General features: G+C 42.8%; 6 protein-coding genes across 8 annotated transcripts; 2 read left to right on the forward strand and 4 right to left on the reverse strand.

The window, feature by feature from the left end:
* Positions 1 to 4,112: 4,112 nt before the first annotated feature.
* On the forward strand, positions 4,113 to 11,773 carry LOC306923055 (pancreatic secretory granule membrane major glycoprotein GP2-like). Of its 3 annotated transcripts, none has more exons than XM_079501045.1 (9): positions 4,113 to 4,375; positions 5,180 to 5,545; positions 5,640 to 5,705; positions 5,841 to 6,025; positions 6,793 to 6,941; positions 7,775 to 8,029; positions 8,324 to 8,480; positions 9,109 to 9,190; positions 9,331 to 11,773. In XM_079501045.1, the coding sequence occupies exons 1-9, from the start codon at positions 4,225 to 4,227 to the stop codon at positions 9,336 to 9,338; spliced, it is 1,419 nt and encodes a 472-aa protein (XP_079357171.1). In that variant the 5' UTR covers positions 4,113 to 4,224; the 3' UTR covers positions 9,339 to 11,773. The 3 variants fall into 3 exon arrangements, with proteins under 3 accessions (XP_079357171.1, XP_079357173.1, XP_079357172.1); XM_079501047.1 differs by having other exon boundaries at positions 5,643 to 5,705; XM_079501046.1 differs by having other exon boundaries at positions 5,183 to 5,545.
* On the reverse strand, positions 11,000 to 24,246 carry vps4a (vacuolar protein sorting 4 homolog A). The gene is made up of 11 exons (XM_079501048.1): positions 24,049 to 24,246; positions 21,947 to 22,058; positions 20,766 to 20,910; positions 20,582 to 20,643; positions 19,468 to 19,587; positions 18,371 to 18,527; positions 16,905 to 17,053; positions 16,382 to 16,463; positions 15,471 to 15,690; positions 14,546 to 14,686; positions 11,000 to 12,813 (listed from the first exon to the last, which is right to left on the reverse strand). The coding sequence occupies exons 1-11, from the start codon at positions 24,067 to 24,069 to the stop codon at positions 12,712 to 12,714; spliced, it is 1,311 nt and encodes a 436-aa protein (XP_079357174.1). The 5' UTR covers positions 24,070 to 24,246; the 3' UTR covers positions 11,000 to 12,711.
* A 167-nt stretch (positions 24,247 to 24,413) lies between these two features.
* On the reverse strand, positions 24,414 to 55,688 carry sntb2 (syntrophin, beta 2). Its single transcript, XM_079501356.1, has 7 exons — positions 54,675 to 55,688; positions 37,451 to 37,670; positions 36,782 to 36,992; positions 32,751 to 32,893; positions 31,966 to 32,162; positions 28,005 to 28,195; positions 24,414 to 27,664 (listed from the first exon to the last, which is right to left on the reverse strand). The coding sequence occupies exons 1-7, from the start codon at positions 55,624 to 55,626 to the stop codon at positions 27,572 to 27,574; spliced, it is 2,007 nt and encodes a 668-aa protein (XP_079357482.1). The 5' UTR covers positions 55,627 to 55,688; the 3' UTR covers positions 24,414 to 27,571.
* Positions 55,689 to 57,126: 1,438 nt separating this feature from the next.
* spire2 (spire-type actin nucleation factor 2) lies at positions 57,127 to 85,600 on the reverse strand. The gene is made up of 15 exons (XM_079500754.1): positions 84,785 to 85,600; positions 80,302 to 80,345; positions 78,832 to 79,209; positions 77,200 to 77,280; positions 76,941 to 77,108; positions 74,085 to 74,171; positions 73,695 to 73,812; positions 70,801 to 70,961; positions 69,848 to 70,076; positions 66,432 to 66,553; positions 64,262 to 64,399; positions 63,889 to 63,956; positions 63,212 to 63,239; positions 61,719 to 61,816; positions 57,127 to 57,924 (listed from the first exon to the last, which is right to left on the reverse strand). The coding sequence occupies exons 1-15, from the start codon at positions 85,080 to 85,082 to the stop codon at positions 57,480 to 57,482; spliced, it is 2,463 nt and encodes an 820-aa protein (XP_079356880.1). The 5' UTR covers positions 85,083 to 85,600; the 3' UTR covers positions 57,127 to 57,479.
* Positions 85,601 to 95,989: 10,389 nt separating this feature from the next.
* LOC306922712 (proline-rich protein 5-like) lies at positions 95,990 to 129,697 on the reverse strand. The gene is made up of 9 exons (XM_079500503.1): positions 129,297 to 129,697; positions 119,061 to 119,194; positions 114,787 to 114,867; positions 113,820 to 113,868; positions 108,871 to 108,928; positions 102,815 to 102,906; positions 102,033 to 102,170; positions 101,651 to 101,747; positions 95,990 to 98,421 (listed from the first exon to the last, which is right to left on the reverse strand). Exons 2-9 carry the CDS (start codon positions 119,177 to 119,179, stop codon positions 98,042 to 98,044), a joined length of 1,014 nt encoding a protein of 337 aa, XP_079356629.1. The 5' UTR covers positions 119,180 to 119,194; positions 129,297 to 129,697; the 3' UTR covers positions 95,990 to 98,041.
* An 8,162-nt stretch (positions 129,698 to 137,859) lies between these two features.
* commd9 (COMM domain containing 9) lies at positions 137,860 to 142,210 on the forward strand. The gene is made up of 6 exons (XM_079502029.1): positions 137,860 to 137,976; positions 138,852 to 138,977; positions 139,092 to 139,231; positions 139,416 to 139,450; positions 139,553 to 139,656; positions 140,514 to 142,210. The coding sequence occupies exons 1-6, from the start codon at positions 137,926 to 137,928 to the stop codon at positions 140,643 to 140,645; spliced, it is 588 nt and encodes a 195-aa protein (XP_079358155.1). The 5' UTR covers positions 137,860 to 137,925; the 3' UTR covers positions 140,646 to 142,210.
* The last annotated feature ends 1,969 nt before the right edge of the window (positions 142,211 to 144,179 follow it).

Raw genomic sequence — 144,179 nt, forward strand, 5'->3', positions numbered from 1 at the left:
TTTCTATTCTTAGTTCCATCTCGAAAGTGATGGAAAAAATAGTCTATGAACAGGTTGAAAAGTATCTTGCCACTAACAAATTATTGTACGAGTTCCAATCTGGCTTCAGAACATCCCACTCCACTGACACATGCCTTCTCTATTTAAGCGACCACATCAAACAAGAGGTGGACGCTGGCAAATACTGCGGCATGGTCATGCTGGACCTCCAAAAGGCTTTTGACACCGTGAACCACTCCATACTGGTTAACAAGCTAAAAGCAATTGGTTTCGATAGCACATCAGTGAGCTGGATGCAATCCTACCTGGAGGGGAGAGAACAGATGGTGGAAGTGAACGGAACACTGTCCCCCCCCCTCCCAGTGAGCTGTGGCGTTCCACAAGGAAGCATACTAGGACCTCTACTGTTCCTAATATATGTAAACGACATGACTTCAGCCTGTGACTGCAACTTGTTCCTGTTCGCAGATGACTCAGCACTGCTGGTCTCGGACAGGGACAAACTGCAGGTTGAAAATGCCCTCAGCTCTGAACTCGGTAGAATCTGCACCTGGCTCGCTGATAACAAACTATCTTTACACCTGGGAAAAACTGAATCCATTCTCTTTGGCTCTATTAGTAATCTCAGCAAGGCAAATGGCTTCTTGGTTAGAGTGGGTGACAATGTTATCACACGTAAAGATGAAATTACCTACCTAGGTTCCATCCTGGAGGCTAATCTTTCCGGTGATAAAATGGCCACCAACGTAATCAAAAAAGTCAACCATAGAACAAGATTCCTCTACAGGATCTCCTCACTGGTCAACAAAAACACCTTGAAGACCTTAACAGGAGCCCTTGTACAGGGTTTCTTTGACTATGCATGCACCTCCTGGTACCACAGCACCTCAAAGGCCCTTAAAACCAGGCTCCAGACTTCCCAAAACAAACTGGTCAGGCTCCTACTTGATCTAGCCCCCCGAACCCACCTCACCCCTGCCCACTTCGACAGGCTGGAATGGCTTAGGGTCGACGACAGAGTACAGCAACTTGCAATGGGTCTGGTCCACAAGATTCGATACACCACCAAGATACCCATGTACCTGTCTAGATACTTCCTTAATGTTAACGAAGTCCACACCCACAACACCAGAGGGAGTGCAACGAACCATGTACAACCCAGATTCGGCACAAACAAGGGACTAAATTCTTTTCGCTCCTATGCCACCAAAATGTGGAACGCCCTACCAACTGTCATTAAGACATGCGAATCCCTTGACTCCTTCAAAACCGCTCTCAAAGGGCACCTACGGATGGCTGCAATTCGAAACTGGCCCCTGTAAAATCGGAATCCCTCAAACACGAACGCAAGGACAACGGTCGCGGCCACACAGCCAACTCAAGGTATGGCCACTGAGCCAACTTGGGGACCCAACGCAAGGACAACACAAGAGACGGTCACGGCCACACAGCCAACTCAAGGTACGGCCACGGAGCCGACTTGGGGACCCAACGCAGCTCCTCCAAGGAAAACAAACAAATTAACGGAGCTGAACGTGAATCCCCCCCACCGCCCACCCCTTTTTTTCCCCTCACTGTATATGTTTCTTTTCCCTTTTTACCTCCTTTTTGATGAATTCCTGTTCTGTCTATAGAAGTGTCTATTTGTACGTCTCTAAATGTTTTGATGATTTGAACATGGTGGACCCTGTTGGAAACAAGTGTAATGCTTAATTGGGTCGTCCACTCACAGTTAACAGCCTTTGTATTGAGTTTGTGCTTGAAATGTACTGTAATTCTGCAAACTGTTAATAAATTCTTCAATCAATCAATCAATCAATCAATAACAAACTATCTTTACACCTGGGAAAAACTGAATCCATTCTCTTTGGCTCTAATAGTAATCTCAGCAAGGCAAATGGCTTCTTGGTTAAAGTGGGTGACAATGTTATCACACGTAAAGATGAAATTACCTACCTAGGTTCCATCCTGGAGGCTAATCTTTCCGGTGATAAAATGGCCGCCAACGTAATCAAAAAGGTCAACCATAGAACAAGATTCCTTTACAGGATCTCCTCACTGGTCAACAAAAACACCTTGAAGACCTTAACAGGAGCCCTTGTACAGGGTTTCTTTGACTATGCATGCACCTCCTGGTACCACAGCACCTCAAAGGCCCTTAAAACCAGGCTCCAGACTTCCCAAAACAAACTGATCAGGCTCCTACTTGACCTAGCCCCCCGAACCCACCTCACCCCTGCCCACTTCGACAGGCTGGAATGGCTTAGGGTCGACGACAGAGTACAGCATCTTGCAATGGGTCTGGTCCACAAGATTCGATACACCACCAAGATACCCATGTACCTGTCTAGATACTTCCTTAATGTTAACGAAGTCCACACCCACAACACCAGAGGGAGTGCAACGAACCATGTACAACCCAGATTCGGCACAAACAAGGGACTAAATTCTTTTCGCTCCTATGCCACCAAAATGTGGAACGCCCTACCAACTGTCATTAAGACATGCGAATCCCTTGACTCTTTCAAAACCGCTCTCAAAGGGCACCTACGGACGGCTGCAATTCGAAACTGGCCCCTGTAAAATCGGAATCCCTCAAACACGAACGCAAGGACAACACAAGAGACGGTCGCGGCCACACAGCCAACTCAAGGTATGGCCACTGAGCCGAATTGGGGACCCAACGCAAGGACAACACAAGAGACGGTCACGGCCACACAGCCAACTCAAGGTACGGCCACGGAGCCGACTTGGGGACCCAACGCAGCTCCTCCAAGGAAAACAAACAAATTAACGGAGCTGAACGTGAATCCCCCCCACCGCCCACCCCTTTTTTCCCCTCACTGTATATGTTTCTTTTCCCTTTTTACCTCCTTTATGATGAATTCCTGTTCTGTCTATAGAAGTGTCTATTTGTACGTCTCTAAATGTTTTGATGATTTGAACATGGTGGACCCTATTGGAAACAAGTGTAATGCTTAATTGGGTCATCCACTCACAGTTAACAGCCTTTGTATTGAGTTTGTGCTTGAAATGTACTGTAATTCTGCAAACTGTTAATACATTCTTCAATCAATCAATCAATCAAGTCACCCCTTTCATGTATTACCCTTAAAGGGACAGTGTTACATATACTATTGTTCATTATTGAGTGTACAGTGTAAAGCCTACAGTGGTTTTGTGTGTGATGTTTTACCCTGCTGTATCTCACCAGCTCAGTGGCCTTTAGAACAAAGCGGAGATCCGGGCACACTTAAGGTTGGCCTTGTTGTTAGACTGACCTCCCTAAGTTTGGGCGGTCGGGGTTCGATTCCCGGCCAGGTCCGATACCAAAGATTCTAGAAATGGGACCCAATACTGTACATCCCTGCTTGGCACTCAGCATGCAGCGAGGGTTGGATTGGGGTAAGTCCCTGCGACATACTAGCGTCATGTCAGGGGGTGTACTTGTACACCAAGCTGCCTCAAGCTACAGAAACAGGAGGTGACTCTTTTTGATACAGAGACAGTCATGATGGCAAGACTAACGAAGAAGAGAAAAACTGTTATATGTTATTATTAGTTTTTATCCAAAATGAGTTAATAGCACATGCAGGCAGACTCTTCACATACTAGAGCATGTCTGAAATAAATGTCAGAGCTGAAATCAACATGTGTAACAAATGCCTAAACATGTAGCTAGGTGTAATGTCCACAGCAAAAAGAAACAGGAGATAGGCTCCTGCCCTATGGGCCTCATGGCTCGGCATGGCTTACTTATCTTACAGTACTTCTCTAAAACTATTGTGCCGCTGCCTCTGGCGACCGGATGTCTCACGTGGGTTCAACAGAGGCCTATCTATCTAATCTCTTTTATAGTATGACGTCTCAAAAGTAGCTAACTGTGTTCTTTTAATCGGTCTTGCCGTTTTCGGTAAAAACACTTTGTGACCTTGTTTTTGTTTTGATAGCCACTTAACAAATAAAGTGTATTGTTATCGTTATAACCTACATAGTAACCATAATATCAAACAAACATGTCCATGTTTTACTGATGGTCATGTGTAACAGTCCCTAATCTCCCTATATTACCCCCAACATTGGCTTATAAATTCTCTAACGTGATCTGCAAGGTAAAAGGAGAGGGATCCGTCAAAGGAGTTTCTCTATTTCTTCCTGGTGGTGATTTTCAGGTGTTCCAGCTTTGCATTGAACCAGTTATGTATTCTCTGTCTGATCTCCAGGATGTGGACCATGGTGAGAGCGCAGGTTTTTCTGTTAGTCCTGCTCATACAGATTGGCACATCTGAAGAAAAGTCTAACACTGAAGAGTATAAACCTACAGGAAATGAAGTCCCGGGTATTGAGGATGCTACGGGTACCGAGGATGCTACAGGTAAACTGACTCTAATGTTTGATATGATCTGTGGTGGGAAAAGTACTCAAATAATGGAACAACATATTTTGAGATGAGGGTCGGCGGCCAATTACATATATTTTTCGGGGGGGTCCTTGACATGGAAATGTTTGAGAACGATCGAGTGACAGAAACATGGGCTTTTCAGAAAAACGTCAGGATTTAGAAGTAGGTCAAAATGGGTTTTAAGTAAAACATTTGAGTAATTTTTCCACCACTGCTTTTAGGAAATGTAGGCCTACTTTAAGTTGACGAAAATGAACAGCAAATATATCTATATTAGAGTAATTGTATACTCAGTAATTATAGAATTTAGTTAAATTAACAATTGTGCAATAGAGGCTATGCGTGACATCAGCATTAAACGACATTAAACTCACTTTGCCACTCGATTTGCCACTCTCTTTATGCGCATAGCCTCTATAAAGGCTGTGCACAACAATATATGTTTTTGTCTCATTCCTAGTCAATTTGATGACCTCCACAAATCATCATAAATTCAAGGCTTCATGGGGTGTGTAAATGATAATAAGTCATTTTTGGGTGAACTACTATTGACATTTGTTTTACGAAATTCTAAGTAAGTTAGAAAATATGTAAGTACAGTATATGTATTTACCTTCAATACATTGTGAATACAAATTTAAAAAATATTGTCACTATAGGGTAATATGTGAACTGAGCATATAGTTTGTATGCCATTATTATGTATAATATTATGGTATATTATAATAAAGCTTGTTCGGTGGCTCTGAATTCTTGATTGCTGTTTTCCTCTTTTAGCAGACAACTCTGAAGAGTCTCCTGCTAATCACACAGTAGACCAATTCGAACCTTTGTTCGAAATGTTCAATGACATGTATGCCGGTATAAAAGCGGGGACGATTCGCCTCATAAATGGAGAGAGCGGCGAGATCTGTTTGGGCAGAGTGGATATCTTTTTCAATGAACAGTGGGGGACAGTGTGCGACGACAGCTGGGACATGAAGGATGCCCAGGTGGTGTGTAGACAAATGGGCTGTGGCAGGGCGCTGGAAGCACAAAGGGGTGCATATTTAGGAAAGAGCAGTGAAGAAATGCCCATCTGGTTGGATGATGTGAGCTGCACAGGCGACGAACCAGAGCTTGCACTGTGCATACACGGTTTGAGTAAGTGATCGATACAATACTTTATTAGTCAGAAATGTAAACAGTACAGTCAAACACTTAGTCTAAAAGTCCTTGCGGTCTTGTTTCCATTCAGCAGGTCATGTGGGAAGCGGAAACTGTGGTCGCGGTGAAGTTGCTGGCGTTGTCTGTGCTAAAAAAGGTAAACATGAATAGGCTAGACTGACAGCAATATATTGTTAGGCAGCCGGTTACTGAATATATTTTACTGTTGCTTGCTGTCTTTTCACTTTTCCCCACTTATTTTTCCCTCTGTGACGTACCCATCGTCCTCCAGTTACTGAAGTTATATGTGGCCATAGTCAAATTGAAATTTCCCTGACTAGCCAGTCACAGTCATACGGGCTGAATGTGTCCTCTGGTCACCTGGCCGACCAGTCCTGCTCATCTTTCACAGTACGTGATCACAGAGTGTGGTACCATGTGCAACCTCGGGCTGACATCTGTGGCAACATGTTGAAGGTGAGCATTTTGTCTACGAACTCTGTGCTGCTGCTGCTGTTGTTGTTGTTGACTATCTTTATTGACTGTGAAGAATATTTTTCTCAATAGACACAACACAAAAGTCTTGTCCTGTCCTCTTCTCCAATATGATTTGTGTGTGTCTACTTATAATTCAGCTGCAGGAGGCTACGACAGTGATGCTCTCTTGGGCACAGCACATTAGAGTTGGAAGAGGTTAAACTGAACCGTTATGTTACAGGAGTTCTGATGTAAAACCATGCATTGTGTTTTTAGCCCAGCTAGAAGCAAAGATGGCAATGTCAGTTCATTGGTCCATCTGTCCATCCACCACTTTGACCTTTCTTCTAGTGCCACCCTGAGGCCAAAATGGAAACTTTGCACAACAAGATAATATATTTTAATATAATACCATGAGAAAATTGCAAGAGTAACTATTTTGATGTATTTTCTTCTAGCGCCATGCTAAGTCAGAAATGTTCACACAATATATAGAAAAAATGGAATGGGTAGATTGCCATGAAACATGTGATGTATGTCCAACACTTTGGACCCAAACAAAATATCTCACATAGTACTCACTACTAGGGTGTTAGGAGTAGGACCAAGGCTTTTAAACTCTTAGTCTTCTCATTTTATTACCTTCTGATGTATTGTATGACTGATTTGCTGTTATACTGTTTAATTATGTAGTCCATAACATCGATTACAAGCTGGCTAGATATTCACTCACTCGACTGATCATTCATGTAACCTCTGTCTTACAGACCAACGGCACCCATGCCACCTACTCCAACAGTTTATTTGTCTACCCTGAAAACAATGTATCTACAACACCCATGAGTTTCCCCTTCTCTTGTACCTATCCCTTGTACGCAGAGATCAGCCTAAATTTGGCTATCAGACCACTCCTTCAGTAAGTAACCTACTACTACTATATATAAAAGTTGCTAATGGTGCTGAAAACACAGGCACCGAATACAGAACGGTAATGACAGACATGCGACAGTTAAAACAAATCTATAAAACATCTTTAAATGAATTGCTGCCATACCATTATATTTCTATTTGTAGGCCTATAGCACATGTATATGCAGGAAAACATACCTGAATAATTGACTCAATGTTGGCCAAACATGCGTGGTTAAAAATCAGATAAGCATAAATCCTTTATTTTTTCCCCAGTCAGCATTTTATTGAGCAAATTTTATTCATATATATTTTAAGTAAGTTTCAAGTCTGCAAGTTGATTTTCATATTGTACCGAAATGAACTGAATCCAATGGCTTCCTCTAAGATCAAACAAAACACGGTATGCCTTTTGACGGCAATATCAAGTATACCAATAGTTTAAACACACCATCTCCACACCATGGGGGACCAGGCTTTCTGCTCATCGGCTGTGGAATGCCATGCCCGACCACCTGGCGCTTTTAAAAGGGGACTAAAGACCTTTCTTTTTAAAAAGGCTTTTGCCTAGATGGACTTATTGTTGCCTGTGTTTTAGACTTTCTTTTCCTTCTTTTTGTTTTTGCTGTGCATTAGATTAGACCATTGAACATATTTTTCTATTTTTATTTCACTGTTATTAATTATTATTATTATTATTTCATTATTATTTTTCTCTTTCAATGTAGCACTTTGAGATTGTCTTCAGATATGAAGATAAAGTGCGTAACAAATCATTATTAATATTATTATAACACTGGTTACGGTATGATCCTTTTAAGTGCCATGTTTCCTTGACAGGATGGAGACAGGATGGAGAGACAATAGCGTTTCAAGCGTGGCCTCACAAGTTCACAACCCCTACATGGCCTTGTTTCAAAACGCCAACTACACAGAGCCTTACCCGGCAGGCCCAGTCACCCTGACGGTGGGCTCTGCCCTGCACGTACAAGTGTCTGTGGAGGAAATGGATGAGAGGTTTGTGGTCGTTCTGGACGACTGCTACGCCAGTCACCCAGAAGACTCCAATAATCGATACTACTACATCAGAAACATGTATGTGTAATTTCCTCAGCCTCAGCAGAACAATAAATAAAATAGAGGGTTGGGTTGGAGTGGGGTATGGTGTGTGTGTGTGGGGTGGAAAAAGTACTCAAGTGTTAAACTTAAGTTAAGTAAAAGTATCAATACTGCAATATAGAAATACTCCAGAATGTAGTAAAAGTACTTCAGTAAAAGTACTAAAGTATTGGCATCAAAATGTACTTAAAGGAAAGGAAAAGAATGAGGGATGAGAATGAGATAGTGATGTGTCATGGGCCTACAACCTGGCCGATGTGTCCCCCCTAGGTGTCCAAAAGGTCATCTGGTGACAGTGGATGAGAACGGAACTTCCCTCAAGGCTAGATTTTCTACCCTGCTCTTCGTGTTCGGAGGAAGCCACAGCGACATCTTCCTTCACTGTACACACCACATGTGTGACCAGACAACCTCCTCTTGTTCTCCTGTAAGTTTCACACTGCACCATTTCATTCACTTGACATATTGCCAACCTTTTACAAAGTATATGGTGGTTTGTTTGGTCTTTGAGGAACCCATGTGTTTACCTTTCATTTCATTATGGTGCAAAGACTTGGAAACTTGCTTTCGATAGGTAGTCCGACGTGGGATTTCCACTATGACGTTATTATCTGACAAGATTTGTTATGTTGCATTTGATTTGAAAAGCTGAAAATAAACGGAAAATAGCCCCTTAACGGCTCAGTAATGTTAGCCAATATTTACTCTATTTTGTTCTTTTTATTGACCTTTGAGACAAAATATATATAACATTAAAGCCTACAAAAACATGTTGGCAGTGGTGTATGGTCCTTTAAATCAGTAACAGTGCAGATGTTCGGGAAGTACTGTGAATATACTCCACTGGCTCTATTTTCTCCATGCTATACACCTTATCCCTAAACTTCTTTGCCTTTTTATTTACTATTTTGAAAACATTTTAAAATTGTTCAACTAGCCGCTCTACATCGACACGTTGTGAGCTTGTAGATCAGCTATTTGAACTATTCAAAAATGTTTTTTATTTTGTTTTCTATTCACCTGTGTATTTACTCCTATTCTCTCACCATTGACAGACCTGCTCAAGGAGGGCCAAACGCTTCGCTCCCAGAACTGCAGGACTACCCCTCAAACTCATGACCATTGGGCCGATCACCTGTGAGTATCAAGAACAACATTAAGAAAGATAGAATGTTATGAAATCCAACGATCTGTTGACATGTCAATAATGTTAACTTTGACTAATTTATTATATATATATTTTTTTTTGCTTTGGATCTTCGGGGGACACGCTATAGTGAAGTGAACCAGTGGACATCTTTAAATTACTCCAATATATTCCATTTCGTATAATTGTATGATTGTCAAGATTGTGTATGCTTGTTTGATTTGAAATATACTATTTTGTACTTCATCCAATCTAATTAAACAGTAAAAAAAAAAGTTATTAATGTTTTTTTTTTTATTAAAGTGACATGCATTGTAAAGGCTGTTGGTTCCAATTCTCTTGTTGAATCATTTTTACTCTGTACCTTTTCATGAAGCTCATTTTCATTTACATTTTCATGTGCTCAAAAGGATGAGAAATTCTTCCAAAACGTCATCTTCACTTATTCACTACTTTAACCTGAGCCAGCCTGTATGTGAGTCCAGTACCATCCGGTACCATCTCATAGGAGAGCAGATATAGGCTGGTTAACCACTCCCCCTTGAATACGTTTCATTCCAAAATGCAGTGTGATTTCAAGGGAGTGGTTAACCAGGCTAGAGCAGTTATTCACAAATCACTCCTGAGTCTATAGCGTTTCTTTCTATTCTTAACTTTCTATTAATAACTAGTGTAACACTTTACAGCTGTCAGTAGTGAAGATTGAAAAGATTTCAGTGTGAGAAAAGGGCCTTGTGGCCAACTTAGTACTTAGATACTTTCCACCACTGCCTATACAGTACCTTCATATTCTATGCAGGTTTGGGCACAGCAGTGGCAGACATTTTCTGGTTCATATAATATTCATATAAATTATTTTAAGCCTAGAATCCAGCCATCCATGATCCTGGTGAATCATAACCATAAAACATTAGATTCTGTGAGGAAAATAAAAAAAAACAAAAATCACCAGGATCCCAGGTGGCTTGATTCTAGGCTTAAAATAATAAATCTCTATGGTGTCTGGATCAAAACAAAAAATGGGCACCACTGCTATGCCCTATATGTTGTGGGTGTTAGCCTTAGAGTATATATGGTGTTAGCCTTCTTACCCTTCTAAACATGCAATTGGACTCAAGAGTGGCAACTTTTGTTGTGTTTGAGCCAATAATCTTGTGAACACCTTATCTTAACATACAGTGAGCCACAGTGCTTAAGAGTACAATAAGCTCAGCAGTTTGAACAAACAGTCTTGGAAACAACTAGAGAATGTCTTAACACACTGAGCCACAGTTTTCCAATGCTTGTTTTGGTTTCGGAGTCAAGAACAGGGCAAGTTGGGCAACCACCTTGGTGGGGTTTGAACGATACATTTTAACAGCGATTCGATATGCATACATGGGTGACGATATTATACATGGACAACAATATTGGTTCATTCATACGATTCAATGATTTAAATTCGACAGTAACTAACTATTTACCAAATAAATTAAGTCTGTGTGAAACGTGCGTGGATAGTAGGCCTACAGGCTTTTTTTTAATATAGGCTACTTCGTACTTTTAAGTCAAAAAACGCTCCTCAGAGCAGACACAGGCAGCTTTCACTGGCCGGTGCTAGTATTTAGTGACTGCTGTGCTAACCCGTCTCTGCTTATTAGCTGTGGCCTAATATTTAACCGTTTCGGGTTGAGGTATTAGGTAATCTTCTCAGGTTGTAAACAGTTGTGAATTTAGGTGAAACCTTTTATCCAACTACTTGGCCCACCCCAATATGCTAGGTTTTATATCACCAGCTAGAAATTATACAACAAAATGTGTCACATTATTTGAAATTGAAGTTTTTATTAATTCAAGTTAGAGTAGTAGTCATGGTTACATATGGGCCAACGATAAAATTCTGGACCATAATTGACCCTGAATTGAACCAGTAGCTACACAAACAATGTTAGGGGGATACCTCAACAAGCAGGATTACTCAATTAGGCAGATAGTGACCATGAAATAACTTAAAAGCAGAATTTGTAGTATGAGATTAGTGGTTGGTATGGCTGCATTACACAAAGAACCAGCATTCAAGTGTAATACTGAAAGTTGACAAATAACTATGCTTTGTTCAAAGTTATCTGGCTGTCTAATCCTGCATCTTCATATCCGTCATGTTTTCAACAAAATGGTACTCTGTATGGACATGAGGGTATTGATTTGAGCTCACTCTTTGTGGACACCAACAGAGAGACTTTGCGTATGCTACATGCCTGCCTGTCACTTGTGGAGCAATAGAAAGCTCCTGTTGTAAAGGGATTTTGTGTTGTGTATTGTATATTTTAATGTATTGTACCTTTTAAAGTTTTTGATTCATGGGTTTTTTTTATTATTGTTTGGACCCAATGTTTTATACATTTGTGTCAATAAAGTAACTAACTAACTATCTTTGTGGGACCCATTTTATTTGCAATAGGTCTACTTCTTGAAACAAAATAACTCCAAAACATTGAACTCTGTGACATAACATGGTCAACAGAGGATATACTCAAGTGTAAACAACTCTCACCTTCAACAAGAAACTATGAAGTGGGTCAGTCTGTCATACAGTAAAACAAATTGAAATAGGTGATATGAATAAATAAATAGTGCTAACACTGTTTGCAAAGGCCAGGGAAAAAAACATCTGGAAATAAATATCTGAACCACCTGACCTTAAAAAGAAAAGAAAAAAAATGTATTTTCCAGAACACTTCAAAACCTTTTCCAGGACCGGGAAACAGGAATTTCCTGACCCTGTTAATAGTTACTACTATATTCCTAATTTGAATATCCAATGGTTTGTTTTCAGAGGCAGAAACATCCATCATTACATTTGAAATTATACAATAAATGAGCTGCTCTTTGTGAAAGTGAAATGAGTGGTTTAGGTTTCCAAATACTTAGAGAGACGTCGGGTGTGTTGTGAATCTAGCAGAACCAAATAAACATGAACAGGCTGTTAAATAATACCAAATAAATACATTACACAAAATGTAACACACACACACGCACACACACACACACACAAACTTTCCTTCAAAAGCTTTTCAAAGGTCACGGTTTCTGGATTTGTAGTGACCCAAAACAAAGTGCAGGATGGCAAAAACAAAAAAGCCCTTCGATCGCCAGTGGAGGCTTAGAGAGGGAAACATGTGTCATATCATTTGTTTTAATGTTCTTGCCAATGTAGGTTTGATGTAAACAATTATTGTATATATATGCGGTAGACTTGCCTGCCTACCGTCTGAAATGGGGCTTGACATCACAGAGTCAGCAAATCGCTTTCTACCAAGATGCATTTTTTGTTTTCTATTGCACTTGTTCCAACTTCCTCCATGGATAAAACAAAACAAAAACCGGACCGGTGGATTAGGAGTACAGAATATAAAATTCTTCAGTGTATTTCTTACACACCAGCGTTGTTTTTTGTAGTACTTGAACCCTTCAGGCGGAATAGGGGTTCACTTTCTTTCTTTCTTCCAACATTATGTCTCTCTCCTGTCCCTCAACCCTCCATTCCAAAGTCGTCTGTGAACTTCTTGACCTTGAACAAGTCCTCAGAGTTGACCGTGGGTCGTGTGGTGGCCAGAGAGCGCAGCATGTCAGACTGGAGAGCACAGAGAAACACACAAAACATTTATTATACTATGAAGGTTAAAACCATCGAGACCCGAGGCCAAGTCTACGAAATGTTGTCTTCTTAACAGTTTTCTGAATAACTTATGTTGCTATACCAGTGGTTCTCAAACTTTTTCAGAAACCCGTCCACCAGTGACATCACCGTTGATATTTCTTTAAACAAGATTTTTTTCAAAAGATATTTAGATTTGCATTATCGTGAGGACGATGGCTTCCATTATTGCATTGCAACTTTTCAGGAACACATCAATGATGTCACTGGTGGACGGGTTTCTAAACTGCCCACAGCCCTCCCATGAGACACAGACCCAAGTAGGAAAACAATTGTGGAATTTTATCATGAACATTAGTGAGGACCAATTATATGAACGTGAAGTGGTCCTTTAATATAATTATGTAGTTGGCTGCAGAGTGCAGACCCCTATCCCAAAATATGTTTGGATAGGGGACCCCTAGAAGCAATGATTTGAGTTAAAAATGTTCGCTTGAAAAAAACTACATTATTTATATATATATATATATATATATATATATATATATTCATTGCACAAATGTTAAAAAATATTATAAAATAGCAGATCTACAAGCTCAGGGCAGCACGAAGTGATGCGCTATGAGCTTATATATCTGCTATTGTTTAACACAATCAGCAGCTTCAAAATAGAAGCTCGGGGCACCGGGAAGATATGACCGCTTTTACTCTGTAAAGAAAACAAAATCGGGAGACATATTTTTGCTTGCTTACCTTGCTATTGTTACGATAAAATCGCTCGATGATCCCTCGCGTTCATATTTTGAATGAGAGGCAGGTCAGAAGTCAGAAATGAAGAGCTTAGTATATCCATCTGATCAAAACCACGGAGAGCTCCCTAGATTAGGAGATACGAGGGATTCTTTCTGCAGCAGTAAACGGAAGTGAACGGGACCGCGGATGTGTGAAGAGCAAGGACAAGGAGTATGGTGGCCTTGGAGGCCAACTCAAAAAAAAAGAAAGAAAAAAATTCAGAATATTTTTCTTTCATTTATCAATGAAAATGCTAATAGCAACCCATTGGTTGGATTAGTTATGACGTTCCCACTTCCCACACGTCGTACGGTCTAAATGGGTTAATAACTCGCGATCTAAATCATCCCGTCCAATTCTAAGAAAAGACCATGTGTTGGACGGTCCCCCGCTGTCCAGTCGCTAGTCGCGATAGATTTAATCTTACCTCCCGTTGTCAATCGCATCGAGAGTGTTTTGGCTACATTTAGCTGCTACAGCAGCTAACATCCGGTCCGTCGGTAAAAGTGCTCCGTTGCTATAGATCGATTGGGCGCTATCATTTAATGGATTAAATAATCCTGGGCAATTACAGTGTTAAAAAGTGAGTGACACTCACAGACAACAGTTGCTTCATTTTAGTGGGTTTTGTGGCAGCGCCATTAGAGACTCGGGGCTCTATTTCCGTCAGTGCTAAACCCCTTATCCCGAAACTTCTTTGCCTTTTTTATTTTTACTATTTTGAAAAACATATTAATATTGTTCAGCTAGTTGATCTACGTTAACGCATTGTGAGCTTGTAGATTGGCTATTTGAACTATTCAAAATTTTTAAAAAAGCAAAAAAAAAAAGCAAAGAAATGTAGGGATAAGGCGTTCAGCACTGACCAAAACAGGGCCCAAAGTGTGTTCTACTGTAAGTGTTGGGTGTCACTCACCATGCACACGATGGGTTCCAGTAACTTGTCACTAGGCACCTCCATCCAGGTCATCTCTATGGCAGCAGGGTCACCGGGGGAGCACGGGGTCAAGAGATCATCCACCATTATCTCGTTGTTACTGCGGGACGGACCGCATACCTACAGGTACACAATACAGAAACGTTTGGACTAAATCTTGATCCAATCTCGTATGTTCCATGTTTCACGCCATTTTGTTTTCACAAAAAAGCAACACCAACACACTCACATTAGGAGTGTCGCAATTATTTGAGATGATCGCTATTATTTTTCATGAAAGATGTTTCATGAAAGAAAAAATTGTTGTAAGCTTGTAGATCAGCCATTTACTCTATTTTTTAAACCTTTTTTAAAGTATAAAATCTATTAATTTCTTTCTATATTTCTATATTCTTTCTTGGTATATTTCAGTTATTTGTCATGTCTGCCCTGTGCACTTTATTACAAAGCCTAAAAGGCAAACAGAAATGTAATTTCTATTCACAACATTCCAATTTCCAATGCCAACAATGTAATTACATCGTTAATCGCAATTATTTGTGTGACAATTAATTGTCAACTTGACAGCCCTAACTCACATACCTATTAAAACTAATCAATTTAGTTTATAGCAATAATCCATACTAATTCAAAACAAAGTCATAAACAGACATGGTGGGATCTGAGATCCCAGAAGTGATATGCTTTATATATACTCCGCTGTGCGCCGGTGCCAACATATCAACGTTTTAGATGATGTCGGTTAGTAAAAACAGAGAGATGTGTTGGGGTGAGCGGTAAGTCGCTTATCGCCATGGCTTCAGTGACGTCATGTTGTTGTTTTCCCAACCACCGTGGTGAGTAGGTTATCACCTAAAACTGGAGTATGCGGTGGGCCTTTACTCTCTCTGCAAAACAAGCACACCTTTTTGAAGTGCGTGGCAGACTGGACTTTCCTGACGGGCTGCATGAGTGCATCTCGGACGATGACACTGATGTCGGCTCCAGAGTAGCCGTCTGTCTTGTGCGCCAGCTGCCGCAAGTCGGGCTCGCTCAGGCTATGTGGCGTGTTGCCGAGGTGCAAGCGGAACATCACGGACCTGGCCGGCTCTTCAGGCAGAGGGATGTAGATACGCTTCTCAAACCTGAGTCAGAATGCAAAATAGAGGTGTCAATCATATGAATTAACCCACTCAGGATGGGAACCCCTTTTGGTGTTTTAAACATAACGTCATACTTTAGCTGTTGATCTACAACCTTGCCCGAGCTTGTAGATCTGCTATTTTTGAAAAATCGTGAAAATGTGGTTGATATCTTTGAATATATATTCTTTCAGAGCAAACGTTTTTAACTCAAATCTTTGCTTCTGGGGGTGTCCCTGGAACAACATATTTTGAGATTGGGGTCCGCAGCCAAATACAGATAATTCTGGGGCTCCTTGACATGAAATAGTTTGAGAACGTCAGAAAACTTTCAGGATTTAGAAGACATTTTTCACCTGCATGCGGAACACCACCAAATTGCTCGTAGTTAAACACCCCTGCTGACAGGTGCTGTAGGAGCCGTTAATGCAGCAACAAAGAACCTGTTCCCTGTCTGGCTTCCCTCCCACAAACACAGCCAATTGTATTTATTGGAAGAGCTGGCCAAGCAACACATACGTTTTAGTCTCCACACTATGGAAAGATGAATATGCTTTTGAATAAAATAATGTCGTAGAAAAACAGCTAAATGTTTACTAATATACACATACTGTACACAGTGTATAGACATATGAAACTGACAGACACATTCAAACACACAGTTAACAATGTCTACATTCAGGTCGACCCTGACCTTCTGCGGATGGCAGCGTCTAGGACCCAGGGGATGTTGGTGGCTCCCAGGACCAGGACCCCATCGTTGTTATTTCCCACACCTGACAGATCAGAGCAGGAGTCAATAGGACAGTTGCTAGTGTCATGCAGCATAGGCCTGTGTGGGAGCTGTCAGCCCCTAATTGCGAATTGCGTTGAAATACAAAAATACAAAGAGTCATAAAAATAAATCAAAATACAAAAACCTTTTAGGCATGAATAAACTCGGGCAATATTCATAATTGCAAGATCCAAAAATCAAGTACTTTTAATCTGGACCTTCACAGAAAAGGCAGATTCTAGTTACAGGTTCAATGTTCAACTTGTTCAACGGCTGTTCAGAACAGGGCTGGCCTTGACATTGACCAAGCTGCAGTGATGTCATCAATTAGGAAAACAACATTAGGTCATAATGGCTCTTACGACCTGAATTAATGGCACATTATAAGTTCATGTACTGGATGTACTGGACATGCATAAGTATGTACTGGACAGCATCTCACCTTGCATCTGTACAAGGAACTCTGTTTTGATCCTGCGGGCTGCCTCGCTCTCATTCTCGTTCCTGGAGCCGCACAGCGAGTCCACCTCGTCTATGAAGATGATGGAAGGTTTCTGTTGGCGAGCCAGTTCAAACAGGTTTTTAACCAGCCTGAGAGACGGAGAGAGGATGGATGGAGCAAGGTCACAGAAATATTTAATTAAAATAAAATAAAAAACTGAGGGGCAGAGACCTTTTGAGAATGTATTAACTCTTACTCCACTAGCATTTATTGAAAAATTAGTGATAATTCACGCCAGCATTTTTTTAATTTGAGCTCTTATTTTGAAAAGCCACAGTTCAAGTCTACCGGAAGTAGCTTATCCTAGGACGCTCGACGGAGCCGAGACAGGCCTTGTTTACATGATCGATCTATGCCGGTGCACCGGAGAGCTCCACATCGCCGGCTCTGTCCCGTCAAAGAAACACTGTTTTGACCAAAATGCCATCTGGGACAAGGAATAGGAGATACAGGCGATTGAAAGAAACGGATAGAATGGATTATTATGGCGACGACGATCTAAAATGGACGATCCAGTGCTGTGCTAACAACAGAGCTAGCTAACCGGCTAACGTAAGTAGCATTATGGCTCGATCGATCGAATGCACTATAAAAGCGCAATTGCCATTAATCTTCGGCAATGGCGTTAAGCGTCAGTATCAAAATTAGGCTTCAATTGACAATAATCTTCAGCAATGGCACTATAGGAGTTAAGAAGTTTAATACCATGATGGTTCGACTCTAAAAAGTGAGTCCTTGTAGCCTATGTGTTGAAATGGCCACAATGCCATACAACAGTTTTAAAAAAGGCACGGGTACGTGTATTTACTGTAGCATTCCTGCAACACGTCCCCTGTCCCCAACATTAGATTATCAAATGATTTATGGTGATCAAGGAAAGATACCCAACAGAGATTTCTATTTCTTCTAGGTAAGTGGGGTCCAGGGAACCCCAGGGGTCCTTGAAGCAGTTAGATAAATGATAGTTAGGAACCAAATGGACCCTTATGGGTCTGTAACCGAGTTACAAATGGTCCATTTGTACACTCTCAGAGTTAGATTAACATTGATTTTACAATATAAATTGGGGTCCCAGAGATATAAATGCCATTAAATGGGGGTCCGTAGCCTAATGTATGTCAAACTGGGGGGGTTCCTTGAAATTAAACGGGTTGAGAATCACTGCTAGAGCCGTAAAAATATTCTCTGATGGGGGTCTCTGGCATGTCTCTTCAAATGGGGGGTCTGCGGGCTAATACATGTACATTTGGTGGTCTTTGACATGAAACAGTTTTGGAACCAGTCTGTTCTAGGTAGTGACAGACATGAAAAATGCTAAATGTAGGATTCCTACAATTGGGAACTCGGGTGTTCCCATTTGTGGAGAATCCCCGATAACAGTTGTATATTGTAAGAAGGACACCCACTTCTCACTCTCCCCGAGCCATTTGGACATGAGGTCTGAGGAGGAAACGGAGAAGAAGGTGGAGTTGTTGGCCTCTGTGGCTACAGCCTTGGCCAAGTAGGACTTCCCGGTCCCCGGAGGGCCGAACAGCAAGATGCCCCTCCATGGAGTGCGCTTACCTGGGGCAGACATAGTAATATGACATCAATACATAACCTGGAGCATACATGGGCAACATAATGCGGCCCTCGGGTAGAACAGGGGTTCTCAACCTGTGGGTCGTGACCCCTCGGGGGGGGTCGCCAAATTATTTTGGGGGGGTCCCCAAATTATTTTATTTATTTTGCAACTGAATGGCTGGAAAATGGAAATGAAGAGTTTACATATAGTACACATAGTACATGCATACACTTTTCCTAATGATTATATCTGGTTTCAGTATTTATTTATGGTGTATTGTCTCCATTATTAAGGTTATTGTAGCAGTCAATTTATATTGAGGGTCGGGAGGGGGCGGGCTCGGGGGTCGCGAGACATTGCCAAAGCATGTCCGGGGTTCATCGGCCAAAAACGTTGAGAACCCCTGGGGTAGAATACTGATGACATGACCCGCTTTTTCTTTTCTTCTAAATTAGTAGCTTAATGAGTAGTATTAAAATGTCTTTTTTATGTCCAATGAATGTAGTTTGTAAAATTAACATAACTATAATTAAAGGCACTTGAAATTAAATAAACATGTTACTTTTCAGGATTCCAATAAAAAAAAATAGCACAACAATTATTCAGGATTTCAATTGAAATAATAGCGAAAATAGCTGATCTACAAGCTCAAAACGCATCACAGTGCGACGCGTTTTGAGCTTGTAGATCGGCTATTTCTGCTACGACAGTAATATGCAATTTGGCCCTCTGGAGTGAGTGTGGAAATATAGTGGCACTCTCCATCGTCAAAGTTGCCCACCACTGACCTGGAGTATTATTATGAATAGAACACGGGTCACTGACTGTAGCCCTCTTGCGTCCGACGGGGTGGGGTTTTCAAATCTCTCGATAATGACATACTGTAACAGCAAAATGTCCACCGTGTAACTACGGTCAACCCTTACAGCACAGTAGTACCTGTAAAGAGATGAGGGAATTTGATGGGCAGGATTACGGCTTCCTTGAGAGCTTCCTTGGCGCACTCCAGTCCAGCGACATCATTCCATCTGACGTTGGGTTTCTCCATTACAATGGCACCTGCAAAACAGAAATACACAAATACAAGGTGTTATAGATCAGGGGTTCTCAACCTGGGGGTCGGCTGGAAAATGGAAATTAGAGTTTACATAGTACACAGTGCATGCATAAACTTTCCTTAATGATTATATCTGGTTTCAGTATTTATTTATGATATATTTTCTCTATTATTAAAGGACCACTTCACCACTTTTCAACCTATCTTCATATAATAGGTCCTCACTAATAATCATGATAAAATGGCACGACGTCTGTGTCTCATAGGAGGGCTGTGGGCAGTTCAGAAACCCGTCCATCATCATCATTAGGCAGATTTTTTTTAAACAAGATTTTTTTACAAAAATGTTTAGATTTTCATTATCGTGAGAACGATGACTTCCATTTTCGCATTGCAACTTTTCAGGACTAAAAAGCCTGCAGTTTCTATTAGCTTGTATTCCCCATCGATGATGTCACTGGTGGACGGGTCTCTGAACTGCCCACAGCTGATTTTGGGGATTCATCTTTACAATGAGACCTGCATAGGATTTGGGAAGTGTTGTTCAACGTGGGCAAAGCCAAACACTAACATTCATGGGACGGGTGAAATAAAGAAGTGGACAAACCTGTAACCTGTCATATATATTTTAGTTGTTTCAACTACAGAGCTGAATTATATAATCTGTCAAAGTTAGAAATGTGATAAATAATATAAAACCAGTAAGACGCCTCAGTCAGGGGAGAGAAGCGCACACATCCATTTAACCAGCGCGAGTTAAGAATGGAAGATTATGCCTCCCGGTTTTGGGAGGGAACGGAAGGCAGGGCTTTTCAGAGTAAAAGCTGCCATATCTGCTGGCACTCTAGCGCCTTTATTTTGAAGAATGCGCCGGCTAAAAAAGTGTTAACAGAGCTCAACATTACATTCTAATGTTATTACATTTGTTATGCATTGCATGTATGCACGCTCTGGTTCTTAAATGTACTGTACAGATTATTGTGCACACTCTCTCACCCATAAGTTGCTCCTGCAGTTTCTTCCTCTCTGGGTTCTCACCCTCGCTGTCACTGTCACTCCTAGGAGGGATATAGGATGCACACATTAGGAAGAATGCCAAACATCTACCACTCTAAAATGTTAACGTCGTCTCTGCTGTTTCATCTACTTTTCTTGAACTGTGAAATAAGAGTGAGCATACTTGTCATTGCCCTGTGCCTCTTTCACAGGTTTCTTGCCCCCTTTCTCTTTGCTCTTCAGGTAGTCTTTTAGCTTCTCCGCTCTGTCCAGGTACTGCATGCACTTCCCTCGTATGCTTTCCTTCGCTTTGTCACTATGGGCTTCATCTGAAGAAAAGAAGATACACACAATAAAACAAAAGGAGCCCAGAATGTGTTAACCCATTAAAATCTGAGGATCCGATTCTAGAAATGTCTTCTTAAATCCTAACAGTTGTCTGAAAAACTTTTCATGTCAAGGACCCCTACAGTTATTGTGCATTTGGCCCCCGACCTCCTCTCTCTTAGCCGCAGTACTGCAAGCAATACGACGCATTTTGCTTCAATATACTCCTCGTGAGAAAGAAAAGTCCTATCTGATGGTATTTGATTGTGGGCAAGCAAATCCACTGTTGTGAACTTGTCATGTTATAAGCAACTTTCTGCCAATAAGCTCTTTGAAGCACTGCATATTTCTACATGTTCTTTTTCAGCATGTAAGATGAATTCCAAAGCAAGTTCTACATCATTGAACATCCTGCGTATGCCATTTCTAAAAATGGATTTATTACCGATTCCGTTTTTCTTTTCTTTTTTTTAATTGAACATAAGCAGGATGTTGAGTGAGTGCTCCCGAAAAGAACTTTGCTCACATACTGGCGATAATGAGCACATGCGGGTAACAGTCAAGTGTAAATCACAGCAAAAGAACACACGCTTCACAAGAGTTGACAAGGTCGCTCATAATAACAGTGGACTTTTGCAATATTTAAGCAGATAGGACTTGTGTTTCTAATGAAGAAGGTTGTTTATGGAAAGAATTGCAACGTATAGGTTGCATGAAGAAGCAAACACCCTCTGTCGCTTCCGGGCCGGTTATCTCTCTCTCTTGGTGATGGGTGTTAACCCAATCTAAGCCAAGGAACGACAGGTTACGTTTGAAGCACTATAACCCCCTGTGCCAGTACGTAATTTTGCGCCTTAAAAAAAAATATATATATATATATTTTTTCTTTTCTTTACTTTTTTCTTTTTTTACAATAGAAACGCTGGCCACTGGTCTGCGTTTCTATTGTAGTGTACTGGCATGGATTGTGTTAGGCAAGCATGATACTGCGGAGGTATTCAACACTGTAGGACTGTAATGCATGAATATTGTACTCACATTTGATAGCATGCAGGAAGTATTCCACGGCATGCTGATAAAGGCGTAAGGCCTCCTCATAGTTCTTTGCCTTGTCCTCCTCTGTGGCTTTGGTAACAAGATCAATCGCTTTCTACAAGCAAATAAAAATCACACCCGTGTGAAGTGAGGGGCACTCTTATCATCGTACATCATGACATAAGATGTCGATTTGCTCAGACACATGCCGTAAATTCTCAATTAATTATCAATGGGAATTTAATCTTTGTGTTAGGACAAAATAGCAGATTTGCTCGTCTATATAGGACGTAAACGATCATCTTTTTTTTAAATTCTGGGAATAATAAGAGGGCTAATGAAAGTTACAGGTATAGTGTGTGCGATATGAAGTGTGAGATTACCATAATGACAGTAATACTTATTCATATTCAAGGGGACCCTCAGTCACTTTAGACTAGACTAGAGCACTGCAGAGGGCATGTGTGTGTGTGTGTGTGTGTGTGTGTGTGTGTGTGTGTGTGTTGGAGACTTGGAGCATGAATATTTTAACAGGCTGCTCAGCAAATTACAGAGAAATGTGAACATGTAAAAGATAATGACAATTACCAACATTGCCTGAAGACATGGATGGCGATAAAGAATTGTTATACCTCAGTAAGAAGACATCAAAGTAGTGGGGGGGGGCTGGTGCTCGTTGACGGTCGTTATTGTCAAGGCAATTATGTTTATGCACTGTCAAATAGGTCTACATATATTCTAAGGTAGCATAGACATATTATCCTGCTCATTACTGTGCAGAAATATATACATAAATCTTCATGTTTGAGCACAAAATGCATTTTGAGAAACCACATTTTCGCACTTCGCGCGCACACTGTGCCCCCCACACACAATCATTCTACAGTTGTGGACCCCGGCCTAATCTAATTACCCCTGCTATAGCTGAATATAGGAGGGGCTAGCACCCCTCAAAAATCACACCTGTGTGAAGTGAGGGGTGCTCTTATGTCTTATCATTGTACATCATCATGATGTAAAATACACTATGCCTATTTGCTCAGACATGACGTAAAATTCTCCATTCATTGTCAATGGGAATTTAATGTTTGTGTAGGACAAAGTTTGTGAACATATACACTAAATGCTGGATATAGAGGGTATGCGCATGCTTAAAGTGAATGGCACATCGAGTGCAAACATGCAAAGTGAGTTTAACATTGTTTAACGTTGTTTAATGCAATCAAATAGGACTTTTCTGTTTGGATGCAGGGGCTGTCAAGGCCAGAAAGTAGTTTTTTGTCACGTGCATACCCTCTATAGGAGGGGCTAGCACCTCTCAAAAATAAATGGGTGGATAGATAGAATGGAAATATGGAAATAGAAGTTTCACAATTCACATTCTTGTTCATGTTAAGAGTCAGCATCGGACCTAATGATGGTAAACACAACTGTAACCGGAGTACCTCTGTGTTAAATTGGCTATTTTTGACAAAATGTTAACTTTAATAATTTGGGAAATGTTTCATATGCTTAAGCATATGCTTAAACATTCGACAATTAATTATTGCTACAAAACCTGTATATCCAGTTCCAGTCATTTTGTTGCATAAGACAATGATGTACAGTACCGTGCAAAATAGCCAATTGTACATTGAGGTACCCATGTCGCCCTGTATCCAACAAAACGATGCAGTAGAGCCTAATCAAGCAATAGTTGTCGTTATTTATGTTTACAGTATGAGACAGAAGTTATTCCACTAGAATGTCAAGTTGTCAACCCTAACAAAACACAACCAGATGTGTTTGACTAGCTAGTCAGCATCAGCACCATCTGTGTTGTTGTGGGCACTGCCAGCTAGCTCACAAAGCAGCAGCTTAGGCTAACAATCACAATTAAGCTACATTAGCAGCATAATATAATAATGTGGCAATCGTTGGCTGCACCCTGCCACGACGCTTCGTGTAATCGTAGATAAGTCCGTTCATACAAGTTGTCCAGTTTCCAGTGTGATAGCAGCAATCACAGGTGGATTCTGTTCAATGGCAGGAAAATGATGCAGCTCACTAACGCTGCTCTGTATTGCTAGCTGTTAGCTAACCTTCAGCAGCTAGCTAAATCATACCTGCAATGTTGACGTTGTCATTTCATCTCTATACTGCTGTCCGCCCAAATGTATCGGCTCTCTGTTGTCTTGAGAATCTAGCCTGCCAACGGTGTTGTATTCTCAAGGGGACAGACTTAAGACAGCTTTACATCGGTCTAGCATCAACACTGCTGCGTCTACTTGAAGTTGCCTTGCCAACATCTCTGCTTTGCTCTCATTATTGGCAGTTCATGGCGCCTCCCAGCGGACATATGGATGTCTTCCCCAAATCTCAAATCACACTCACAAGGCTCACATAATAAGATGTCAAATATGTATGTGTGTTATTATTAAAAGCTAACATAGCTGTTATATTTTGTACATTTCATGAGAATTCACACAAACACGTTTAAAAGCTTTAATTAGTAGATATTTACATTGAAGATAGATTATTACACTGCTATTATACATTGCATAATATTTAGTGGGAAGCAGGCTTGGTAGAAAGTCTAAAATACTTTGAACGTCACAGGTTATTTCATAGCACTTATGTCTTTACGACTTAATATCTGCTAAATGATTGTGTTGGACGCAAGCTGCCACAGATATTAACTTTGGTAAAAAATAAAATAAAAAGACAAAAAATAAAGAAATTAAGTATTACTTAAGACAACAGAAGCATTTTTTCTTACAACTTATTGACTCCTTTTAGGTTGAATTATTTGAGGGGAAAAAAACCCACATTCAGTTTTCAAAGGAGTTTGATGGGTGAGCACGGCAAACTGAGACCTCAGACAGAATCTCTGTACTGGCGCATCAAGCAGAGGCAAATGTATAGTTCATGTTGGAGACTTGGAGTTGATTCATCACTACAAGTCATGAATATTTGAACAGGCTGCTCAGCAAGTTACAGAGAAATGTGAACATGTAAAAGATAATGACAATTACCAACATTGCCTGCAGACATGGATGGCGATATAGAATTGTTATACCTCAGTAACAAGACATCAAAGTAGTGGGGAAAAGTGAAATGAAATAATTGGGATTCACAATAGTTGGCAATAATGCTTTTCGCTTTTTGTAAATAAATGATCTCTCTGACATTTTACTGTCAGCCAAGGGAAAATCCCCTTGTCCAACTCAGATTTTCAGGAATACACAACTACAGTACCATGCTGCACAGTACCTGTTGCAATAATTGCCTTTTGTGAAGGAAACATGTCAGTGTGAGACTTCACAGGAACAAAATAAAGAATGTGTAACCAACAGAATCATGCAGCAATACTGTCCTCTTTTCATACAAAGGGTAAACCATTCCAAACATGACTGGTAAGACATCACGGTCCAAATATGAAGCCTACGGGTCAGCCAGAGGTTTCGAACGAATGTGCTGAGGTGATGTGCTTTACAAGATAAGCAAATGGACATAATATTACACCGATGCCAAAAAAGGACACGGTGGATCAACTGTAGCCTGGCTGGTAAGACCATCCATCCCGGTCACGGAATTCACATTTCATTTCAGGTCTGCTGAAATTAAATTAAATTAAATGAGAATTCCACGACCGGGATGGTCTACCAGGTTAGATCAACTGAGGATAAAGGATCCATTTAGAAATATGATTATTATGCACCACTGACCAATTGAAGGTTGTGAACATTTGTTAAGCTTAAATGATATACATTAATACTCTTATTCATAACTCATTTCAGTACAGACATTGATAAACTACAACTGAGAATTGAAGGAGCATTTGTAATTAGATTAGCTAGTGCACTGGCATACTGTACTGTCTATTGCAGAACAATGGTAGAGAATATATAGCTATACAAGCATTGAGATTAGCTTATTATTTTGCGAGTGATTGTAGTTTTATTTTTGATGGCAGCTGACCATAATGTAACGTTCAGATCACATATAGTTATTATACACATGAAACCTTCTTAGCCTAATGCTCCAAAAAGTACACGGTAGGAATAATCTAACCAACTACTGCTATGATACAGCAGCTCTTAGAATGTTTGGTCTCTGGTAAAATGAAACATACCAGTACTCACTACTCCTGTCATTTGAAACAGATCAGAAACCAAATCTGGGACCCAAGCCAAAACATAATAATGCTGCTCTTGTGGATTTAGACTTGAATGGTAAAAGGAGAATGGTAATTTCAGGCACCAAGGAATGGAGAAGCAAGCAACTTTGAGATAATAGCAAGGATGACTGTGTGAATAATGCCCGACTTACAGCTTGTTTGTGCGCAATGCTGCGCACCGAATATAGCAGATCTACAAGCCCACAACCGTGTTGTGAACATTACACTGCCATGTCATAAATGATCGGATGTCAGTTCAATGTCAGTAAGTCATGCTAAACGAAGACACACACTTATAAAAATGAAACAAAATAAACATGAAGTAACATTGTTTACAGTATACGAGTAATACTATTGCTGTGCATGTTGAAAACTTACATTGTTTCAAAATTATTTTGTCATGTGGAAAAAGAAACATTACGAGGAGTATCATTGACTACATGTAAAAAGGCACAGTTGGCAGTCCTGATTATAAAGTAATCTGAGATAATGTGCTTAGATTGAGTCTTTCAGACAACAGGCACACTATCAAGCCAACAGAAAGCATGTGGTATTAAAACACATTCACTCACGCACGCACGCACGCACGCACGCACGCACGCACGCACGCACGCACACACACACACAGTATACGTTCTTTCATGCCAAGCAGGGTAAACACCAACAATACTGTGTAGTCCTTTCACCATTCACACCAATCGCAGCACACAGTCTCCAAGAAAACCGCATGCTAACTCTAGAAGACGTGTACACGTCTCATTTCTCATCCACCACAACGCATAACAAATACATAAAAATAGTCCTTGGTACGATGGAAGGCTGTGATGGAATGATAGGCATAGCAGAGTAAAAAGATGGAACGTTCATTCATCTGTTCGTGGCTGTGCTTGTCTGAATTCCTTCCTTTCCTTAATACTTTGCAGGAGCACTTTACTCAATGTTCATTATGAGGCATCGTAAGGACTTTATAGCATATTTGCATTATTATTCTGAAATTATTACAGCTCATCACTTGATCATTGAATAAGTAAAATGTTGTTTAAAATCAAAAATTGCAATCCTTTGATTCTTTATGACTAGCATGACTGTAGACAGATATAATTCCTGTTACATTCTAAATATAATGAGCTCAGAATGTTTATAGCATGTCTAGAATGTCTTATAATACCTCTCCGGCAGCATTTTGTGTAAAGTGTCCCTTGTCCATTGACCATGTGAGGAAAGTCTACGAGGAAGGCCGAGGAGAGACGCTTGAAGAGGAAGGCACATATTTGAGACAATCAGAAAACCACTCTAGGCGGGGGTTGGGGGGCCCCTGCAAGCACAGACTTGAGTTCAGCTTCTCCACAGCCTTTTCTAACATCAACGGCATATGGGGAAATAATAGGCCCCAGATCAGCATTTTGGGACAACTTCACCCTCCACCCTATGCCTGGTCCCACGGAGGCCAGTTGTTAGCGGGTGCTCATTCACGTCAGCAGGCCCATGCGGGTCAGCTTTGCTGACAGGAAGGAGTGCAGAACAAACACCACAGGCTTTGGGCCCGAGTGGAGGTCAAACACCTGCAGGATGGAAGGTGTAGAGAGAGAGAGAGAGAGAGAGAGAGAGAGAGAGAGAGAGAGAGAGATAGAGAGAGAGAGACATGGGATATATCGAAAAAAGGAAGGGGGTGGGGTAAGAAGAAAGCAAGAGATGGAGAAAGCAAAGGAAAATGCACAAATTTAAGAAAATAATGGACATCTCAAAATATTTGACCACGCATGTAGGCAGCATATTGTTCTCAATATAGGCTACACAGGACTTTCTCTACATTGTGCGACTTTAACCAAAAACCTGACTCACAGTGAGTACTGTGAGAGAAAAACGCTGAAGGTCTTCAGATGCCAGGAGCAACATACGTACCATTTCACCCTCTGGACCACCAAAGTCAAGGTAAAGATTTCGGATTCCGTCGTCACCGGACATCTTCAGTTTCTCGAACGGGTATCTGAACAGTACTGCTCCCCCGGTAGGATCCGCTGGCTCTCGCGTGACAGTGAAGCCCTTCTCGTAGTGCAGTGTCAGACGAACATCTTGCCTGTTCAGCGTACAGCCTGTTGACAAGAGGGGATGAAGGCGTTTAATACATCGAGACCTGAGGTCAAATCTACAAATGTCTTCTTAAATCCTAACAGTTTTCTGAAAAACCTATGTTTCTATGTCAGCGGTTCTCAAACTGGTTCATGTCAAAAACTCCCAAATTATATGTATCTGGCCGTGGTCCCCCATCAGAAAATATGTTGTTCCAGGGACCACCCCAGAAGCAAATATTTAAGTTAAAAACATTCACTGTGTAAGGAATATATTCAAAATATTTGCACACGTTTTCACGATTTAAAAAAGAAGCTTGTGAGCTCGCAGATCTGTTTGGATAGAGGATTGAGTCAGAATGTTCGGCGAACTCAATAGGATACACAAGAGGTGATTCCATAATTCAAGGTCTGTAGAACGTCCACATGTATTACTGTTACTTGAAATGTCTTTAACCCATTCTGGGCGGGAACCCCTTTTGGTGTTAAGCGTTAAGCATTATGTTATGCTTTAGCTGTTGAAAAATAGCAGACCTACAAGTTCATAGTGCGGCACTCGGTGCCGTGCTATGAGCTTGTAGATCTGCTATTTTTGAAAAATTGAGTAAAATTGACATTTGTAGAATTGTCCTCATGTCTAAATGTCTTTAATGTTCCTCCACCACCACCACCGTGTTTATGTAGCAGCAGGACATGGAAGGGAAAAAGACAAACGGTTTCCAGGCCCGTTACTGCAGCCAACTATTGTTCTTAACCGAGTGGAAACATTCCCCTCCACTGGCACAGACTTCTGCTTTTTTTTCCCTACACAGTTTCTCTCTGTGCGACATTTACTCTCTGGTACATTACTACAGATTCACAAGTTGTCAGAAACTTCCTGTGACAGGAGACTCCGTATAAATTACCAGTGGTGGAAAGTAACTAAGTACATTTACATTTAAGTACATTTACTTGCATACGATGCCAAACATTGTGAGCTTGTAGATCTGCCTTTTTCATTGGTTTTATACTTTTGAAAACTTGTGAAATGGGACCTTCTGCATAACGAGTATGTTCTACTTTTGGTACTTTAAGTACATTTTGATACGAATACTTTTGTACATTTTACTTTATAACAAGTACATTTTGAAATCCGGACTTTTAATTGTAACAGAGTATTTCTACATTGCAGTATTGATATGCAAGTAAAGAATGTGAGTACCTTTTCCACCACTGTAAATGGCATACAGCAGTTGTTCCCAAAGTGGGGTCCGGGGACCCCCAGGGGTCCTTGAGAGAGTTCCAGGGGGTCCCCAGTTAAATTATAGTTTGGAACCAAATGGACCTGTATGGGTCTGTAACTCCCATTAGGGTCCATTTGGTTCCATTTGTACACTTGTACACTTAAGTTAAATTAACGTTGATTTTACAATATAAATTGGGGGTCCCAGAGATAGAAATGCCATTAAATGGGGGTCCGTAGACTAATGCATGTCAAACTGCGGGTCCTTGAAATTGAACAGGTTGAGAATCACTGCTAGAGCCGTAACAATCTTCTCTTATGGGGGTCCCTGGCATATCTTTTCAAATGGGGGGTCCGCGGGCTAATTCGTGTCAATTTGGGGGTCCTTGACATGAAAAGGTTTGGGAACCACTGGCATACAGTACATACAGCATGTATGCCCATAGATAGATTGTATACCTGATTACAATAGCTAGTAGCTGATTGGCAGTTAATTGCACAAGAGTCAATAAACCTGATCCCATTTAAAGGTGTTCCAGCCAACATCCTGATTATTATTCTATGCAAAGCATTGCCACGGTCAATTTATTTGTCCCCAATAGGAAACTACTTTTGTGGGGGGTCAGTGGCAGGTCATTATGTACAAAAACACAGTTTAGTCGGACACTCTTGTTTTGATGAAAACCATGTATTGCCAAATTTGCCATGACACTGCATGGTATTAGGCAGGGTGGCTGCACTCCCGTGATGCTCGAGAAAAATATGTGAAAGCATCACACAGAGACTGAGAGACTGAGAAGATCAAAGAAAACAATAAAACAAATTAAGAACAAACAATTTAAAACGGTTAAATGTTGACGGCTATCAGTACTTAAAACAGTTACAGCTGTACTCTTGCAATTTGCCTTCTGATGTGCCCATGTGTGTTGTGTAAGTATATATATATATATGTGTGTATATATATTTGTATTTATATTTTTTTCCCTAATGAATAACTGACTGTATTGTGTATGTGCTGCTCGCCATTTTCTTTTGTTTGTTTGTTTGTTTTGTTTTGTTTCTGTGCCTTTTGTTTTTCTTGTCTGTTTTATTGTATTGTGCTTATAATTTATACCTTTCTAGTTTGTCTCACTTTATACATTTGATTCATCTTTATGTAAAAACATAAAAATTCAATAAAAAGTTATTTAAAAACAAAACAAAAAAACAGTTACATACAGGTAATACATACGATTATTAAGTATGTTCCTAAAATGGCCAAATGATGCTAGGTTGTTCAGTTTAAAGTTCTTGTTGGGTGCACCAACACTGAAAGCAGCCTTTCCCAGCTCAAAGTTGGCAAAAGGAGCCAGAAGGCATAGCGAGTTAAAATGTGACTAGGTTTCTGATGTAGCATGGTGGTCATTTTCCAATCAGGGCTTTATATATGAAAAGGTGCCAATGATTATTGCGTCTGTCAGTCAGAGAAGACCAGCCTACATTATTATACGATGTACAGTGATGAGTATTGTAGCTGTCACCAGTAATAGACCTCAGGGCTGAGTGTGGTGGCAGCTGCATGACGATAAATTATGTCCCCATAGTCCAGTACAGATTCAAATCTGGCCTCAATAATCCTTTTCCTACAGAGCATAGGGAAACTATATTATTGGGTTTTGTATAATTTCATCTGTACAGAGCATAGGGAAACTATATTATTGGGTTTTGTATCATTTCATCTGTACAGAGCATAGGGAAACTATATTATTGGGTTTTGTATCATTTCATCTGTACAGAGCATAGGGAAACTATATTATTGGGTTTTGTATCATTTCATCTGTACAGAGCATAGGGAAACTATATTATTGGGTTTTGTATCATTTCATCTGTACGCAAATTCCATTTCTTATTTTCTCCAACCATCCCCCTTTACTTCGAAAGGACCCCAATGGAAATAAATACGCTATCATTTTGACCATTGTATCACCACCGTATTCACTTGTACAGTGATTTTGTCACTAAATAATTCAACCATTCAATCAAAAAATAGCACACACACACACACACACACACACACACACACACACACACACACACACACACACACACACACACACACACACACACACACACACACACACACACACACACACACACACACACACACACACACACACACACACACACACACACACACACACACACACACACACACACACACACACACACAGTTCTGTCAGCAGAGAGACAAACCAGGCCTGCCTCATGAACACATAGGATGTTACTGTAAGCCCAGTTATTCACCTCAGAATACTTTTCTGTGACATTCCCAAACTATGCATTACATCAGTATATTCATCAGGTATACTAGGATATGGTAATGTCCTAGGCTATGCTGATGACTGTGACAAAGCTTGGCCTACAGTAGACATAGAAATCTGGCGATGCATGTGTGTAAATACAGTAATATAGTAACACATACCCCCACTGTAAACACTTCTACAAACACATAATGAACTGTGCATTGAGCATAGTATGGGGACTAAATGGGCACACACATGCACACAAACACAATATGCACCCATCATCTCACCGATGGAGACTTCTTTGATGAGCTCGGCGGCAGCATGTCCCCCCTGTACCAGGGCCCGCGTCCATGAAGACAGATCCCAGTGGGTCTCCACCCGGAACACATGGGACTCGATGCCCCGTCCCGTGCCCGTCCGCGTGGCAAACACCAGGTCTGCACCCTGGGCTGGGGAACTCCGGGCACTGCCAGAATGGACCAGTCTGAACACAGCGAGAACCGTGATTAATACATGGTTGTACTTTGGTAGTGCTGCTGGGTGATCTGACTTTTTTTCTAACTTTTGCATTGAAGATTAAAAAAGGACGATTCTACAAATGTCTTCTAAATCCTGACTGTTTTCTGAAAAACCTATGTTTCTATAGCAGTGGTTCTCAAACAATTTCATGTCAACGACCCCAAAAATGATATGTAATTGGCTGCTGAAAATACAGTATGTTGTTCCAGGGACGGGTTTTAAGCATTAAGTATAACATAATGCTTAAAACACCAAAAAAGGTTCCCATCCAGAATGGGTTAATAGCAATTATTTGTGTGACAACTAATTGACAAGTAAACTTTCATGATCGTGAAAGGCCTCATAATTTTTTTTCTTTTTTTTTTCTGTTTATTGGTAAGCACACTCATTCATACAATTTGTACAGAACTGGGAGGAGAGTGAACATAAACATTTACAGCATTAATTAACTTTTGTTTTTCTTACTCCATACATTGACTCTCCCCATTCAGTGTTCCATTTCAGTCTCATAATTTCTACCTCTGCAAAACATCTGTAGTAATAGTGTGATTACCTTGTGGCTAGTAATGGATGAGTGAGCAGAGGCATGGACCACGCCTCTCTGCTCCACGGCACAGATTCAAAGAGCAGGATGTCTTTTTCTGTCAGAGCCATGACAATGGGCCTGAACTGGTGCCGTCCTCCATCCAGCTGGACCTAGAGAAGACATGAACACTGACGCATCAATTCTCATCTTGTGTGTGTGTGTGTGTGTGTGTGTGTGTGTGTGTGTGTGTGTGTGTGTTCCCGCCATAGTTTGGGGTCAAATGCTGGAAATGAGTCGATTTGGATCGGCAAGTTGATTGGGATCGGCATATCAAATTGGGGACAAAATAGGTTTCACCATTTAAATATTACATTTTTAAGGTTAATGAGGTCCGGGAGGGTGCTATATGGGATGATTGTAAGTCAATAATGTGTGTGTGTGTGTGTGTGTGTGTGCACGCGCATGTGGGTGTGTTTATGTCTGCCATGCCAGAATGTGTGTCATGCCTGAGTGATTAGGTTTTTGATAGTTTTGTAACTTGGTGACATTAATTAGTGACAGTCCGTTAGTGAGTGAGTGAGTGATTGGAGTACGTAGGGCGCCAGACAGGAAGTGGCTAATGTGGTGGAAACGCTTATTGACTTTGTGCCTGAGTATTTCCTGTCAACCCAGGCTACGTCTCCAAGAAAAAACAACCACACACACACATAGATGTATTGACTCATACAAGGCCTTGAATGAAAACTCCAGCATGGCTAGGCCCTTAACCACTTAAACCCTTAGTCGACCGGAGTCCCTCAGGGCTCCATACTAGGCCCCCCTCCTGGCTTTGCTTTACACCAAATATCTAAAAAAATATAGCCGACCTGCAAGGTCACAACGTGTTGCCATGCAACGTGTTGTGAGCTTGTATTTCGGCTATATTCACTGAATGTTTGCCCCCAAAATGGAAATGCATGCATTTACCTTTTTTATTGTTCCATAAAAACATGCCTTTCCTGTTTATATTGCAGTTACTGCATTACATGTCAGTCACGTCTCACCGTCATCATGCTTCCTTTTAACATGCTGGGCAATTTATTTTCCTTCACATAATCCTGTATTGGCATAATACACTGTCTACAGTATATATGGGGACAAAATGTGTAAGGGCCCGTTCAGCCAGTGTCAGCAAATGTATCTGAGGTGAGCCTGTACACAATGGATGTAGCAGTAATTAAACATTTGGATGATTAACTACAGTTCGTGATAACCAAAAACAATTATAATTTCTAGGGAATTTAATTTATGCCATTCTTTTAAATCAAACCCATTTCCAATGGAATTTACTGCTAATGAGAGAGATTTAAGCACACTTGGAGCAATGCAATGTTTATTGGGGCGCATACGTTGGTTAGACATACCAAAAGTCCTACAGTCATTAGTCCGACAACACCCATGCGGCGGGTTAAAAGTCACCTGTGCTGCAGGTTAAAAATTACCCGTGGCTCCCGACATACATGACGGGTTAAAACTAACCCGTGGCGGGTTAAAAATCGAGCGATTAGGTTAGGGTTTTGGGTAGGGTGTCGGACTCATGACTTTAGGACTGTACGTCTTACCAGACACATGGTCTATCAGACCTTAAAGGTGGTGTAAGTTACATCTTTATTAAAATAACTGTAAGGGGCGCCCGCTGGCCAAGTGGTCCAGGCGCATGCCACATATAGGCTTTGGCCCGACAGCGCGTCAAGTGTTCGAGTCCCGTTCATGACGACCTTTGCTGCGTGTCTCTCCTCTTCTCTCTCTCTCTCCCGCTTTCCTGTCAGTCTTCACTTGATACTATCAATGATACTATCAATATCGTCAGTAAAGGGGTCTCCCGGTCTCTAGCTCTTTTATAAACAAACACACAATGGAATACACCGACACCGACTTTGTCATCAGGGGCGTCAATATAGCTGGGGGGTGGAGCCGGAGTTCTCCCAACCGGAATAAACAGTAGAGTGTTGGGTTTTCAAACGCAGATGCTTAAATACTACTAATTTAAAAGTAGGCGTCATGGCTTGCCAGATCACAGGCACAGATCCTTGTTGCCACTCGACAAGGAACGCTACTTTAGAAAATGAAACAAGCTAGAGGCCGATTGGAATGTTTTCCTTGACTGCATGGACATGATCCAGCACAACACACAATGGACTGATATATTCGCATGGTACGAGACACCTTTCTATAGATATGATCACTGAAACTTATCATAATATATACATTTTAAAAAGCCATTAATTCATCTGATGTTTATAGAACATGTTTCAGTGAATTTCAAGTAGGCTACCGACACCATTCGTTTCGACCGCACAACGATGGCTCCGTGCCAAGTTCCAACTGTCTCTAAACTACTTAGAATTCACTACAATGTGTTCTATAAACATTATTGATGACTTAATGGCTGTTGGTTTTTGATATTACGTTAAGTTTAATTGATCATATCTACAGTATAGAGTGTCTCTGCCAGGCGAGTAAACACTGCGCCACGGTAACACAATGTTTTGTAACATGGCGGGAGAGGGAGATTGATGTCCGATTTCAGTGGTGGTTATGCTTGTGCAACTTGACGCTGCAATAAAGTATAAAGAGATAAGGATACTCTGACTATAAACCACTTGAACCCCAGCTCCCCAGCATAAACAAAAAATCGACAAACTCGCAACGCGCTGTGAGCTCATGGTAGCCCTGGCCTGGACTGTTTTACGCACAGTCTCCATTTACAGTCCTTACGGCGGCTTACGCCTACACAAATGTTCCGATTACAAATATAAAGTGTTCACCCCAGGGCCATGGATGTTACAATTCCGCTAGGGTGGGAATAAGTACCGGTATCTTCCGTATTGTTCAATAAAAATCACACCCGTGTGAACCGAGTGGTGCAACTCCCCCCCTTACAGATTAAAACGCTTTTCGGATTAAAACGCTTTTTATTGAACAATGCGGAAGACACGGGTACTTTTACCCACCCGAGGAGGATTGTAACATCCGTGGCTCTGGGGCGAGCACTTTATATTTGAAATCTGAACATGTATGTAGACGTTAACGTTCTAAATGGGAAAAGTGCATAAAACAGGTTGAAGTTCTGCCATGACAGACTAGCGCCATGTGAACCATGGCTAAATCGTCTCGTATACGTAATAATAAGTCAACTTTCCGAGGGCGAGTGTTCCAGATGTCCTTCTGATGGATTTTTCTCAATATTTCTATCATCCAACAAATCGCTCTGAAAGTGATCCAAAGGATCGTACGCTATTATAACTCTATGGGGAAGACCATTTTGTTTACCCCTGGCTAAAACCGGATGTGACGTTTGTGGGTGTTCCTGTCTACGATCGTGTCAATGTATCTTTTGTTTCCAAAAAATATATATACCATTCACAGATGTACCTAGACCTGAAGTACAACCTTTACTTACTTTTCCTGCTAGGCGGTTCTTGGGCCCCTCTTTTACCTTTGCCACACGAAAACTGCAAAAAACTATAAATTCAGGACCCTAACGTGGCTGTTAAACCGGAAGTATTAGCCGATGCCGTTTCAGCGGGTCGATCTAGCATGGAGGATGCTAATCTGCTAAGCGGAGCATCGCGCTAATTTGTTACTAATATAGTACTTCGCCTCATATCACCTCATCTGCGCCTCAATTCGGAGATAAAAGATCGCGGCCATTACGGGACTTTATGGAGCTTGCCTCGTGGGTTTGGAGCATTTCGGCGTTTGTTATTGTCTGTACCAAGATGGCGGCGTCCAGTCCTGCAAATATTAGCATGATCAGTTTTCTGTGCTTATAACACCCTAAAACGTAAATATACGACGGTGGCATTAAATTAAAGGTGGCATTAAAGGGGTTTATCAAACGTAAATATACGATTATGGCGCCAAATGTCTTAAATATATATCACAGCCCATACTGTGGGGTACTGTGCATGTATAATTTAGCTGGGGACCCCCTGGAGCTCCCTCAAGGACCCCTGGGGGTCCCGGGACCACTGGTCTAAGGGCTCACAACAAAAACAAAAACAAACTAAAAATACCTGTTCGGCCATCCAGCCGATGTGTTTGAGGTGGGGGTGTGAGGAGGTGGAGGTCGGGGAACCCAGGTAAGCGTTGACCTGAGCCAACGTCTGTGGCAGCAGGGCGGCGATGTTGGTGTGGACGGCAGTGAACCAGGAGCTGGCGGACGGGCCGTCCTTGCAGCGCAGCACCACCGTGTGCTGTCCGTCAGGGGAGTGGAGCTCCAGCAGCCTAGATGGGAAGAGAGTGTCATGATCGAGGAGCTAAGCTTTACACATCTACACTATTCTTCCATTTATTTATGTATTTATTTATCTAATTAATTCTCTCTCACATGCCAAGCATTCCAAACGAATGAATCTAAGTTCTGTAGGGGAAGAAAAAAAAAACTCACCCACACCCACTTGCAAAACACATAATCCAACCACACCTAAACTCCCACGTAATCAGGTATTTCGACACACACACACACACACACACACACACACACACACACACACACACACACACACACACACACACACACACACACACACACACACACACACACACACACACACACACACACACACACACACACACACACACACACACACACACACACACACACACACACACACACACACACACACACACACACACACACACACACACACACACACACACACACACAAGAATACATCTCAGACCTGTTCTCCAGGTCCGGCATGGTTAGGTTTCTGCTGATGAAGCACATCTTCAGACTGATGACCTTCCTGTCCTTGGAGCCAGAGGAGCTGGTGTGTTTGGGGGAGCCGGAGTCCTCGCTGCCGCTGTAGCTCGGGGACTGGGGACGCATGCCGTCCCACGGCAGGTCGGCTACCAGAGACGGCTTCTTGAAGAGTGGAGACACCTCACGGATGTACTTCACTGTGGAGGAAACACAGAGGGAGGGGACATGAAGAATGGCAATGACAGGGCTGTCACGATTACAAAACGAAGAGGACGATTAATTGTCGCACAAATAATTACGATTAACGATGTAGTTGTGTTTTTAGCTTTGAACATTGGAACATGATATTTAGGCTTCGTTACCAGAAATTGCAAGGGGAAGATATGACAAATAGCTTAAATATACAAAGAAATTAATGACACATTTAATAATTTTATACTTAAAAAAAAAAGTACAATTTGCTGAAATAGTTGCTGAAATAGTTGCACTATACAAAGCGTCACTTCGTGACGCATTGTGAGCTTGTAGATCAGCTATTTTTGGATGGGTTGAAGATAGCATTACAAATAATGCATGTGCATATCTCCAAGAAGACTTCATAAAAACAAAAGGTTAATTAATGGTCCAGCTCCAAGTATCCCAATGACGCAAAATGACATAAAATTATCAAAAGAAACACAACATTTTCTTTTTGACAATTTCAACCCTGCAATGCAGGGTGAGATGGAAGGACATTATAACCAACATTATAACCAACATTATAACCGAAATAAACCAATGAATTGGTTTTTAATTCATGGAAAATGTTGCCTTTTTTGGGGAATGTTTCATGAAAGTTTTTTTTAAAAGGGTATCTTTGAAAAACAAAGAAGGGTCCCGCACACTGTCAGAAAACTTGCCAGAAATGTTGCTCTTTATTCAACTTTTCGGTCTATTCGACCTTCATCAGGACAGAAAAATGAAAATGTTTTGAAATAATATTTAAAACAAAATCTTGGAAACAAAAAAATTATAAAAAAGGACCCATTAAAAATGTGTCCACGACCCACAAATGGGTCCCGAAGATCCAGTGTTTGGGAACCAGTGGTCTAGATAGACGAATCCACGGAGAGGTGCCCTGGGCACAATCATAGCTGCGCTGTCACATTAAGAGCAGCTCGACACCGCAGCATTGATTGCCTACAGCTGGCCTACAGGGCACCACTCTGCGGATTTGTCTATAAACATGCTGCTTTTAAGTTGTCAAAGTGATGAGCCAAGCCAATTAAAAGGGACTTTTGAATAATGTTTCAGTGACCTTGGATACACCTCCAGCCCCCCCCCCCCACCCCTACATGGACATTTGCTGTTTGTTTGAGTAAGGCAGAAACGTATCTTTAGTTGCGTGACAGTTGGACGGTTTAATAGCAAGAGATTTGCAACAGGAAGTGTTGAATCAACACCGTTGATAGCTGGACCATGAGACTGTATACACAATAATACACATATCGCTGTCTTATCTCCATATTTCAATTAGTTATGTTTTTGAATGCCCTATTTGATCATATTACAGTGTCAGACAATCAAAAATAGCAGATGAAGTTCAAAACATGTCGCATCATGATGCGTTTTGAGCTCGTAGATCTATTTTTTGAGGGGCAAACTTTGTCCTACAAACATGAACAGTGAAACACAAACATTGCGCAACACAAACATTGAAGACGACGGTGAGGACGCAAATTCTGATTGGCCGGAATGAGATGATGTATGATGATGTATGATGGTAATAGAGCCCCTCACTTCACACAGGTGTGATCTTTTCCATTTTAATCCTGAAAAGTAACGGTTTTGGACAGCCACGACATTCATCAGTCATTTAATATACCAGAGCTGTGCCTGTTGGGCACCGGCCTACTTGGAACGATGCAAGTTGGAAATGCATGCCCCACCCAGTTATTACTTGCGCGAGCAGAGCGCAAGTACTGTTTTCGACTGCGTATGTCGGTTTCCCTCTGCCAATCAGGAATCACGTTTTTACATAAAACATACATAGTTACGTCATTAGCCAATCCCCGATTGGCCCGAGCGACGGCACCAACATACGGAGCCAATCCAATTGGCCGAGGGGGCCACAGACATAAGCAGCGCTCTGATTGGCCGAGCGACGCCACCAAAAATACACAATCCCTGATTGGCCTAACAACGGCACCAAAAAAAACACAATTTGGGCCCTGTCCAAAGCCCGGGCACTGGGGCAGAGGCTTTTATGCTGGTTCTCGACAACGTTGTAGTAGTAGTTGCTGTGAGAGTGAGGAGTAGCCAACACCAACTCGGGATTCCTGGATCGCTGCCCTCCACAAATTCCTATCCAACATCAGGTTCTTGAGCTCTTCAGTGTTGTCAGCCAAGCTGTCGCACCGCAGCACGTCTACATAGGTGGTACACTTCTTTCCCCCCCTGGCTTTGCCCTGGGTTGGCAGTGGCTCCCATAGGGTCAATTTACTTGCCTCAAGTTCTGGGTGCCTGACACAGTGCCCTGCCAGCCTCATCCTTCTCTCTCTGACTTTGTCCGTGACCCGCGGTAGGTCACCATAGAGGTCCACATTTCTGATGTGGTCCGTCCATGTGACACCTAGTGCCATTCGTAGCATTCCTGACTTTGTGTAGAATGGCACTGCACTCCCTGTGGGGGTGTGGAACCTGTGTGCTAAATTTGAAGTCGGTGGGGCAAACGGTTCGAGTTATGTGGATTACAGACGTGCGTACACACGTACGCACAGAGGCGTGGTGCATTTATATTAGGATAAATAAGATAGATAGATACGGTATGGTCTGGCCAACCATAAACGTACTGTAGCCTTAAGTGAACTGTGAAATAAAACGTTTTTGAACAATCTGGAAGAGGAGATAAAACTGTTCTTGTCCAACTTGGGGTGGAAATGTGTCTTTGGTCCACTCAGTCTCTCAACACAGTACTATTACAGTAATAAATACATGCTATAACACTACAGTACATCATACTGTATGTGTATGCTCAGTGGATTATATTTTCCTGACAGTAAAATTCAAAGTCTTGGGTGTAAATGTATCACCATGAACGGTCCATTTGTACATTCTCAGAATCAAAACACTGATGATTCCACAGCGTGATGATATATTTACGTGTTTATCTTATCAGTGTTTATGCTATGATGCTGGGACCACTGACTTACTCAAAAAAATAACTATGAACACATTTGGTGTTCATCCAAATGTAATTCTAGAGATATGTGTTAGTATTTTGTCCAAATGAAAAGAACGATATTAATCATAATCAGGACATGCATTTTTTTTTAAATAAACAGTTCCTGTACCTCTACTTCAATGTCTAATAAGGATGTATTGCACTTCAGAGAGGGGAATTAGGTTTGGAGAACAGAGTTAACTTGGCGGTACAGCTGTGAGTTTGGCAGGTCTGCTGTTTGTAGAAGAAGGGCTCTGACTCCAATCTAATGGATTTGGTTTCCAAATTTGGTCCCATGGACCGTTCCACCTCTTGCTCCCAACGAAACCACTCTACAAAAAACTCTACAACGCTTATAGCTTTCCTTTCAATCCCCCTCACATCAATCGTTTCTCTTCCACTTTTGACTTTACTCATGCTGTGTGTGTGTGTGTGTGTGTGTGTGTGTGTGTGTGTGTGTGTGTGTGCGCATGTTGTTCTACTCCGTCTGAAACCTGAGATGAGGCTCCAAAGAGGTGAGGTCATTCTTGAATGTCTGGGATATTAGGTTTGAAAGCATAACTGGTCTGCACGTGCGTGCGTGCGTGCGTGCGTGCGTGCGTGCGTGCGTGCGTGCGTGCGTGCGTGCGTGCGTGCGTGCGTGCGTGCGTGCGTGCGTGCGTGCGTGCGAGTGAGAGACCGAATGGGAATGTGAGCGCTGTGATCTATATTTGAATAGATGGAGAACCAAAGTTTCAAAATCTGTCTAGCACGGTGGCACAGTCGGTAGTGCCGTTGCCTCACAGCTAGAAGGTCCTGGGTTCGATTCCCGCTGGGGACGCTGGGGGCGTGTTCCCTCCTCCGCGCCATCAGTGCCCATACCCGAGGCGGGATTGGCGAAAGGGCCTTTCTGTGGGGAGTTTGCATGTACTCTCCGTGTCCCCTAGGGTAGGTACCCTCACAAAAAACATGCAGTAATCCTGGTCTCTAAACTACCTCCCCTGGCCAAGGAAAGGAACTGGTCAGAATAACGTGTTCCTTCCACTCGCTACGTCCGGCCGGGGAAACTCCCCCCTGTCAGGTGAAAAGAAGCAGCTTGGACTCCTCATGCATAGAAGGAATCATAAGGAATCATCACTGCCCCCCCCCCCCCCCAGGTTGGCAGAGAAAGTGTAGCGCCCAGGATTACATTAGACAATTGACACTGGGTAAAAAAAAAACTTAGAAGAAAAAAAAATCTGTGTGGCCTATGACTGCATTTACAGAGTAGACCTTACATGGTGCATTTATATAGTGCTTATGTCCAAAGCACTTTAAAGATGGAGTGCCGTGATTTTTGTACTCGGTTCTATTTTGCATGTGTCTGGAGTTAACATTACTCTAATAATAGATCCCCGGGTGTGGTTATAATATTAAAAGATGTAACATTCAGCCATTGACACACCAATGACGGCGGACACCATGCAAGGCACCAACCTGCACAGGGTTCTAAGGACATATTGTCTACACCGACTCTGGGTATGACTTTGATCCCGGTATCGAACTGGGGAACCTTGCTGGTCCCATCCGGTCGTTCTACCGGCCACTCTACCCCTGAGCCACTGCCGCCCCATGTAAGAGAAAGGTTGTGTAGGTTGTGTGTGTATGTAATGAGGAGCAAAATGAGAGAACCAAAGACACAAAAAAAAATCAGAAAATGTGTGTGCACTTTAAAGTCTATCTTCTTCTTAAGAGGTGGCTAAAAACCCATTTCTATGACCTTGCTTTTAACTGATTTTAACTGATTCTCTTGTAACCTTATCTTAAATTTACTTTTAATGTCAACGAATTCTACTGACCAGATTTGAAGCTATTACTTTAGTTTTTTACCCTTCAATTTTTTTGCATTTATGTGAATTCCTTTTTACTTGTATGTAAACTAAAGCACTTTGAACTACACTTGTGTCTGAAAGGTGCTCTATAAATAAAGATTATTATTATTTATTATTATTCGCACAATGGTGTCACCTCTCACCACCATAAATAACAGATTTTCAATAGAAAAATCATTCTTTGTACAAGGATGGATGAATTAGGTTTACTGTAAGTCATATATGACTCAGAAGAACCTCATTGACTCACCCTCATAACAACATGACCCACCAGTGTTTGGGAGACATATTTCTGCATACACAAGTGCGTGCTTTGGAGCAAGTAAATTACGTCGCCCCCACACTCACTTTGAAGAGTGCATGTGCTGCGTTTATGGTTTGTTTACGGTACAGAAGAGAGTACGACCGATGCCAAGTCCGAGGCTGATCCGAGACCACAAATTACTGGTGTTTTGTCCAATAGTTTGTCAATGAGTGCAACAGTCTAGACAATTTGAAAAACAGACTTCAAATCAAATCAATCAACGACCAAGGTCGAACCAAAGTGCTGAGCAAGAACAAAACAAAAAAGAAAAGAAGAAAACATAAGAAAATAATTGAAAGGAAGGCAAACAAGTTTAAACAGATTACAACAAGAATGAAACAAAACAACAAATAACACACAAAGCCAGGCATTTGATTTGAGTGCCCCTAAAAAATCGACTGCCTAATCTGCGACATACCGATGTTGTCCTATCAGCCAGACTCAATGTTCTCTTGTAGAGACAGCATTGAGTTAGAGGAGCGGTGGGGGGTGCCCAGCCCGTCTGTAAGACAAGAAAGAAGGAAGCCAGCCGTGGTTTCAGACTAATAATCAGATTTGCAGTGAAGATGTTAGGCGAAGATATTTTCCAGCCACAGTTTCCAGAGCTCTAGCTGTGCTGCTACTACGGCCTTTAGAGTGTGTCTATCTCTGCTATATATACACACAGGGTTTCCATTGTTTACATCCCCAACAACCATGTATCTTTCCCTTATCTACAACTACGACAAAATGTGCTCCTCGGACCTTTGAAATATGAAAAATATGGTCCGTCTTGATGACATGACTATAGAGATAATGTGTGTGCCGGTTTGCGTGACAAAATCTGCAGGAGTAATAGCAAAAAATGTGTTTTGCAAAATCTGGCATCCCGGTGGTGCTATAAACAACCCTTAGAAATGTTCTACTCTGGCCTCCAGGGAGAGTGCAGTTTCGCAACAGTTTTACAATGGTGCCGGAGATTAGCTGTACAGACAGCTAATCGTGCGCACGGAGAGGGGGCAAAACGGGCAGTAAAACAAGAAAAGATCCACAGCCAGAACTACATTTGGATGAGTGTGAACTGTGAACTGAGCAAACACAACCCCAACCACCCCCGGCCTTTCTTGACTGCTGCTGACATGAATGGGAGCAAAATGCAATAAGTAGCTAAGAAATACGTTCTAAATAGTAAATAACATGCTATATTATCAACTGTAAAGTACAAGGATTACAAACTGAAAGCTTAATTGTATATCACATGAGTCAGAACGTTCAGACTAGCATGCTCTGTTGTCCTTTAATGTTTATGTTGGGCTGACAACATCCCGACACTAAACCTTCCATTATTACAGTGGTTCTCCAAATGGAGTCTGGGTACGCCCAGGGATCCTTGGGGGTGTTCCAGGAGGTCCCCATGCAGCAAAATGATTCATAATATACCATCAGAATATATGTTTTAACCGTATTTTTCTTCAGCTATTCAAATAGCCAATATCTGCTTTTTTTTAACATTTGGAAGAAGATCGTGACAAATTGTGAACATTTTGGAATAATCTTAAAAGTATTTGACAACACAAATCTTATCTTATGGGGTCCCTTGGCTGGCACAATGCATTTTAAAATGGGGGTCAATGGCTAATAGTAAATACATAATGAACCGACTTGAGAACTACTGCATCGTTGCACTTTCAGAGTGAAATGTAGGACTCAGGATGTTACTCACTACACCTGAATCTGTCTGAGGCTTTCAACTACTGTAGTCACAGACAGGCTGGGGAAGATTAAGCAAGCGTTAGAAGTAACAGTTCTTGTACTAAAAAGGTCAAATACAGCAGGTTTATAGCTATTAGAAATGCTCCGATCAGGTTTTTTGGTAGGCCTGGCCGATCCTGATCACCGATTGTTTTTCTCACAATCGGCTGATACCGATACCAATCATGTGCATAAGGGGGAAATTTTAATATTTCCAAAATTATTTAAAAAAAATCACCCCCGTGTGAACTGAGTGGTGTAAGGTCTTATATAGACTGATCAGCTGTGGTCTGACGTAATGTCTGACGTAATGAAATCACACCCGTGTGAACTGGGTGACCATAGCAACCGTGCTCATTTTTTGAGCACAGACAGACAGACAGACTAACAAAGCCAGTTGTAGGAGTGGTTTACACCACTCAAAAACCCACATCAAAACTGTTCCTGTGTGGGGAGGAGGGGGAGAATGTCCTGTCAAAACTATATTATCTTTTATACCCCTAAAATAATATAAAATATCGGTTTCTCCAGATCAGGTAAATTGCCGATCGAGTCATTTGGAGTGAAAATCGGCCGATCACCGATCGATCGGAGCACCTCTAATGGTCTCTCTTACCAGCGCAGTGTTATCATAAACAGGTAGAAGCGTCTAGTCTGACTCTTAAACACGTGTCCATGCATTCATCTCCAACGGATTAGATTACTGTAATGGCAAATCACTTTGCTTGACTTCCTAAAATGACTGGATGCTGCTCCTCCAGCTCATTGCAACTGATGCAGCCAGAGTGTTCACTGGGAGGAAAAGGAAAGGCTGCACACATTACTCCTATACAAAGATCACTTCAATGGCTCCCAATAAGTCCACATTGTTTACAAGGCAAGGAACAGTATCACCCATTTTCTTTTTTGAATGGTGCAGCCACTTCAATGCCCAGCAATGTCTGTACTGTATGTATGTATGTATGTATGTATTTGGTTAAAATGGGTAAGGTTTAAAAAAAGGCAAAAGCATGCTCTGTTGCACTGGCCTAAAAGTGGGTCCTTTAATGTATGTATGTATGTATGTATGTATGTATGTATGTATGTATGCATGAATGAATGAATGAATGTCCCTATGTACGTCCTTATGTATGTCCGTTTAGAGTACCAACAGGTTACAAAGTGGCGCTGTTGAGCTTCACACTGTGCACAGGTGCATGATGGGAAGCTGGGTTTTAGTGTAACAGTGCATAGACGTCCTAGAGAGACTACCAGACGCAATAGCATTTGTTGACCACCAAGTCTATAAGGTAGTAGCTCGCACAACTCAAACTATCTTAAAGTCTCTAAGCATTTACTGGGTGCTCGGTCGGGGAGGTAACTTTGCAAAAGGTAATCTCTAAAAGAGAAAACACCAGCACTCACAGAACTTTTGTCTTAAAGGCACTTTTTTATTCTTATAAGAGTTGGCATGGTAGCTGCAGAGCAGCAACAACGAACGCGTTTCGACCCTCAAGTCTTCATCAGCGTTGAATGCTACCAACACAGGAAGTGTCACCTTTGATGAGGTCATCAAGATGTACTTCACAATGTTAATGATTTTTTCAGACCATATCAACTCGGGAGGTGCGTCGCTCAGTCAGGAACATCTTGGCTATCAGGTAGTAGCTCGCACAACTCTCTTAAAGTCTCTAAGCATTTACCGGGTGCGCGGTCGGGTAAGTAACTTTGCAAAAGGTAATCTCTAAAAGAGAAAACACCAGCACTCACTGAACTTGTGTCTTAACGAAGAACAGTACAGTACTACGAAGAACAGTACAGTACTACGAAGAACAGTACAGTACTACGAAGAACAGTACAGTATCAACAGCACCACTCACTTCAGACGGATCTGATTATTATTTTTTAAATGAATTTTGTAACCCATTTTTCACCCTGTGCCAAATGCCTAGGCTGTAATCCTGGGCGTTACTCTCCCTCTGCCAACCTGGGTAGAGCCCCGAACTGAGCTCATGCTTCCTTCAATGCATGAGGAGTGAGCAGGCTGCTTCTCATCACCTGACATGGGGCAGTTTTCCTGGTCGGACGTAGCGCATGGAAGGAACACGTTATTCCAACCATTTCCTTCCCCCTCCATCGGGTGTCCCGGCTGACCAGGGGGAGGCAGTATAGAGGCCAGCATTACTGCATGTTTTTTGTGAGGGTACCTACCTAGGGGACATGGGGAGAACATGCAAACTCCGCACAGAAAGGCCCTTTCGCCAACCCCACGTAGGGTATGATGGCACGGAGGAGAGAACACGCCCTCATCGCCCACAACATCCTCGGAGGGAATCAAACCATCAGTAGTCAGGTCTGGTTATTTCAAGCAAAATGTCAAACTTCATGTTATTTATTTTGCTATTTTTGTAAATGAATAACTTTCCTGGAAAAGAGTTGGACATGAAATCCCCATTGATGATGTCATTGTAGGCAGGTTTCTGAACTGTCCACTTATAGCCCACCTCTGAGACATGCTCACTGTCAGCCTAGTTTTTGCATGTAATCGCATGTCTGCTCGTCTCTCTACCTGCTTGGCTCTCTCTCTCTCTCTCTGCCTCCGTCAGTGCACCAGTGCTGTTTAAAGAACTCATTACATCTATCAGGGCTGTCACTCAGCTCCCCTTCTGCTTCTAATTAGACCCGCACTCAGAGGACCATCAGCCGTGTGCGTGCGTGTGTTACTGCGCTTGTGTTACTGCGCTTGTGTGTGTGTGTGTGTGTGTTCTTCATATGAAGGAGTGACTGTGCGTTCATTCATTCATGCAGACCGGTCCACAATGATGCATGCGTTTGAAGCACCGGACACAGTAAGCAACAAAGAGAGAGAGAGAGACGCACACACACACACACACACACACACACACACACACACACAAACACACACACACACACAGAAAAGCCATGCACCAACGTCCCACATGGCCAACTCGTCCCACCTCTCCCTTCATACCTCACTGCCCACAGCCATAGAGAATGAGAGAGGAGAGGAGGGAAGAGGAATGCAAAAAGCAGAACACTCTGACTCGACACATATTTGGCTGTGGCATTAGCTGTGGTGTGTGATCCTATGTTCAGTCTGTGGCCATTATGTCCATCCGCCAGCTAACACACACACACTCACAGTCGCACACACACACACACACACACACACACACACAGTAATCATGGTATATGGCTTTGAATAATAGCTTACAAAGCAGTAAGTCAGTGAGTCAGACCCTATGCTCATTTTTTTTTTCAACTGACCAAAAAAAATCCCCATGCAGCCGGGCCAATCCCACTCTCCCCTCTTCCTCCATCTAATACTGTGTCTTATGTTCCACTCTTCCATTTAGTTTTTCGCTCAGTGTTGCCAGATTGTGTGGAAGAAATAAGCAGCCAAGTCTATGAATACAAGCCCAAAACAAGCGACCAGGCTATTTTCTTTTATTATAACGTGCCGTGCCAGCTTGTAGATCTGCTAGTTTCAACGACAAAACAATCTTGGAAAAAAAGTGACAAATGTAGTATATTTTTGAAACATTTTACCAATACAAATCTGGTATGGGGGTCACTGGCACACAATATTTTTTGAGGGGCGCTAGCCCCTCCTATACACAGGTTTAATGTTTGTCTTTAGTTCAATGTTTGTTTTGTAAACACATTGACAATGAATCATATATCATATGAATCATTTACATCATATTGTCTCTTTATTGTTAATGGCGTTTAATGTTTGTACCGTTTGTTTTACATCACCTAATCAACATGAGTTAGACTTTAATATATTAGCGCCCCTCACTTCACACATGTGTGATTTTTTAGATGTACAGTCCTTGGACAATGTGGGGGTCCTTGACATGGAAATGTGTGAGAATCACTGGTTTGTTTTGCAACATGCAACTACACTTTAGAAACAAGCCCAAAAAAACACAACCACCAATATCTACAAGCAACTTTAAAGAAAAAGAAGCCCAAAGTCGGCAGACATGGCAACACTGTTTTCGCCCCAATCGTCTATTCCCCTTTCAATACCCCCCAAAATTCTCCCTCTCTGTCACCCATTTCCCATCTCCCTTTCTTTCCCCTTCCCCCCGTCTGTTTCTGCCAGACCCCTAATGAGAACAATGTGTGAGAATGCTCCAATGGAGGGAGCAACGTGTGTGTGTGTGTGTGTGTGTGTGTGTGTGTGTGTGTGTGTGTGTGTGTGTGTGTATATACAGTTATACACCAGTATATAATGTGTTTGCAGGAGTACTTTGCTCTACGTCTCTCGGGGTTTTCCTTGAAATACACACACATGTGAGCACATGTATGCATACACAGCTGCACAATGAAAATATATTATGCACCCTGCCACCCTCTCACAAACACGTACACAATTTCACACATAAACTGCAGATCAACACATGATTGATTGCACACATGATTGATTGCACAGTCAAACATCACACACGCACGCACACACGCATGCATGCACACACCTCATGTAGAGCAGAGGTTCTCAAACACACAAATTCCCTTGCCACCTTATACACACAAAGTTACACCTGCCCCCTACTCACTTCCATCCTCTGTGACCTGATTCGGAAGGAAAGATGAAAGACATGGTGAAATACTAAATGTTCCAGTGTTGGCACATGAAACCAGGTTTTGCCATCAGTAGTACGTCGTTTAAATAAAAAGCAGATCTACAAGCTCACAACGAATTGTAAATGGAACTTGACATAGGGTTTATACTGGTTTTAATGTTTGTTTTTAGTTCAATGTTTGTTTTAAAACGCCATTGACAATGAAGGGAAAATGTATGTAATTTGTCCCTAACGCAAACATTAAATGCCATTAACAATAAAGATAATTTAATGTTTGTGTTGGCAACGTTTGTTTTACATCACCATTACATCATCCAATCAACATGAGTTAGACTTATATAATATATTAGCGCCCCTCACTTCACACGGGTGTGATTTTTTTTTTTTTGTGATTTCAGGCAGTAGAATTTATTGTGCTTACAGCTTCTAAAATATAGTACAGAACTTTCAAAAACAAGCAGACTCTGCATTAAGTAAAAATAGCCCGCCATTTTGAAGAATAAAATGGCAACACACTGTAGATAGATGTGGTGGTACAAGCATGCGACTTGGATCCAGAGACTATAACTGACATTTGGACTAAACCAGTGGTTTTCAACCAGTGGTCCTTGAAAAGGTTCCAGGTGGTCCCGCAGAGAAATGATGGTTGGTAACCAAATGGATTCTTCTAGTGTAAAAATGAAACCATTTGGTTTCATGTTACGCTCTCAAGAGTTAAATTGTTGTTAAATATCTGCATTACTTAATTTACAAGACTTACAAGTCTACACAATTAGAGAATGTAAAGTAATTGTTATTTTGATCAACGTTTTCCTGTTATCTCTCCTAATGGTACCAACATCAATACAGCATGGAATTGTGGACAAAATCTTATCCAACGACAACAAAATATTCTTTAGTTTTGGATCCGAGAGGCTAAATGTCATCATATGGTGGTCCGTGGCTCAAATGCTGAATAAATAATGGGCCTTGATATGAAAAACATTGAAAACCACTGGACTAAACAAAGGCCCACTGACTTTGCCGTAAAATCGCAAAAGACCGCACTGAAAAAATCTTGCCTGGCCTATTTCAGGGTTTGCAGACTCATACAACATGGCGTATCACCCAGTGAGGACAGCGACCGAATTAACGGGTGGTCGGTTAGTTTTGGCCTTTGAACAAAGGAAAATAGCTCTGTTCCTCATCAGGGCTGTCCCCATTTCTTCAATGGCGTCTTTGTCTGCATGTGCTGTTTTTATTCCTCCAATTACGCACACAATGGGCCCATCTTGTGTCTCCTGCCACTGACCGGCAGGCTGTCCTAATAAGATGTCAGCAGTATGAGAGACGACCAGCCTCTTTCAATGGTTATAGCCATATGGGACTGTTATGTCTGTGACAGTCTGTCAGTCAGCTGGTCACTCATACAGGGGTGGAAGCTAGCCTGGCAGCATCAAGTCCTGTTCTAGAATAGGGGTTCTCAACCTGTGGGTCGGTCCCCAGAACATGATATTATTTTCTTTGGTCTGTCAGATGACAGTGAAGTGACCATTTATTGAGGGGTAACTTTTTTACTGTTTGTTTAGAGTACTAAACGTGACGTCATGTGGCAGCCAAGTTTGTTTAAAGGAGTGACATCACACTAGTGTGATTTCTATTTTTTCTCTCTTTTTTAAGATTTGTTTTTGTCTTTTGTGTCTTTTTATTGATAATATCAAGTGAAGATGGACAGGAAAGAGGGATAGAGAGAAGGGGAGAGACACGCAGCATAGGTCGTCATGAACGGGACCCGAGCACGTGATGCGCTGTCAGGCCAGAGCCTATATGTGGCATGCGCCTGGACCACTTGGCCAGCGGGCGTCAAGTTTGATTTATTTATATTTAACATATAAATGAAAATGCCTCAACTGAGTCAACTATTTGGGGGGGGGGGGGGGGTCACAGCCTGAAAACGTTGAGATCCACTGTTCTAGAATAGTATGCATGTCAAATGCAAAAAAAAAGGGTTTCAGCATTATGCACCTAAAGACTATTTATGCAATATTATGTCATACACTACGGGAGCATTGTTAGCTCATGCATGCAGTACCCTCCTAAGTTCCTACCTTGTTTAAAATATAGGATTGCCCATGATAATATTATGACTTCACCCTCACGTCGCAACTGACAATGTCATACATACTTCCTCAATACCAAGGTGAGCACTGAGCACTGCATAACAACTCAACTATGCATGTTCTGCAGCGTCCTGTTGAATGAGAGCCCCGTGTCGTGTACATTCACGTCTTGTATCACATTTCAAAGCCATTTCCTTTGTACTCATTCCAAACATGCCGATACAATGTTTCAGTTTCATATAATTAGATTAGGATGAAGTCAAATGTGACACACGAATGGGATTATTTTGAATCATGTCACATGTGACAATAGGAGTTCATAATCAGAATATGAAATGCACCCTGCTGCTTGGTTTTTTGACATTAACTCACTTCTCACATTCACTAAGCTTTCTACTTGATTACATCACTGGAGATGTTTCACACATCTCTCCCATAATGGTGGTAACAATATAGTCATATGTGACATAGGAACAGGTATTGGAGCAGAGGCCATATTTTCTTGTCTTAAGACTCTGGCACCAGTACTACTACTACCCCGGGATACTGTAGATTTACCTCTAGGAGCTCAATACCCTTCTTCTCCCCCTCCAGCACTGCCATCCTTCTATCACTTTCTTCCATATTATGACCTATTCCTTCTTTCTGTTCCTTTGCATTTATGATTTTGCGGTCACCCATTATTGACAAACAATGCAGCACAAATGTTATGCGAAGCTCTGCAAATCAGTCAAGCTGACGGCCAATCAGGGAAGCCAATGCATACAATGTCCGGAAGAGAACAGTATGTCTTCATCAGACCCGAATTCAGACAGATATTCTCGATTTTTGAGGGGCACTAGGCCCTCCTATATCCAGCTTTTAGTGTTGTTCATTGGTCACAACTTTGTCCTACACAAACATTAAATTCCCATTGACAATGAAATGAATTGGAGAATTTTACATCAGTGTCTGAGCAAATGGGCAGTGTTTATTTTTGTTCTACTCAAACAAACAGGAAGGTAGGAGCGCACACCAGTAGTGGGGAGGTGCTGACCGCGGGAGATAAAACTGACTGAGAAAGGAGAGGCCGCACAGCTCGTAGTCACGATGCCAAAACATTTTTGTTCTACTAACATTAAACTCCCATTGAGCAAATAGGCATAGTGTCTATTTTTGTCCTACACAAACATTGCATTCCCATTGACAATGAATGGAGAATTATATAGTGTCTGAGCAAAGAGGCATAGTGACTATTTTACGTCATGATGATGTACGATGATAAGAGCGACACTCACTTCACACGGGTACGATTTTTTCAATTCTCGGAAAACGTTGGTCACCCCCAATTGCCATTTAGCGCTGCACAAAAAATAATTCAATTGCCACTGACAAGATGCCTTCCGTCTACCCTCCATCACTACCATTATTCTGTCACATCCTTTCATATTGTGGCCTTCTCCCTCTTTCTGTTCAATTGCAATTGTGGCACAAACGTCACACTAAGCTCAGCACAAATGTCACGTGAAGCTCGGCCAATCAGTCAAGCTGACATGTTGGATTGGCCTATCAGGGATGCTGATACGTACAACCTCCTGGAAACACACACATAGGGCGTATGCACATATACGCGTCAAGAGGCGGAAATAAAGCGCCTACAGCAGGCATCTCTTCCTGGTTTTTAAACAGCTGGTGGACGGATATTAAATGACGCTTGTGCGCGGCTTCAACTTGTAGCATCGGCAAAGCGTTTCAGATTTTTTGCGTCATTTCTATCCACCACTCAAAAACCAGGAAGGTGTTTTTTTTTACACACACACACACACACACACACACACACACACACACACACACACACACACACACACACACACACACACACACACACACAGTGTAGTAAAATCCAGGTTGTAACCATCGGTGTTGACCTTTGCCCTATAAGTCTGGATACAACCAGAGGTCAGGAATGTGGGGTGCCCCAGCTAATTGTCAAAATATCTGGAGGTTTATGTATTGTGTACACGGCAACTCAAACCCCATTCCAACCATCCTCAGGCCTGGGAGCCTGACGGACATTCAGAGAAGGGACCGTGGAGAGTGACAGAGGCAGTCGAGTCAATCCACAAACAACACAACTATGCATCTGACAAATGGGCAAACAATGACAGGCAGCTGACACATTCCTTCATACAGACAGAGAGACCCAGGATTGGACTTTGTGGAACAGGAAACGTGCATCTCGTGTAATGTTTCCCCATTTACCGCTTGGACATTTTTCATTGTTAAAAGAAATCAATGTGTACTTAGTTTTGAAGGACCTTTGTCCTTGACTGGAAACATTATGTGGCAATGGGAAAATATTGTCTCTGCGACTTTTGCACACTACCACTTTCTTTAAAATGTAGCACAAGCAGCACAAAACCTAAGATCCCAAGAATCAAACATTATGTCTTTAGTTTTGAAATAATATTTAATGCTTTGCGAAACTATCAACAGAGAGTGCAGTGGCCGGCTGGACAGCTTGACAGACCAAAAGATTTCCAAGGGGATTTAACAAGCAAAACAGAGGCCTTATTTAACTTTGAGCGGAAATGTGCTACACATTGATTAGTTCCTAAAACTAGCTGTTCAGTATTCATCCAGTGTTCATTCCAAACCATTAGGCACTGCATAGCCATTCCTGGAGTTGAAGTTTCCAAACCCCAAGGGCTCTAGCTGTGCTGTGGTCTCTCCTTTTCTCTCTCTCCCTCCCCCTTCATTCCCTCCCTTGAGTGACAACATCAGTGGAGTCAGAGAAAGAAATTTGATTTACTCACGTCATGTATACAATGAGCGCTTATCTGAAAACGCTACAGTCATTCATACACGGTGTAACTAACTTTAACTGTGACCACAATTGTGCTTACTTTCCTGTTTACACTAATCAAAGGCCATCTTCTGTTGATACAGCCCATGAGCCTGGCCCCGCCCCCCTTCAGACAGAAACAACAGTTGTAGGCTGCAGTTTGTTTATGTGGATATGACTGCGTGGTCACTGGTCAGCCTACGTTGTGTGTGTCACGGGCACGGCCCGGGAATTGCACTCGTGTCAGTGAAATGAATATATACGAATGAATGGCCACAACGGACCGGCCATCAATAAACTTGGGCAGTAGTGCAATCCATAACAAGTGAATGAAATAGTATGCCCCTGGGGCACAGGACGTCTAGAAAGTTCACCACGCTTTGACGAAACTGTGCTTCTGTTGACTCTGAGTGAGCCCAATGGATCACTCACATCTGTCCCATTGCCTTCTCATGTCTTGAATTGATGGACACGTAGCGCACTTTATTAATTCATATATCCGATCGCCTTGTTGTCAATCTATCTAGAAGCAGACGAGTAGAAGCGCGAGTATAATCTCGGCCTTAAATAAATCCCCGCTCTTGCGTTGCACAACTTACCCTCAAGCGTCACCTCCTTCCCTGCCTTTTTGAGCGCCTGTACCGCCAGGTCGTGCGTCGCCTCTCGCAGGTCGTTCCCGTTCACCGAGAGGATGGCGTCTCCCACCCGCAGAGCCCGACTCTGATCGGCCGCCAGCCCGGGAAAGATCTTGGAAATGAGTATGGGCATTCGGTTCTCCCGGCCGCCCTTGATGCTGATCCCCAGCCCGCCGGACTCCTGTTTGACAACTCGAACTTTACGCACCGCTTCCGACGACCCGTCCAAACTGATGGGAGTTTCGCCCTGCCTGGAACTAAAACTTGACCCGGGACTGCCGTAGCTGGACCCCGGGCTTCCAAATTCGGAGTTCGTGCCGTTATTGGGATACTTGCCGGGGCTGTTTACAGCGTAGTTGCCGTCGTGCTGGCCCCGGGTGATCCCCCCGCGCCCCGGCGGGCTGCCGCTGCGCCCTCGCCCGCCGTGGTTCTGGCTGGGATGCTGATCTTGACTCTGGGTCGGACCTCGGGTCGGATTCCCCGAAGCCGCCAGGCCCGGGTCGTTTCCGTTAGACACTCCATTTCGCAGGCCCGCCGAAGAGTTGATGTAATCCATGTTATTGGCCCCATGTCCGGTCGCCTCCGCTTCGGCTGTTAAAGTCAGTGTTTCTCGAGTTAGTTCGGCGGCCACTCGGATCCAACGGTCCCGGAGCAGAAGGTCCAGTTGACCGTTTTTGTCTGCTCTCGTCCAAACAGCCATCGTGGACGGGTAGCCTGCTCCGAGGCGGGCGGGTTTCAGACTAAACTCATGATGAACTTTTTCCTCTTTTTCAGAGTGCGCACAAGCACCAACTCGGCTCCACTCCACTGGCCTACATTGACACACCCACTTACGCACTGATTGCAGGAAACGGAGGGGAGAAAAAAAGAGCCTAAAACTAGAGCTAGAATTGGGAAACTGTCTGCCTGTACTCATCCAGGCGGGATAGGATAGGAGGTTTTGTTGTTGAGGAGATGGTGATTGCTTTGAGCTGTCTGTCAGCCTGTGGAAACTCGGAGCCGGATGACAGAGACAGGCAGCCAATCGACATTTAGACAGTCGATTACATATTCATGACGGTAGAGGCGGGGTTTGGGTTTTATGCAGTTATTATAATAGATCCGCTGTGGACAAAATATGTATTTCTACATTGACGTGTCCATCAATGGACAGCTTGATTGTTTTTTTTCTTCTTTTTTCCGTATTGCATATTCTGGAGGCACTGTTAACATCAATCACCAACAGTAAAGCATTCATTCTGGGCTCATTTACTGACTTGAGACCCACTGCCTTTAGTCCAATAATAGCCACTGCCATAATCTTCAATTATGCATTTGCCCTGCTTTTATTGCAGGCCTAGTTTAAAGTAACCTATATGATGCAATTATCATTCTATCTGCTGTATCAGCATTGACCTGGACCAACAGCAGTGAGTGAGGCAGCTCACACATCCATTTCCAATATGGACAGATGCATCGACCAAGGCAAGAGGAAGGGTGTCATGTTGCATGTATTAAAAAAAAAAAAAAGAATAAAATAAACAACTCACAGGAATAGGACTGGCTCGGTTTATCGTTTATACTTTATTGCAGTAGAGGTTTACTTTGTGTTACAAAACCAGAGCAGATTGTGAATGTCCTTGGGGAGTGAGAGAGAGAGGAGAGAGGGGGGGGGGTGTCTGCTCAACTCACTTCATCACTCTGGAAACAGTAAAAAGTGCTGTCAGCTCAGTTACATCCATTACATTCACAGTGTCACTTCTATACTCCCTCATCGAGGTGCACTATTAATGACTTATCAAGCGCTTCGGAAATTATCGATATAATAGATCGACCTTGATATGCAGCAGCCACTCAACATTTCTCAGAACAATTAAAAGAAAAGAAAAACCAACCCATTTAGACGTGGATTGTTGTTATACCTTTAAAGTTTCAAGCCAGGAACGCCTGTGTGTAGTTCCACAAAACCTAGGTCAGGCTTTAGATGGCATTTTTGAGTGGTGTAAACCACTCCTACAACTGGCTTTTTGAGTGGTGTAAACCACTCCTACAACTGGCTTTGTTAGTCTGTGCGCAAAAAATGAGCATGGTTGCTACGGTCACCCAGTTCACCCGGGTGTGATTTCATTACGTCAGAGCTGATTTCATTACGTCAGAGCTGATCAGGCTATATAATACCTTACACCACTCAGTTCACACGGGTGTGATTTTGTAGTATGGGCCTCGGGTCTAAATGGGTTAAAGTGGTGTTTTCAATAAGCATACACTTTGTTCTTTTGGTGTCCTCAAGATTGAATGGAATACATTCATAAAAAAAACAAGGCAACAACAGAGAGCAAGACGCTCAGCTACTGCAACTCCTCTCCCACATTTCCCTCCCCTTCCCTCAGATGTCCTCTCCTTCCATCTCCCTCCCCTTCCCTCAGATGTCCTCTCCTTCCATCTCCCTCCCCTTCCCTCAGATGTCCTCTCCTTCCATCTCCCTTCACGCCACCTCTTTCTTTTACAGCTGTGAGCATTGGGAGCAACATCATGATGAAGGCCGAACCATTTTCCACCCATTAACCTTTCTAATGACTGAGGGTCAGGGTCTGTAGCCTAGCAGGTGGAGGTGGAGAAGCTGCTTTACGGAGCATTTCAGCAAGAGAGGGAGGATGCTGGGGCACTTGCAGGTTGGGGAGTGAAGGTGGCGGTGGGGGGGGGGGAGTGTGTTTACAAATGCTTAGCCCAAGTGCAGCATGGAAGCGACACTGCTGAGCAAGTGAGGGAATATGAGCTTAGGGCTAATCATCAGTCATCTAAGTTGTCCAAATCGTCCTTCGCCTTCAAAGTGGTTAGCCGTGGCGAAGATGAAGCCGACGAAACAAGCCGCTGTGAGCGAAGTGCATGGTACTGGGAGGAATGATACTGGGTCTGTGCATGATACGGGGAGGAATGATACTGGGTCTGATGGTGTGGCTGCGGGCGAGGTGTGGGGTGAGACACAGGGGGGCACTGAGGCGGAGGTGGTAATGGGTCAGTCTTGTGGTGTGGCTGTAGTCCTTCAGTAACAGCAGCAGCTTTGCTTTCCCTCTTGGGAGTGTTGTTGAGGATGTCCAGGCTCCGGCGGCTGGACGAAATGACATCGGCAACGAATTTGGTGCAGTCGCCGCAGACGTCCCGCAGACTACAGCCATGCGCGTACAGGTGGGGAAACTCCTCCTCCACGGAGCGACGCGTCAGGCAGCGCAGGGACCTGCGGGTGGGAGATGGAGGTGTTGTTAGTGTTCAGGGCCAAGTGTACTTTTCAATAGAGATTGTAATGACAGGGTAAGAGCTGTGTAACACGTCAATGGAAGACGTCAGCCATTTTCAAGAAAATGGCTCGGTGTAACCCTACTGTCATGCTTCCTCTGCTACAACCGCACCACAATCTTTTCAAGAAGACATCACATCACATCACAATCTGAACTCTGAGGACTGTGGACAGTTCAGAAACCCACCTACCAGTGACATAAATCGATGAAAAATCCAAGCTAATAGAAAAAGAAAAACAACTGCCCAATGATGTCACTGGTAGGCAAGTTTATATATTTTTGAGGGGCGCTAGCCCCTCCAAACTGGTTGTTAATGTTTGTTTTTAGTTCAATATTTGTTTTAAAAACGCCATTGACAATGAAGGGAAAATTTACATCATATTGTCCCTCATTACATCACTTCACACGGGTGTGATTTTTGACACTTGCTTTGGCAATGTAAACATATGTTTTCTCATGCCAATAAAGCTTTGAATTGAATTGAGAAGTTGAAAATGAGTCGTCCTTTAAGTGGACTTCTTTTTCTTATCTGCATTTTCCAGCGTTTTTGTTTTCCTTTTCTTTCTTTCTTTTTCCCTTTCTTTAATCTTTCTCTAAGTTTCAGTTCTTCTGATGACAGGAGTTTTGACGTTGGTGATTTCATGCTGTGGCAAAGTGCATCAAATCTGAACTCTGATGAAGGCATCAGGGCCGTTTTGCTCAAAACAACTACTATGTATTGGCCATCGTTTGGCATAATTCACATACATTTTATTTTGTTGAAGAAAGTTAAAATGCTAGTAAAATAATAAAATGAAATATAAAAGCCAACGGCAGTAGTATAATGCTTAACAGTGTTGACAGGTATCAGGCAGCTGCATATCAACAAACAAGTATGCTTTCTGTATCTTTCCCTCTCTCTTCAAACTGCTCCTTGTCCCCCCATCCCCCGCTCCCTAACAAGAGCCCGAATATTTGAAAAACGTTGATGAAAGTTTCTACTTGAGAACATTTCACTTGAAAGCAAAAATAAAATAAAACACACTGAATGTTTTTTGGCCTCTAATGACATACCTAAAGGGACGTCAGTTTGAAAGCTGTTAAAATCAGGACAAATCAGCTGCATTATAGCCGATAACGATGTCGTAAAAAGGTTTGGCAGATAAATCTGCCAAACCAATATATGGGTCTAGCTCTATCCCAAACACACTCACACATAGCATAAGCAGCAAGGAGGATATTAAAAATGCCTGGGGTAATTATTGCATAAGGGCTGCTTAAAGGCCTTGGACAGGGTCCTGAATTTATTACATTAGTCCTTACCCGTTCTAATACATGAACACCAGATTAGGTACAGTGTGGGTATTGTTTGGGAGGGAATTGTTAACGGATGAGCTTGGAAAGGGCACAAAGTTAATATTATTAGGCAAGTGGTGTGCGGAGAATTCCATGGGGGACGTCTGTGTATTCCTGGGACTCACTGGCTGAGACACGCACACACGCACGGCCCACGCAATCTTTTTTTTTTAATGTTTTTTTTTGTGTGGCTTTCGCCTTTATTTTATATTTTTTATGGAGGGACAGACAGTTGGCTGACAGGAAATGGGGAGAGAGATGGGGGGGTGACATGCAGTAAAGGCCGTCGGGGTCGGGAGTCGAACCCGTGGCACACTGCCAGACTGGATTACCAGCCAAGGTGCCTGGACCGCTGAGCCACGGCCCAGGCGAATTGGTTTTGACATGGCAGCAGCGCCCTGGGCGGCGTGTGCACTAGGGGCGGCGGTGGCTCAGGGGTAGAGTGGCTGGATGGTAACCGTGAGGTTGCCAGTTCGAACCCGGGCTCCCCCAGAGTTACTGTCGAAGTGTCCTTGAGCAAGACACTGAACCCCAAATTGCTCCCGATGTGCTAGTTTGTGCCTTGCATGGTTTCCGCTGCCATCGGTGTGTGAATGGGCGAATGTAATGCACAATCTCTGTAAAGCGCTATAGCGATAGCGATAAAGGCGCTATATAAAAATGCACCATTTACCATTTACAGACAACACTGGCAGGCGTTTGCGGGTTTGGGGACTGAAGGTGCGTTCAAAGCAGATATGTTTCCAGTCGCTTCACTGTGGTCGCGCATGTCGCGTTGGTTATTAAAGAAGAAGAAAAGAAGTCCCAGCTCACTTGTTTCCATGCAGGAGCTGTAGCTGTGTTCCCCCTCCCTAGAAGTGGTGGAGTATTTCTGGTTTTGTATTTTTATTTTTTATTTATACTATGTCTATCATCATTATTATCTTATATCCATGGATATCAGGGACTTCTTATGCATACTACAGCGATTAATACTATTACAGTATTGTTACTATCATCACTATGTCTCGTGTTTATATCTACAGGTTCTATTTTTTGTCTTATTTATACTCGCATACAATTGTCTTCACGCAGACAATTTCCGAGCCTGTTCGCCGTGGTGTAATGTTAGCAGTCCACTGAGTGGCGAGTGCGTCCCACTGTGTCGGCAGTGGTGGCGCTGGGCCAGACGCCAAATTGTATAGGCCACTGTTTGCTGTGGTGCGGTTGTAGCAGAGGAAGCATGACAGTAGAGTTACAACGAGAACAGTGGCCTGTGATGCAGGTGTCGCTAGGGGGCGGTGGTGTGATGTTGCGCGTTTTCCCATGTGAGTAGATGGGGAAATCTTTATTCACTAATGAAGTAATTATTAATTTATAATTTGTTAAATGGAAAAAAGGGCTTCGTTAAGACCTCCATTTGTACGTCTCTAAATGTTATGATGAATTGAACAAGGTGGACCCTCTTGTAAACAAGTGCAATGCTTTATTGGGTCGTCCACTCTCAGTTGACAGTTTTTGTATTAAGTTGTGCTTGAAATAGGGTGACCAGATCCAAACTGTTCATTTGAGGGACAGAAGTACTGTATTGCTTGTGTGGGACAAGTGGGACAGGACGGGAATAGCTAATTACTTAAGTTGCTATTAAATGCCTTGATGTCATATTCGACCATAGGCCTAATTATTGCCTATCGTTTTGTTATTAAACCGCTCTGGTGTGCCACTTTTTTTTTTAAATGCTAAATTTGGTCATAGGTGGTATGACCGAATTGGTACTGTAGCCTAGGGGATATTTCTCATGTTATTTTAACAGGATTAAAAACACATCTTGCAGGAAAAGAGAGAAATGTACAACTGAAAAGTCAGAATGTGGGACAGGGTCTCAATTTGTAGGACGCCTGAAAAGTCTTGGAAATGAGGGACTGTCCCACGCAAAGAGGTACATCTGGTCACCCTAGCTTGAAATGTACTGTAATTCTGCAAACTGTTAATAAATACTTCAATCCATAATATTATGTGTGAAAAGTCGGAGCGATTGGTGCAGCCAGTGAGTAGCTACGACAGTGTTTCAGACATTCATTCAGACAGAATTATAGTTTGATAATAACAAAACACAGCAAACACAGCAAAGACAGAAAAGAAGAGAATCGACGATGAGTAGGAGATCCCATTGGTTAACGCGAGCAAAGCACGTCCGCTTAGGTGAGCAATCAGTGGCTAGGTGGGGGGAGGGACAAGAAGACTTAAATAGATTTAACCTGCACTCTCATACTAGAGTTGCATTTGCCCTTGGATTTAACTAGCAATGGATTGGTCTAACAACATTGGTCTGAGGAGCTGTCCTTTGCTCAATTCATCCTCTTTCCTACACAAATCCTTGTATTCTCCCTCTATTCATGGGCAGAAAACACAGACTTACTTGTAGACTTCACTTTTGCGTCCGTGGCTCTTTGGACTGGTGTGGAAGCCCACTGTGTAGACTGGGATATGGGCCATCTTCTTTGATGGTATCTTCATCTGGGACACAGGGGAGTGCAGAACAACATGATGAAATGTGACCCGGGCCCAAGCAGAGATTGCATTGAAGAGCAAAGGGTAAAGGGAGAATAGGAAACCGGACAGCAAGCACAGAGGACATTTTCTACATTTAAAATGATACCATTTCACAAATGATAAGTTTACATCACAGAACCAATGGGTCACACAGGCAGAAACTACAAGCACCACACTAGACCACAAACAAACCAAACCCACACAGTGAGTCCATAATCACAGTGCACACAACATCATACAAATTGCACAAAAGCATCCAAGGACACAGAATGAGAAATAAAACAGAGGGACATACAGTACTATTTACTACACACAAACCACAATTATGTAACACAGCACAACAAGACACATACAGTACAGGACTCACAGCAAACATACCACCCCCACCCCTTCACACACAGAACAAACAGAAAGCCAAACATTCTAACAGGCCAATTCCCAAACCTACACCGCACAGAACCACACATCCACATGGTCTGGGGACTGAGGCAGCAAATCAAAATCAACAAAATGATTAACATTCACAGAAATATCTGCCAATGGAAACAAATAATATACTCAATATATTGACATAACTCATTAAAGGAATACTTCAACCCCCAAATTTACCTTTGTTCCCTTCTATCAATTACTCACTCCGTGAATCGAAGAGAATACTTCATGAATTGGAAAAATGTTTGAGGTCCAATATTGACAAAGCAAAACATTTACAAACTCCAAAACAACTCTCAGACTCTCAGTGTATTCCACAGTGTACTGCCAAAACACTGGCATTTCACTGAAAGTTGTACTTCTAAAATGACTTCCAGTGTAAACTGGATGAGCATGTGGGGTTCAACACACAAGCCGAGTTCACATGCACGTGCTGGCTAGGCATGTGCATTGTTCGTACTTCGTACACGCGCCCGTTTAGCCCAGAAGTATTGTAAACAATATAAATTCGATTCAGGGGAAAAGCAGTGTTTTGGAAGTAAGGCGGGTACGACTGGATACAAGACACTTAAGAGCTGTGTTAAAACGTTTTGCTGTTTATTGGACCCCTATTTCTTGTTTGTTTTCCGATTCGTCAAGTATTATGTAAATGTCTGGATTCCTCAATCACTGTAAAGAAATGCAACACAAACAACATTTCTCCTCGTATTAAGTAAGGCTTCAAACAGTGAGTAATTGATAGAAATAAAGCAATTTTGTGGGTGAAGTATTCCATTCAGCTCATGTATTTTGGAAATGCTATTTCTTGTTCAGGCTTTGTAACTGAACAATGAGACAAATAAGCGCAGAGCACTGCAAGCATACTAAAACAATAAAATAAACTGACTATGCCACAGCACGAAAGACAGATAATGCGAGTTTAGTTACCTTTGCACAGCAGGACCCACAGACAGATCTGTAGGGGGAAATAAAAGGAATGAAACCCAACATCGGGTATTGGACATAAATAAGGATGAATGGTTTATTCAAAATATGGTAGCAAATAAAGAAAAATGTGGCAAATTGTAAATTGGTATATAACTTGGGATGTTAGCTATTTTAGTTTAGGACATTTGCTCAAAACAGAAGGTGCATTCCAAAGTATGTCATTTTATGTACTGTGTCACGTGACATCACATGAGAGTGAGAGGGAGTGCTGTTATACAGCAGTGGTTCCCAAAGTGGGGTCCGGGGACCCCCAGAGATCCTTGGGGGAGGTCCGGGGGGTCCCCAGCTAAATGATAGTTTGGAACCAAATGGACCCTTATGGGTCTGTAACTCTTGAGTGTACAAATGGATCCAAATGGACCCGTTAGGGTCCGTAGACTAATGCATGTCAAACTGGGGGTCCTTGAAATAAAACAGGTTGAGAATCACTACAGCCATAAAAATGTTCTGGCATATCTTTTCAAATGGGGGTCCGCGGGCTAATTAGTGTCAATTTGGGGGTCCTTGACATGAAAAAGTTTGGGAACTACTGTTATACAGTATAGTAGCACAGCTGTGAAGCAGGAATAGGCATGAGGTCGAAGATAATGACAGTGTGAAAGGAGCATCTTTTATACCTTTTACATAGTAAGCACGTTGATGGCCAAGAGAACAGGGGGAACTTGACTCTACAACAGCAACACACCTGTAAGGAGCACATACGCGCACCCACACACACACACACACACACACACACACACACACACAGTCATGATTATGTACGATGATAAGAGCGCCCCTCACTTCACACAGGTGTGATTTTTCATTCATGACATTTCTTAGATTAGGGTTTAAAATTTATAAAATTATGTTTAAAAAAATAGATTTTTACTGTAGTTGTGAGGCAATAAAAATTGGTCCGTGACCCACAAATGGGTCCCGACCCACTGTTTGGGAAACAGTGAACTCCTAGAATATCATAACACTTGGCATTGTCCATGAAGTGATTACCTTGCCTCTCTTCAGGTTATTGTAGAGCTCTTTGTTCTGAAGGTACTTCTCCATCTCCGCTTTCACCAGTACTCGGCGCACATTGATGACTTCCTCCACCGTTAAGGCAAGACTTTCCACAGGGTGGCTAAACTCCTCCTGAACATGGACGGACAATGTCTGAGAGTCACACCTTAATTGGCTTATATAATCAAGCCGTTTCCCTTCATTAGATCATAGAGCCTCTGCTAATGCTAACAGTCAAATGGTTAGCTTCTTTCCTGACCACAACCATCCAAATGCCTAAAATCACACACACACACACACACACACACACACACACACACACACACACACACACACACACACACACACACACACACACACACACACACACACACACACACACACACACACACACACACACACACACACACACACACACACACACACACACACACACACACACACACACACACGATTGGCGAAGCGCCACGCCATGTTTGTGCCACATAGCCAATATCCAATATAAGTTCTACCTGACATTCATGGCTCCAAGAAGGCCGCTGTCCTATAGTATAATACATTACATACACAACTTTTTCCTTTTAAGGGTAATACAACCAAGTACATTCGTAAAGGTCGATGTGGGCTCTCTGAAAGTTTTTAGACCCCCCCCCCACTCACACCCCATGGGTGAAGTTGCCTTTTAAATCTCTATAGAAGTCAGGTCATAAGTCTAGAGGCTGGTAATTAGTAAAGGTCAGAATAAAGTGGAAGTCAGCTGCAGGAGTGATAACCAAAGGGAATATGTGGAGCAGTAAGATGTGTGGGCATGCTGTGTGCTCTAATTGAGAGTCTTTGATGTGTACAACAGATTAGATTGTATGTTGTATTACTGTAAATACTGTATACTGTAATGATCAACATTATGCCTCTCTTTCCACCTTTCAGTGAGAAACGGTCCATCTACCCATCCTTTTACATGGGCAAAGTTGTACTGTTGTACATACAGTATGTAATCTTAATCTTTTGTAATATTTGAATTGAGCCTCCTGGCAGCCTCCAGTTGAGCCTCCTGGCATCCTTTAAAACAGGCCTTTTTAGTGCTATCCCTTTTAGATTTGGGCTCTATTTTCATCCATGCTCCTAAACCCCTTAAACCCTAAACTACTTTGCCTTTTTTAATTGAATTACATTTTTTATTCAACTATTTTGAAAAACATTTTTGAATAGTTAAAATAGCCAATCTACAAACTCATAACATGTCGACAGGATTGGCTAGTTGAACTATTAAAAAATGTGTTTCAAAATAGTAAAACAATGCAAAGTTTATGGATAAGGGGTTTAGCATACATTTCTGTCCCTTAGAGTAAGGTTTCATCAAGGATGCAGCACTCTAATAGTAAAGTGCAGTACTGGCCTGGGTGGGTTTATAATAGTATAATAATATGAGTGTTCAGGCAATGAGGTCTTTCTGTATGCTAATCCAGTAGTTAAAGTACTTCCACCATATGGCAGAATTCCAGTGAAATCTCTGCACCGTTTTGGATGGGGAAAGGAGCTTTGTAACAAATACATGCTTATGATATTTTGTTCAACAAGACAATCTCTGCAAAATGTGCAAATCAACACTTCATTTTCCTTTCTAATCTCCGCGGGGCCGGAACGGCTGGGGTGGGGATGATGTTTTCACCCCTGTGTGTGTCTATGCACTGCAACATTTCGGGCACCGCTGGACCGATCGGAAACATTGCACACTTTCTCCCAGTAGGCCAACATACTTTTTGCTAATACTCATACAGATGTTGTCCAAAATTCACACAAATTGGTACACAATTCTCCCTTGAGTCATGTGATCATCGATCAAGATGTATCAGATTTGTTTTATGATTGCCATCCAAAGGTTTGCTGGAGGGGCCTGTTTAGTAAAAAAAAAATCCACAAATCATAAACGCAGTGTCCAATCTGACCCAAATTGTAATCACACATTAAGGGGTTTAGATCCAAAAGCGATTTAGCAGAAGTCATGGTTGAGGGTGTGTTTTATGTTGTATAACATATAAGATGTTACTTTCAGCTATAATCCAACTCTCTACCGTCATTCTGTTAACTAGTACAACTGTAGAATGTGACAAAGCAACCAAAAAAATAACTACCGGTCATTCATCACATATGGTTTTAAACTCACCATCCATTGGCGCTTGTTGCTAGCTGTGGAACTGGAGGTGGTTTCCGAACCCTCTGAGGTCTCGTTGACCGAGCTTAGAGACAGGCGAGCTGGGGACGGGGGCAGCCACGGGGGAAGAGACGCTGGAGGGGCAGATGGAGGCAGAGATCGAGTCAGAGAGAAAAAGTAGGGAAAGTGGAGAAATAGTAGAAAGGGAAGAGAGCATTAGATCAGTTTACAAGAGAGAGAGAGGGGGGAGGGGGGGCAGAGTAAGAGATAGCCAGCTACATAAAGAAAGTAATGGTCAGGCGCGTCACCACCATTCACTGTGAGTACCTGGCGACACCCCCACTCTCACAGATAGGTGATTTCATCCCCCCCCCACTTTTTACCACCAACTTTTTTCCACTTGGACGTCAGCATCCATTGTGGCAGCGGTGGCAGCGGTGGCCGAACGGATTGCGGAGCGGTCTTGATACCGGAAGGTCGCCAGTTCGAATCAGCGGTCCGACACGTTAAAATTACCACCGCTGAAGTGCCCTTGAACAAGGCATTGAACCACTACGATGAAATGTTCTATGAGCAGGGCCTGGCTGGAAACAAGTTCTTGAGCTTAGCCCAGATACCCTGGGTAAATATAGTAATCATTTCATTTCATTTCATTTCAGCAACAACTCTGTTTCCCCTATATGAAAGCCTATTGGCCCATTTAAGATTGATTGAACGGCAACAGTGCCATTTTTGCCTAGCCAAAGCATGCCTACCTGGGAATTTTGGCCGGGAATAGGCTAAAATAGAACTAAATAAATAGAACGCCAAATTCGGCAGGCGGGCTATGCCCGCGCTCATCCCTCCCACGTTCAGATACCCTGTACCACCCCTGGTAATGGTAAAGATACAGTGGAATCAGATGAGTGGAGGCCAGAGAGCACATTTGGAAGCTTTGAGTCCAACATTCTTTTTATCCGGCTGCATCTCAGATCTCACCCCAGAGCCTTCAGTCATCTATTCTACACTAATGCTGCTCTCCATTATTAATCTGGTTTTAAAGGAGTGCGCCGTCAGCCGCATCTTCTGACCTACGCCTGCAACTCAGATCACAGCAAGAGGCCGTCTCACTGCCGCGTTCAAAAGAAGAACTCAATCGAGACCATAAGAAATTAACCAGACGGGCACTGCAGGAGGTGAGGTGGGGAGGTTGTGAGGGGGGCAAGCAGGGGGCTCTAAATTATGCAACTCCTAAAAGACCACACACAGTTGAGATTGGGTGCCTCATCAATCCTGCAAATGAAAGATGCCAATTCAACTCTTTTAGTGGAAAGCAAGTAACCCATCTGAGAGATCGGCTACAACTAGCAGTAGGTATACTTTGGATCAGAGCTCTGTGGATGACAGCGTGCAGATTTACAGGCTTACATTTCTGGGATTAGATAGTTATGGTGTGACAGTCCTCTATTGGCAGAGTAACGAACTACAATAATAAACCACCATGTTTATCAAGCCATTGCTTGAACCCCTTGACAGACAACTATTACTAAATAGATGTTTGGGTCATGTTGTGTAGGAAATATTGCTTGCAATAACACAGATGAATTAAGCAATATTACATGAGACGGTGTGCTTTACCGTGATTATCCTAACCTCACAGAACTATGCCTAACCTTAACCTGAAAATGTTTTGGATGGGGGGGAAAAAAAGATCTGAATGTAGTTGCATTCCAGTAATACGCATGCCCTTCAAATAATCCCGTTTCGGATTTCCCCTAGTGCCCACTCTTCCGAGGCCTGATGCCCACTCTGTTTTGGTGCCCACTCTTCCGAGGCCTGATGCCCACTCTGTTTCGATGCCCACTCTTCCAAGGCCTGGTGCCCGGGTGTTTTGATGCCCACTCTTCCGAGGCCTGGTGCCCGGGTGTTTCGATGCCCACTCTTCCAAGGCCTGGTGCCCGGGTGTTTTGATGCCCACTCTTCCGAGGCCTGGTGCCCGGGTGTTTCGATGCCCACTCTTCCAAGGCCTGGTGCCCGGGTGTTTTGATGCCCACTCTTCCGAGGCCTGGTGCCCGGGTGTTTCGATGCCCACTCTTCCAAGGCCTGGTGCCCGGGTGTTTTGATGCCCACTCTTCTGAGGCCTGGTGCCCGGGTGTTTTGATGCCCACTCTTCCGAGGCCTGGTGCCCGGGTGTTTTGATGCCCACTCTTCCGAGGCCTGGTGCCCACTCTGTTTTGATGCCCACTCTTCCGAGGCCTGGTGCCCGGGTGTTTTGATGCCCACTCTTCCGAGGCCTGGTGCCCGGGTGTTTTGATGCCCACTCTTCCGAGGCCTGGTGCCCGGGTGTTTTGGTGCCCACTCTTCCGAGGCCTGGTGCCCGGGTGTTTTGATGCCCACTGTTCCGAGGCCTGGTGCCCGGGTGTTTTGATGCCCACTCTTCTGAGGCCTGGTGCCCGGGTGTTTTGATGCCCACTCTTCCGAGGCCTGGTGCCCGGGTGTTTTGATGCCCACTCTTCCGAGGCCTGGTGCAAACTCTGTTTCAGCTGAGACTAGTCTAATCGGCATAGATGGCACACTAAATTGATCAGAATCCATCCAGCACTCACAGTTCTATTGCACAGCAGCAGAGCAGTAGTGTAGTGCTTCTCAGCCTCTGAAACCAAGTGTTGTAAGCCGTTTACAGACGGCGGATTGACACACATTATGGCTCTCTATTTTATACGCTTTCAGCTCTCATCATTCGGTAATGCTCAGAGTAATCTACCAAGCACACATGCTGTATGGCTCAGGATTAAGAGGCAACCAGTGGTTGTCTGTCTGATACACATCTTCTTTATTTATTTAATTATATCAAATTTACTTGGTTCTGTGAAAAATACACGCATATTTTTAATATAATTATTTGAACATAATTTGAAGATCATGAAAAGTATTTAGACATCGAATGCAAGTTGGCAGACCTGCCGTAGTAATTTCTCCCTCTGCTGGACAAGAGCTAACATTACCACTAGGGCAAACGAAGCACAGCAGAGTGTGATCTGTTCAGAACTTCTGACACATCATGTCAAAGTAGTTGTTGTTGAGTTAGGCCTGACTCACACCTTCGCAACAGATTGATGTATAGCTGATGCATGAGACTTATTGACTGATGCAAGCTCACAATGCATTTCCAATGGGAGTCACATGGTTTGACACAACGTGTTGTATGAGAGGGTGGGGGCAGTCGAAACAAAGCCGAAAGCCGTACACAAATGTTGTGTCAAACCATGTGACTTCCATTGGAAATGCATTGGGGCAAGATGTAAACAAACCCTTTGTATACATCTAGCATGCATCAATGTTGTATGCTAGATGCGAAGATGTGAGTCAGGCCCTAAGCCCTATATATTCATATTGAATAAAAACACACAAAGAAAACAAGAAGGAGGTCTATGTGTACACACACTGACCTCTGTGTGACGGAGGTGGCCCTGCTCCGGTCAGCGTTCGGGACCGGGGCCTCTCCGTCCTCATTCTCACTCCCCCTCCACCTCCCAGGTGGTTTGTGTCCGTGAGCGACGAGTGCATCTCGCTGCGGAGCACAGCCACGTCGTGCTCAGAGAAGGAACGGTCCCTTTTTATCGGCGTGGGGGAACTCTCAATCCGACGTAGCTCTGCACCATCTGGGGAATCCTCTTCCTGTGTGTGTGTGTGTGTGTGTGTGTGTGTGTGTGTGTGTGTGTGTGTGTGTGTGTGTGTGTGTGTGTGTGTGTGTGTGTGTGGTGGGTTACACGACATTGGTGGAGAATAGGTGAAGAAGGAAGCAGAGAGGAAGGTATGTGTTGAAATGAAGGAGAAGAGCCATGTTTTTCTGTGTTTCTCTTAATTCCCATTCTGGGCGGGAACCCCTTTTGGTGTTTTAACTAAGCATTATGTTATACTTTAGCTATTGAAAAATAGCAGATCTACAAGCTCATAGCGCGCCACCGAGTAGCGCGCTACGAGCTTGTAGGTCTGCTATTTTTGAAAAATCGTGAAAATGCGGCACAAAACCCATTCAAAGATTTAATCTTTGAATATATATTCTTTCAGAAGACTTTTTTTTCTTTCGACTTCAGGCCTAAATGGGTTAATCCACCCCTCCCTCTGTCTCTCTCTCACCTCAACCCTCTGTCTCTCTCTCACCTCAACCCTCTGTCTCTCTCTCACCTCAACCCTCTGTCTCTCTCTCACCTCAACCCTCTGTCTCTCTCTCACCTCAACCCTCTGTCTCTCTCTCACCTCAACCCTCTGTCTCTCTCTCACCTCAACCCTCTGTCCCTCTCTCAACTCAACCCTCTGTCTCTCTCTCACCTCAACCCTCTGTCCCTCTCTCACCTCAACCCTCTGTCCCTCTCTCACCTCAACCCTCTGTCTCTCTCACCTCAAATATGTTCATCTCCTCCATCTCAGCAAGAGTAGGGGCTTTCAGGAGGATGCGAGGACGGGCAGGGGGGCGGGCCCCGGACTCAGAGAGGTCGATGCAGGAAGTAGACTTGACATTGCAAGGACAAGTCTGAGCAAGGCAGGGCAGAGAGCCAAATGCTGAGGAGAGAGGCCAAAAACACAACAGTGACTCAAAGACTCTGATGTACCGATGCTACAAACCTAGCAAATCATTATTTATGACAATAGTGTAATTTATGTCACCATACAGTAGAGCAGTAAAGAGCCCCAGCAGGAGCAGTAGTAATTGTATTCTACATTAGAAGCCATTTGTCACATTCGTGCTTCCTTATTTTCTGTTTTGTTTTAAGTCATGTGTTTCTATCCATCCTTTTAGCATGCAGAGACAGCACATTGATCTTGGTCTGAAAATAACCAGTCAATATGCATGAAATACGATACCACCTCCACATGTACACTACTACCATGGCTCTATTGGAAAACCTCAGCAAACTGTACACAATATACAGTAAGTGGTTTAGCTATAGTATGGCCATTATATATGCTTTGGTATAGATTAGACACTGCATTGTCTGAGCCATAATGTGTGCGTTAATAACTTTCAGTATCCAATTTGTTTTCTAGGTAGTTGAAAGCATGTTGTGAGTCGAGAAGAAACACATACAGATTGACACATACTGTAGTTTCACTCACACTCACACTCACACTCACACTCACACTCACACTCACACTCACACTCACACACACACTCACACTCACACTCACACTCACACTCACACTCACACACACTTAGCTATGCAGAAATATGTCTCCCAAACACTGGTATGGGTCGTGTTGTTATGAGGGTGAGTAAATTAGGTTCTGTGCCAGCATTACTTCTGTCCTGAGTTCCAAGTCATACATGACTTACAGTACACCTAATCCATCCATCCTCGTACAAAGCACGTTTTTCTATTGAAAATCTGTTATTTATGGTGACATCATTGTGCAAAGAAGTTAGAAGAGCCAGTATGCTCTGCTCTCTGCACCTCTCCGCTGCTCGCAGAGCCCTCTGCTCATGGATGAGAGTGAGCTCTGCTCAGCTCACTCTCATCATCTCTACTCGCCTCGGAGGGGAAACCACGCCCCCGTAATACAAATCGATATGAAACAAACGTAAACATATGAATTAGATATGCCTACATCACATCGCAGAAATCGAACGCATGTATGTAAACTTTAACGACTGGCGCCAAATATTTCTTTGCACCAAGAAACCTGGAAACACACAGAAATAGCTACAGAAACAGCAGAAAGCTTTTAAACCAGAAGCCTATGAGAGAATTGTACTATATCATTGCTGCTCCCTATCACAAAGGACACAAAACTTATATGGGCGTATCAATGAGTGTGTGCCCAGAATTGGCTGGGTTATTGCATTGGTGAAATAGGCTCTCTATCCCCCTCTCGCTCCTTGCTCCCACCACAGACCTTGATATAGTAGATAGTACACAAGCTGTTGTGAATAATGCACAAAACATACTAAAACTAGAAAAAGTGCCCTTCTGGGTACAGGTCTCCATAGGAGTGTGTGTGATGTTTGGCAAAATGTTTCGGAGTAATATAAACATGTTTTTTTGTTTGTTTGTTTCTTGCAACAATTTTCTTTGTTTTGTTGAGGAAATGCAGAGCCAGATCACTCATAGCATCTCTGAGGATAGAATTCTGGATGAGCAGGACATGTGCAGCATTTTTTACAAAACGGGCTACTCCTGAAAACTTTGGAAGGCAATCTTAGCTAATCAGTGGCTCGTCTTGATCACATGACTACAGAGATCATGTGTACCGATGTGCGTGAGATTTGGATTAAATCTGTGCGACTAACACAAACAATGTGTTTTGCAGAAATCGGCCTCATGGTGGCGCTATAACCGGCAGATGTGGAGGGATGCAGGGAAAATGTTTTTCCATGGCCTCTAGGGAGTGTGCATACATAAGTTGTCGATGCAGTTATAGGTAAAAACAGGAATTGTCCTGTTATAGCGCCACCGTGAGGCTGATTTGGGGAAAAAATAGTGGCATGTCGTGGAAATGTGCGTGTATAATTTCATGGAAATTGGACACTGTTTGTGATTTGTGGCATTTTGTTTGAAACGGACCAATCATGTGAGTTTTGGAAGCCAATCTTAGCCAATCAGGATGGAAGATGGGAAATTGTGCAGATCTGTGTTGATCACATGACTATGGAGATAGTGTATACCGAATTGTGTGATGTATGGATCAAATGTGTACGAGTTATCTACAGAAATGTGTTTTGCCTAAATCGGCCTCATGGTGGCGCTATAACAGGCCGTTGAGGAATATTTGGGGCAGAGGTTCGTCGTTGGCATCCAGGGAGTGTGTGTGCACAGTTTGGCATGGATCGGGCCAATGGTGCCAGAGATTAGCTGATAACGGACGGACGGAAGGACGGACGGAAGGAAGGACACACACACACACACACACACACGGACGGAGTGCAAAACATACTCTCTCCCCATGCCTTCGGCCTGGTGGAGACAACTATGACGTATAAATGATTGTCCAGACATATGGATTGACAATTTAGCATGTTGTGCTCAAAACATAATAATATTTAGTTAGGGACACGTGGGAACAATGCATTGTAACAAGAGAGGCGGGCGATTATTTGAGATGTGCGGAGAAGTTGAGGGGCGTGCAAGTGAGCGCGGTCCCGTGAAATTGTCACTGACATGCTCGTTTGTGCACACGCTCGCGGGCAACTAGACCTGGATTGTGGTAAGCTTTCTTTTTCACATTACGCGTCCCGTGCCCCTCATGAGCAGACGCATCGTTGATCCTTGTCTGAAACGGCTTTAATGAAGCACTTACGTCTGGAGCTATGCTGGAGCACATGCCTTAGCTTTCTCTCCTGCTTGATCCCAGCCAGAACCTTTTCATGGAGAGATTGCTCCTCCTGAGGAGGAGGGGGTAGGCATCGTTCTGAAACCTAGGAGGAGGAGAAAATAATAACACAGCTTTAATCATGCTGAAATGTCTGATCGTTAAAGACGTGAGGGGGGAAAAAGCAGTTTCATACCGTTTTAAATAATGTTTTGAAAGAAATATAATAATAATGATAATAATAAAGTGATATATCCATTTATATTGCAAAAACAGGGGTCGATATGCAATGAAATGCTGTTCATATACAGTATATATACGTGTAAATACTCAGAGAACGGGTCAACCATGCTCATGCTTCAAGCCAAGACCACTCACTGGTTTGAGTGGAGGTCGAGATCGAATGAAGTCCAGGATTATTTCATGGGCACTTCTCTTCACTGTGGTGGGAATATCACCATCTACCTGAGAAAGATAAAGGGCAGATGACACTCAGAATTGCTATCTGCAAACTATTGTCTGCAGACTATTTAATAGTACAGGCTGCTTAGCTATAAAACCAGCACCTGTCTTCTTAGAGTTATGGTAACGGCGTTCAAGGTGAAACACTAAATCACATGTATGCTGTAGTGTAGTTACTCTTGTACTTGCTTGTAAGGCACATCAAATTAAAATGATTGGCAATTTAGTTCTTTACAATCCAAACTGAAACAGGATGAAATATTCTAGACACAATCCAGCCAGTGTTTCACAAACAGCCTTTTTGGACCACACAGCAACCCAAAATGGGGCCATCGAAATCAATAACATGTGTTTATTGTGTCAAAGTACTGATTTCTTTATTAAGTAGACGTGCAATAAGCGGGATAATGAACAGTGAGGTGGAAAGTATTGATTCTGCGTCACACCGTCAGGTTTTATTTCTCAGTAATATTTCTCAGTAATGCATCGCTGCTCACCATCACTTACTCATTGGCACACCTAAATCTAATACTATTATTATTACGTTTATTAGCTGCAGCTGTGTTGCTACGTCAGCGTACTCAAGCCTAGCCTTTTTTTTGTCTGGACCGCTGACCGGCATGGGAGGTTTCACAATGGATCATCTCACTAATGGATCTCTTTGGAACTCTCTATACAGTTGGGTGCCACCGATATTGTCCCTTATCATTTGACCCATTTAGGCCTGACCTCAAAACTTTTAAAAATCCTTCTAAATCCTGAAAAAATCCTTCTAAATTTTCACGATTTTTCAAAAATAGCAGACCTACAAGCTCGTAGCGCGCCACTCGGTGGCGCGCTATGAGCTTGTAGATCTGCTATTTTTCAATAGCTAAATTATAACATGTTTAAAACACCAAAAGGGGTTCCCGCCCAAAATGGGTTAACTGTCCTTTTGCGCAGATCACGCAAACCTCAGCAAAAAAAAAGGACAATATCGATGGCCTCCAACTGTAGCTCGAACCAATGGGGCAAAAGAAAACACACTTAACATCTTATCCACAGCATTGGAGAAATTTAAATCATGCCATTAACATTATATGCATTTATTGTCTTGATTATTGTTATTTTCTTCTCTCCTTTTCCTTTCTTTTTTCAACGGTTTTGTACCTGCATTTGTTTTAGTTCTTTGCTTATTGTCCGAATGCAAGGCCGAAGGCATGGGGAGAGAGTATGTTTTGCACTCTGTCCGTGTGTGAGTGTTTGTGTGTGTGTGTGTGTGCATCCGTCCGTCCGTCTGTTAACAGCTAATCTCCGGCACCGTTAACCTGGTCGATGCCAAATTTTGCACACACACTCCCTGGATGCCAACAGGCCTGTTATAGTGCCACCAGGAGGCCGACTTTTGTAAAACACATTTTTTTATATTACTCCTCCAGATTGCAGCATGCGATTTACGTGAAATCTTTCACAGACTTTTCTACTAGGCTGAGGAATATGTCACACCCTTTTCACATTGGCTGGGTTATAGTGCCACCAACAGGTGGATTTTTGCAAAACACATTTTTGGAACAAAATGCCTCAAATCATCCAATTGCCATCCAAGGAAATGGCACCCTTTTCACATTGGCCTATTATAGCGCCACCAGGAGGCGACCTGTGCCCCGAGGGGCACTTTATCTAGTTTCGCATTTATTTTTATTTACTTATTTATCTTTCCTGTCTATGCTTGTTCAACCTGTGAGCCATGTAGGGTGGGGGTAGGGGAAACATTTTAACGGAACATAAAATAAGATCTTGATCACAAAAAAAAGAGACACAGATGTATGTTTTTGACTGAGTGATAAAATTACAGCATTGGTCTCTGCCTATCGCAGTCGCAGAGCAATCATCCCATCAAGGATATGGGATGTAGTTGACAGAACGATTAACTAGGCAATCGCAGCACAATCATCTTTCCGACTCCGAGATATGTAGAGAGCAAAGTACACGTCTGAGGACGTGGTCTCTTGTGAACATGCAGGTTAGTTGTCTACCTGGAGTACAACTTTGTTTATATTAGCTATGGTTAGCTCTTGCTCAGTGCTGAGCACAACAGAACTTAGAGATAAATAGGGTTGACAAGAGAATTGCTGTTAAATAAGTTAGCAGGCTACAGCGGGCTGTAACCATCCAAGCTAAGGTGCTGAAAGCCATTGAATTACTACACAAAGAGCAAAATACAACTATACACTCTTGGTTCTCCTCTGACAGAATATGTACAATTACTTTTTCTAATAAAATAAAATAAATTACTCCGAGACCGAGTTATTGTTAACTTATAGGACTATGGGTGCATGCATTATGTTTCACTATAAATTCATTGAATCATAATGACCTATTCAGACAAGATTATTATTCATGGGGGGATCATGTCTGGTAATGCCATGTTCACTGGTGTAATTCTGTGATTTTGGTACTGTGCAGTTTACCATAATTCGTAATTATGAATTAGAAATATTTGCCCACACATTTCCTCCAAAATCTTATCGTGTATCAACTATTCAAATGCTCAAAATAAATGAGGGGTAGTTCTCCTCAAATGTAGCTTAACCATGTCAGGAATTCACATTATAGACACCACTGACCAGCCTAACAAGTTGCCCACAATTTCACACATTGCCCAATATACAGTCCAGTGATAATTATGCTATGTTTCGCCTAGCCTTGGCTAGCAAACACGGGTTTAGTTCCCTTACTGTCCCAACAGTACCATTCCAGGGCTTTGAATGTGAGTTTACTTTACATTCTCACCATGACTTTGCGCAGACTTTGGAACTTGTGTGATCGTATGTCTTCCATGAGCATCTCGAAAGGTGTGAGGCTGAACTCAGTCGGCAGTGGGTTGAAAGGCTGCTCTTGCACCTTCTTTAGCTTCACTCCCTGTCTCAGGTCCTTCATCAGCGCCACCCAAAGTCGTGCCTACAAGGGCCAGTGTACACACACTTTGTCATACAACTCAGCCTTTTCTCAGCATACTGTAGGTACAATTCCAGATATCGTTCTGTCTCACCCAGTCTGTGTGTTTCAACGCGTCAAGCTCAGCCGTGGCTCTGTCTTCCTGAGTTTCTTCCTTTTTAATCTTCTTCAGCATCTGAAAATATTCCAACATCATCAGTGAAAACAATATGAGAAAAGGTCAAAAGGAGTCTCATCATTGACTTTAATATTGACATTTCAGTCGCACAGGAGTCAGGACCTTTCTTAAGATAACCCAACCATTAAGTGATAAGTGCTTAGCCATACAGCCATATATGGACAACGCTGAGGAAGGCCCACCTGGCCGAAACACTGTCTCGTCAGAGGTAATAAAAACATGTGAAAAGGATATTTATAGAACGAAAATACATCGCATGGATGCAACTGGGACGTATCCTCAGTGATGTATCCCAAGGTCATCGGGGTTTCGGGTCTCGCGAACATCATACCCCTCACTCGGGTGACCCAGCCGGGGTGATCAAGTCCCGCCTTACGTCCCAGTAGCTACCCTCCATCAGACCCACTAGGGAAAGACCAGGGCCACACAATCCGTTGGAACCACTTCGGAACTACTCTGCCGGGACTGGGAGGCACAATTCTGGCATGTGGAGGGACTAGGCTCTGTGGGTTGACTCCTGTCCGGGCCCCTCATACAGTACGTCTCACCAGGTCCACACCTGCTCTCACCAGGAGTACCGCCAGGACCTGTGCGTTGCACCAGACTCCCAGCACCAGACACTTCATTCAGGAGTGATGGATTCTTGAGCCGCAGTGGTTCTGCAGGCTCCACCTGGGCAACGGTGGTACTGCAGGCTCCACTTGCGGCTCGAATGGCCCTTCTAAAGGCCTCACTGAAGGTTTTTTGGGCTTCCTCCTCACGGAGGATGCAGGCTGGGGCACCAACCCATACTGCTCCCGGGGTGCCGTCTACATTCCGGCTGTCACTCGTCTCTCCGGTGGTCACCAGACTATACCTGGTTGTCACATAGTCTATTCCTATGAGTCACTATAAATAGAATACCTCAGAACTAAAATATATCGCATGGATGCAACTGGGATGTATCCATAGTGATGTCGGGGTTTCGGGTCTCGCGAACATCATACCCCTCACTCGGGTGACCCAGCCGGGGTGATCAAGTCCCGACTTTTTTGAGTGCTGGCACTTACTTCTTTCAATGTCGTATCTTTGAGCCTTGCACCTACAAGAATATACTGTACTCTGTACTGGGCTGTCCAAAATCACAACCCATCATTCTTTGGGCGGTTTTGTCAAGTGACAATTATTATTAGGTCACATGACAAAGTGACTTAATACTTTAGTTTGAGCCGTTGGAAATGACTAGGCTACACTTGGTTGTTAAAGTGCAGATGAAAACAATATGACTGTTGATGAAACTGATTCAGAAGCATTTTTAAATGCCAATAATTTTTTGGGAAACTAATAATATAACGTTTTATGAAATCGTGACCCCAAAAATTGTTTTGATTAAAAAAAATGAAATTTAATCAAATTGTGACCCCAAGAATCGGAATTGAGATTCGTTTTGATTAAAATAAAATAAAATAAAAATAATTTTAATCGAATCGTGACCCCAAGAATCGTAATCGACTAGTGAGACAGCAGAAGATTCAACAGCCCTATAAGAGTAATAACACACCAACAAACCTCCTTGGCATCAGTGATCTTATTGAGGAAGGTCTGCAGCTCCAGAGTCTCCACAAACAGAGCCCTGCAGACCGCCTGGTAGTGCTCCGGAGCCAGGGCCGGGTTCGCCAGCCGAGACGCACACAGCACCATCACCTGCCGAAACGTGCACACTGGCCTCACGACTCCCTGCTCCTCCTCGTCACCTTCCTCCTCCTCCTCTTGCCCACTGTAGCCCTCATCTGTTGTTCCGTTGGCGGCTGTCGCTCCTAGGCTCTGGTCACCTCCTGCCATGCGTTCGATGAGGTGCTCCAGTTGCGGGCCCAACTCCCGCTCTTCACTTTCATCCAGACCCCAGTCGAGTGCCCGGTAGATTGCCACACCCAGAGACTGCACCAGCTGGAAGGATGAAGAAACGCTAAAGATTAATGCCTTTGACTGTTGTCATTGTGTTTTTTTACCATTTTTCATTTTCTCCATTTAGTTGGCCAATTCCAAGTTCCCCCATATAGTCACAGTCACTGCTGATGCATTCTTGTTGGTCTTGAGGAGGCTAATAGAAAGTAAGACAACCATGGCTGTCCTCCAACACAACATCTTTTTTTCTTTCACCTGATAGTGAGGAGTTTCACCAGGAGGACATAATAAAACGCATGTAGAGGAACACACCATTCTTCTCAGTTCCACTGCCTGTTGAACAGGCCTCTGACCAACCAGAAGGAATCACTCAGGGAGCAACAGAGAACGCTGCATGGGTGTTCCCACCCGTGAACAGAGAATTGTGTTCGTTGGAACGTCCGGTCAAGCCGGACGCACCGTAGGCGCCGCTTAGAAGATTCTAACTCCTGCCTACCGACTGTATGCACCACTCGGGTGCCCCACTTTTTAAATCACTTTAGAAAACACAAAAGCATAGATCAAACTTTTAACTAAATATTACCACAAATGAGGTACAAAGGGAAAAAAAGTCTCCTTTTAGGCTAATACTGTTCCAAGAAAACTCAGATGACTGGTATAAATAAACATAACTTAAAGGGGAATTTCTCCCTAAACCTTTTTTTTACAAAAGTAAGTTGATAATTATGTATATATATATATATATATATATATATATAATATAAAAATTAAAAAATAAATAAATAAAGATATAGGGGGGCTGGGGCTGGGGCTGGGGCTGCTGCTGTGGGGGTCTAACACCAGCTCACGTAGACCAGGAAGAGTGCAGTGTCACAATGCATGGAGTGTTGCTGTCACATCATCTAGAACAGATGTGAACAAAAAACAAAAAACAAGTGCACGATTGAATAGGAGTTCTAGCGTTAGACCCCTCCAGCCCCAGCTTCATCTCCAGCTGCAGCCCCAGCTCCCCTATATCTTTATTTTTTTTTATATATATTTTTTTGTCAATATACATAATTATCAACTTACTTTTGTAAAAAAAAAAAGGTTTAGGGAGAAATTCCCCTTTAACTTGAGGACAAAGAAACTCACTTGACACTCTGCAGTGGGTGGAAGGGGAGGTCCATCGGAGTCATCTACAGAAAGGAGGAAGAAAGGCAGCTCATTAGTATTTGTACATGTACTAGTACTGTCTTGCAATAAAAACAGGAAAAACAGAATATATACTTCAACTGCGATTGGACATGATTCACTGCCAAATCTGCTGACAGAAACCTAACATTTCCACCACCATTATAACCACCCTTGCTCAGTTTATGACTATGAGACGAGGCTGAGGCCCCCCCACCTCCACCTCCAATTTCCATTCTAGAGTCAATAAATCACATTTCGTACCGTACCCCTATGTTATGTCCTGCAGTCACAACTCAGCCTGACAGTAATATGCCTTAGCTCAGTGTGAGGGGAGCATGTTAAAAAAGAGCTAGCTCCCAGCTCAGATGTCAGTGATGACACCCAGCAGGCCTGAAACTCCATGTTCAGCAGCTCTCACTGCAGAGGAAGAGGGACCAGCAAATGGAAGGAAAGAGAGAGAGAGAGAGAGAGAGAGAGAGAGAGAGAGAGAGAGAGAGAGAGAGAGAGAGAGAGAGAGAGAGACAGAGAGACAGAGAGAGAGAGAGAGAGAGGTGGGTGGACCGTGGGGGTCAGGGGATAAGGCTAGATATACTGAGTGTTTGGAGCAAAAGAGTAGAGGAAAATAGAGGGATATGCCTTGGCATACTGCATCGTTTCCTGTCAACAACAAAGTGCTGAGACCGGGGCTCACCACACAGACACAAACACAGAGCCGTGCACTGTTCCTTGGCTGAATAGGAATGCAGGTTTGATGTACAACAAAAGACACTGAAGGAGAGCAGTAACATAACTCTCTGGCCGCGTCCTGACTCCCGAGGGAGTGAAGACGTCCTCTATTCATGCGTCCTCGGAACAGGGGCACGATGATAACATGAGCCCCCTCTGAACCTGTTGGGTGGGTTGGAATAATGGGCACAGGGTCACGGAACCAACAACACTTTGCAGTTTCCCACGGTTACTGGCGGGTAAAAACACAAGGGAAAATAATTATCTATGTTGTTAAGCCTAATTTAAACTTCAACGTATACCAGTGTTGCATGACGAAGTATAAATTATGCTTTACACGAGAAGCGGACATTGCTGACGAGCTGTGGTTCTTGGAGATGTGTTTTAACAACAGCACACATTCATCTCCCCTAATATGAAATGTGTGCTAATATAAGGATGGATGACCTTGCAGATTATCTCTCTTAAGAAGTTTGAAGAGAAGTAATTCAGTAATTCTCCACTGTCCAGCTGAATAATCCTCTATCTTGCATGTACTAGCTAACTAGCATACTGTAAGTGTGAGTTACCCGTTTGTTAGTAATGAGTTATCTCTTCTTAGTCATTACCTGAAAAGACAAGCCATTCTCTCATTGTTGAAGAAAACAGAGCCTCAGACTTCCAGTATTTATTTAAGCCATTGATAACCTTGTCCTTTCCGCCATTGGCCTTGACCTTATTATTCAGCAAGTGAAAGCTATTTTGTTGGAAAGTGTTGTATACAATACAATGTTGGTATTTCAATGAGACAGATTGTTTAATCATTGTCTCCGGGCAGGCTTATTCAATAACAGAAGGTAGCACTTGGTCACCTTTTAAAGAGTGGATTTTAAAGGTGGAACACCTGTAGTCAGGGGCAACCACATAACTTCACACTCACATTCGTGTGAAGTGAGGGGTGCTCTTATCGTCATACATGATCGTACATTTTGATTACATTCCGTGCTCAGCCAATCAAATCATCACTATGGGATACACAGACTACACACAGACGCACAAAGCTGGGCATAGGAGGGGCTCACAAATAATAAGTAAATCCTGTATGTTGTAGATAATTCTGAATGTTTTTCAGGTTTATGAACTGATGACCATTTTTGCTGAAGTATAAATTAGGCTTCTGTTAAAGAAGGGTTGATGGCTAATGAGGAAAATGTGGGAAAAATAGAGCCTACCAGTGAGAGAGACCCTGATTTTAACATGCAATGACAATCAGAGCACAAAAATCACACCCGTGTGAAGTGAGAGGCGCTCTTATCATCGTACATCATCATGACGTAACATGTCGATTTGCTCAGACACATATGACGTACATAAATTATCCTAATGGCATTTAATGTTTGTGTTACGACAAACATCTGAATAAAAAGCTGAATATAGCAGGGTCTAGCGCCCCTCAAAAATGTGCTGCAGTCTTCTGAAGCTGAGAAGGTTTATCAGAAGCGAGTCAACTTGAAAAAGAATCACTTGAGCACACTGGAATTATTGCTACAGTACTTGACATTTACATGAAAAGAGAAAAATCTAAATGTGAAAACATCCAGTATGCTCTGTTGATTCTAGGTCAGGTTGTTGCAACTTGTGTCTTTACTCATGGACAAGGAACAAAGAAGAACAAGGAACAAAAATGTTTACTACTAAAGATTGTTTTGTTCATCACACACACACACACACACACACACACACACACACACACACACACACACACACACACACACACACACACACACACACACACACACACACACACACACACACACACACACACACACACACACACACACACACACACACACACACACACACACACACACACCTCTCTGTGTTGCATGGTATTATCACTACCACCTGATAAACCGGAAATGCCACAAAAATAAATGTCCCAAACTGCCCAACTTAATAGTTAATCTGTTGCATTGCTCTTCAGGCAGGCAACTCGTGAGCGCGCCTACCTGATCAGGTGACTAGTCTCATGCACTCTTTACCTGATCAGAGCGGCTATTTAAACCTATCTGCCTACCTGCTCTTTCCTGGCTTCTAACCTGCTGTGTGGTCGTGCACCGCTGCTGCCGTCTCCCTGTCTCGCTTGCTGCCAACCTGCTGCTCATGAAGTTTTTGCAAATTCCACCACCTCCCCAGCATCCACCTGTATACAGGCTCTGTTTCTAGATCCCCCTGCATGGGGGTCTTATTCATTCCCTGTAATTCTACTTGGCTTATAATTTAACTAAAATGTTAATGTTACAGGGAATGAATAGGGACAGAGCCCTGACGCCAATCTATGCTTCATATATCTATGCTCTATTATGCTCAATAAATATATATTCTAAATTCACTCTAAGAGTTGTCTGACTGAAATACAATTATTGTTATAGTAGTTTTTTATTGTTGCCATCTGGCTAATTACATCTCACCATAACTTGAAAATAGCATAATATGTATCAGTTATTAGTCAGTAAAAGACCAAATTGCCCTCTTGTAAGTAAGCAGTACGAATAACTATAATTACGACATACTGTAGGCCTACCAATAACAAACATATCGGTTTGTAGGCTACTACACAGTACCAGTAAGATGCCTGAAGGCGAGAAGCGTGAACGCATCTGCCTGGGTGACAGCGGACTGCTGGGCGAATGCTGGTGCTTTGGAATGGGGGGTCAGTTCAACATATCTATACCTGGGTGACAGCAGACTGCTGGGCAGATGTAGAGTTGCTAGCCAATATTGATGACATCGGGGATCTCCATACTGTATATGGACTTAATACTATTGATGACATCACATGATGTCATGGGGCATGACCATATATGGGGGCGTGACCAACCAAACAACAAATGCACGATTTCATAATTCATATAGTGAATGCGACATGCGGTTGCAACAAACAAACCATGATGGTGAGGTGAGGTGAGCCTGGTCTGCTTTTATTATGGGTCACCAGATAGTAACCAGAGAACCAAAGTTTGTTTCTCTTTGGTTACTATCTGAAGTGGACTGTCCAAAGCCCACTTGATGGGTTATAAACATCATAATAGCCTCTTGTATCTTGGGGACTGACTATATGCAATAAAACTCAACGCATAATGGTTATTGCTCTCATTTGAACAACTTCACCCAAACAATACACAAATGCTTCATAATTGGAATGTGTAAGGGACTTGGGTTGTATAGCCCATCTTCATCCCCATATGTTTTGCTGTTTATGCCTTCTCTGCACATTATTATGTATAACCAGAAACTAAATCAAGTCTGACCCGTCCATGTTGAAACGGGTTATATCGCATGAGTATGCCTACACCTACAGGGGGCATTTACTATGCAGGTATTTTCAGGATCAAGATTGTGTATAAATCATATGGACTTCCTCTTACTGTAGGTCTAAACGCTGACCAGAACCAAGAGGAAAGCCGTCTTCTATAATGATTAATAATTAATCAGTCACTGACCTAGCTAAATCCAAGTGCAGGCCTGTACTGTACTGTACCTGTCCGGAGTGCGACAAATCATTAAGTGGGGAGATCAATCAAAACATAACTAGGTAATACATGTATAGGCAGGCTAATTAAATTAAATTCACAACTCAAATAGGCAGTGTGATTTAACTATGAATGAATTCCAGGCACGTCGGTGGACGGAACAGTATAAAGAGAAGTTGGGGGTGTAAAGTAAACAGTCTTACCGTTGTGTACCGACACAGTGCCGTCTCTGTGGAGGGAGATAGAGGACGGGTCCTTCACCCGGCAGACCCTGCCGCCGGTGGCTGGCGGGCGCGGCACCCTCAGCGCTCTGCAGCACTGGTAGCACACCGCCCATGCTTGCTCCTCGTTTATAGGCTGGTCGTAGGATTTCAGCACCTCTTCCAGAGACAGTTCCCGGGGGTCGCCGCCGGTGAGATCTCGGGCCTCTGCTCGGTCTGTGGTGGGAGCGGACACCCGTGAATCTCCATCCTTGACGCATCTGTTTGTTGATCTAGCCATAACTGTTGCGATGCCCCGCCGGAACCCATTCTTCAATCCGAAGGCACTGTGGCCATTGTCCGCTGACTCTCCCGGCCCTGCTGCTGGCTGCGCCGTCTCTTATCGCTGATTTACGTCAAGGCAGTGTGATGTTTGATTCACTGAAGCGCAGCAGCTGCACCGTGCTACCATAATAACACAGCAGCGACTGGACGTGATCTGTAGGAATGAATGCCAATCAGCGACCGGTGAAGGAGAGGAGGCGGGGAATGTGAAACCTCCCTGATGACTGGCGCAAATAATCCACCTGCTTCTCAGCCAACAAGCCGCAGGCAAGGACGAACTTGTTTGAGAAGAGAAGGTTCAACTTCTGTCTTCTGTACTAGTACTAGTAGAAAGGAATCCGCTTGGATGCCAGAAATGAGTTTAATCTACATGTTCAACATAATGAAGAATGTCTAGTTTCAGACAGAAAAATGAATGCCATCGGGTTTGTTTGGTAGCCCTGCTGCTGGGATTTCACTCGTCCGTCCGGTCGCCCCCTCCCTTCCACCTCTGACTGCCCGCAGCACATCTCTTGTGAGCTCCGCCCGCCTTGTGCATCCTGATCCAATCTTGTCATAACTCTTGTAGTGTCTATAGTGTAGGCCGGCCGTAGTCCGGCAGCCGGGGTTCTGTGGTGGGAAATTTGGTATAGGCCTATAGTTAAATATTGGCCTAAAATATTGTCATACATTCATGAATCTGAATTACTGACCGGCTGTTGATATTGAGCAATTTGTTTTTATATGGGTTTATATGTGACTATGCCATTAACATCCTATATAAAAGGCAAAAATGTCAAAATGTCATTATGCTTTAGCATGTGACATGTCAAACTAGGGGGGTTTCATAATTCTGAATCCATTCCAAGCAGTAGGGGAATTTGGGCACATTTGGGCAAGTGGCTATTGTGCAAAACTAATCAAATTGATTCAGAATCATGAAAAGCCCCTTGTTTCACATGTCACATGCTATAGAACAAAAAAATATCGCATGGATGCACCTGGGACGTATCCTCAGTGATGTATGGCTATCCCAAGGTCCTCAGGGTTTCGGGTCTCACAACATCATACCCCTCACTCGACCCAGCCGGGGTGATCAAGTCCCGACCTATGTCCCAGTATAGTTACCCTCGATCAGTCCCATTAGGAAAAACCAGGGACACACAATCCGCTGCTCCAGAACTACTCTGCCGGTACTGGGCGGGCCATCCGGTACTGGGCGGGTACTGGGCGGGCCATCTGGCGTGTGGAGGGACTAGGCACTGTGGGTTGACTCCTGGCCGGGCACCTCCTAGGTGCAACCAGGACCTGTGCTTTGCACCAGATTCCCAGCACCAGACACTTCATTCGGGAGTGGTGGATTCTGCTGGCTCCACCGGCAGGGAAACGGTGGTGCCACAGGCTCCACTTGCGGCTTGAATGGCCCTCCTAAAGGCCTCACGTGGGTTTTTTGGGCTTCCTCCTCACGGCTAACACAGGCTGGGGCGCTAACCCACACTGCTCACCCGGGTGCCGTCTACATTCCGGCTGTCAACCATCTCTAGGGTAAAGCATAATGACATTTTGAAAATCTTGCCTTATATAGGATGTTAATGGTATGGTCACATATAATCCCCTATTAAAAAAATTGCTCAATGCCGACAGCCGGTCAGCAAGTGGATTCATGAATGTATGTATATAGACAATATTTTAGGCCAATAAAATATAGTATATACCAAATTTCCCACTTTAAACAAAAGAAGCCTGACGGCTGCCGGACTATATGGGGGGGTTTAGGAGCATCAGATGATTCAGATCAGACCGCCCAACTCCAACAACTGTCTATGCTAGTCTATATAGTATATACCCACAAACTGCAATACCCTGAACATTAGAAATTAAATTAGGACACTTTGTAGGCCTACTGGTTATTAATTGCACATATGTCATTATTTTATTTTACTTGTTTAATTTACTTTGGCATGTTAGAACGCACCGTTCACATCAACCATAATGTCAACAGAATCCTACCTTTTTACTGTACTGTTGATTGGGCTACTGTCCAGAAGGGGGTGCCACAGCCTCAGGTCTTGGACCTCAGTTATGTTAGCAGCACCACATATGAAAAGGTGAATACAATTGGTGTCAACTGGTGACAAAACAAACATTTAATGTTTGTGTTAGGGACAAGACGACGTCAATTTTCCCTTCATTGTCAATGGCGTTTTTAAAACAAACATTGAACTAAAAACAAACATTAAACCTGTATGTTTATTTTTGAGGGGCGCAAATAAACATGATATGCCATTGGCCAGTCACCATGCTGCACCTGTGATGTTCCTTTTTACTGATACCAAGTTTAAAATATGAATTGAATGCACAGAATATCAATATGAATATTTCAATGGTAGTGGAGGGAGAGAAAGGAGGACGAAACGGCAACCAATGGGTGCGAAGAGGGGCACAACCACAGGCAGGATTTGACAAAGGGTGAATTGTGCCATTTTATATATATATACACACCGGTAGTAACATCAGGTATTTAATGAGTGACGTAATATTATGAAGGGTATGGTATGGTATGGTTAACTTGGTACACTATGTATTACCTTACCAGTCAGAGAACTGAAGGGAGGAACTGAGTCAAGCATAGGCTACAGCAGCGGTTCCCAAACCTTTTTGGCCATGCCCCCCCGTCCCCCTGTTACCTCCTGACCTAGCTGGGTATAGAAATATAAATTGCATAAGCTATATAGAGACATATTTTTCCTTTTTATCCACATATATGAACTTGAATATAATAATATATGGAGCATAGGCTATATTATGCATACTATATGCATTATGCTGTATACTTGCCATATAGTGGCATAATATGTTAATATATTTAAAATAAAACCATAGCACCACCATTAGCCTTTTCATGTCACGCACCCCCTAGAAGGCGCTCGCGCACCACAAGGGGTGCACGCACCACAGTTTGGGAACCACTGGGCTACAGGTTCACATGCCAACATAATATTCAGATTGTAAGGTCATTTGAAAGCACCTATTTACAGCAGGATGTACAGGTTTTAGGACTAGGAGGGCCTGGGGCCCCAGTTACGGCCGTATGCCATATTGGAGAGGCCCCTGGGCACTGGCCCGGTCTATAATACCTAGATGCCTCAAATATTCTATATCCTCTCAGACAAACATGAACTTGCTGAACTACCTCAGAGGACAAAAGCAAACATAATCCAGTAATTACAGACTATTCACGTTTTCCTTTTTGTCCCCCTGCATTGAATGTTGGATTTTCGCTTTGAAGACCCCTGCTAATGTTCACACCCTGTGTCCTTCGTACGCGTGTTCTCCTTGTCCTGCAGGGTGGAAGGTATAGCGTCTTGCCATTCAGCGCTATCACCACTTCCTGTGCTGGTCTCCCCCTCCTTCTCGGTGAGGAAAGTACGCTGCATCACTAGTCTCTTCACAGTGTGACACTTGTACTTGAGCTCTTTGGGATTGTTCCCCACTGATGGCCCCTCCTCAAAAAGCACACAGGTACCCACCGCGTCCTCATACTCCCCAACAAGTACACACTGGCCAAGCTGCATCATGGGGCTCTCTCTGTCGATGTCCAGGATCTTGCAGGTGCCTCGTAACTTGGACAGATCGTTGTTCATCACACCGGACAGCTCGACTACGACCAGCTGTTCCTGCTCCTCCCAATCATCTTCCATAGTTAAACCTCCTGTGCTGAAAACAATGTCAAATTGATGTAGCTGCTGCACACATTGACACCATATAAGGTCAACACACGCTTCACAATATAGTCTATGATGTCATGATGTATCAGTATGACATAATGCCTCCATATTTTGGCAACTAGGTTTCAGCCTGATCTGACCGCCCTTTGACTTCCAGCCATTATAAAATTCACAGGGATCCTAAAGTTTATACAACACAAATAAATAATAAAGTCGGGCAAGTGCTATAGTCTGGTTGCACTCTGGGCAACCACACTAATAAAGTTAAATATTTGTGTTATAAATATTAGCTATGTCCAGCTTTGAGGGTTTGTGTAAACACAAACATTGTGTTAACACAAACATTGAATGCCATAGATAATGAATAGCCAGCTTTGAGTCTTTGTGTAAACACACAAACATTGAAGACGAAGGTGAGGACGCAAATTGTGATTGGCCGGAATGAGATGATGTATTACATTACATTACATTACAGTCATTTAGCAGACGCTTTTATCCAAAGCGACTTACAATAAGTGTATTCAACATAGGTAGGGAACAAAAACTACTAATCACCAGAAGTCTTTAGTGCATTTTCTGCAAAAACAAGCAACCAAGAGTATACCTAGCGCTAAGGTAAAAGTGCAATATATCAGCTACCTATTTCCTTAACCGGATGAGACAAAATAGCTAAATCAAATGAGCATGAGCTAAAACAATTAAGTGTATCGACTAAACAAGATCCAATAAACAATACAACAATAGAAAACAAACGTTCGTACAACTAGTTAACAACAAGTAGGTCAGGCAGAGAGGAAGGGTAGTGTTTCCTGAAGAGGTGGGTTTTCAACCTGCGGCGAAATATGGGCAGTGACTCTGCTGTCCTAACATCAGTGGGGAGTTCATTCCACCACTGTGGGGCCAGAACAGAAAAGAGTCGTGACCGTGTGGATCGGCCAGAAGGACCCTTGAGTGACGAGGCAATCAGTCGCCCCGAGGTGGCAGACCGAAGTGGTCGGGCAGGGGTGTAGGCATCGACCATAGCCCGGAGATAGGAAGGAGCTGTTCCTTTCACTGCCCTATAGGCTAACACCAGGGTTTTGAACTGGATGCGGGCCGCTACGGGGAGCCAGTGTAGAGAACGGAGAAGGATGGTTGTGTGGGAGAACTTGGGGCGGTTGAACACCAGACGAGCCGCAGCTTTCTGAACAAGCTCCAGGGGTCTGATGGCAGATGCCGGAGCACCAGCAAGGAGAGAGTTGCAGTAGTCCAGGCGGGAGATGACGAGAGCCTGGATGAGCACCTGGGCTGCCTTCTCGGTGAGGAAGGGGCGAATCCTCCTGATGTTGTAGAGGAGGAATCTGCAGGACCTTGTCACTGATGCGATGTTTGCCGAGAACGTCAGTTGATCGTCCAGGGTCACACCCAGATTTTTCGCAGTCCGAGTTGAGGTCACCACAGCATTATCAATGGTGATGGCCATGTCTCGGTGCGGACAGCCCTTCCCCGGGAGGAACATCAGCTCGGTCTTGTCCAGGTTGAGCTTCAGGTGGTTTGTCGACATCCACGCCGAGATGTCAGCCAGACAAGCAGCAATGCGTGCCTCCACTTGGGTATCAGAGGGGGGGAATGAGAGGATCAGCTGGGTGTCATCGGCATAGCAGTGGTAGGAAAAGCCATGGGAGTGGATGACAGCACCCAGAGATGTAGTGTAGAGAGAGAAAAGAAGAGGACCCAGAACCGAGCCTTGGGGAACCCCAGTTGTGAGCCTGTGTGGTTCTGACACAGACCCTCTCAGCATCACCTGGTAGGAGCGACCCGTCAGGTAGGATGCAAACAGGGAGAGTGCAGAGCCTGAGACACCCATCCCCTCGAGGGTGGAGAGGAGGATCTGATGGTTCACCGTGTCGAACGCTGCAGACAGGTCCAGGAGTATCAGGACGGAGGAGAGAGAGTTCGCTCTAGCGGCATGGAGCGACTCCGTCACTGCCAGCAGGGCAGTCTCTGTCGAGTGACCCACTTTGAAACCAGACTGGTTGGAGTCCAGGAGGTTGTTCTGGTGGAGATAGGAGGACAGTTGTTTAAAGACAGCACGTTCGAGAGTTTTAGATAGGAAGGATAGAAGGGAAACCGGTCTGTAGTTCTTGATCTCAGAGGGGTCAAGTGTCGGTTTCTTCAGGAGGGGGGTGACTCTGGCAGTCTTGAAAGTAGAGGGAAAGTAGCCAGATGTCAGAGAGGTGTTAATAAGGTGGGTTAAGAAGGGAAGAAGTTCAGGTGCAATAGACTGCAACAGAGTGGATGGGACCGGGTCCAGAGAGCATGAGGTGGGGCGACTAGAGGTAACAAGGAGAAGGACCTCGTTAGGGGAGAGGGGAGAGAAGTGGGATAGAGAGGGGATGGGGGGGGGAAGAGGAGTAGATGAAGGTAGAGAGGGGGGGGTGGCAGGCAGACGGGTGTGGGCAGCGCGCAGGGCACCAGCCGGGGGAGGAGGGAAGGAGGATCGGATATCGTTCACCTTCTTGTCAAAGAAGTTGGCGAAATCGTCAGGGAGGAGGGACGAGGAGGGAGGAGGGGGTGGTGGTTGTAGGAGAGAGGAGAAAGTTTCAAAGAGTTTCAATGTATGATGATAAGAGCGCCCCTCACTTCACACGGGTGTGATCTTTTTGAGTGGTGTAAACCACTCCTACGACTGGCTGTTAGTTTACGTGTCTGTCTGTCTGTCTGTCTGTTCGTACCAAAAAATGAGCATGGTTGCTACGGTCACCCAGTTCACCCGGGTGTGGTTTCATTACGTCAGACATTACGTCAGATCAGAGCTGATCAGGCTATATAATACCTTGCACCACTCAGTTCACACGGGTGTGATTTTTTTTATATCGTCAATATATCGATATATCGTTGATCTATCGTGAGTGATATTGAGTTATTATGCAGTTTTTTTAATGTTTAGTTTTCAATGCAACACATTTTAACAATATCGTATCTATATCGCAATATTGGGCATAAATATAGAGATATGGAATTTGTCCTATTGTGAGGTCCCTCACATGAGTTGCACCAGTGATCTTACTGACATGTCCATATAGAGATGTCTGACTGTATCTTTCATGTCCCATATGCCCATATACTGTATGGAGAGCTATACATTTTATGCCCATATATGGAGTCATCAGTCATCAGTATATGGCCATATATGGGCATGCAAATATTCCCATGGATATTATAACTAATAATTTTAGTAACGAGGACAGAATCGGCCAAAAATGACCATGTATGGCGCCGGAATTTGAGGACGGAATCAGCTGAGCACCGCATAACGGGTGTGCCACAGGGGACAACCGTTATAAGTGGCAGATATTCCGTGCTGAAATTGGTGCCGAAATGTGTAAGTAAGTAGGTTAATGTATCTATTAACCTACCTACTCAAGTAGGTTTTACCGACAGAGGATAGACGAAAGAGCACAGAGCCCGGACCCTCCTTCACCTGCATTAATGTACTCACAATGCACTCAATGCACTCAACGCAAAATAAATAAAAAAAGAATATCATCATATCCCCAAACTGGTATGAACTAGTATAATTATGATACAGGACACAGGTTACTTGGTTTTCATACTGAAATACTTACATAGATCTATAGTAACATATAGTTACACACAAATGTGATTTATTTTTGAACGAGATAGACTTTATTTTTCCTAAAATTTATACACCATAGTAGGAAATTGTCACATGTGATAAAGGACAGATCTACAAGACATCAACTCGTTGCAATGTGACATACTGTTAGTTTGTATGTACTGTAGATCTGTTCTTTTTAAATAGCTTTTGCAAAATTATGACAACATAACCGTATGTGCAAAAGTATAGTAATATAACTTGTAACGTAATTAGATATATTAAGTAATAGGTCGAGTAATATTGTTTTAAGATGTACAGGTAACTACTGGTATTGCTCTTGCTGAGTAACAAACACTGGCACAGAGCCTTCCCATTTTGTCCAGCAGAGTGCAGCACCAACCTAGAAAGCACAGTCTGTCTGAGCAGGTTTTAAAAGGGCTTAAGGGCATGTCGCAGATCAAAGGACATGACCTCTACTTTCCTCTAGTCTACCTGAGTAACCTGACCATCTGCTGGTGAGCGCTAGGGCTGTCATGATTATTTACAATTTTAAGTTTAAGCTTTTTTGCATTGAACATTGTAACGTTACAATTTGTATTTATATTTGCCTTTTTAGGCTTTATAATCACAAATTGCACTAGGGCAGATATGACAAATAACTTAATTATACAACTTTTATTTTATTTTATCATCATACATCATCTCATTCCGGCCAATCACAAGGTTTCACTTTTTAATCCTCAATACGTACTTTGCTCAGCCAATCAAATCATCGCTATGATTCACACAAACACACACAGCTGGGCATAGGCCTCAAAAATCACTGCGATTAGGCGATTATATGCAAGTGACAGGCCTGAGGGCTCAACAGGGAGCAGAGGTCGTTAGAGGTTAATGTGAAGCCAGAGGAGGTTGAGACTTTGTAATCTGAGCTGATCAACTCAATCAACGTGTCCTCACCTCCTCACTTCAAACATAAGTTAATTTAGGGCACTAAATAACAACCAACGTAAGACGTCATGCAGCCCATTACATCTTGTAACAAATTGACCCATTTATACAAAAAACAATTGTCCAGGATTGGACAAAGGAAAGAAACAGTACAGCTGTAACCAATGTGGAGAAAGCTTCACAAGAAACAATACATCGAAACAGCACAGGAGAATTCACTGAAGAAAGAAAGGAGCCAGAATGGAAAAAGGAAAAGAAACAGTACCACTGTAAGCATTGTACTGTAGAAAAGATTCGGAAAAGTGTCAATTTAAACGTCACCTCGTCATAGTAGCATGCCAACGTTTATGCTATTGCCATTGAGAATGCATTGAGTTTCTAGGTGAACGTTTTTTTGACATGCCATAGAGCTGCCATTGAGCCCCATTATACATTTCTCAAATTTGAAAGCACTATATATTTCTAAAACTATGAAACATTTCATGTCCACCGTAAGATGAACCTAAATAGGTTTGAATGGGGTTTCTATAGGTGTAAGTATGTAGGACTAGTAGCATGCCAAAGTTTGTGCTATTGCCATTGAGAATGCATTGGGCGTTTAAGTTTAATAACTGAGAAACTACAAATCATTTCAAAGTAAAAAGTTCCAGCATGTGTCTCCACAGTAAGCTGAAATATAAAATATGTGAATGGAGTTTCTAGGTGAAAGTGCTTTTTTGACGTGCCAATATCTGCCATTGAGCCCCATTGTGAATTTCTCAAATTTGAAAGCACTATATTTCTAAAACTGTGAAAAATTTCAAAGATTTCTTTTCAGGCAAACATGTCCACCGTAAGATGAACCTAAATAGGTTTGAATGGGGTTTCTAGGTGTAAGTATGTAGGACTAGTAGCATGGCAAAGTTTGTGCTATTGCCATTGAGAATGCATTGGGCGTTTAAGTTAAATACGGGGGGGACATATTTTGACAGCAGAAACTGCCTGTCATAATTTCTCCCTCCCTATTCCAAAGCCCCCCCAGGTACATTATATATTTAAACTATTTTCAGCAATGGTACACTTATTTTTTCAGTGGGTAGATCTTGTTGAGCTGGTCATTTTGAAAGTAGATCCCACGTCATAAATGTGTGGGCACCCCTGATGTAGGACTAGTAGCATGCCAAAGTTTGTGCTATTGCCATTGAGAATGCATTGGGCGTTTAAGTTAAATAACTCCAAATCATTTCAAAGTAAAAAGTTCCAGCATGTGTCTCCACAGTAAGCTGAATTATAAAATGTGTGAATAAGAGTTTCTAGGTGAAAGTAATTTTTTGACATGCCATAGAGCTGCCATTGAGCCCCATTATACATTTCTCAAATTTGAAAGCACTATATTTCTAAAACTATGAAACATTTCAAAGATTTATGTTCAGGCAAACATGTCCACCGTAAGATGAACCACCTAAATATGTTTGAATGGGGTTTCTATAGTGTAAGTATGTAGGACTAGTAGCATGCCAAAGTTTGTGCTATTGCCATTGAGAATGCATTGGGCGCTTAAATTAAATACGGGGGGGCAGAAACTGCCTGTCATAATTTCTCCCCCCTCCCTATTCCAAAGCCCCCCCAGGTACATTATATATTTAAACTATTTTCAGCAATGGTACACTTATCTTTTCAGTGGGTAGATCTTGTTGAGCTGGTCATTTTGAAAGTAGATCTCACGTCATAAATGTGTGGGCACCCCTGGTATAGACCCTCCTGTGACGTACAAAAGCAAAAAAGGTGCCCCTCACTTCATAGTGGAGGAGTTTAGGAATATTTCGTGCTAATTTGTCTAAAAGCGTGCGCAGAGAGCCGCATGCTCTAATGATTTAGCTAGGGCGCCTGAGCCGGCGACCTTCGGGGTCGGCACAGTGGCCAAATCCATATGGCCACCATTACCAACCTATATTAAGGCAAACTTTTCTAAATGTCATTATGCTTTAAGTAGTGAGTGTCTTAAGTAGTGTGACGTGTCAAACTAGGGGGTTTTCATGATTCTGATTCCATTCCAAGCATTAGTTTTGCACAAAAAACACTCCTTGTGATCTCCATTTGTGCACATTTTGGCAAGTGGCTATGGCCGAATTTCGTGCAATATTAAGTAGTTTGACACGTTACACGCTACTTATAGCATAATTACATTTAGAGAAGTTTCTCTTATATAATTTAGGTTGTTAATGGTGTGGCCATATGGATTTGGCTGCTGTGGCGACCCCGAAGGTCGCCAGCTCGGGCGCCATAGCTAAATCATTAGAGCAGGCCCTGGGCTACATCTGTGCAATTTTGTGTGTGTGAATTTTAGAATTAGAATATCAACAGATTATCAAGATTCCTTATATACTCAGTATACACAGTGTGTGTGTGTGTGTGTGTGTGTGTGTGCACGCGCATTTTGTACTGCCAAGCAACTATATTATGGCAACATCCTGATACATCGCTTATTAAACTGCTGCTCTTGCAGCTAGTTTAGAATTGATCATGCACTGAATGCACCAGTTATCCAGTGTCGGAGTACATCTAAAACTATCACAGCAACAAGCTAACTAAATACATAAATAATAAATAACTTCACACTGATTTAACAGTTCATTACAGCAGGCTTTATTAATGCATGTCAATATAAAGCACAAATTCAAAAGCAATGACTGCCAGTAGCAGAACTAGTCCAGTCCAGTCATCCTAGCAGTTCTCTGGTTCTGTCCAGGCGGTATGAACTGGTGTGGACCGGTTCAGTTCATCAGAGGTATTCCAACAGTTAACTCCTTAATGGTCATGTCTGAGAGGGATTGTAGTTTGACCAAAAACTCATATCGGAAATCGGGCCCAATCACGTCATTTTCAAATGATCAGAATCGGATCGGGAACAAAAAAAGCGTAATCAGGACATCCCTAGTATCAATATTATATCCATATCAGGATATTAGACTGGATATTGTCTGTGGTTTTTGGATATTGTACTATTGTGATATGGAAGTGTTCTGTAAAAATATAAATATCGGATCGGGAAAAATCGATATCGGCAGATACTCAAAATCAAATGATCGGAATCGGATGAGGAGCAAAAAAACCTGATCAGGACATCGCTAGTTACAACTGATCCAGACCAGACTCTGGAACACCATGATTGGAACCCACAGCAGCAGTTTATGTCCTTCATCTGCTGCAAGTATCTAACCCTTCAGTTATGCTTCATTTGTACATTAGTCAGGGCGCTCGGGTGGCACAAGGGTAAAGTGCCTGCCCACCACTGCGGAGTCTAGGGGTTGGTTGGGGTTGCATCCAGTTTGGCTGAACATCTACACTGTAGATGCTACAGACAGTATATGAACACAAATGGCCGAGTTCAGGGAAGGGAAGCCGGGTGGGGATGGTGATCTTTGTCGTTGCCACAGCAGTGGCAACACAGAAATGTATGGGGACTGGGGAGTAAGTTGGCATAACTAAAATTCAGAGGGGGTAAAATAGGCTATTTTCAGCAGCACGTCACACTGTTGTATGATGAAGTATGCTTCACCATACATAAATCAGGCTTTCCTAAGAACATAACCTCAATCTCTGATATGTCAGTTTCAACAGACAATATAAAAGGCACTCAAAGTGCTATTATTATTATTTTAACCAGTATGTATGTTAGACTATGTTAATATAACCATAACATCTGCAGTGGTTGGAGGTGGTCTCCCTACTACTAGAAAGTTAGACCCCGGTGTCCAGCAGGACACCAACTGCTTCACAAGGTCAATAACGTTTTTTGAAGCAGACGGCGCTACCAGATTGGACACTAATTTTACTCCGACATTGTTGCAGCGTGCACGCGCACGCACGCACGCACGCACGCACGCACGCACGCACGCACGCATGCACACACACAGTGAATTTTATTCAAAATGGTGGACGGTGCATTACAAATGCTCTCGTCTTAAACTTAAACAGTTCACTCAAATATGGATCTGAAAACATTTGAGGTGAGAAATAGGCGGGGAAGTAATATTTCGCACTGCCTCTCTCTCTCTCTGCCTCGACATAAGGCAGTGTCGTTTTATGTCCCATAGCCGAGGGGACGGTAGACTGTGATTGGCTGAGACACAATGTAGCCTCTGTTTGACCAGGGTTTTCAGAAGAAAGGTCGCAAAAAAAACCTTTAAAAGGAGCAGTTCACCCAAAAAATTACTAATTTTCTATCGATTAAATGCCCCATAAAGCCGTGAATTCACTGAGATTTTGACATTTTGTCGGAGCCAATAATTTCATGACCGGGCCGAGATGTTTGAATCTCTCCTGGTCATCAAATTATTGGCTCAGGAATGCGACAAAAACTAAATGTATCTCCGTGAAGTCAAGGCTTCATGAGGCGTTGATAGAAAATTAGTACTTTTTTGGGTGAACCACTCCTTGAATTCATTTTGCCCAGGCCTCGTTGAGGCGCCACACCTCCACGCTGTGTCTTCCAGAGGACAGACAGTCCATTGGTTGTTCATGGTCGTCCTGTCACATTCTGTCCAATCACCCGCTGTTCCACTCCATTTTTGGAGACTTCTCCTTCTTCTCCATCCATCCATCGTCGTGGTTGTTTTCATCTCGTTAGCCTTCGCCTCGTGGCGGCTAGCTAGGACTCGCGGCAGTAGTCCGACGTCAGCCTAGTTCCGCGGCTTGGCAAGACCCTCCCACGGCCCTGCACCTAGGAACCTCCAGGATATCCGGTTGGCTGTAGTACGGCCGCTCGGACATCCCCCCTCCCCCTTCATCTCCTCCTCCTCCACCGCTGTCCTCTTCCGCCGTCCCAGCATGCATCATTCTGCACGAGGCGGACAGAAGCTGGATGTCGGAGTGGGCGTTGGCCACCGTGTGGCGCCGCACGCCGCCGGACTTTTCCAGGTACGCCTCGCCGTCCTGCTCCACCAGGGGCGCCAGAGAGTAGGAGGAGTCAGAGTTGGTGGACGCGTGGTGGTGCTGGGTCACACAGATCTCCGGCCGGGACTGGTCTCTTAGCAACGCCCCCGAGAGGTGGGACCCTGCACAGAGGGACAGCCCTAGTCAGTATTTTTGGTGAAATGTATCAAACTTAGATCTTGATTGACATAATTCATTAATAGTAACATTCATTAATATGCACACAGAATAACTCTTCCCTACTTCTGGGCCCCTACCCTACTTCCTTCACAGGTGTTTCCGATGATACTAATTGAGGAGCTATTCCATTCTGGTCAAACAGATCTGGTCACAGGTCAGGGTGCTGATACTGAATGTTGTATATACTGTATGTGCATGTTGAGTCACTGGAAACACTGCTACACCAGTGGGTCTCAAAGTGCCCTTGAGTGGGTTCCAAATGGCCCTGTATGGGTGTGTAACTACTCTGGGAGTGTACAAATGGAACAGGTCCATTTGGTTCCATTTGTACACTCCTTGAACTTAACATCATGAAAAACAAAGGCATACTGGATTGCACACAGTGGCAAGAGTGAATTTCAATTATTTTTATTTTCACATAATAACTGAGAGACAGACTATTTCATCTATCCAGCCTTCATCAGATCAGTGTCCTTGAAATTAAAAAAGTTTGCGAACCACTGTACGCTAAATGAACAGAGCCTTATTAGTATCATCGGTAACACCTGTGAAGGAAGTAGGGAAGGGGCCCAGAAGTAGGAAGAGTTATTTTGTGTGCATAGAGCCTATAGGCCTACAATTAAGAATAATATTCTGGACAATTTGTGTTTTCTTTTCAGGAACACGGTTCATAATACAATATACACAACAACAAATATATTCGATGGTAGTACAATAGAAGGGGAAGTTCAGGGTATATAAAATGCTTCAATAAGATGACATGAAAATCCCTCATTTAAACACTTTGACTCTCCAAGACAGTTCGTCAGTCAAGAACTCAACTTTCTGTCTCTCCTACACTGTCTCAGCTTTCCTACTGTCTCCTTCTCTGCTGTCAACTCTCCTTTTGGAATACAAACTGTTCTTAAAACATTCGGCTCCCTGCTGTAAGAACAAAAGCAGGGCCAGAGGTCAAGTATTTGCTCACAAGCTGTTTGACCATTTCTCTGTTTATACAGTACATGCATCAAACGCAACCTGTGTGTGTGTGTGTGTGTGTGTGTGTGTGTGTGTGTGTGTGTGTGTGTGTGTGTGTGTGTGTGTGTGTGTGTGTGTGTGTGTGTGTGTGTGTGTGTGTGTGTGTGTGTGTGTGTGTGTGTGTGTGTGTGTGTGTGTGTGTAAAAGACCTCACTAATTCCCTGGCAGCCCAACAGGCTGAGCTGCTCCCACAGTTGACTGTAACAACAAGAGATTAGCTGCTCGCCTTTTCCTCATAAGAGGATCATACAGCTGCATACCTGCACTCTACTACCCTACGCACAGAAAAGCAGCAGCATCAGAGGTAGGATATAGTAGAGGATATTAAAAATATTAAAACATGGCCAAATCGTTACGCGGCGGATAAAAGCATGAAATTTGATACAGATGTCCCTTGGGTCATTCTAAAAAATCCCAGAAGGGGTGCAGAAAACAATCTTAAACAGGAAGTGAGTTATGGACCAAATTCAAAAAGGCCACCTAAACTGTTGACAGTTGACAAAAGACACCAAAATAATCTCCAAAAAGCATAGAATTTGGCACACATGTCCCTTGGGTCACCCTAAGTTGGCCTAAGACATCCTAGAAGGGGTGCCCAAAATGATCTGAAACAGGAAGTGAATATTGACAAAATTGAAAATGGCCGCCTACAGTGTTGGTGATTGACTCAAAACGCCTATAGAATCTCATAGAAGCATGCAATTTGGCACATATGTCCCTTGGGTGATCCTAATAGATCCTATAAGGGGTGCCCAAAGGATTCTGAAAAGGAAGTGAGTTATTGTAATAGATAGAAAGAGCATACCTATTTACACGCACCTCGACAGTGGGTGCAGGGCCAATAAGGCAATAGGCCTATCTCACAGCATTTCCCCGCCCCCTTTTTACGCCCCCTTTTAGAGCTAGTGGTGTTATTGTTTTTGCGGTCCATAGGCTTCCATGTTAAAAGAGGTATTTTCACAAGCCACAAACTACCGTTTTGTAAAGGTAAGGTTTATTCTACTTATTTGAGTTGTTATACCATTGTGTTTTCTTTATCGGTCTTTGACATTTTAACATTAGGAAATGTACTTAGATTCTCCAGAGAAAAAAAAGTGTAAATGCCTAATGTTAAATGACACCACTATCTACCGGAAGTGGGCGTGGAAAGGGGGCTGTGAGATAGGGGCCTATTATGGAAGGAAGTAGGGCCTTTTCTTTTGGTAAAGAATTACTTTATTGAATAAATAAACAAAACTAAAATAGATAGAAAACCACCAGGGCTAGTGGACCTGGTAAAACCACCAGGGCTAGTGGACCTGGTAAAACCACCAGGGCTAGTGGACCTGGTAAAGGGGACCACCAGGGCTAGTGGACCTGGTAAAGGGGAAATCCAGCAATATAGAGCAGTGGTTCCCAAACTTTTCAGGTGGAGAACCAAAAGAGACATTAGACACCCAAACTAGTGAAAATAGCCACGTTGCGAGCTTGTAAATCAGCTATTATCAGTGCTTCTTTTAATTGTTATATATTTTTATTCATGGAATTTCTCAGATTTATTTGTTTGTTTTTTAACATTTATAGTTTTTAAACAGTACTCAACTCAGAGACATGCACATTATGCAATGTATTATATAATAATGAAATATAATATAATAAGTGCAATTCTGGGAAATTGCAAGTGTGGTTGAACCAACAATTTCAAGCTTTGAGTCTTGCATACAGTAAGTACAGTATGATGATGATTCTGTTCTTGATTCATTCTGTCTTGCCATTTATATTACATATTGTGATGTCACTCCTGTCTGATTGGACATATTGTCCAATTAGAAAAGGGACAGAAATTTGACTTTTGGGGTTCCAGAAAAGGTTACAAAAAACATCCATTGAACTCAATGAACAAAAAAGGTTAACAAAAAGCAGGTTTACTTTAGCTGGCATAAAGGTTCTCGGACCTAGAACAACTAACAGAAGAACTAACTAAGATTAGCCTACACTTTGATTATGCGCTCCTGTCCTATGTATGGGCCTAATGGCTTACTTGATTATGCCTTATATAACCAACGTGTTAATATTGTATCCCGTTTTTCAATGATTATTATTTTCTATAGTTATTATAATCATATTCCATTAATAATAATAATAATAATAATAATAATGCAGAAGATAACTGACCTATGCAGTTATGTAGGACCTTGCCAAGATATGGAGAGATGACCATCTCCACCAAACGCTCCAACCGGAAATACTCTGCACTGGTGTCATGAACACCCTGCGGACAGACAGACAGACAGACAGACAGACAGACAGACAGACAGACAGAAAGACAATTAACCCCATGTGGCCCTATTCTGGGTTAGATGTACATTCAGCAAATATAGCAGATCTACAAACTCACAGTGCAACACATTGCACATCGCTATTTTTGACAAAGACAATTGGTGTAAAAAGCAGTGGACCAAAATAGAACCCAGAGATTACACACTTTATAAGGTGTCTAGTACCTACTGTGTGTGTGTGTGTGTGTGTGTGTGTGTGTGTGTGTGTGTGTGTGTACCTGCAGTATTAGCAGCATCTGTGTGATGGCTGGAGGGATGCAGCCTGAAGTACTCAGGCTGTCCTGCAGAGGGAGTTTCAATATGACCAGGTCCCTGAAGGCTAACAGACACATCTGTCTGACAGTCAACTCCTGACCCTACACACGTGCACGCACGCACACACACACACACACAAATTAATACCATTTCTCAAATTAATTGAAAGACTTGATTTCCATACAGCGTTTGTGCTCAGCAGACAGCAGTGTGTTTCAACACTGCAGAGCATCAATTTACAATTTAGGCATTTAGCAGACGCTCTTAATCCAGAGCGACTTACATTAGGCAAGAACAAAAGTATGGGAATACATCACATATATAAAATGCATTTATCAAGAAACATGCGTAAGCTAAGAACGTAACTAGAACATATCTATATAATGACACTATACATATATACTATACTATGCTATACATACAGTATGTACTATGATGTGCTATGACTACATACAATGCAATTATTGTGCTGTCATGGTGAAGATACTTGCACGTTAATATGCAAGCAAGCATAAGAAACTCACACCTCATGCAAAGACTAAGGACATATGGAAGGCCATTTTTATTTAGTATTATATTCTCATATTCTTGTTCAAAGTAACATTTTCAACTTCTTCATATATATTACTGTATATAATGATACGTATAGAAGACGTAGTGTGTGTGTGTGTGTGTGTGTGTGTGTGTGCGTGCGTGCGTGCGTGCGTGCGTGCGTGCGTGCGCATGCGTGCAGGTGTATTTGTACCTGTACAGGGCAGAAGATGGCCTGTAGAGTAGGTAGAGTCTCAGTGAAGAATCGAATCCACATTTCAGACAGGATGAGGAGCTGTCTTTCTCCTGGACAAGAGACAGAGAAGACAGAAAGTCAAGTCAAACCATCTTTTTACAGAACTTAATCTTGTCATCTTTAATCAGTACACCTCAAACAGGATGAGTATGTAGGCTGTAGTGCAGGGCTCCAGAATAACTATTTACATTGGGAGCACTGTTGTGCTAACGTTTTTCATTTAGGTGAAAAAATTCACCGTGCCTTTTTGCATGGTCACACCTGTTTGCGCCTAAAGGCCGAGACAGAGACCGTTTTTGCCTTACGGAGGGGAGTCAAATGCACACAAAAAAACGCAAGCTTATTTTCAGTCCTTACAGAGTCCCTGCGTGAGTTGCATCGCTATTGTAGGCCTACGTTGGTCTATAATGTGCTTATGATGTGCAATCAACTAATCGTCCACTAGATAAGCAGCGGTTTGACTCCATTGTATTTAAGTGCTGCTTGTGCTCCTTGTAAACATCCCTACCATAGTCACGTGAGGGTCTCACATAACAAAAAGGAAATATTTACAAGCTAACACATCACGGTGCAACGCATGGTTAGCTTGTGTATCTGTTATTTTCGTCATGTGACGCCCAGTATGCATTAGGCCGCCCGCACTCATGCAGCACAGCAGCACTACATTGTATCATGTTACAGTACATAACCTGCATAATGCTACACGTTTTGGGATGTTATTTTAAGAAATAAAATCAATAGCCAAAAACAAAAGCACAGCCAGTTCGCTCAGCTGTTGAACCTACTGGTGAAGCTGGTCTCTACAGCGTATTGGCACTGGACAATCTGAGCTGACTGTATTTGGGCCAAATAAACTTTTGTGTTGATCCTTTATCTAAACGTTTCCACATGACGTTCACGGATGAGGGCCTGGCAAGGAAAGGAGTGGCTGTTGTTCTCTGCAGTAGTGCTCCGTGGGCCAACTTTCTAGCTTTTCACACAACTCTTGGTTCACCAATTGGACAGATTTTAAAGGGAGGTAGACCGTACAAAATCTCGTGTCCCCCATTTGCTTCACCGGTTTTGACAGCAAGCCTGCCAACGCCTGACTTTCTTAAATACTTCCAACGATTTGGCAGCTTGCAGAACGTACCTTCATGAGTTGCCTTTAACCCATTTTGGGCGGGAACCCCTTTTGGTGTTAGCATTATGTTATGCCTTTAGCTATTGAAAAATAGCAGATCTACAAGCTCGTAGCGCACCACCGAGTGGCGCGCTACGAGCCTGTAGGTCTGCTATTTTTGAAAAATCGAAGAACGACTGACATAGAAACATAGCTTTTTCAGAAAACTGTCAGGATGAAGAAGACATTTTTAGAATCTGATCTCAGGTCAGAAAGGAGTAGAGGGAATGCACACTATTATACAGGACATCCTGGCAATAGAGTAGTCTGTGGTCTGAGGGCAGCCATTACCTTTGCGGCCTGGTCTGTCACCCATACCACATTATTGAGCACATTAATGTCTAGGCTGTATTCGGTTATTGTCGGTCTGATCATTTATCTCACGATATTCTCACCCATATTCTAACAAAATGCCATGTAGCTGAATTTGTAATAGTCCTGCTTCAACAGTCAAGTTTAATTCGTTTTTTGTTAACACCACCACAAGGGCCATACTGGTGTTATTGCATGTTTAGCCCAATGAGTATGGTATTTGCATACAATACCATACTAAAACTAGAAAAAGTGCCCCTCGGGGCACAGGTCTCCACCAGGGCAGGTCAGGTTGTGGCCTCCTAGGTTGCTCTATAATAGGCCAATGTGAAAAGGGTGCCATTTCTTCTTACGCCTTTGATGGCAATTGGATGATTTGAGGCATTTTGTTCCAAAAATGTGTTTTGCAAAAATCAACCTGTTGGTGGCGCTATAACAGGCCAATGTGAAAAGAGTGGGATATATTCCTCAGCCTAGTAAGAAAATGTGTGAAAGATTTCACGTAAATTGCATGCTGCGTTCATGATTTGAGGCTTTTGTTCAAAACGGGGCAATCTTGCAAACTGTGAAAGCCAATTATAGCCAATTAGGATGGAATATGAAATATCGGACAGATCCGACTTGAGCACATGACCATAGAGATACTGTGTAACGATTTGTGAGATATTTGGACAGAATCTGGAGGAGTAATATCAAAAAATGTGTTTTACAAAAGTCGGCCTCCTGGTGGCGCTATAAAAGGCAGATGCGTAAAATGCAGGTCAAAGGTTTGTCCTTGGCCTCCAGGGAGTGTGCATGCAACATTTCACGCAGATCGGTGCAGTTATAGGTTAAAATGGTGAAAAGCTGCCTCATGGTGGCGCTATAACAGGCCGTTCTGGAAAATGTGGGGCAGAGGTTCATCATTGGCATCCAGGGAGTGTGTGTGCAAAGTTTGGCATCGACCGGGTTAACGGTGCCGGAGATTAGCTGGTAACGGACGGACGGAAGGACACACACACACACACACGGACGGAGTGCAAAACATACTCTCTCCCCATGCCTTCGGCCTGGTGGAGACAATAAATGTACCATAGTCGGAATGGCAGTGCGTCGGAATGCCACTCTGTCCCCGAAACCCATGGATTCTTGGAATATTAAGAAAACTGGAAATTGTCAGCAGTATTGTCACTGAGACAGGTCCATGTGAAACACAGACTGTGGAATAGATCTTCCACCAAATCCATGAAGCCATCTCCTGCAACTGAATCAAATGGTCTCGCTGTATACGGTATCTTCACCACATGTATTTCTCACTGATCTTCGTTTTGGACTGCTGTATAATTGTCTTTGAAGAGCTAGTAGCGATCTCCAAGGTGCAGGCCGGCATCTTGCCTTTGCACCCTCTATCCACATGTTGCTGCAAGCCTGAATTCCCGGTGTTCTTGCTGTCATCGGGTCCCCGCAAGTTTTACATTTCACATAACCAACTGCATCGTTAGTGTCATCACTTGAAATCCAACCATACCGCCAATTTGCCGGTTTGGTTTTTGATAGTTGTAAACTTTGCCGAGGACAGATTTAGTTTGACCTCCTCCATCATTCACTGCAGCTGTGTTTACATCTGAACGTCGTGTTCCCTCCCCAATCCCTGCACACCATCATGGGTTGTTGTCACGTAAATCAGGAAGTAATACAGTAGTTGGTATAGAAGTTGGTGTGCTTTTTATTTTTACACTTTATTTTCAACTAGACCTTGAGGCTGTAGAGCAGAGAGTCGGTAATGATGGAAGTTGGAGATCCATGCCCCAACCGGCTATGCAATACCCATTGTACCCGTTCCACCCATCTTTCTTTCTGTAATCTGTCTCTCTGTGTCTCTTTATTCCTATATATGAGTTCTGTGTCAGGCATTCCCGAGTGTTGTGATGTCAGAACAGGCAGCTCCATATATGGAGCCTGGTCAGGGGCTCCTGTCCAGAGCCCGGGCAGAGGCCCTTTGTGGCAGTTCTGGACAACCGTGGGGCCGACCGACTCGACACCACCACCTGTGGTGGTGTGGATTGGAACGCGTGTGTCGAATTTGAAGTTGGTGGGGCGAACGGTTCTCAAATTACGTGGATTCCAGCCGTACATACAGACAGAGACGTGGTGCATTTATAGATAGATATGAACAATGGAGCCTGACCACAGGCTGTCCAACATTTGCTCTGGAGGATTTATTTCTGGAGTAAAAAACTGCACAGCATTTGACCACTGCATGGAAGATCACTGAATACCTATATGCTCTGCCATTGAAATGTTGTGATTCCTGTTGGTTGCCACCTTACACAGTATTCCGCCAACAGCATGGCAGTATAGTGTCCCTTCAGAATCATCCCCTGGGTGCCTTTGGCCAGCTCTATGGGCTCAGTCTATCACCGGATATTGATTATCCCATTTTGGGCGGGAACCTCTTTTGGTGTTAGCATTATGTTATGCTTTAGCTATTGAAAAATAGCAGATCTACAAGCTCATAGCGCGCCACCGAGTGGCGCGCTACGAGCTTGTAGGTCTGCTATTTTTGAAAAATCGAAGAACGACTGTCAGGATGTAGAAGACATTTTTAGAATCTGATCTCAGGACAAAATGGTTTAACCATCCAGTTGAAGCACTTTCTTCAGCGACTTTGCAACAAAGTCCCTGGTCTCCAGCCCCTTCTTTTACCCCAGGGTGTCCCTCTCCAGGTCTAAGCACTTTTCTGAAAGCCGTTCCTCTTGGCCGGAAAGAATTGACACCAAGGTATCTCAGGAGTTTGTTACAGCTTCCTCCAGGCCCTGTGTCTTTAATCGTTGAGCTTTATAATTTGGGCACTCAGCTTATGCCAAGATCTTTAAAAGACGTCTTTTGACACCTTCCAACATAGAAGACTTTGAAAAGACTTTTGAAAGACATTTAAAAGACTCACCTCTAAAGGTCATTTGTCACAGACTATAAGATTTAGAAAAGACTGGGGATATTGCAGAGTCACTATTTGCAAGCATACCTCTGTCCAAATTTCGGTTAGTTTCAAATGTAGCTTTGAAAGACAAACTGTACCTGTAGGCTACTAAGAAGTAAAGTGCATCCTATTCTAACTGCTCAATGCTCGACAGAGCCACCTGTTTTAATATGCATGTAACTGATGGATTCCCAATTTGGTTTCAATTGAAACGAACGGTCCACAATGTTATCCTTTTAGCTCAAGGACACCACCCACCCCTCTCCCTTATGCCGTCTGGGAAACGATACAGGAGCATCAGTGCCAGGGCGGGAAGGATGCTCAACAGTTTCTTTCCCAAGGCAATCAGACTTTTGGACTCCAGCCTCCCTACTACAGGGGTTCTCAACCCGTGGGTCGCGACCCCTCGGGGGGTCGCCAAATTATTTTGGGGGGGTCCCCAAATCATTTAAAAAATAATAATACAAATAAAATAAAATAAATTTTGAATGCAACTGAATGGCTGGAAAATGGAAATGAAGAGCTTACATATAGTACACATAGTACATGCATACACCTTCCCTGATGATTATATCTGGTTTCAGTATTTATTTATGGTGTATTGTCTCTATTATTAAGGTTATTGTAGCAGTCAATTTATATTGGGGGTCGGGAGGGGGCGGGGCGGGGGTCCCGAGACGTTGCCAAAGCATTTTCGGGGGTCCCCGGCCAAAAACGTTGAGAACCCCTGCCCTACTACATAGTACTGTATATGAACTTGGGCAGGTATGAATTCCTATGAATCAAAATAGATCAGATGAACTCTATTTTCAGTTCTTTTTTTCCCCCTTTTTTACAGGTCCTTGGGCAAATTCACACCTAGATATTTAATATGAGATGACTACCAATTCAAATTGTATTTTGTTATGTATTCTTGTGTAGGATTGTAATTGAATGTCAATACCTGGGTTTTATTTACATTAAGGGCATACCCTGAGTAAGAACCATATGTTTCCAATATTTCCATCAGTGTAGGTAGCCGCTCTATTTTCAGTTCTTATTCCGTTTTGATCTGGTTATGCTGATTTTTATGCCATGAACTCCTATAGTTTTTAAGATTTATTTATTTCAGATCGATAAGAGTATTTTTATAATGTCTTTAACCCATTTTGGGCGGGAACCCTTTTTGGTGTTATAACACAACATTGTTATAATTTAGCTATTGAAAAATAGCAGATCTACAAGCTTGTAGGTCTGCTATTTTTGAAAAATCGTGAAAATATTTATTTCAGAAAACTGGAGGATTTAGAAGATTCTTTTTTAATTTTGAGGTCAGGCCTAAATGGGTTAACTAGGAGAAACTAATAATATAATTTAGTTTTTTTTTTTAATCTATTCAGATGGGAAAACAAATGACAAATAAAGCAATCTTGAATGTTGAAGTCTTACTGTACATCTTTGACTAATAAAGTATTCAATCAATCAATCATTAAAATGGAAAATGTGAACCTTAAGGTGTGGACTAGGGATCTGGGTAGAGAATGTCAAAAGTAAACCAGTGTGATTTGTTTACTGTCACCATGTACTAACAGAAGCACTCACCCTCGTACAGCTGGATCCTTTCCAGGATGTGACTCAGTCCTTTGGTCAGGAGTTGGTTCTGTGGTGAAAACAGTACATGACAGGGAAAGTAACACATGCCTCACATCCTTCCTACAAGTCAAGAAAACTGCCTGGCTAAACAGCTCTCCGTGTGAGCAATAAATCTGAAAGATAATAATAATAATAACTAGAAAAAGTCTCACAGGTCTCCACCAGGGCAGGTCAGGTTGTGGCCTCCTGGTGGCGCTATAATAGGCCAATGTGAAAAGGGTGCCATTTATTCTTATGCCTTTGATGGCAATCGGATGATTTGAGGCATTTTGTTCCAAAAATGTGTTTTGCAAAAATCCACCTGTTGGTGGCGCTATAACAGGCCAATGTGAAAAGGGTGGGATATATCCCTCAGCTTAGTAGGAAAGTGCGTGAAAGATTTCACGTAAATTGCACGCTGCGTTCATGATTTGAGGGGTTTTGTTCAAAACGGGCCAGTCCTGCAAACTTTGAAAGCCAATGTTAGCCAATTAGGATGGAATATGAAATATTGGACAGATCCATCTTGAGCACATGACTATAGAGATACTGTGTAACAATTTGCGGGATTTTTGGACAAAATCTGGATGAGTAATAGCAAAAAATTTGTTTTACAAAAGTCGGCCTCCTGGTGGCGCTATAATAGGCCGTTCTGGAAAATTTGGGGCAGAGGTTCATCATTGGCATCTATGGAGTGTGTTAGGGAGATTAGCTGGTAACGGACGGACGGACACACACACCGGACAGAGTGCAAAACATACTCTCTCCCCATGCCTTCGGCCTGGTGGAGACAATGGCCCCGGTTTCCCAAAGGACACATGGTGTAAGAGGTATGGTGTAGCACATGCTCAGATGCCCTCTAGGCCGCACACAGAAGCCTGTGAACATAGACATTCCGTGCATAGATGTGCCATGCAATGGTAGAGGCCTGGTATGGTAGGCCTCAAGTCTACATACATACACACACACACACACACATAAATATAATATATATATTATATTTATGTATATATATTTTATATACACTTTGTACACTTGGAAATATCTTACCAATTTCATATGACATGCCTTTACAAAATGTGAATACATAGGTTTAGATGCCTGTGACAGCCTGTCAGCTGGTCAGTCAATGCTGCTCCGCTTGTCTACGACAGAAAACAGGTGAGGAGTACAAAGCCTACGACAGCTCCCGACACGACGTGATATTTGAACCGGGGCACACCAAAGTTCAAGTTTACGCTGGAATGATAAATGCCCATATTTTGGCGTACGACGCGTTGATAAATGAGGGCCTATGTGTTTGTGTGATAAACAGATAGAGCCATCTGCTGTGTGTGAATTTGTGTGTCAACATATTCTCACATCCTCAGTGAGAATATGTGTGTACAAACATTCCGGTGTAATTCCATCCATGTGTCATCTCTGTGATAACCCAGACATGTTTATATGTTTGACAGCCAATACACCAGATGTTGTTGTGGTTGATGAAGAGGTCAGAGAAGGGCCTGGGCCATGGCTCAGTGGTCCAGGCACCTTGGCTGGTAATCCAGTCTGGCAGTGTGCCGCGGGTTCGACTCCCGATCCCGACGGCCTTACTGCATGTCTTCCCCCGTCTCTCTCCCCATTTCCTGTCAGCCTACTGTCTGTCCCTCCATAAAAACATATAAAACTAGAAAAAGTGCCCTTCTGGGCACAGGTCTCCACCAGGAGGATAGGAGTGTGTGTGTGATGTTTGGCAAAATGTTTAGGAGTAATATAAACATGTTTTTTTGTTTCTTGCAACAATTTTCTTCATTTTGTTGAGGAAATGCAGAGCCAGATCACTCATAGCATCTCTGAGGATAGAATTCTGGATGAGCAGGACATGTGCAGCATTTTGTACAAAACGGGCTACTCCTGAAAACTTTGGAAGGCAATCTTAGCTAATCAGTGTAGAATCTGAAAAATCCAACAGGCTCGTCTTGATCACATGACTACAGAGATCATGTGTACCGATTTGCGTGAGATTTGGATGAAATCTGTGCGACTAACATAAACAATGTGTTTTGCAGAAATCGGCCTCATGGTGGCGCTATAACCGGCAGATGTGGAGGGATGCAGGGAAAATGTTTTTCCATGGCCTCTAGTGAGTGCGCATACATAAGTTGTCGATGCAGTTATAGGTAAAAACAGGAATTGGCCTGTTATAGCGCCACCGTGAGGCTGATTTGGGAAATAAATAGTGGCATGTCGTCCTCGGCCTAGTGGAAATGTGCGTGTATAATTTCATGGAAATTGGACACTGTGTTTGTGATTTGTGACATTTTGTTCGAAATGGACCAATCATGTGAGCTTTGGAAGCCAATCTTAGCCAATCAGGATGGAAGATGGGAAATTGTGCAGATCTGTGTTGATCACATGACTATGGAGATAGTGTATACCGAATTGTGTGATGTATGGATAAAATGTGTACGAGTTATCTACAGAAATTGGTTTTGCCTAAATCGGCCTCATGGTGGCGCTATAACAGGCCGTTGAGGAATATTTGGGGCAGAGGTTCGTCGTTGGCATCCAGGGAGTGTGTGTGCACAGTTTGGCATGGATCGGGCCAACGGTGCCGGAGATTAGCTGATAACGGACGGACGGAAGGACACACACACGGACGGACGGAGTGCAAAACATACTCTCTCCCCATGCCTTCGGCCTGGTGGAGACAATAAAAGGCGAAAGCCACAAAAAAAAGAGGTCAGAGAAGTGTCTGTATTAGGCCGGGGCTCCCTTGAGCTAGTGCGTTGAACCGGGGCGAATGGGTGAAACCGTCCAAACGCAACGTCGGCAGTGGAGCAACCTTTATTGATTAAGGGAACATTCCCATTGTTGACGATGGCGTGACTCTGACGGACGCCCGATGGCTGCAGTGGAGCTTCGGCGTTAGAGATAAAGAGCACCTTCGATTGGTCTTTCCTCCAGGGCTTTTTTTAATGCCTTTAGCATTATTGCAACTCTGTACTTTTGCAGTATTGAATTTTTTGTACTCAATCAATCAATCAAACATACTATAACAAAAACATCGCATGGATGCACCTGGGACGTATCCTCAGTGATGTATCAGGTCATCGGGGTTTCGGGTCTGTCAAACATCAGGCACAAACATCATGCACAACATCCTCAATTATTTGATTATCTTTATCTTTATTTTTTGAACCTTCAGGTAAAATCAGGTAACATTCAGGTAAAATTAGAGACAGACTAGGCAGTGGACAACAGTAGAAGCCTGGGTTGTATTGTGGGGTGGCAGTGGCCAGGTGTAGAGTGGCCGGATAGGAATCGCGAGGTTCACAGTTCGATCCCGGGCTCCCCCAAAGTCAGTGTCGAAGTGTCCTTGAGCAAGACTCTGAACGCCTAATTTCTGCCGATGTGCTGGTCGGTGCCTTGCATGGTTTCCTCCACCATCGGTGTGTGAATGTGTTTGTGTTTGTGGGCGAATGTAATGCACAATCTATGCAAAGCACTTTGGATAGAAGCACTATATTTATAAATGCACCATTTACCATTTTATTTACTGGGCAGCTCCCAGTCTCCAACAGCAGAAGACCGGCTGTACCGGGAATGAGACGAAAGGAGAGAACTACATGGCAAATGGACACAAATAGCATCACTCCAAAACACAGAGCAGCCTTTCCAGTCAGTCACTCGGTGTGGTGAGGAAGTTCCCCAGCTCTCCCCGCTCTGTGACATGGTTCCTGGCAGTCAGGCCTGCGCTGTGGCCAGACACACCGAACAGGATGGATGAGGAGTCAGTGGCGGCCAGGAAGGCTCCTCCACACAGGAAGAGGATGACTTCCTGACGACACCTTACGTCCTGTCCGACACCTCAAAAAGCATCCGACAGCTAGAGTACAGACTTTGTTGCTTCATAATATCACAAAGTCATATTAGTAATTCCCCATACTCTCATCAAGAGTGATTTATATTTTCTAATAAACAGCAGGTGGGAGTTTGCTGTCTTGCACATAGGCACTTCGACAGGAAGGATACGTGGCTATAGCAGGATTTGAGAGAGAGAGTGCATGGGAAACCCGTAGGATTACTGGTATTGTATCCTTCACCAGCGCAACGTACTGTACAGTACATGTAGTGGTAGTAGTATATGGAGTTTAACGCCTGATGTATACATGCGTGCATCGTGTCTCACAAATATAAATAGCTGATCTATAAGCTGATCTATAGCTATAGCTGATCTATAAGCTTACAACGCCTTGCAGAGCAAGGCGTTGTAAGCGTATAGATTGGCTATTTTTGGTGTGCGAGACAGTGGTGGGCAGCTAAGTATAAATCGGGCGTCAGTGTCTTGAGCAGTGAGCCCGGTTTAGACTCAGCGAGTCGCAGAAGGACTGAATAAAGGAGCAGCAGTCTCTCTTTGAGTGTTCCTGCTCTCCTGCTGCTCTGGAACAAAGTTTAGAAGGAAGGTATTCAGTAATCAGCTTACAGTCACAGCGCCACAATTAAAGGGAACCCAGCCGCACCGAGAGCTGCTTTCAAACAAGTTGACAAGTTTAGGAGAGTCACAAGAGAAGACTGTGGTCTGATCCCACATAAAGTTTGATTCTGATTCTGGACCAGCTAAGAGTGCATGTTAGCCACGGACGGCACCATCAGCAGCAGCCCTGTTGGTGGTTTGTGTCTGAGAAGACTGCACCGTCAGCAGACAAATAAAAGAGAACATCGGCTGACCCACAGACCACATAATCACTGTCCACATGCCTTTAAGCAGGACACGAAAAATGTAAATAATTATACTTATACTTATATACGTATTGTACATGTATATGTTTGTATTGCAGGTATTGTATGTATGTGTGCGTGCGCGTGCGTGTGTGTGTACACACTGTATGTATGCATACAAAACAAACACATCAGAGGTGAGAGAGTTGATTTACCTGGAGGTAGTCAGTGATGAAAGAGCCAAGTTCAGTCTTTAGAAGCCACCTAGAGAAGAAGAGAAGTACAGTAGAACAGAGCATGGAACGGAACCCAGTAGTACAGTACAGTACAGTACAGTACAGTACAGTACAGTACAGTACAGTACAGTACAGTACAGTACAGTACAGTACAGTACAGGTTCCCAAACCTTTTCACGTCAAGGACACCAAAAATGACACTAATTAGCCCACGGACCCCCATTTGAAAATATATGCCAGGGTCCCCCATAAGAGAACATTTTATGGCTCTAGCAGTGAGATTCCCAACCGTTTTAATTTCAAGGACTCTCAGTTTGATGATGCAATAGGCTACAGTACAGACCCCCATGTAATGGCTTTTCAATCTCTGAGACCCCAATTTGTATTGTAAAACCAATGCTAATTTAACTCTGAGAGTGTACAAATGGAACCAACTGAACCCATCAGGGTCCATTTGGAAAGAACAGAACAGAACAGAACAGAACAGAACAGAACAGAACAGAACAGAACAGAACAGAACAGAACAGAACAGAACAGAACAGAACAGAACAGAACAGAACAGAGAATAGCAGATCATTGTAGAGTCGAACAGTGTATAACACAACAGATCAGAGTGGATCAAGTTGAACAAAGTACAGTGAACAAGACAAGACAGTGAATTTATTTTCTATACAGATCTTCTTCAACATGAACAGCAACCAGCAGAGGCTCAGAGCTTCTCTGAGGATTCAATATGAACATGTCAGAGATCAAGGCGAGAAAACAATTAAACCATGGAAAGACCGACTGACATAAACAACTCGATGTAGTGGAAATAAAGCCACGAAGAGAAGAAAGGGATAGCAGGTTCAAAAACACCTCAACCGTGGAAAACCTCACCCGCAATAAAGGGTTATCCAGAGAAATGAAGCCAACTCAGAAGTTGAGGAAGAAGGTAGCTAATTACCTGATGCTCTCGTTAAGGGTGTAGAGCTCATTGGGCTGCAGTCCTCCTCCCTCAAACACCTTCACCACGGCTGTCTGAACACTGACGCACGCACGCACGCACACACGCACGCACACGCGCATGCACACACGCACACACACACACACACAAATTCCAATTCGATTATTTTCTTCATAACAATTAAAAGGAGAATTCCGCAGTAGCCGTTTCTTTTTTTTACTGAATTCTGTTGATAATGTGTATGTGAACCACTGTTAGTGGCAGAAAAAAAGGCACTGGGGCTTTAAGAAGGTAGGCGGGGCCAAACACCGTTCTGGACTGGTCAAGACGGAAGCCATAGACAACATTGTGTGGACTTATTTTCCACATCATCTACAGCAGATAAAAATAATCGCGCAGTTGAAGAGATTTACCGTTTGACCCGGGTAAATCTGCTAAATCGGTATGGATTGGAACGCTCGGCATGAATTTCATACTTTTTTTCCCGCTTCTTCCAGTGATCAATGGATACAGTGTCATCATCTTAAGGTAAAAAAGGCTGGTCTGGAATTCGCCTTTAATGCACTATTGCAGAAAGGAATGATGGAAGGACTTATAATGCCTATGGAGCGTTTTACTTTCTTTTTTGGGGGGGGGGTTCAGTGCCTTGCTCGCTGGCACTTTGTTAGTATGGTGTTGGTGCCACCCACGGCACCTCCAGCTGATTCAGCCAGGTCACAGGAAGAGACAAAAGAAGTTATCCCTACTGCAACGTCCGTTTCCTACTTAACTTCCTGTTCATCTGCCTACTGCAACGTCCGTTTCCTACTGAACTTCCTGCAGAGGGCTCTGACCAGTTCCTGGGGCGAAACAGGAAACAGACAAGACACACGTGGCGTTTCTCCTGGTTGGGAAGCCGAGTGGAGTCGAGTGGCTACTATATCCTCACTAGCACACATTCACATTCCGACATACAGAAAAGTCATACATACCCATGCATATTGCACATTCAGCAAATGTACAGTAAAAATGGTAGAGGTTGACTAGAGATATACTGTAATAGTGATATCTAGTTCTAGTTCAGTTGATCAGTTCAGATCACTTCATTTTAGTTTTCAGCACTTTTGGGCAACAAAATACATCTGTCTGTGACTATTAGTGCATTTATAACAATATAATAATAATATATAATAATATCTCAAAGAGTCCAGTCGGCATATTATTGTCGAGTCCATTTGACATAATGAGGTGTCGAAGTTTTTCTAATGGTGTTTGGTTGTGTGATCCCCTTTCAAATCTACTGGAAATCTGGAATGTAACTTTGAACCTGTTAGTTATCTAAACAGGCCTGGTGGAAATCATTAACCCATTTTGGGGCGGGAACCCCTTTTGGTGTTTTAAACATTATGTTGTAATTTAGCTATTGAAAAATAGCAGATCTACAAGCTCATAGCGCGCCACCGAGTGGCGCGCTACGAGCTTGTAGGTCTGCCATTTTTGAAATATCGTGAAAATATTTATTTCAGAAAACTGCAAGCAGTCAGTCTTATTATAAAATGGTGCATTTATATAGCGCCTTTATCCAAGGCGCTTTACATAGATTGTGCATTACATTCACCCATTCATACACCGATTGCGGCGGAAGCCATGCAAGGACCAACCAGCACATCGGGAGCAATTTGGGGTTCAGTGTCTTGCCCAAGGACACTTCGACATGTAGACAGGAGGAGCCGGGATTCGAACCGCCGACCCATGGATCATTGGACGACCTGCTCTACCTCCTGAGCCACAGTCGCCCCATGTACACATCTACAGTACATTCTCTGCTGCAGTGAATAATATCTGAAGTGGCAATTCTGTGCGTTTCAGTAATCTGAACTCCCATGCTGCCTATTAAAGGTTCCGTGACATTCATTTTCTCTTTTAGGTTTCATGACCTCAATTCACCCAAAAAACCTGAACTTTGAACATTCAGTGGATTTTCTGTGGTCTGGAGCTTTCTCTTGGGTTTGGAAGCCTTTTGAGCTGCAATGAAAACAGGGAAAACAGTGAAAACAGTGACATCTGCTGGCAAATCCCATTGACATATATGGGATTTGCTGGCTATTATATCACAAACAGAAGGAAAATCAGAGCACTTGTTTGAGCCAGAAAAACCCAGTCCACAGAAAATCTACTGAATGTTAAAAGTTCAGGTTTTTTGGGTGCAATTGAGCTCAGAAAACCTAAAAAATTAAGACATTTTTTTATGTCACAATCCCTTTCAGGATAAGTAATGCACAAAAATGAACACACAGACCCATACGCGCCTATACACACACCTACACACACACACACACACGTGCACAAACTGTCACACACTTCCTCTTAACATTCCTCCCACTGTATTCTCTTCCTGCTTGCAGACTCATAAAGGAATCAAAGGGAAGCAGGTCAGCTCACAAAAAACAACAAAAACAAGCTAATGGTCGAAAACTACGTGCTACTTTTTCTCTTTCGAACACGTTTCTAAGGTCCACGGCTGACTCACGTTTCTCTTGGAGACAGACAGTAGGCCGAGAGGAAACACAAAGGAAATAATGATCCTCCTCGACCAGTGCTTGATCCTTTTCTGGATCAGAGCCCACTTGAAAATCTTGAAAGCGTTTGCGTCCCACCCATCTTAACACGGCAGCCTATTAAGTGGTCAGGCCGCGTGCATTTCGACCCAGTGTGGAAAATATGGGGCGTTTCACTAGAATAGCGAAAAGAAAGAATTACGTCTAATCTGATTTTGATCAAATTAGTTAATAGGCTCTGGGCATAACTGTGGTCCCGGTTTAACGAAGTTGGGATGCTCTGTATTCAGTTTCACTAAGCTCGGGTCGCAACAGTTACACCGGAAATACCTAGGAATGTCATGTGTTTTCTGGAAACACACATTTCCCGTCGTCGCGTCTCGAAAGGACTGAGATCATCTTGGACTCTGATGAAAACGTAACACACATCAAAACCTTTGGTGACAGGGATTATGAACAGAAGAGAACATTATGTAAATATGAGGACACCGTGACAGATCATGCAAATGCTGTTGTTGCTATGGAGGGGGCTGACCAACTCGGTGTTGATTGATTCAGTGGTTGTTGATCCTAAGCCTGACCAGATAACATAGCTGAATGGTTAGAGAGCCCGCCAGCCAAAGGTCCCAGGTTCGATTCCAGGCCTCAGCAATGTGTCAAAGTGTCTCTGAGCAAAACACTTAGCCCCCCCCCACCACCACATTAAATCTCTTCACCGAAAATCTTCAATGGTCTAAGATTGGCTATTTTCAGGAAACGCTTTGTAGAATATGTTTTGCCAAAAGTTGAAATATTATGACATGCCCTGCTCGGAATATGCTTGTGAGGGTCCAAGTGGTTAAACTGTGTCCACACTGTAAGCACATAGAAATATCTCTTTCCCACGCAAAATGTCTCATAACGAGAGACAGTGGTTTGGTGTGTTGATGGGAGATGTTTAGTAAACAGCAGGGAGAAAGGATATGGTAATCTCTGAACCATTAGACATGCACAGTCACAAACAACAATCTGAATGTTCTCTATGTATGGCATGTACACACACGTGTGTGTGTGTGTGTGTGTGTGTGTGTGTGTGTGTGTGTGTGTGTGTGTGTGTGTGTGTGTGTGTGTGTGTGTGTGTGGTACTAGTTACCTTGTCTATGTGTATTTATACCAGTTGGGGAAACAAACACACTGTAAGTAATGTATGCCACCCACTGTGGCCACCCAGAATCCTGCTGTGCTGTGTTTTCTTCTTGTGTCTTAGTGTGTTGTCGTGTCTTATAGTGTCATTTTGTCATGCAAGGCTATGGCTATCACAACACTGTGTTGGTCTACGTCCTCCTATTGGACAACACACAGACATTTATGTGTGGAGAATAAGATAATTTAACTGACATGACGACTAAATTGGGGAGAAAGCACAAAAAAAGAAGTTTAGTTAGAGTTAGGTTAAACCTAACTTGAACTAACCTAATGTGTAAATCTGGTTTAGGCTCGAGTTAAGAGTAAGGTTTAAGTTATGCGAGTTCCAGTTAAAGTCATACTTGTCACGCACGTTACCGCAGTGAAATTTGTCCTCCACATTTGACCCATCTCTTGGGGTGGTGAGCCACAGCCGTGCCGCGCTCGGGAATCATTTTGTAGTTGAATCATATTTAAATCGGCCCGGGGACCTCTGGAATTGTAGTCATTTAATTTAGCTTGACTCGCTTCCACAGATCAAGTTAGTCGTTTGGATTATCCCGTTCAGTTTACCTGTTCCAGACACTAGCGTTGGACAGCTGCATGGAGGGAGAGTTGGCATGGAAACGAGCTAGGTCCGATAGCACCGGGGAGCTCATGAAGCGAGGCCGCGGGCGCCGGAACGATCCCATCACGCACCTGGGCTCCTTCAGGAAAACACGAGACAAAAATCACAAGGATCACAGTTGTTAAACTTGTTAACACACTGACTGCCAGGTATCAATTAACATTCCATGCCCATGACGGTATTGACAACCTTTTTCAAAGTGTCAATTTGTGCCCTTGACGATATTTGACGACTTTTTGCCATTTTCTGGGTACAGACGACCCTCACTTCCACAAAGCGTAAGCGGGTGTTGTTTCCATAGGAGACGATTTAATTTTGCAATGGTGGGCGATCCAAAAATTAGCCCCTCCATTCACGCGTTTTTCTCTGAATCTTTTCTCCATCCGTGCCTGGATTGGCAATTAGGCAATTTGGACCTCAATGAAAAATCTTCGATGCTCCGCAGTTAGCATATTAGCGCTTCTAGCAGCACCAAAGGAGCTCCAGAGTGGCTCAAAGATGGCGGATCGGGATGCCAACGGGAACCACATACCTGTACAACGCACCTGGCCGTTGTTGCATCATGAGGAGCACAGTGAAGTGAACCAGGGCATCGGCAGTGAATTTACTGAATTATTCTATCTGCTCTTTTCACAAATTTGTGTGACACTCTCACAAAAAAACAGTTTGTAAGATATGATGTTTCTGCCTGACAGCATCAATATAATAAGAGAGGAGGAATCAAATGGAAAACATCACCAGTGGGGGGTATTACTGTGTTCACAGCTGCATCGCCAAGAATCTACAGGAAAAGAGAAATGTTGCAACTTGCAAAGTGTCTGAAAGGCAGGTGTATTCCTTTTGTTGAATCACCCTGGTCAATAAAGTCTATGTCATCTTCAACTCCAGACAGCCCTGCCAGCCAGATGGCGTTAAAGGTGAGAATTATGAAGACCAACTGACAAAGGTCAGGACAAGGGATTGGATTTCTGTAGGCCTGCCACAATTAGTACATAATCGTCCAGTCGCGATTCATTTTCAAAATTGTCCACAATCATTGCCATGTTGAAAAATGCTCAAACAAATCACAAATAGCAGATTTACAAGCTTACAACGCACCACTTTGAGATGCTTTGTAAGCTTGTAGATCAGCTATTTCCGCTATTTTTACATTTTGATTTAAGTATTACATTATTATATGTAACTAATTTCTTTGTATATTTAAGATATTTCTCATATCTACGCTGTGCAATATCTAATTACAAAACCTAAAAGGCAAACAGAAATTACATTTGAATTCTATTCATATTTTAATCGTCAAATTAAATTTGTAATCGTGACAGCCCTAGATTTCTGTTCTGGTTAACGCATTTAGACCGGAGGCCGATTCAAAGTTAAAAAAATCACACCCGTGTGAACTGAGTGGTGTAAGGTATTATATAGCCTGATCAGCTGTGGTCTGACGTAATGAAATCACACCCGGGTGAACTGGGTGACCGTAGCAACCATGCTCATTTTTCATGCACAGACAGACAGACTAACAAAGCCAGTTGTAGGAGTGGTTTACACCACTCAAAGAAAGAAAAGTATGTTGCTATACACTGTACACAGCAACAACTACCCCACCTTGAAAGATAAAAACCCCAAAAGGGGTTCCCGTCCTAAATGGGTAAACTGACGTACTTCTGTGTACAATAACAATAAAGCTTTATTTATAAAGCACCTTTCAAGAACAAGGTCAAAGTGCTGAACAACAAGAGCATAGAACATATCATACATCCAAAAGGCAACAGCAAAAACACAGAATAATGGCACATCGGTGAAAAAATACATCAGAAAATACAAAGAAATCACAACGATAAAGGATTAAAAGCAGCTTTGTAAAAATGGGTCTTGAGGAGTGATTTAAAACGAGGAACCGAGTCGGCAAGCCTGATCTCCAGTGGCAGGGCGTTCCATAATGAGGGTGCGCGGATTGCAAAGGCCCGATCGCCAATAGTCTTTTTGCGGCCTGTTTCTATGGTGAGAAGGGCTTTTCCCGAGGATCTCAACTCGCGGGCTGGCTCATAGGGGTTAAGTAATTCTGAGAGGTAGGACGGAACAAGGCCGGACCTAGCCTTGAAAGTAAAAAGTAGAATTTTAAAATGAATTCTAAAAGAGATAGACAACCAGTGGAGGGTGGCGAGGATGGGAGTAATATGGTCGAACTTTCTTGCACCTGTTAGGAGGCGGGCTGCATTTTGGACCAATTGTAGTCGGTGAATAGATTTTTTGGAAAGACAGGTGTAAAGGGAATTGCAATAGTCTAGGCGTGAATATATGAAGGCGTGGATGACTTTGGTTAAGTCGGGGTGTGAGAGGAAGGGTTTTATTTTGGCAATGTTGCGAAGGTGGTAAAATGACAACTGGACAACCTTTTTTACATGGCCCTCCAGGGAGAGGTCGGAATCGAAGGTGACACCTTCTGGCTGCGGGTTTAATGTTCTGGCGGAGCGAACCAAGGTTGATTTCCAAACGGACTCTGTCTGATGGTGGGCCAAATAAAAGGACTTCAGTTTTTGATTGGTTGAGTTGTAGGAAATTCTTTCCCATCCAGACCTGAATGTCGGCTAGGCAGGAGTGCAGTTTGGCTAAGCAATTGGTGTCGTCCAGGTTGATGGGCAGATATACAACACTTGGTGGGACAGATAATGACATCTGAAGTCGTCGCTCTGTCTGTCAGTTAAGACAATTAAGGCCTTGGACGTGTATACACGTCTTTTCTAATCAAACCGCAGGTGGCCGTGGACGTGTATACACGTCTTTATTGATATAAAACTCTCATTCTGCACCATAGGCTACTCCTTGCTGTTTTGCGCATGCACGCTGCCGTCTTCATTTCTGACTTCAGCATGCCTCTCGTTTGGAATATTAACACTTCTAGAGAGACTTTAGCGTGACCAGCACGAGGTAAGAATGGAAGATGATGTCTCCCGGTTTTGGAGGGGAACGGAAGGAGGGGCTTTTCAGAGTAAAATCTTCCACATCTGCTGGCACTCTAGCACAGATGCTAGCGACATCCAAATTGTTAAGATGTCTTGACGTGTCTGTGTGGAATCGTGAGTTTCGGAACGAACAACTGATTTGGTATTAGTTGTTCATTCTTAAAGAAACCCAGAGAGAGGAACAAGAAAAGGTGAGTGGATAGATTCACTTCAGTTCAATTCACAACAAAGATAGAGCAGAGACTATAGTAGACCAAACATTGTCTCAAAGATGTCCCAAAGATGACAGATGGAGAGACCACAAAAGGTATAATGACATTCATTTAATGGCACAGGCAGACAGACAGACGCACACAAGGGTTTCTCAAAGAGAACAAGACAGAGAGAGACATGTATAATGACAGAGACAGACAGACACAAAGACATATGATATGACTCATATGAAAAGCCAGTACAGTCAGGCTGTGACAGCAGCTTCCTCCCTCGCATCCACAGCTTCCTGTATGAGCATTCTGACTCCACCACAGAACTGTTTACAGCACAAACATCTGTCTTAGGGGTGCGTTCGGAAATGCAATGCAAACTAATAGGCGAGTGTGCTCCGGTGCGGTGTTTCCGAACGTGCCCTTAATGACGCCACGGACACACGGACAATGCCAGCAGTAGTGCAGATAGACGTTGCCAGATTTTGCGATACTGTACATCGATCTACAAGCTCACAGCATGTCGCATCGGTTATATTGTTGGAAAAGATTTGAAAGTATTTGGACTATTTTGGAAACATTTTAACAACACAAATGTATGGGAGTCCCTGGCAGATAAAATAAGCCCAAAGTTGCTTAAAATCAGCAGACTTGACAACACTTCTGCAACACTTGGCAACACTTCTCTAACTACATTATGGTAACACGTTAGGTGTAGGCCTAGCTACACTATGCTAAAGCTACTGTAGGGTAGGCCAGTAGGAAGTGTAGTTGAATGACTGCGTAACAGGATTCTGTAAGGGTTTGTGAGCCAGGCTCCTCGAAAATAGCATGTGGTGAGATCTCAGCGTGCCACACGTGTGTGTGTGTGTGTGTGTGTGTGTGTGTGTGTGTGTGTGTGTGTGTGTGTGTGTACGCGCACGTGCGTGTGTGTGAGAGACAGAAAGACAAAGAGAGAGACTCTCATTTAGCTGATGCTTCTTCTAAATAAATACAAACTTACAATAAACAGAGGTGTACTGTGCACTATACTTAGCTAAGTTCCTTACATTCATTACATTACAATCAACCAATAGTTATATACAAGGATCAGATCAGCAACATTATAATCAACATGGTCTCATTTCTGTTCAGCTTGGACCATACACTGTCAATACATCCCACTCTATTCACAGCTTTAGCTACTGTATATCTATTATTACAATTTTCTAAATTCCACGCCCACATTTTTCGTAGCACAGTGCAATTTTTGAGCACAGCTTTGTGCGCGGTTTGTTGGCCAAGTCATAGACCGTGACTAGGGATGTTAACACCTTAATTGCCCGGGGTTATGTAATCCATTAAATAAATGTCCCCAGCGATTTATAGCAGCGGAGCACTTTTACCGACGGACGGGATGTTATCCCGGATGTGGATGTAGCAGCTAAATGTAGTGAAAACACGGCGATCGACAACAACGGGAGGTATGATTAAATCTAACGCGACTAGCGACTGGACAGCGGAGCGGGGGGCCGTCTAACACATAATCTTTTCTTTAGAATTAGACGGGATGATTTAGATCGCGAGTTATTAACGTTTTAAGATTTTCGGTCTCGTCGGCTAAACAGGGGGGGGCATTTTCAATGACGTGTCACAGTTGTGCAACATCGAGGATTGCGCAACAGGCGCTCCTAGGCTGTGGAGCGGTGTGACCGGTTTTGATATCATTAATCTCCGTCCTGTTAATCAATCTCTGTCTTGGGCATCCGTGCATACTAAATTAACCGGACGGAGATCTCCGTCTGGGGCCCTTAAATGAACAGTTAATAATTAATAGTAATTAATCGAACATTCTGTGGTTCTATCATTGGGTGGTTTTCTGTGAATATAATGCTGTTTGCGCGCGTGTGGCCAAGGAACGCACATACAAAGATGCCATTGATTGCCCTGTATCATCAATGGTCAAATAAATATTTGATTAAGGAATATAATATGTCTTTTTGGATTATTTCTGAATATCAGCAAAATGTAGATTTTTATGTTAGACACTGAGGGAAATTAAGATTCTCAGATTTTTTACAAAAACGCCGCTAATCGATCGATAAGGTTATCAAAACATATCAATTATCAATTAATGAATGAATTGATAATTCCCATCCCTAACTGTGACATATGCTACAGCAAGAATAGTAATGATATAGTGCTCATAATGGATAAAGACTTCTTTAAAATATCCGTGGCAGAGACACTTTAAAATTCATTAAAACACAATGGTAATGTCACTTATTATACAATACAGAAAATGATAATGTTACATCGTGTGTAGGATTACCTATCTCAAGAAAGTTTCAAGACCCTTCAAGTTGATGCCATCAAATAATGCTAGGCCAACATGTGGTTAACAGATGAGTGTGTGGGACTGTGGGTGTGTCACACATGGTCCCTCTCCCACGCCCGCCCCGTACGAGCGACACACACACACACACACACACACACACACACACACACACACACACACACACACACACACACACACACACACACACACACACACACACACACACACACACACACACACACACACACACACACGTTAGTTACTGCGAGAGTGAGGTCTAGCCAACACCAACTCGGGACTCCTGGATCGCTACCCTTCAAACTTTCCTATCTAACATCAGGTTCTTGAGCTCTACAGTGTTGTTAGCTGTCGCGCCACAGTGCGTCTACGTACTACGTAGGGATGCCAGAAAGTGACCATCAGCCAAATCGAATATTCGACAGCTCTGCCGATTAATAATCGATTAATTGAACCCCCCCCAAAAAAAACTTTTAAGATTTTATATTATGCACATGCCATGGTCACATAACCATTATATGTTGAGTGCATGCTTTGATGGTTACAGTTTTATAATCAGTTTTGATGAGTAAACCTTTGTGGAGATCTTCTCAGTTCTCATTATAATGCTAGTTACTGCCATTCAGGATGGAAAATGAAATCCATTTGGATTTGGGGAGAAGTAGTTTCATAAGGGGCTGGTATGAAGTACTTTTGTGCTTTTTTTTTTTCCATTTTCGATTATGAAATATCGGAGACTCCGATGATTAATCGGAAAATCGATTAATCGGCGGCATCCCTGTGGTGCGCTTCTTTCCCCTCCTGGCTTTGCCGGGCTCCCATAGAGCCAATTTACTTGCCTCAAGTTCTGGGTGCCTGACGTAGTGCCCTGCCAGCCTCATCCTTCTCTCTCTGACTTTGTCTGTGACCCGTGGTAGGTCGTCCCCATAGAGGTCCACATTTCTGATTAACACACTACAGTATTTCACACAGCAACATCATTCATGGAATCTATAACATGTGCATGACAGGTTACAGATAAGAGCAGCAGAACTTAGAGAGCTGACTGGACACAGTTAGGCCTGTCAACATTATTAGATAATCGCCTAATTGTAATTATTTGAGATGATCAGTTATTTTTGCATGACCGTCAATCGTTTCCATGTTGAATAATGTCCATACATTTTTCAAACATAGCAGAAATAGCAGATCTACAAGCTTACAACACGTCTGTTGTAAGCTTGTAGATCTGCTATTTCTGCTATCTCTGCTATTTTGTACTTTTTTGGAAAGAAAACAATATTAAGATTTAAGAATGATTAAATGTGTCAGTGATTTCTTTGTGTATTTAAGTTATTTGTCATATCTGCTCTGTGCAATTTGTGATTACGAAGCCTAAAAGGCAAACAGAAATACAAATTGTAACGTTCCGAAAAAATAAAATAAAAACACAATGTAATCGTAAATCGCAAAAATGTGTGTGACAATTAATCGTCAACTTCAATTTGTAATCGTGACAGCCCTGGACACACACAGTAGCACAGTCACTGGAAAGTGCATGAGGGAGGGAGGGAGCAGCAACAGAAAGACGGAGGTGCACACAGAGAGAGAGAGAATAAAGAGACTATCTGTGAAGTGAGAAAGAAAAGAAGTGCTAGGAAAATCTAAAATTAGAAATATAACATAAAACACTATCCCCCCAGCAGCACCGAGCCTCTTCTTTGTGTCTGCTCTGCTATACCGGTTGCCTAGCGACCTATAACTCGGCATTTAGCAACCTCTCCCTTGCTCTCTTTGGCAGACCACAAGAAAACAAACAATGTGTTTGTGTGTGAGCCCTTTGCGGGTACTTCCTGTCACTGCAGCATGGCTCCACATCAACAGCAAAGGATTGTGGGATATAACACTGGGCTGAGGAGGACCCCACACCACAGCCCAGCTGGAGGCCCCTGACCTGGAGTCTGGACGGGAGACAAATGCTGGGTTTTTGCATAGTGTTCATTTAAATGATGGCTTCTTCTTATCCAGAGAGATCACACGCTTCAGATCCTAGATCAGCAACGTTTACAATCGACCAATATTAAGGAGGTTGCATAAACTACTTGAAGTTTCAAACATGTTTGTCCCTTACTTCCTTGTGCAAAATATTTACCTATAAGCGTTGCAAACATTTCTTTTTTCAAGTCGCATAAGTGTTTAGACTGACATAATAAGCCAACTACTCGCAACCATTATCCCCAATGGCAGTTGCAAGGAGTTGCATTGGTGCGGTTGACCTTAAAACAGTTCTGTTGCAAGGAGCTGCGAGTGCGACTAGTTGCATTGGTGCGGTTTGGGCTTTAACAGTAGTTGTAGAGCACATGTGCACAATGCACATGCTTCACTTACATAATCATCCTTTAAGTTAAGGTTAGGCAACAGGGCACTGACCCTTATCCTCCTTCCTATTGGTAAGGTTTGCCAATTACAATACAAATTAGGCATTTAGCAGATGCTCTCATCCAGAGCGATTTACATAATTAGATTGGAACAGGCCGGATTGGCATGAAATCTAGTCAATGAACAACCAGGGAAATAGTCACATAAGTACAGTACAATGTGGCGCCTCAAAGAAACTAGGATACCAAGTAAACAATGAACCTAGCATTTGTCTAAACGTCATGCTATATAAATAACGTTCTTAACATTTGTGGTCTAATTAACAAAAACATTTCAAGTTGAGAACAATTCACCAAGATATATCTCTTGAGAGCATAAAATGTTACACTCTCAAGAGTTAAAGATCTATATAGGGTCCACTTGGTTGGAAGCCACTCAAGGTCAAGGACCACTTGTGGTCTCCGGACCACTGGTTGAGAACCACTGTTTTACACAATCTGTTACACAATTTTTTTTTACTACCTCTTCTTATACCTCTTCTTCTCTATTCTACAGGTAGGTAGAATTAGAGAGGAAGAGGTCACAACTCATACATTCTGGTTCCTGAAATAACGGCCACTGTCCATGTTAAATTATTCAAAGTTTGTCAATGAACATACAGTATATATGCTAAATTATAACTGGCCTTTGCATTCCTTGTTTATCTTAAAAAACAACTGTATGTTAATAGGCAACAGGTATTACACAGTATAAGTAAACTTAAGTAAGAGTGAAATGTAATCGAATCAAATCAAACTATACAGGTCTTTAATATTTAATTTAAATAAAAATGTATTCCATGAGTTTTGTAACCCATTTTTTCAGTGTCAATTGTCTAATGTAAACCGGGGCTCTACACTCCATCTGCAACAGACTGACTCATGCTTCTTTCAATGCATGAGGAGTCCAAGACACATCTTTTCACCTGACAGGGAGGAGTTTCCCCCGTTGGACGTAGCGCACCGTGGAAGGAACACGTTATTCCAAGTTCCAACCAGTTCCTTTCCCCTCCATCAGGTGCCCCGGCTGGCCAGGGGGAGGCAGTATAGAGACCAGGATAATGGATTACTGCATGTTTTTGTGAGGGTAGAACATGCTAACTCTATACAGAAAGGCCCTTTCTGTGGGTAAGGGCGCTGATGACGCGGAGGAGAGAACACGCCCCCAGCATCCCCAGCGGGAATCGAACCCAGGACCTTCTAGCTGTGATGGTGTCAGTGCTACCGAGCCCCCTAAGCTACAGGCTGTAAATTGAATGACTTATTATGTTCTTCTGTAAAAAAAAAAGAGCCATCATGACCTATCTGTGGGCTGCACTGCAGGGCTGCGGGTGTGAGTGAACGGGACTGGATTTTGTCTTTGTGTGTTATTAACAGAGTCTGTGTTCTAATCCTTGCAACAGGCGACCCCTGTCATGGGAAACTACTCAGTGAGGTTAATACAATTATGTGCCAGGGGTCAAAACACAATGACTGGCAAGGAGAAAGGCAGAAAGGTAAAGCGAGGACAGAGAAGGGGAGAAGATGGGGGAGAGAGGAAAAGAGCAATATTATAGGAGCCAGACTTAAGGGTCAGAGGAGAGAGCCAGGATATAGCCCTAGAATTAGAATAGCTGTAACATTTCATGTATGCCATTGCCATACAAAGCCCTTCTAGGGCTAGGTGAGATTGGCAAGAGGGAAAATTAAGAAATAGAGATAGGATATCAGAAAAGTGAAGAGTCAGGGAGAGAGATACCGTAGATCAATCTCTCATCATCAGTTGAGCATCTTCACTTCCCCTGAAACCGATGTAGTACAGAAAGTCACAGACATCTTCCTAGCTCTCTCATTGTAAAAATGTATCCCAAATAAAACGATTGAAATCCGTATTATTGAGCATTATTGAGCACATGACATGAATCAGATTCATATAGTAACATGTGAAATGTAAAGTCCTGAATGTATGATTCATTACATTGCCAACGCGTTAACTTTGTGGGGTACAGATCTATATCGAACACCCTCTGTGCTAAGGATCTCATCGGTTGATCGGGTTGACACAAACTGGTGGAGTTTTTTTTTTAGCTCTCTTTCTCTTTGCAACTGAAGACAGCCTGCAACAATTCTCGTTGTGAGATACAGATCATAACCTTGAGGCTTCTGTAAATAAACACCATTGTGCTTTATTTAAACACCAATTGTGTTTATTTTCACATCACTTTGCATGCCTAGGCTACTGCAAGTATAGTGTACTGTAGCCTACTGGTGACATGATATCATTTCAGACAGAGCATAAACTAACCTTATTTTGTTACCAAATCACTTCAGACTGCCGAGACGTCAATTCCTTCGCTGAAATTCACACAGTGAAATTTAGTCCTCGGAGAACATATAATTAACAGCACGGTTGGCAAAGTCCGCCTGCAGTCCCTCATGATGATGAACTGGTGCATTTCGCTCCCCGAGCCCTCCTCGGCGTAAACAAAGATAAATAAACAAACGAAGTGCATCTAAGGGGTCTGTCAAAAACCCGCTTCCTTGTCCAACTGCACTCTTGTCTTAAACCAAACGAAAGCTCCATCCTAAAATCATCACAATGCTGTGACTGTCTGTATTCACTGAACAGCTACTAACTATTATTCAAAAAGGCAAAGTGACGCCAAGCATCAACAGGCTGAGGCTGCATGGGGGGCTCGTTCTCGTGGCGCGCGGTCCCGCCCCCTGTTAGTGATTGGTACGATTTACGTCATTGGTTGAATATCCACGAGCTGCTAATACAGTACGTCGTCATATATGTTGAATATTCATAAGATGATTTGTTCTTAACAGTGGTTCTCAAACATTTTAAATTAAATAATAATAATAATCTTTATTTCAGACCCATGGTGGGTACATATGATATGAAAAAAAAAAACAGCATAGGCCTACAATAGAAAAAGACAGTGCTCAGCAATATAAACCTACATAAAACAAATAGAGAAATAATCTCTATTTGTTTTATGTAGGCTTAGTTTTAGTTGCTGCGAGAGTGAGGTCTAGCCAACACCAACTCGGGATTCCTGGATCGCTGCCCTCCACAAATTCCTATCCAACATCAGGTTCTTGAGCTCTGCAGTGTTGTCAGCCAAGCTGTCACGCCGCAGCACGTCTACATAGGTGGTACGCTTCGTTCCCCTCCCATAGGGTCAATTTACTTGCCTCAGTTCTGGGTGCCTCATCCTTCTCTCTCTGACTTTGTCCGTGACGCGTGGTAGGTCCCCATAGAGGTCCACATTTCTGATGCGGTCCGTCCATGTGACACCTAGTGCCATTCGTAGCATTCTTGTGTAGACTCCATCCAGGGCTTTTTCCCGTTGTACTGTGAATGTCTCGGCCCCATACAGCAGTATACTGACTCCACAGTAGCTATGAACAGCCGCCTCTTAAGGTCTTCTCCCATGTCTGATTTCCACACTCTCCTCATCCTGTGCAAGGCTTTCCAGGCAAGTGCTCTCCGAACCTTCAGATCCTGTTCAGTTGAGGCAGTCCAGGCCCCGAGGTACTTGAAGTCCTCGACTTGCTCGAGCACCGTCTGCAGTGGCAATGGTTTTGTCCTCGGTGTTGACTGTCATTACCTTTGTTTCCTTGGCATTGAGCTTGAGGCCGATGCACTCCTTTTCTACTGCCAGTAGTAGCTCTGTTCCTTTCTAAAATAAGTCGAGGGGGCAACAGCTCCACCAAAGAGCTCCAGAGCAACATTATAGGCCGTATAATGTCAGGTCCCTTTTCGTTCAGTTTTGTTCCCATACCAGGGGCACATTCAATGCATTTTTGCATAGATAATACCCTTCTGGACTTTGGTTTAAAAGTTCTCCTCATAATATCTGGCAGTATTTTGTCACAAGCCAGAAATGTATACAAAAGTATAACCAAAAAATGAAAATCTTGTTCTGCTGCTTTTGCTTGTAAAATGTGTTATATTGATTTTGGCAACACAACATCTTTCTCAAATGTACTCATAATAAATACTGTACATACCTAACATCTGATTGTATTGGTAGCCTTTACTCATATGTGAATTTAGATCTTGAAATGTAGCACATTTGTTAAAGGAAATGCTTCAACTTAAGTGGTTGGCAGTTGGCACCCAGCACAATGAAACATATACATATAGTACATTTAGCTTATAGCTTATAGGTATGACCTCAGCGATATCTGGCTTTACAAACCAGATATTGTTGGCTTATATAAGGTAAGTTCGAATCGGACACCACTGCAACAAGACAACCGGTTCGAGCTATCTTATAGAAAGGTAGAAAAGAAAAGCTGAGTGACTGACGCTGAATAGGTTTAAGTATTGTAATTATGTATCCCTTTTTTAACCCATTACAGCGGGAGTGAGTCATTATTAAGTAGGCATCCAGCTGTGCTTCGAACGAGCATGATGGAACACCTATTGGTTGAATGCTTCTGAAAATGATTCTGATTGTGATTCTGCTTAGTCATTGGTCAAGTATGTTCTTTCAGTATATTGACAGCTGAGCTTAACAATAGCCCTGGTGTCAAGCACCTGGTGCTTGGTTTTGTGCTGTATCCAATGCAGCCCTGTCAAGGTTCATAATGTCCCTCTAATTGCGAACGAAGTGAGCACTAACTATAGAGGCCAGAGAGAAGAATAATCATTTTCATAAAACTGCAATACTCAATTACCCCTGGCTTAATTTCCACGTACAAACTCTTCCCTACTGGATATAATTCAAAATGGTGGGAGATCTAAAGAACAGAGGTCATAGGTCACGTACCACATTGTTCCTCATAAGGAGATGAATATGTGCAATGAAGTTTCCTTGCTGTAGTAGTTCAAACAGAGTTATAGGCTACCTGTTCAAAGTTTACATTTAGTTATCATTGTTCAATAGCGCCGCCCTTTGACGAATATTATTGTCTCCACCAGGCCGAAGGCATGGGGAGAGAGTATGTTTTGCACTCCGTCCGTGTGTCCGTCCGTCCTTCCGTCCTTCCGTCCGTCTGTGAACAGCTAATCTCCGGCACCGTTAACCCGGTCGATGCCAAACTTTGCACACACACTCCCTGGATGCCAACGATGAACCTCTGCCCCACATTTTCCAGAACGGCCTGTTATAGCGCCACCATGAGGCAGCTTTTCACATTTTCTACCTAAAACTACACCGATCTGCGTGAAACGTTGCATGCACACTCCCTAGAGGCCAAGGACAAACCTTTTACCTGCCTTTTCCGCATCTGCCTTTTATAGCGCCACCAGGAGGCCGACTTTTGTAAAACACATTTTTTGATATTACTCCTCCAGATTCTGTCCAAAAATCTCACAAATCGTTACACAGTATCTCTATGGTCATGTGCTCAAGTCGGATCTATCTGATATTTCATATTCCATCCTAATTGCCTATAATTGGCTTTCACAGTTTGCAAGATTGCCCCGTTTTGAACAATAGCCTCAAATCATGAACGCAGCATGCAATTTACGTGAAATCTTTCACACATTTTCTTACTAGGCTGAGGAATATATCCCACCCTTTTCACATTGGCCTGTTATAGCGCCACCAACAGGTTGATTTTTGCAAAACACATTTTTGGAACAAAATGCCTCAAATCGGTACACATGATCTCTGTAGTCATGTGATCAAGACGAGTCTGTTGGATTTCTCAGATTGTACACTGATTGGCTAAGATTGCCTTCCAAAGTTTTCAGGAGTGGCCCGTTTTGTACAAAATGCTGCACATGTCCTGCTCATCCAGAATTCTATCCTCAGAGATGCTATGAGTGATCTGGCTCTGCATTTCCTCAACAAAATGAAGGAAAAAAAATTTCTCCTAAACATTTTGCCAAACATCACACACACTCCTATCCTCCTGGTGGAGACCTGTGCCCGGAAGGGCACTTTTTCTAGTTATTATTATTATTATTATTATTATTATTGTCTCCACCAGGCCGACCAGGCCGAAGGCATGGGGAGAGAGTATGTTTTGCACTCCGTCCGTCCGTCCGTCCGTCCGTGTGTGTGTGTGTGTGTGTGTGTCCGTCCGTCCGTCCTTCCGTCTGTGAACAGCTAATCTCCGGCACCGTTAACCCGGTCGATGCCACATTTTGCACTCACACTCCCTGGATGCCAACGATGAACCTCTGCCCCAAAATTTTCAGAACGGCCTGTTATAGCGCCACCAGGAGGCCGCTTTGTGCAAAACAAGTTTTTGGACAGTACACCTACAGACTTTGTCCAAACATCACGTAAATTGGTACACAGTCTCTCTAGAGCCATTCAACGCAACAGGTCTTTCAGATTTCTCAGACTCCATCCTGATTGGCTAAGATTGGCTTCCAAAGTTCGCAGGAGTGCTCAGTTTCAAACAAAATGCTGCAAATCATGAACACATCGTGTGATTTCCGTGAAAGTGTGCACGCACATTCCCACTAGGCCGAGGAAAAAATGCCAAATGAACATTTTCAACTCAGCCTCATGGTGGTGCTATAACTGGCCGAAAAGTGTTTTTACCTCTAACTGCACGCATCTGTGGATAACTTTGTATGCCAACTCCCTAGAGGCCAAGGAAAAACCTTTGCCTGGAATTTTTCACATCTGCTCTTTATAGCGCCACCAGGAGGCCGACATATGTAAAACACATTTTCTAATATTACTCCTTCAGATTTTATCCAAATGTCACGCAAATCGGTACACATGCTCTTCATAGTCATGTGATCAAGAAGGGTTTTTTGATTTCTCATAATCCACCCTCATTGGCTACGATTGGCTTCTAAACTTTTCAGGAGTAGCCGGCTTTGTACCCGTTTTGTACAAATCGCCACAACTACTCAACACAGCGTCCGATTGTGGTGAAACTGTGCATGCATATTCCCACTAGGGTTTGGAAGAAATGCCACTTGACAGTTTTCAAATCAGCCTCATGGTGGCGCTACAACAGGCCAAGCCGCGTCACACACACACACACACGCACGCACGCACGCACGCACTCACACACACACACACACACACACACACACACACACACACACACACACACACACACACACACACACACACACACACACACACACACACACACACACACACACACACACACACACACACACACACACGTTTATATTGCTCCTAAACATTTTGCCAAACATCACACACACACTCCTATCCTCCTGGTGGAGACCTGTGCCCAGAAGGGCACTTTTTCTAGTTATTATTGTTATTATCCGCCATTTTAGCAGTTTTGGCAGTTCTGTGCTGTCGTTTTCCACTGTGAGAATCCCTCAGGAACTGAAGCTCATAGTCATTTGTCAAAAGACCTCTGACCTTTAGATCTCCTATTAAATGAGTCAAATTTATAATTTGCTCAATCCACTTTTTTGGACGTCAAAGAATTTTGTGGCCTTGTAACCACTCCCCATGAAAATCGTATTTCCATTCATGCGAGTGGAGTCTGGACTCTGGTTTTGGGACTACAGCGTTGACAGACAACCTCTTCGTCATCTCCCATTGAATTCTTAAGAGGTGACCCCAAGCTACAAGAATCAGTTGAGAAATAAACTTTATCTGACGAAACCACGTTCAGCCAAAAATCAGCCTTGGGCTCCTGGACTAATTAGGGAAAGACAGGGTCACACAGCTAGTCCGCCGGCTCCGATTGCGGCATGAATGGCCCCCTAAAGACCTTACCGTGGGCTGTTGGGCCTCCTCCTTGCGGAAGACAGTCTGGGGCACCAACCCATACTGCTCCCGGGTGCCGTCTACATTCCGGCTGCCAATGTAGACTTCTACAAACTCACAATGCATCACATTGCGACGTGTTGTAAAAGTATCGTACTTAAGCACTACTTGACTAAATGCACTTAGTTACTTTCCTCCAGTGGGTGAAGGCATTGTGAATGACGTTCAAACAGTACATTTCAGCCAGCCAGCCAGCCAGTCAGTCAGTCAGTCAGTCAGTCAGTCAGCCAGTCAAACAGCCAGCCAGCCAGCCAGCCAGCCAGTCAGTCAGTCAGCCAGTCAGTCTTCAAAGCAGATCTGATCTAACAGTCTAAGGTCCAGAAATAGCAGCTCAGGGTTTGCGTACCTGTGACATTTTCTCAGACCAGTGACAAATTCAACAGATGTATGTATGGTTGAACTACTGACTCTGCTGACCACTCTTTAAAAACACCCAATATTAAGCTTCTCCTGACTGGGAAATAATTTAACAGTGGGCAGAAAAACTAATGTACAGGAAATATTATAGTCTGTGCTTGAATCATTGGTGTGCCTAGCTGTCCACACCAATAATTCGCAACGCAACTAGTTGTAAATTGCAACTAGCTGTAACTTGCAACCAGTTGTAACCCGCAACCGGTTGCAAGAAATCGCAGTGGCCTGAATTGACCTGTTGCAGCAGGTCCGCACAGTTTGGCATAATGTTGCAAGAGTATGCAAGTTCTAACTAGCTGTGTTGCAAATCATTGGTGTGGACTGGGCTTTAAGGCCAGTCCACACCAAAGATTCATAATGCAACGACTTGCAACAGAATCCTAAAAATCCTGTGGTTTGCAACTGGACAGTCCACACCCGGATGCTGACCTGCAATCTCTCTAGGTCGTCCTCAGATGAGCCCTCCATCGTTGCTTCCAGTCAGTCTTTGGTGTTTTGCGCTTCTGCGTCTTTCTTGAGTACATCCACATATGTTAACGTGGGACGTCCTCGTAACCGGTGCCCGTGTGTTGGTTCCCACAGAGAACCAAGAGCACCAAGAGCTGGCAGCTCCTGGTGTCTTTGGCAGTGTCCTGCTAGGCTCATTCTCCTGGCTGGTATTTTCTGGCTGCACCCTTGGCATTCCATCATACAGATTCTTGTTGGATGTAACATGTGTACTCTTGCTCATGTTAAGTAGCCTACTGCACTGAGGGAATTCAGACCAACGGTTTTGTTGCATCGTGTTGCATTGGTGTGGACTAGAACATTTTAAAAGCATTAAAAGCATTTTTTTTTAAATCCACACAGCAGGTGGGATCTGCCCTGATCAGAGCTAAATGTGATCAACAAAACACAACACGGCATTGTGTCAAAAAATATCAAAAACTATATCTGCATTGTGCATCTGCATGGAAGATCAAACCAAATGCATCAGACCAGCTTCAATGCACATTAGGAGCCAACATAGCAGCACAGTAAGAGATACTCTGTTCTATTTTAAAGAAGCTGAAGTGAAGCCCCAGGACGCACGCACACACGCGCGTGCGCGCACACACACACACACACACACACACACACACACACACACACACACACACACACACACACACACACACACACACACACACACACACACACACACACACACACACACACACACACACACACACACACACACACACACACTTTTCAGTATTAAAAAATAATAATATATAAACACAAATCTTCTCTTCTGTGATCCCTGACCATAACATTTTCAGATGGTGCTCCGTGGCCAAATATATATCATTTTGGGGGTACTTGTGAAAAGGTTTGAGAACTACTGATTTAGACATTTGTAGAATAGGCTATGACTGAGGTGTTAATGGATTTAAGCCTTAAAGCCTTAAACTAAAAAGTTATGTATTAAATCCTTAAACTTGAAGGATTTAATACATCACTTTTTTTACATTGACGTTTATTCATACTTTGTCGCTCCACGGGATCGAACTGTGAAAATAGCAGACCTGCACGTTGTGAGCTTGTAGGTCTGCTATTTTGGGCCCACATAGTGCGGAGCATAAATTAGGCGTTGAATCTGAAAGAAGATCACTAGTACCACAGACATTGATAGGTCTTATGGTGCTGTTTGGTATACTGCCAGCAGTGATGACAACGCTGTAATAATTTGGTAACCAGAGAACGTGAAAGAACTGCATTGGATTTGATTTTAAGGAAGGAAAACAGGGAACTCCATATTAAGTGATATTACTTTGTTAAAATAAGTGTTATAGCTCTATATTCTGCTAGTAGTCGTCATTCATTGCTATCGAGTGTTTGTTCAGTAACAGGGGTCTCCCTGTCTCTCCAGGTCTTAAAGGACCACTTCACCACTTTTCAACCTATCTTCATTCAACCTGTCCTCACTAATAATCATGAAAAAAATGGCACAATTCCTTTCTGTCTCATATGAGGGCTGTGGGCAGTTCAGAAACTGTCCTCCAGTGACATCATCGATGGGGAATACAAGCCAATAGAAACTGCAGGCTTTCTAGTCCTGAAAAGTTGCAATGGGAAAATGGATGATGTCACTGGAGGACGGTTTCTAAACTGCCCAGAGCCCTCCTATGAGACACAGAAAAATATCGTGCCATTTTATCATGATTGTGAGGACCTATTATATGAAGATAGGTTGAAAAGTGGTGAAGTGGTCCTTTAAGTAAACAGAAAAATAGAGAAAATGCATTTTCAGGCTGGGATACCAATTTTATCCAATCAGGAGAGAGATCTCATATAGTACACAATACAGGATAAACAAGTGAAATTGGAAGACACAAATAAATTACTTTGAACAGACAAAATTGGAACACTATCAAATTGAAGCTGATAAATGGGTACTCTGTCCTGATTGGCTGAAATTGGCAACCAACTCTTTATTAAATAGCCGTAGAGATGGGGATACCCCCCCTCTATAGCAGTTATTAGAGTCGTTTAATGTTTTAACAAAAAACTCTGTAATGCGTTTTATGGAAATATTTTAATTTATATCATTGTGTTTTTATTTATTTCATTGTCAATAGTATTTATTTCATTGTGGTATTTCTTATGACATTTTTGGACCTGTTGTGGACTATGCCTGTGAACCTCCATAGATGTTTTTGGAATATGAACAGATACTGCTGTAGAACTGCATTTCCCATCATCCCCTCTACTGTAGGCTAAGTCACATGACACGCAGCAATCACATCGTCACATGTCAACATGGCTGCTGTTGCAGATGAACATTTTTCTTCCTTACAGCTACTTCTAAAGGTATTTAATTTATTGTAAAAAGCTGTCGCCGAAATGTATCACTACATAGCTAAAATATTTATTGACATCGTCTTTTCGTTTTCGGTCTACTGTCTTTTTGAATTTGTGACATGTAATGTGTGCAGATTAAAACTCGAAGAGATGTAGTCTATTTATCATCCCCAATAACTTTATTTTCTGAAACACCATTTGTCGTCAAAATTAAACATACAATTATTCTGTCTGTGTCTACTCTACAATGCAGCTAAAATATATATTTTATGTTTAATCTGTTTTATTATCTGTTTAGTGTCTTGGTTTCTCCATTGAAGTATTGTGTTGGTTGATAGATTAATTTAATTGTATTAACAGATTGCAGAATGGGCACAGTACAAAGAAGGTACAGGTTAATACAAAAACTGCTAAGAGGATAAACCCCAGAAAAAGCACTAAGACTTGTTTATCAGTGTTATGAACAGTCACCATATTGTTTGTTACAATTATAACATTAAAGCTGTATTATGTGTTGCATTAAACCAATGGTTCTAAAGTGAGGTTTGCAAACTGCCAGGGGTCTTTGAGGGGGTTCCTGCAGTAATTGGTCCCCAGCTACAGAAAATGATTCATAATTCGGACGTGAACCAAATGGACCCTTACAGGTCTGTAATAGGTCCATTTGGTTATATTTGTACAATCTCAGAGTTTTAGGGGCCTATGCCTAATAATGCATACCAAATTGGCAGTCCTTGAAATTAAAAGGTTTGTGTGTGTGTGTGTGTAGAAGGAGGAGAGGACACTGGTGCAGCACAGACATTTCAAGCCTTTTATTTGGTGCTAGTACAAGAAAAAGTGTGTGTGTGTGTGTGTGTGTGTGTGTGTGTGTGCGTGCGTTTCAGGCTCCATCTAAGGATGCTGTGCGTGAATTGTGTGCTCAGAGTTTTCCACCTGCAGCAACAGAGTCACAGCAGCTGGCTGGGAAAACAGCTGAGATCCTGAACATCTCTACAACAGAAGCTACACAGGTGAGTGTGTGTGTGTGTGTGTGTGTGTGCACATTCATAAATGCAATTGTCCTACTATTGTAACTATAGTAATACAATTACAAACAAGTGTGTGTGTGGTACCTGTCACTCCAGGTGGTTGTAGCTCTCCACAACCTGTCTCACTGCGTAGTGTTGTCCAACATGAAGACCGCGGACCAGGTTCTCTCTCTGTTCCCTGACTCCTTCCACTCAAACCTCAAAACCCTCATCACCAAGATAATATTGGAACACAGGTTCACGTCTATATATTTTATTATAATGATGTACTTTTTTTTACAATTGGATTATAATTCTGAAATACAGGTTCACTTTTATTTTTGTCAAATATGTTTTATTAAGAAGATTATAAAACGTTATACAATTTTAATAAATAGTGAGTAGATCGGATTGACGAAGGCTGATTTCTATATTTTTCAGTGTGGCGTGGAGAAACGAGGCTCTCAACAATCATAGTGAGTTTTTTTAATCATATCTATATTGTGTGCAGCATGAGAGTGCCATTACATAGATGGATTTACTGTTAATATATTTACTGTGTGTGTGTGTGTGTATAGTCTCTCTTCCCCAACTAAAGCAGTTGGATTGGAGAGTTGACATGATGACCGCATCTGACTCCATCAGCCGCATGGCTGTTCCTTCCTGTTTATTACAACTACAGGTATACAGAGTACATAATAACATATTGTCGCTGTCCCGCAGAAACCAGCGTACTCTATTTTTCAGGTTTTTCTTTTCATTAAAACAAAGCTATCAAACACCCTTGATGTCTGTGTGTTGGTCTAAAAAAAAGTATTAAAAAGTGCTTCTGACAAAACCAGCTAACTCCATTGGACCCTCAAACTTTCTGCTATAGCAGCTAACTCCACCGCATCTCATGCAAGTATCTGACAATATATAGTCACAATAGCAACGTTGATGAGGCAGTATTGCTTTGTTTTCAGAAAAAATGCACATAAAATGCACAAAGACCTCCTTCAGGCATCTCTAGTGAGATGCCTGAAGGAGGCATCCCTGGCATCCCTATTCTTTTCTCTAGTGAGATGCCTGAAGGTCTTTGACCGAAACGTTGCCAATAAAGTTCGTATTGCAAGTGCAGACGGTGTGCGGGTCTTGACTCTTTGTGCACTTTATGTGCATTTTTTCTGAATACATTGAGCCCTGCCTACGCACCCGCCTCAGAGCATACAGGTGTGCATAAGACTTTGTTGCCTAGTATTGCTTTGTTTAAAAACATATATATATATAAGGTTTTCTTCATTTCCTTAAAAAAAAGACATTTTTGAGCTGTTTTTTGTCCGACAGCAGAGCTATAATAGACATCTTAACAAAATGAACCCTGGCATCCCTATTTTTGGCAAATGTTCATAAAGCTAAAAAAGACTCACTCACCCTCCCTGACTGTCCTGTTGTACGACTTAAGTGGAAACTACATTCTGACCCATGCCACTGTTTTAGGTAGAAATGCCATTGTTTACGATAGATTGTGTGTAGCTGATAATGTGTCTGTCCATCCAGATAGAGGAATCATCATGTCTAGGAGGTGGGGAGTCGTCGGTGACCGTGGAGCTGAGCAGAGAGTCTTTGGACACCATGTTGGACGGCCTGGGACGGATCAGGGACCAGCTGTCTGCTGTGGCAGCCAAGTAAAATGTCAAGGGACACTTCCTGTCCACTCCTGTGGAACTGGAGTCCTTCTGGTTGGGACACTATAACTTTGATTCATGTTTCGGTGACAAAGCGCCATGCAATGTGTTGCTTATATTCAACTCTGAGGCGTCATTTCAGAAATAAACCACTTTGAGTTGTATAGTTACCTTGCCATGATGTAACTCCAAAGGTGGACAAGAAATCAAAAATAATTGCTCCAGTGATTAGAAATTGATAATTGAACACAAAGTTGATTCAGACAATATAGAACATCACCAAAAATGTTATGTTGATTTTGCCATTTTTATTAGGAAGAAAGCCCAGACTGTATCCGTGGATCCGCATCTTCAAATAGTAAAATCAACAGGATGTTAACATTTATATAAAAAAATCACACCCGTGTGAACTGAGTGGTGTGAGGTCTTATATAGACTGATCAACTGTGGTCTGACGTAATGTCTGCCGTAATGAAATCACACCTGTGTGAACTGGGTGACCGTAGCAACCATGCTCATTTTTTGGTACGAACAGACAGACAGACACGTAAACTAACAAAGCCAGTCGTAGGAGTGGTTTACACCACTCAAAAAATAATAGTACAGGATTTTGTGATGCTCTATATTGTCTGAATCAACTTTGTGTTAACTGAAATTGATGAAGTGAGCCGTGTGTTCCGTTCTGTTTGCAAGTTTCTGTGCATTGTCTGTGAAGCACGTTGAGTTTGACTACATATGAAATGTCCTGTATAAATTATAGTTTGACTTGATGACACATTTTTATTTTGTTCTGAATTCAGTTAAGCATGTGGTTTGCGACACAATGGGAACCTTAGAATGGCGTGACAAGAATATAAACATTTTAGACTGACACATTTTCAGACTGTTCATATAATCCAGTTTGAACACTGTTTACATACTAAAAGAGTGACTTTTATATCTTTTGAATTATCAATTTCTAATGATTGGAGCAATTATTTTTGATTTCTTGTACACATTTGGAGTCACATCACGGCAAGGTAACTATACAACTCAAAAAAGTGGTCTTGCCCTTTAAGCCCTATTTAAAAATGTTTGATTTGAAGCGTGTAGTCTGTTTGATACAAAGAAAAGTTTGCAATAACATCTGATTCTGCAGTAATTGTCTTACAGTTCATGTGACCTCATTTCCTGAGACCACACAACTGCATTCAGCGCCATTCTAAAATCTGATTAATCTGCCAAAAAAAAACACTCGAGTGGAGAGTATTGTGCACAAAAGAACACAATTTGAGCTTAAATGCGAACGCCAGGGGTTGGCAATTGCCATCCTATTCATCCATTCTATACATTTATGAATACATCCCACTGTAATACAGAAGTCTTCTCTTTTGTTGGGAAAGACTAAACGAGCAATAGGCCTTTTTTCCACAAACACGACTGACCTATTTTATGCTTTTATCTTATCGGGGTGTAAAGCTGTTATCACCATTGCCAGCAATGTTAGGAAGCCAGCTGTGTCACTGCTGATTGACTGCGTTTACTCTGTTTCTGTCAGACAACTACATCATGAAAAGTGACTTTTTCTAAGGTCAGAAGACGCCCAGAGTAATTGACCACTGGCCTAAGGCCCTTGGTTAGCCAATTAGTAAGGCGAAGCAGAAGCACGTTGGCTGTGTTTGTGAAATGGTCTGTTATGTTTGTAAGTGACTAAACAAACGGTAATGATCACAGTCATCGCATAAGCGTCTTTTTTAATGAGTTTCAGCTGATTTTATTGTAAACATTATAAAATAACATGTTACAGCAGCATATCACTTTCTTTTTTTACATCCTTTGACATATTCACATTATTCAAACCACGTACAAAATGGCTTCTACAGACTACAGCACTAAACTGTTGTCAAGGTAACTGGACCTCACAGGGGAAGAGATGCTCTACTGCCCTTGTGTGGCTGAGAGAGGGACTGCACAGAATCCATGTTGATATACATTCACAGGAAGAAGAGAATTGTTCTGGACTCGGCATGTTTGAGTGCCATTCACACAAATGTATCTATTTGGCCAAAAAGCACACAAGTTCTGCCCTACTGACTACTGAGACAAACCGCACTAATTGTCCTACAACAACAGCACCAAGTCAAACACACAAGTAGTCCCTGCTCTTTACCCATTTGGTTTATACACGCACATAAGACTGGAAACCCACAACTACACAACCTTCAGAAACAACCTCAACAGTGTTAGGAGGAGACTAAACGGTTCCGTCTTTAATCTTTGGAAAATTATTTTCTCCTAACATCTCCAAGTGTCCAGAAATGATCTGATCCGATGAGTAAACCATCCGACTGATAAGCTCACAGCAGGGATACCCGTTTTCTATTTTGTTTCTTGATCGTTTTACATTCTCCAAAGGAGAGAGAGAGAAGTGGTGCTGAAAACCAGGAGAAAGTTAACTCATCTCCCTTTGATGAAGTATAAACCTTTATTATTACATTATGACATGTTTTATTATATCAAGGTGTTAATAAATATGAACACCTGCACTGGAAGAAGAGTGGATATGTCCTTTTCACCTGGTTCAGAACAATTATAACAAAGTAACTGAAATTGATGAAGTGAGCCGTGTGTTCCGCTCCGTTTGCCAGTTTCTGTGCATTTTCTGTGAAGCACGTTGAGTTTGACTGCATATGAAATGTCCTGTACAAATCATAGTTTGACTTAATGACACATCAGTCGACAAACGTTTTATTTTGTTCTGAATTCAGTTAACAGCATGTGGTTTGCGACACTTTAGAAAGGCGTGACTAACGAAAAACGAGAACATAAGCATTTTCACACATTTTCAGACTGTCCATATAATCCAGTTTGAACTGGATTATAAAAAAAATTAAAGCCATTTCCACTTACAGCCTTATTACTTGTGCAGGCTGGGTATGTCGTGTTGTTCACCGGCCAATAAGGGACCACCATTCTTGATGACATAACTAAGGTACGTTTGGTGATCGGCTGGGTATGTATGTATGTATGTCGGGGTAAGAATGGTGGTCCCTTATTGGCTGTTGATGGTGATGTAACTAAGGTACGTTTCAAGGTTGGTATAAGGTCTAAGGGATTTAGAACAGCAGTTGTAATAGACATTATTAGTAAGTAGCAGTACTTGTAGCAGTACTTGTCTGTCGACGCATTTCTAGTTTTCTTAAAACTGTCACTCGAGTAGCTTAGTAAAGACTAGTAACTAAGAACTCAACATCCCTTTTCACGTGGATTTGGTTTAAAGACATGACAGTCTTGAACTGTATTAGTCCCAGTTTACCTACTACAGCTGTCCTACAATATCACTCAGCACCAACTGTCTGTCCTACAGAACCAACCAGTGGTTCCCAAACTTTTTCATGTCAACGACCCCCAAATGGACACTTATCAGCGCGCGGACCCCCATTTGAAGAGATGCCAGGGACCCCCCCATAAGAGAAGATTTTTACGACTCTATAGCAGTGACTCTCAACCATTTTAATTTCAAGGACCCCGAGTTTGACATGCATTAGTCTACAGACCC

Source organism: Electrona antarctica (assembly GCF_951216825.1).
Source record: "Electrona antarctica genome assembly, chromosome: 5".
NCBI classification, from domain to species: Eukaryota; Metazoa; Chordata; class Actinopteri; order Myctophiformes; family Myctophidae; genus Electrona; species Electrona antarctica.

What these genes read in the sequence shown, in the direction of transcription:
- LOC306923055 (XM_079501045.1), top strand. Translation starts at nt 4,225, where the DNA reads ATGTGGACCATGGTGAGAGCGCAGGTTTTTCTGTTAGTCCTGCTCATA. An exon ending in GCTATCAGACCACTCCTTCA is followed by an intron (nt 6,942 to 7,774) that starts GTAAGTAACCTA and finishes TTTCCTTGACAG; the next exon opens with GATGGAGACAGGATGGAGAG. An exon ending in CAACCTCCTCTTGTTCTCCT is followed by an intron (nt 8,481 to 9,108) that starts GTAAGTTTCACA and finishes CACCATTGACAG; the next exon opens with ACCTGCTCAAGGAGGGCCAA.
- vps4a (XM_079501048.1), bottom strand. Translation starts at nt 24,069, where the DNA reads ATGACAACGTCAACATTGCAG. An exon ending in TGACAACGTCAACATTGCAG is followed by an intron (nt 22,059 to 24,048) that starts GTATGATTTAGC and finishes ATTTGCTTGTAG; the next exon opens with AAAGCGATTGATCTTGTTAC. An exon ending in GTTCCTTGTACAGATGCAAG is followed by an intron (nt 16,464 to 16,904) that starts GTGAGATGCTGT and finishes CTGATCTGTCAG; the next exon opens with GTGTGGGAAATAACAACGAT.
- sntb2 (XM_079501356.1), bottom strand. Translation starts at nt 55,626, where the DNA reads ATGAGTACAGGCAGACAGTTTCCCAATTCTAGCTCTAGTTTTAGGCTC. An exon ending in ATGCCGGACCTGGAGAACAG is followed by an intron (nt 36,993 to 37,450) that starts GTCTGAGATGTA and finishes CTTCCCATCTAG; the next exon opens with GCTGCTGGAGCTCCACTCCC. An exon ending in CATCAAAGAAGTCTCCATCG is followed by an intron (nt 28,196 to 31,965) that starts GTGAGATGATGG and finishes TCTTGTCAACAG; the next exon opens with GCTGTACGCTGAACAGGCAA.
- spire2 (XM_079500754.1), bottom strand. Translation starts at nt 85,082, where the DNA reads ATGGCTAGATCAACAAACAGATGCGTCAAGGATGGAGATTCACGGGTG. An exon ending in CACCCACTGCAGAGTGTCAA is followed by an intron (nt 79,210 to 80,301) that starts GTGAGTTTCTTT and finishes TCATCCTTCCAG; the next exon opens with CTGGTGCAGTCTCTGGGTGT. An exon ending in CGTTGAAACACACAGACTGG is followed by an intron (nt 77,109 to 77,199) that starts GTGAGACAGAAC and finishes TGGCCCTTGTAG; the next exon opens with GCACGACTTTGGGTGGCGCT.
- LOC306922712 (XM_079500503.1), bottom strand. Translation starts at nt 119,179, where the DNA reads ATGGGATCGTTCCGGCGCCCGCGGCCTCGCTTCATGAGCTCCCCGGTG. An exon ending in ACCCTTAACGAGAGCATCAG is followed by an intron (nt 113,869 to 114,786) that starts GTAATTAGCTAC and finishes CTTCTTCTCTAG; the next exon opens with GTGGCTTCTAAAGACTGAAC. An exon ending in TCATCACTGACTACCTCCAG is followed by an intron (nt 108,929 to 113,819) that starts GTAAATCAACTC and finishes TTTTCACCACAG; the next exon opens with AACCAACTCCTGACCAAAGG.
- commd9 (XM_079502029.1), top strand. Translation starts at nt 137,926, where the DNA reads ATGGCTGCTGTTGCAGATGAACATTTTTCTTCCTTACAGCTACTTCTA. An exon ending in AAGATAATATTGGAACACAG is followed by an intron (nt 139,232 to 139,415) that starts GTTCACGTCTAT and finishes TATATTTTTCAG; the next exon opens with TGTGGCGTGGAGAAACGAGG. An exon ending in CGAGGCTCTCAACAATCATA is followed by an intron (nt 139,451 to 139,552) that starts GTGAGTTTTTTT and finishes GTGTGTGTATAG; the next exon opens with TCTCTCTTCCCCAACTAAAG.